The 121896-nt window shown below is 37.4% G+C and overlaps 17 protein-coding genes across 25 annotated transcripts in view; 7 read left to right on the forward strand and 10 right to left on the reverse strand.

Moving 5' to 3' along the window:
• LOC105160293 (loganic acid O-methyltransferase) overlaps window positions 1-1306 on the forward strand; it is a 2046-nt gene extending 740 nt beyond the window's left edge. Inside the window, exons 2-3 of the mRNA XM_011077613.3 lie at window positions 1-347; window positions 833-1306. The exon at window positions 1-347 is cut by the window's left edge and continues 322 nt beyond it. Of these exons, the coding sequence (XP_011075915.1) occupies window positions 1-347; window positions 833-1174 (689 nt within the window). The 3' untranslated portion in view covers window positions 1175-1306. The remainder of the gene's footprint in view (window positions 348-832) is intronic.
• A 14076-nt stretch (window positions 1307-15382) lies between these two features.
• On the forward strand, window positions 15383-17180 carry LOC105162048 (loganic acid O-methyltransferase). The gene is made up of 3 exons (XM_011079954.3): window positions 15383-15563; window positions 15700-16359; window positions 16667-17180. The coding sequence occupies exons 1-3, from the start codon at window positions 15495-15497 to the stop codon at window positions 17006-17008; spliced, it is 1071 nt and encodes a 356-aa protein (XP_011078256.1). The 5' UTR covers window positions 15383-15494; the 3' UTR covers window positions 17009-17180.
• A 3414-nt stretch (window positions 17181-20594) lies between these two features.
• On the reverse strand, window positions 20595-28634 carry LOC105160302 (vacuolar-sorting protein BRO1). The gene is made up of 9 exons (XM_011077625.3): window positions 28055-28634; window positions 26570-26877; window positions 25259-26212; window positions 24836-24925; window positions 23798-23866; window positions 22913-23053; window positions 22207-22255; window positions 21490-21593; window positions 20595-21363 (listed from the first exon to the last, which is right to left on the reverse strand). Exons 1-9 carry the CDS (start codon window positions 28422-28424, stop codon window positions 20839-20841), a joined length of 2610 nt encoding a protein of 869 aa, XP_011075927.1. The 5' UTR covers window positions 28425-28634; the 3' UTR covers window positions 20595-20838.
• A 132-nt stretch (window positions 28635-28766) lies between these two features.
• Window positions 28767-31227, forward strand: LOC105160318 (FAM133-like protein). Of its 2 annotated transcripts, none has more exons than XM_011077647.3 (3): window positions 28767-28924; window positions 29429-29494; window positions 29989-31227. In XM_011077647.3, exon 3 carries the CDS (start codon window positions 30036-30038, stop codon window positions 31080-31082), a length of 1047 nt encoding a protein of 348 aa, XP_011075949.1. In that variant the 5' UTR covers window positions 28767-28924; window positions 29429-29494; window positions 29989-30035; the 3' UTR covers window positions 31083-31227. The 2 variants fall into 2 exon arrangements, with proteins under 2 accessions (XP_011075949.1, XP_011075957.1); XM_011077655.3 differs by having other exon boundaries at window positions 30022-31227.
• A 235-nt stretch (window positions 31228-31462) lies between these two features.
• On the reverse strand, window positions 31463-35224 carry LOC105160312 (fruit protein pKIWI502). The gene is made up of 5 exons (XM_011077637.3): window positions 34537-35224; window positions 33510-33609; window positions 33296-33391; window positions 33136-33216; window positions 31463-31980 (listed from the first exon to the last, which is right to left on the reverse strand). The coding sequence occupies exons 1-5, from the start codon at window positions 35016-35018 to the stop codon at window positions 31918-31920; spliced, it is 822 nt and encodes a 273-aa protein (XP_011075939.1). The 5' UTR covers window positions 35019-35224; the 3' UTR covers window positions 31463-31917.
• A 691-nt stretch (window positions 35225-35915) lies between these two features.
• Window positions 35916-39872, reverse strand: LOC105160332 (ATP synthase subunit beta, mitochondrial). Its single transcript, XM_011077665.3, has 9 exons — window positions 39299-39872; window positions 38548-38623; window positions 38370-38458; window positions 38124-38241; window positions 37944-38047; window positions 37695-37853; window positions 37384-37608; window positions 36988-37299; window positions 35916-36532 (listed from the first exon to the last, which is right to left on the reverse strand). Exons 1-9 carry the CDS (start codon window positions 39758-39760, stop codon window positions 36419-36421), a joined length of 1659 nt encoding a protein of 552 aa, XP_011075967.1. The 5' UTR covers window positions 39761-39872; the 3' UTR covers window positions 35916-36418.
• A 699-nt stretch (window positions 39873-40571) lies between these two features.
• On the reverse strand, window positions 40572-44167 carry LOC105160341 (protein DETOXIFICATION 12). Its single transcript, XM_011077675.3, has 7 exons — window positions 43824-44167; window positions 41928-42472; window positions 41733-41819; window positions 41579-41635; window positions 41222-41460; window positions 40927-41132; window positions 40572-40805 (listed from the first exon to the last, which is right to left on the reverse strand). Exons 1-7 carry the CDS (start codon window positions 44058-44060, stop codon window positions 40743-40745), a joined length of 1434 nt encoding a protein of 477 aa, XP_011075977.1. The 5' UTR covers window positions 44061-44167; the 3' UTR covers window positions 40572-40742.
• Window positions 44168-47367: 3200 nt separating this feature from the next.
• Window positions 47368-50523, forward strand: LOC105160349 (uncharacterized). The gene is made up of 4 exons (XM_020694180.2): window positions 47368-47542; window positions 47703-47796; window positions 48714-48923; window positions 49664-50523. The coding sequence occupies exons 1-4, from the start codon at window positions 47468-47470 to the stop codon at window positions 50377-50379; spliced, it is 1095 nt and encodes a 364-aa protein (XP_020549839.1). The 5' UTR covers window positions 47368-47467; the 3' UTR covers window positions 50380-50523.
• Window positions 50524-50560: 37 nt separating this feature from the next.
• On the reverse strand, window positions 50561-53396 carry APG2 (Sec-independent periplasmic protein translocase). The gene is made up of 4 exons (XM_011077696.3): window positions 53060-53396; window positions 51793-52100; window positions 51208-51498; window positions 50561-50956 (listed from the first exon to the last, which is right to left on the reverse strand). Exons 1-4 carry the CDS (start codon window positions 53322-53324, stop codon window positions 50747-50749), a joined length of 1074 nt encoding a protein of 357 aa, XP_011075998.1. The 5' UTR covers window positions 53325-53396; the 3' UTR covers window positions 50561-50746.
• A 1995-nt stretch (window positions 53397-55391) lies between these two features.
• On the forward strand, window positions 55392-57355 carry LOC105160370 (palmitoyl-acyl carrier protein thioesterase, chloroplastic). Its single transcript, XM_011077709.3, has 6 exons — window positions 55392-56006; window positions 56107-56240; window positions 56342-56455; window positions 56533-56701; window positions 56793-56861; window positions 56940-57355. Exons 1-6 carry the CDS (start codon window positions 55635-55637, stop codon window positions 57279-57281), a joined length of 1200 nt encoding a protein of 399 aa, XP_011076011.1. The 5' UTR covers window positions 55392-55634; the 3' UTR covers window positions 57282-57355.
• Window positions 56703-63984, reverse strand: LOC105160377 (L-serine--phosphatidylethanolamine / L-serine--phosphatidylcholine phosphatidyltransferase). 6 transcript variants are annotated; one of them, XR_002287727.2, is made up of 13 exons: window positions 61936-63370; window positions 61685-61750; window positions 61502-61561; window positions 60998-61088; window positions 60691-60745; window positions 60461-60540; window positions 60244-60360; window positions 60054-60138; window positions 59302-59393; window positions 58548-58801; window positions 58378-58466; window positions 58106-58294; window positions 56703-57353 (listed from the first exon to the last, which is right to left on the reverse strand). XR_002287727.2 is itself a non-coding variant. In XM_011077737.3 (13 exons), exons 2-13 carry the CDS (start codon window positions 62097-62099, stop codon window positions 58167-58169), a joined length of 1281 nt encoding a protein of 426 aa, XP_011076039.1. In that variant the 5' UTR covers window positions 62100-62130; window positions 63514-63984; the 3' UTR covers window positions 58019-58166. The 6 variants fall into 6 exon arrangements, 5 of the variants coding, with proteins under 5 accessions (XP_011076039.1, XP_020552177.1, XP_011076049.1 ...); XM_011077737.3 differs by lacking the exon at window positions 56703-57353 and adding an exon at window positions 63514-63984 and having other exon boundaries at window positions 58019-58294; window positions 61936-62130; XM_020696518.2 differs by lacking the exon at window positions 56703-57353 and adding an exon at window positions 63510-63984 and having other exon boundaries at window positions 58019-58294; window positions 61936-62130.
• Window positions 63985-69908: 5924 nt separating this feature from the next.
• On the reverse strand, window positions 69909-83121 carry LOC105160404 (DEA(D/H)-box RNA helicase family protein). The gene is made up of 19 exons (XM_011077769.3): window positions 82505-83121; window positions 79676-79830; window positions 79504-79591; window positions 78917-79147; window positions 78270-78365; window positions 77463-77651; window positions 77194-77353; window positions 76985-77115; window positions 75867-76034; window positions 75512-75784; window positions 74372-74566; window positions 73664-73867; window positions 73399-73468; window positions 73167-73315; window positions 72124-72429; window positions 71740-71799; window positions 71485-71637; window positions 71256-71366; window positions 69909-71054 (listed from the first exon to the last, which is right to left on the reverse strand). Exons 1-19 carry the CDS (start codon window positions 82922-82924, stop codon window positions 70584-70586), a joined length of 3630 nt encoding a protein of 1209 aa, XP_011076071.1. The 5' UTR covers window positions 82925-83121; the 3' UTR covers window positions 69909-70583.
• A 1063-nt stretch (window positions 83122-84184) lies between these two features.
• On the reverse strand, window positions 84185-87566 carry LOC105160412 (fructose-bisphosphate aldolase 3, chloroplastic-like). The gene is made up of 6 exons (XM_011077780.3): window positions 87247-87566; window positions 86229-86498; window positions 85930-86039; window positions 85750-85840; window positions 85348-85617; window positions 84185-84779 (listed from the first exon to the last, which is right to left on the reverse strand). The coding sequence occupies exons 1-6, from the start codon at window positions 87406-87408 to the stop codon at window positions 84501-84503; spliced, it is 1182 nt and encodes a 393-aa protein (XP_011076082.2). The 5' UTR covers window positions 87409-87566; the 3' UTR covers window positions 84185-84500.
• Window positions 87567-91232: 3666 nt separating this feature from the next.
• Window positions 91233-95030, reverse strand: LOC105160422 (fructose-bisphosphate aldolase 3, chloroplastic). The gene is made up of 6 exons (XM_011077793.3): window positions 94723-95030; window positions 93287-93556; window positions 92988-93097; window positions 92808-92898; window positions 92406-92675; window positions 91233-91838 (listed from the first exon to the last, which is right to left on the reverse strand). The coding sequence occupies exons 1-6, from the start codon at window positions 94882-94884 to the stop codon at window positions 91560-91562; spliced, it is 1182 nt and encodes a 393-aa protein (XP_011076095.1). The 5' UTR covers window positions 94885-95030; the 3' UTR covers window positions 91233-91559.
• Window positions 95031-97490: 2460 nt separating this feature from the next.
• On the forward strand, window positions 97491-102467 carry LOC105160431 (2-oxoglutarate (2OG) and Fe(II)-dependent oxygenase superfamily protein). Its single transcript, XM_011077804.3, has 9 exons — window positions 97491-98052; window positions 99081-99128; window positions 99752-99928; window positions 100032-100182; window positions 100275-100361; window positions 100820-100944; window positions 101396-101514; window positions 101802-101913; window positions 102194-102467. The coding sequence occupies exons 1-9, from the start codon at window positions 97708-97710 to the stop codon at window positions 102227-102229; spliced, it is 1200 nt and encodes a 399-aa protein (XP_011076106.1). The 5' UTR covers window positions 97491-97707; the 3' UTR covers window positions 102230-102467.
• A 759-nt stretch (window positions 102468-103226) lies between these two features.
• Window positions 103227-111675, forward strand: RCK (DNA helicase ROCK-N-ROLLERS). The gene is made up of 27 exons (XM_088877968.1): window positions 103227-103839; window positions 104237-104420; window positions 104834-104995; window positions 105072-105309; window positions 105415-105451; window positions 105526-105572; window positions 105774-105811; window positions 105935-105956; window positions 106071-106283; window positions 106455-106611; window positions 106918-106969; window positions 107171-107242; window positions 107322-107371; window positions 107471-107588; window positions 107675-107735; window positions 107812-107895; window positions 107981-108106; window positions 108186-108382; window positions 108481-108669; window positions 108774-109025; window positions 109124-109173; window positions 109280-109297; window positions 109422-109504; window positions 109595-109793; window positions 109902-109939; window positions 110030-110359; window positions 110437-111675. The coding sequence occupies exons 1-27, from the start codon at window positions 103760-103762 to the stop codon at window positions 110778-110780; spliced, it is 3441 nt and encodes a 1146-aa protein (XP_088734094.1). The 5' UTR covers window positions 103227-103759; the 3' UTR covers window positions 110781-111675.
• Window positions 111676-116069: 4394 nt separating this feature from the next.
• Window positions 116070-119538, reverse strand: LOC105160442 (uncharacterized). 3 transcript variants are annotated; one of them, XM_011077832.3, is made up of 7 exons: window positions 119304-119538; window positions 118235-118339; window positions 118073-118144; window positions 117824-117924; window positions 117407-117505; window positions 116731-116870; window positions 116070-116614 (listed from the first exon to the last, which is right to left on the reverse strand). In XM_011077832.3, exons 2-7 carry the CDS (start codon window positions 118277-118279, stop codon window positions 116508-116510), a joined length of 564 nt encoding a protein of 187 aa, XP_011076134.1. In that variant the 5' UTR covers window positions 118280-118339; window positions 119304-119538; the 3' UTR covers window positions 116070-116507. The 3 variants fall into 3 exon arrangements, with proteins under 3 accessions (XP_011076134.1, XP_011076126.1, XP_011076118.1); XM_011077824.3 differs by having other exon boundaries at window positions 118717-119538; XM_011077816.3 differs by having other exon boundaries at window positions 119273-119537.
• Between the last annotated feature and the right edge of the window lie 2358 nt (window positions 119539-121896).

A 121896-nucleotide genomic window follows, 5' to 3' on the forward strand; every position in this document is an offset into this window, starting at 1 on the left:
ACAGCCGCCTCCTGCCGGAATCGTCCCTCCACTTTGCTTACTCTTCTTGGGCACTCCAGTGGCTTACGCAGGTGCCAAAGGAGGTGGCGGAAAGAGATTCTCCGGCTTGGAACAACAGGGCAATTCTATACACAAGAGATAGAAAGGAAGTCTGTGATGCCTACTTGAATCAGTATGCTAAGGATATTGAGGCATTCATGGAAGCTAGAGCAGTGGAGATGGTGAGTGGAGGGCTAATGGCCATTCTAGTTCCTGCAGTTCCTGCCTTTTGGAATCCTGAGACAGAATACACCATCCCTTCTGATCTCAACCTTTTGGGATCTTGCCTCGTCGACATGGCCAAGACGGTAACAGCTCCAAGTACATTTTCATGTGTCAAAAGTACTAAAGAAATATGACTTTTTGTAATGATTAATTATTATGATAAAAAAATTAAAACCGCCAATTCATAAGGAGGTCATTCTCAGAAAGCATTTTGCTAAATAAAAAATCTATTTCTGATGCAAAGAATACTATGTTGTTACCTATCTAGGTTGGATAAAATGTCATTGGACTCCAAGTCCATATGTAGAATTATTTTGATACTATCAATCATCTATATTTTTGTGATAAAATATTTAACCAAGATCTCGCTTGTTCAAAACTTTTGAATGTATTGGACGAGATTCAATATCAGCCGCATTGATCATTTATAAACTCTACCAATATTAGATCGATCCTGGCTTATATATCTTAATTCCACTCATTCGCTCGAATCTATGTAAACAGAAATCATGACAAGAATCAACAAATTATAATGTATAATTTTCAAATGCTGTCAATGTCCTTGCAGGGAAAGTTCAGTGAAGCAAAAGTAGACTCATTCAACCTCCCTTTCTACTTTACCACCCCAGAACAGTTGAAGGCCATATTAGAGAGAAGCCACAGTTTCACTCTTGAAAGATTGGAGATACTAAACAACCCCGGAAAGTACACCTTGCCCAGTGTCAACGCCCGTGCAGCATTCTACAGGGCTGTCCTTGAAGGACTGCTGACAGATCACTTTGGAAGTGATATCATCGATGAATTGTTCACCCTATACATGGAGAAACTTGCAGCTTTACCGGTGTTCCTGAACCCTGACAAAGACAAATCTACAGTGATTCTTGCTGTCCTCAAGCGAAGATCCGAATAATTTTACAATACCGTGGATTCAGAAGGGATCTCCATGTCACAATAAGCATTGCATTTTGCAGTATTCCATGTTGTTGTTTATTTCCTTTCGGTTGTAAATTTCTCTGTAATATCAGTTTCTTCTTGCTTAGAAGTTGAAGCTTTTCATACTTTGATTTTCAGCATATAAACTGTTGGCGTGCTTTTGACATTTATTTCCCATTGATTCAATTCGATCAGTATTTTGTTATAAGTTGCTAAAAATTTTACAAGTCTGGCAAAATATACATAGGTACGTATAGGAACACAGCATGTTCACCTTCCTATAATTAGCCTTGGAGATTATTAAAACATGCCGTTTGTTCAACACTTAAAGTATTACACTAATACACTGTCTGTGATCAGATGATTCGTAGGTTAACCTTACCACTGCCGTTTGTGGATAATTAGCGAATAGTTACAATCATAACCATTTTTTGTCGTTTAATCAAATTAATTAGACTCTTTGCAGAGTTGTTTCGACCATTGATATATGATGCAGCTAATTGTAATGCATTGTTACAATTAAGGTTAGACGGCTGGCTTCATTGGTATAATCACTCGATCTAGTAACTCCCTTCTTACCATTATGTTTATTTTTCCTGGAAAGGAAAGGCAGGCTGCCTAGCTACTAATTAATCTGTTTGACACCTTTGTCTGAAACTACCTTCTTAACAAATTAAATTTGATGTGGATACAATGACTAGCAACGCAATTCTAACATGGCATGTGATCCGGGTCGAATTATTCTATCTCCTGCGACGATCTCACAGCTGTACGATTAACTCTTCCGGAACAGGTTTTGGATCCCCTGAGAATAAAACAAGAACCGTGAGCTCGTCGGGTATGTCCCCGACAATGACCCTCCGACGCTCAAGTTAGGTTGATCGAGAGAAATGTATGCTATCTCAAAGTTCGATCTCAATAAATGTACAGCAGTTACCCCATTTATGGCGTATCGGGGTCTATTTATAGTACACAGTTGTACGGAAAGCACTGGGCCACGTGGCCTCATCTGGTTGATCCCATTTTAATCGAATGGCCGTCATTGTCCGGGTCTTCTGTCAGCTCCTACGACCCGGGTCGGGTCCTCCGCGACCCGCCCGTTGTGAAGTACGCGGATCCGGTCGCGGAAATGACCATGCTACCCTTAATGAAGGGCTTTTCGGTCTTTTTGCGGGGGGATTATACATATACCCATCATTACTCCCCCACTTTTTCAAAGTGCAAGTTCGTTGCCTTTGAGGAAGTCGAACCGTCGCGTCCGTTGATTGCGTACACGTGGCAAGATCTCCTCGGTTCATCAGGGCGCGTCGTTCCATGGTGGGTGTCCTATAAATACTGCCTCATTTGACTTCTCGGCCCACCTCACGCAAAGACTTCCAGCGACCAAGGCTCACAACCACGAGTTCGTATTCGATCTGCGGCTTCCAGAGTCATCCTGCTTTAAGGTACGATGCCTTCCAGCTCTAGCTCGAATTCTGGGTCGCGATCTGGCCCTAAGCCACGATCTAGATCAGGGTCATCTTCCTCTCGTTCTAAATCTGCTTCTGGGTCTTCTTCCGAGTCTGGTTCTGGTTCGTCCTCAGGGTCTGGGTCTAGGTCTGTCTCTAAGTCTTCGCATGGGTCGTATTCCACCTCTCCCAAGAGGAATAAAAAGTTTCCGGCCACCAAACTTAAGGATAAACAGGCCGGACCTTCGGTCCTTGCTAAGTTCCAGGATCGGCTCGCCAAAAACCCTTGGGAGGCTGTGGTCAGTACAGTTAGGGTTTCTGTAGATAAGATTAGAGAAAAGTACCACATCCCCTCCGATTTTGACATCCTGATCCCTGCCACCTTCGACCGTATGCATCGTCCTCCCGAGGGGTTCACTGCTTTTTCTATCAAACACCTCGATGCCGGGTTGAGATTCCCTCTGGCTCCCCCGGTGGCCGCGATCTTAAATAAGTTGGGGTTGTGTCCCATGCAGCTTTCCCCGAATTCCATTACCCATATAGTCCTTTTTGTGGTAATGATGCGATATCTAGAGTTAGAACCCAGTTTTGATAACTTTTGGAGTTTATATTTCTTCACCACCTCGAAGCGATCTGGTAGTCGGGGTTTTTTCTATCTTTCGGCCAAACCAGATTGCGGGTATCTGAGCGCCCTGAAGTCGAATGTAGGAGTTTGGTTAGATCGCTACATTTTTATTCGACCTCCTAGTGGTGTCTGGCCTTTCAAGAACGAGTGGACTAAGTATAAACCCCTTCCGAAAACCTGTGGTGGGGGGCTGGAGGGTGACCAAATAAGGAGTCTGACACTTTATAAGTATGACCCAAAGAAGCTTCTCAATGAGAAAGTTTTGCAATTGTCTGGGCTCTCTCCAGCGTCCCTTCACATCGAAGAGTCCTTAGGTGATTTTCTTCTTTCGGTCTCACTCGCTTTTATCATTGTGACGTCCAAGTGTGCTAACTTTTCTCTGTTCGCAGATAGTATCATCATGAGCACGCGCTCGGCTATGCGGAGGATCGCGGCCCAAAACAAATCACGCCAGGGGGGTGAGATCGCCGGTCCCTCGGACCCGAAAGGGAAGGGTAAGGCGGTCGCGAGTGCTAAAGACTTGCCTCCGATCCCACCTTCCTCGAAAACACTCGCGGTCGCCACTCCCGATGGGCAACAGCCCATTGCCGTTGACAGCGAGGGTACACCTTCCGCCCATGACGATCATCTTGGCTATAACTCCTCGGAGTTGGATCTGGGCTTGGATGAGGCTAGTGGAGGCCACGGGATCGACCAAGGAAGCCCCGGTCCACCTGAGGAGCGATCTAAGAAGAGGAGGCGATCTCCGCTCAAAAAGGGACAAGGGCCCAAATCCAAGTTGGGGCCTAGCGATAAGGGCAAGATGAAGGAGCCCGCTGAGGCCTCTCACCCGCCTCCGAAATCGCATAGCCCATGCGTGCTGAGCAGGATGGCTAGGGAAGCCGCAGACAAAACTAGCGTTAATGACGATCGGGACAAATTTTTGAGGGTGGCGCAGCTCGCCACCTGTTGGGAGGATAGCCGGGCATCTCTTCGAGGTAATGTGCCGCCTCCCGAATGGCAGGACATGTCGAGCTCGTCGCTGTATGGCGAGGCCGGAGGGGATACTTTTGCAGTCTACAATTCATTCGTCTCCGTTCGCGACCAGGGAGCACTTGTACCGAATAACCCTATTCGGCTTGAGGAGTTCGCAGCCCACTCCCTGGTCCAGGTAATTCATCGGTTGGTTTCCTTCGACTTCCCCTCTTTTGTGCCATTCATTGCTTTTGGTTTTGCAGGCCATGACCTTTCTTCGGAGCTTAAGCCTCAAATGCACCCATTACCGGAAGAGTTACATTTCGACTGACCAGAAGGTGCAAGATTTGAGGTCTCAATTGGCCGAACGAGACGAGACCGAACGCAAGCAGGAGGATAACCTGCTGGCCTTGGGGGACGAGGTGCAAAGGCTGAGAGCCGAGCTCGATGTTGCCAAGAAGGAGAAGGAAATTCTTCACTCTGAGCACGAGGTGGCCCTGGCAGAGGCCAAGAAAGAGGCGTTCGAAGCTGGACGTGAGGTCGGTCTCATTGAAGGCCACAAGCATGGGTTGGAAGAAGGCCAAGCTGGTCGCATTTTGATCGAAGAGCATCAGCGAGCTTTGGCCGATTCCCGGATGTCTGCGGTTCGTGATTTTTTGAAGACTGACACCTTCACGACCGCTCTTGAGATCAAGTCTGCGGACTCGTTTGCCAAGGGCTATGAGACCTGCCTGTCTCAGGTCGAAAAGCTCGGTGGCTTCAATGAGTCTTTTGACCGCAGCAAGCTTGACATCTCGCTTGATGGCGACCTTCAACCTCTTCCTCCGGATCCTGAGCTGAAAGATGATGAATTCATGGTCCTGAGGGACGAACTGGAGGCAGAAGCTGACGCCTGATTAGTCCCGATCTTCTACTTTTGTGGTAGGATTTTGAGCTGATTGATCCACATGTAAATCCTAGAAATTGTTAGGACACCATTTTTTGTAAACAGGAGGGTGGGGTATAAATTTTGATGACCCCTGTATAGGACATTTTGTTAAATGAAAATGAACTTTTGTCAGCTCGCTTCCTTTGCTATATTTGCATGTTATGTTCTTTCAATTCGCTTTCTGCTTGTGTGCGTCTTTTTCAGATCGCTTATTGGACGCGTCTTTTTCAGTTCGCGTATTGGTTGAGTGCGTCTTTTTCAGATCGCATATTGGACGCGTCTTTTTCAGTTCGCGTATTGGTTGAGTGCGTCTTTTTCAGATCGCATATTGGACGCGTCTTTTTCAGTTCGCGTATTGGTTGAGTGCGTCTTTTTCAGATCGCATGTTGGACGCGTCTTTTTCAGTTCGCGTATTGGTTGAGTGCGTCTTTTTCAGATCGCATGTTGGACGCGTCTTTTTCAGTTCGCGTATTGGTTGAGTGCGTCTTTTTCAGATCGCATGTTGGACGCGTCTTTTTCAGTTCGCGTTTTGCTTGTGTGCAAGTGGTGATAGTAATGTACGCACGAATCATAGGCACAAAACAAATCATAAGCACAAAACAAATGTAAGCACAAAAACAAAGAAACTTTGATAAATATCGTCGCGTAAGTTACAAGAGTGGTAAATATCCAGTAATACAATGTTTAGAATGGATGCGATCTTCCTAACCTTTGAGAATATACAACTAACAGTTTGCTGGAACGCTTCCCGTGTAGTTTTGTTCGGTCTTACTGTTGAAGGCCCTTTGCCGGCCAATTGTTCGATCAGTCATCTCGTTCGACCCTTTGGTTGATGGCCTTTCACAGGCTCCTCGTTCGAGTCGACGGCCTTTCACAGGCTCCTTGTTCGATCTGCTGACGGCCTTTCACAGGCTCCTTGTTCGATCTGCTGACGGCCTTTCACAGGCTCCTTGTTCGATCCTTCGGTTGGTGGCCTTTCACAGGCTCCTTGTTCGATTTGTTGATGGCCTTTCACAGGCTCCTTGTTCGATTTGTTGATGGCCTTTCACAGGCTCCTTGTTCGATCCTTCGGTTGATGGCCTTTCACAGGCTCCTGGCTTCAGGCGTAGAACTTCTTCAGGTTTTGTATGTTCCAAGGGTGTGGTAGATCGCGACCTTGCATGTCTTGCAACCTGTAGGTGCCCTTCTTCCTGATTTCGGTCACTTTGTAAGGGCCTTCCCAGGGTGGCTCTAGCTTTCCCACATGTTTCGATGCCTCAACTTTCTTCAGCACGAGATCCCCTACCTGCAGCTGGCGTGGTCGAATTCTACGATCATGGCTCTTCATCATTAGACCCTTGTGATGCAGGATTCGGGCATATGCAGCTTCCCTTTTTTCTTCGATGACAGTGAGATCGAAACTTCGTTCGGCTCGGTTCGTCTCGGGCTCATACTGCATAACTCTCTGCGATTCCTCCCCTATTTCGGCGGGAATGATGGCCTCGGTCCCGTACACCAGGCAGAAAGGGGTTTCACCCGTGGCGGTTCGCGGCGTTGTTCGGTAAGCCCACAAGACCCCGGGCAGTTCGTCGACCCACGACCCCTTGCTCTCGAGGCGAGTTTTCAAATGTTGTAGGATCGTCCGGTTCGTCACTTCGGTCTGCCCATTCGCTTGAGGATTTGCGACTGCTGTGAAGTGTTGCGCGATCTTCAACTCCTTGCACCATTCTGTGATTTTCCTGCCCTGGAACTGCGTGCCGTTGTCAGATATTAATATCCGCGGTATACCAAATCTGCATATGATATTCTTCCAAATGAAGTTGATGACTTCCCTCTCCGAGATTTTGGCTACCGCTTCTGCTTCGACCCACTTGGAGAAATATTCGACCGCTACAATGATGAATTTCTTTTGGGCTTGTGCGGGTGGAAAAGGTCCTACGATGTCAATTCCCCACTGGTCGAACGGGCACGCTATCTTGATCGGTTCCATCGGTGTTGCCGGTTGATGTATCAAAGAAGCGTACTTCTGGCAACTCTCGCATTTCCTGACCAAGTTCTTAGAATCTTCGACCAAGGTGGGCCAGAAATAACCTTGCCGCATCACCTTCTGAGCCAGCGACCTCGCTCCCGAATGATTACCGCAGCTTCCTTCGTGTATTTCCCGCATCACGTACAGGGCTCTCTCTCCATCCAAGCATTTCAGGACGGGGCCATCCACTGTTCGTTTGTATAGCTGACCGTCTAACATCGTGAATCGGGTGGCGCGAAATTTGACCCTTTTCGCTGCTTGTGGGCCGTTGGGCAAGATGCCCTCTCCCAGATATCGTATGATCTCTGTCATCCACGATTCGCCCTCTGAAACGACCTGGATTTCTGTTACACTCGCTAACACCGATCGATCGCGAACCATGGCGGTGATTTTTCGATCTCGAATTCCGTCCATTGCTGCTCCAAACTTTGACAGGGCATCCGCTTTGTCATTTTCTGCTCGAGGAACTTGTGAAACGGTACACCCGTTAAACTTTCCCATCAATTGCTGCGCGATCTCTTTGTACTGTGTCATGGTTCTTTCTCTTGTCTCGTAGGTTCCCTCAATTTGCATGGCGATCAGCTGAGAGTCGGTGAAAACCTCCAGATCGCGAGCGCCTGCCTCATACGCTAGCTCCAGCCCTAATACCAACGCCTCGTATTCCGCCTCATTGTTTGTTACCGGGAACGATAGTCGAGCAGCCACTTCTATCTCGATGCCCTCGGGTCCTTGGATCAATATGCCCGCTCCTCCGTTATTCGCATTCGAAGACCCATCTACGTGCAGCATCCACCTCGAACAGGTATGGTCGGGAGCCTCAGGTTCTTTCGGATCGCTGGATAACTCCGTGATGAAATCCGCGAGCACCTGTGCCTTCTGGGCCGTCCTGGGCTGGTATTCGATATCGTGTTGCCCCAATTCAACCGCCCACTTGATTAATCTTCCGGAGGCCTCTGGTCGAGACATCACGTGCTTGAGGGGGTGGTTCGTCAGCACTACTATTTTATGCGACTGGAAATATGGCCGCAGCTTCCGGGCAGTCACTACTAATGCTAGAGCGAGCTTCTCCATCTCTGAATACCGCAATTCCGCCCCTTGGAGCATTTTGCTGACATAGTAGACTGGATTCTGATTGTTAGCCTCTTCCCTTATCAGCACGGAGCTAACCGCGTTTTCAGACACTCCGAGATACAAGAATAGGGTCTCACCCTCTTTGGGATTTGCGAGCAAAGGGGGTTTGGTGAGGTACTCCTTCAGTTCTCGCAAAGCCTGTTCGCACTCTTGAGTCCACGCGAAACTCTTGGGTTTCCTCAAAGCTTTGAAAAATGGTAGGCTTCTATCTGCCGATCGCGATATGAATCTGCCCAGAGATGCAATTTTTCCGGTAAGCTTCTGCATGTCTTTGATCGAACTCGGCGACCTCAGGCCCATAATGGCTTGGATCTTTTCTGGATTCGCTTCTATCCCTCTTTCGCTGATCATATACCCCAGGAACTTTCCACCTGTCACTCCAAATGTGCATTTGTCCGGGTTGAGTTTCATTCCATGCGACCTCATTATGCTGAATGCCTGAGAGAGGTCTTCAATGTGGTCCTGCGACCTCTTACTCTTGACCAGCATGTCATCAACATATACTTCCATGGTTCTTCCGAGCAGGTCCCCGAACATCTTATTAACCAATCGCTGGTAGGTTGCCCCTGCATTCTTCAGTCCAAAGGGCATCATGTTGTAACAATAAATCCCCTTATCTGTGACGAAGGAGGTTTTATCTCTGTCCTCTTCTGCCAGTTGGATCTGGTGGTACCCCTGATATGCATCCATCATTGAAAAGAGCTCGAATCCAGCGGTCGAGTCCACCATGGTATCGATCCGGGGCAGCGGATATGGGTCTTTAGGGCATGCCTTGTTCAGATCCGTAAAATCCACACACATTCGCCATTTTCCTGAAGATTTTGGGACGAGCACTACATTGGAGAGCCAGCTCGTGTATTGGATTTCCGATATATATCCCGCTTTCAGCAGCTTCTCGACCTCTTGCCGGATAGCATCGTTCTTTTCCTTACTGAAATTTCTTTTCCTCTGCTGCACAGGTCGAGCGGTGGGGTCTACATTCAACCGATGCACGATCACTTCCGGGTCGATCCCGGTGAAATCCGACGGGCTCCACGCGAACATATCCGCATTTTTTCTTAGAAAATCTATCATGGCCATCTCCCCTTCGTTGAGGCTGGAACCTATCCTGGTCGTCTTGCTGGGGTCTTCAGCAGCGAGCTGAATAGCCTTGTATTCCTCGCTGGGTTTCAGGTGTTCAGCTTCATACGGTCGAGGCTCCGCGTCCTCCCGAACCTTCTGTTTCTTCGACCTCGGCTCTCCCTTTATCGACAAGTTGTAGCATTTGCGAGCCTCCTTCTGGTCGCATGATACCTCCCCGATTCCATATTCAGTGGGGAATTTCATCTTCATATGGTATGTGGAGATCACCGCCTTGAACGAATTTAACCCCGGTCGACCCAGTATGACATTGTACGTGAATGGGGTATCAACCACTAGGAATTTGACCATCAGCGTTTTTCTCTTCGGCTCTTCGCCCATGGACACCGGCAGCTCTATTGTCCCAAGTGAGGCCACTTCGCTTCCTCCAAATCCGACCAGCGGAGTTTTCACGGGCTCGAGCCTCGCATTCTCCAGCCCCATCCGGTCTACGACACTTTTGAAAATGATGTCTGCCGAGCTCCCGCTGTCTATCAACACTTTATGGACGGTGAAGTTCGCGATGTCGAGCTTGATGACCATGGGGTCGTTCTCTCCGCCATCCTCCAATCTGTCCGAACTATTAAATGAGATGGCCTCTTCACCCTCCACCTTCATCACGAATTCTTTCTGTCTCACCGATCCTGCTGTTCGGGCGCATCTTTTCCGTGTTCGACCCAAATCTCCTGCAGTCGACCCTCCCGCTATTGTGTATATGACACCTTTTGTGGGTGCGTTGTTCCCACCCATCGGAGGTTTGTCTGTCCTTGATGGGCACGGATTTCTATCTCGGTCCGGGCTTCTCGATCGGCTTCTCCTTCCTCCTCCACCAATTTTGCAGTTTGGGGGCACGCGATCTCTGAAATGCCCCTGCCGAACGAGCCTTTCGATCTCATCTTTCAGTTGGTAGCACTCTTCTGTGCTGTGTCCTCTCTCCCGATGGAAGCGGCAGTACTTGTTAGACATCTTCTTGGTGGGAGTGTACCTCGTATGTCTTGGCCATTTCAGCACGTCAGCGTTTTCTACCATCATTAGAGCCTTCTCCCGGGACATGGCCAACGGAGTGTAGTTGTGATATTTTGGCACATACTTAGGCTCCTTCCGTTTCTCGATTTTTGGCTTGTCATTTCCTCCTCCTCTTCCCTCGTGAGGTCGTCTGGGAACATACTCACGTTCCCTTCGCTCCGAATCTTTCATCGCGTTCATCTCCTCCTCGTCAATATACTTCTGCGCTATCGCCATCAGTTGCTCCACATCGTAGGGCGGGTCGCGCGCGAGGGCGGAGGCGAAAGAGCCTTTCCTGAGTCCGTGTATGAGGATACTCACAAGCATGTCAATCCTCAGTTCTTGCACCTCCAGGGTCTCATTGTTGAATCGTCCCATGAAATTTTTCAGCGTTTCATCTTCTTTTTGTCGGATGTTAAACAGATGAGTAGCCGACCTCTTTTGTTTCTTCTTGCTTGCAAAATGAAAATTAAACTTTTGCACGAGTTGCTCGTAGGACTCGATGCTTCCACGGGGTAGGTTCGTGAACCATTCCTGGGCTTTCCCCGTCAGTGTGGTTGCGAACAATTTAGCCATTATCGGGGCTGACTGTCCGTAAAGATTCATCACCATCTCAAAGGCGGCCACGTGCTCCTGAGGGTCTCTCATCCCATCATACCTCCTCAAATCGGGCACTCTGAACCCGGGCTCGACAGTCTGAACAAGGATTTCATTACAGAAAGGGGAGTTCTTGTTTTGCGCTACGATCTCCCCTCGTTTCTTCAACTCGTCTATCTGTTTGTTCAAGCTATGTATCTGTTTGCCCACGCTCTCCACTTCGGCCCTGGATATGACCGGCTCTCTTCTTTTTGCGCGTCCATGGCTGCTGGAACCTGCATCGGATGATGCCGGTCGCTTGCTGCGGTACTCATGTTCTCCCTGGACTCTAGACTCTCTTATTGGCTCCACGTTTTCAAATAACTGCCTTCTAGCAGTTTCTTTGACCAGGGGGGTTGCTGTTCTCCGTTCATATTCTACTATGGCCTTTCGGCTTGCCTCGTCTATCATCCTCTGCAGCTCATCCTGTGTGATTTGGATGGTTGCACCTGCTCCTCTCCTTGGTGTTTCTTCCTCGGCGGCATTTCTCCTCGATGAACCCTCCATAACGATAGAATTCTCAGAAGTTCCCACAGACGGCGCCAACTGATCCGGGTCGAATTATTCTATCTCCTGCGACGATCTCACAGCTGTACGATTAACTCTTCCGGAACAGGTTTTGGATCCCCTGAGAATAAAACAAGAACCGTGAGCTCGTCGGGTATGTCCCCGACAATGACCCTCCGACGCTCAAGTTAGGTTGATCGAGAGAAATGTATGCTATCTCAAAGTTCGATCTCAATAAATGTACAGCAGTTACCCCATTTATGGCGTATCGGGGTCTATTTATAGTACACAGTTGTACGGAAAGCATTGGGCCACGTGGCCTCATCTGGTTGATCCCATTTTAATCGAATGGCCGTCATTGTCCGGGTCTTCTGTCAGCTCCTACGACCCGGGTCGGGTCCTCCGCGACCCGCCCGTTGTGAAGTACGCGGATCCGATCGCGGAAATGACCATGCTACCCTTAATGAAGGGCTTTTCGGTCTTTTTGCGGGGGGATTATACATATACCCATCAGCATGAACGATAATCACTTCATGCGTATGAATTCAGGTCAGTACGAAGTTGATTTCTTGGATTCAGACATACTATATATATATATATATATCTATTTATGTATGCTCAAAACATAAAGGGAAAGCACTGTAAGTTGTATTGCACCAACTCAACTGGAATTTCCTACCATAGTTTATTATGAGAGTGTTTGTAAATACTTCTACTTTTGAAGAAATGATTTTTATAAAAAAATATTAAAATTTATAGTAAAATTAAGATTAGGTAGTCTTTGTAATAAAAAAATAAAAAATAAATAAAAATTATATTGTAAAATGTTTAGAGGACATTCAGTTCTGAAACAATGATCGATGCCTCTATAAATTCTTACCTTAGAATCCCAACCACATGAAAAAAAAAAATTCCTTATCTTGAATTCTTTTCTTTTTATGTGATTCATATGGGAAGAAGAATTACAATCAATCATATTTTAGAGCACGTGATTCATATTGCTGCATTTGAATCGAAACCAACAACAATAATTCCTTATCTTGAATTCTTTTCTTTTTATGTGATTCATATGGGAAGAAGAATTACAATCAATTATATTTTAGAGCACGTGATTCATATTGTTGTATTTGAATCTAAACCAACAACAAGAATTGTCCGATTTTCGTACATCCACCAAAAAAAAAGAAAAATTTATTGTCTACGTTTTAATAGTTATGGACAAAAAGCGATAGTAATGATTATCATATAGTAATTATAGCTAAATAAAAATTAATTAAAAAATTTAATTTATTCACTATGATAAAAATATTTGATGTGGCTGTTAATTATGAAAAATATTTTTGTCAGGTATTTAGCTATTACTAAATGTTACTATTTAATTACTACAATGGGTTGCGTGGTCAGGTCAATGATTATTTACTACGTCTTTATGGTTTTAACCATAACAATTAACTATGATTAAATATTATATATCAGTGTAGTGTGCATATTATGTATTGTTGACATCAAAATTTGGAATAAATATCAATTAAAGGTCTAAAATAAATTGACTAATAATTAAATTCTAAATTAAAGCTCATAATAAATTTGGGTTTAAATGTGTTCAAAATAAATTCGAATAAATGTCCATACTAATTAATTCAGGCATTATGCATTTTAATGAATTGATACAAGATAAAATATAAAGTTATTATCTTATTTTAGGTTGGCTAATTAGGCTGGAAAAAAAAGGTTCAAATACCACCCACTAAAAGATGGATCTATATCAGAGCATACGGTCTTCACGCTCAGCAAAAGTAAGCCCAAACTATCAAACTTGCTCATGACTATAGAAAGGAGCCTCCCCCGTACAACTAATTTTGATTTATTATAAAAAGATTAATTGAGTAAGAATATAAATATTTTATTGATAATGAGAATAAATATATGAGATATTTATATTTTTATATGGAGTATCGATATAAATAATGTAATTTAGAGGGGCAACATGTGAAAATGTCCAAGTCGGCAGTCTGCCGGCAGCTCCTTGGGCAACACGGCCGACAGTGACTAGAGGAGGACATAGGCCGGCACGCAGTTGTGTAAACGGCCATCGAGCAAAGATTCTTACCCATTGGAGATCGCAGAACTGTTCATATGGGAACTTTCTTGATGTGCTGGGATGCTATCCACCAAGTATGAAGTCATTTCGAACACGTTTGGGCACGGAGATACAAGGGCGATGATTAGTCGCCACCTTGCACGCCAACATGAGATAATTGTGTGAAGTAGAGTGTTTTATCATTGGAGATTTGCAAATTTGTTTCTTTGGGGACATCCTTCCTCTCTTGGGAACACCTCCAAGATGTTTAAGAGCTAGATGGTTCCGTTTAAGTAGGAAATGACGACGATATTTTGAGTCAGCTAGTGCAGTGGCAAGACTGTAATTTCAGAGTATTGCGTGGGCAATTCCTCAGTGATGGATGATTGGATGGGACTGAAACTCTTGGGTTATGATGTAAAAGTGTAGACTATGCAATGGTTCAAACGACACGTGATTTGGACGTCGGTTGAGGGAGATGCGAAAAAGGTGCGCTCCTCGGCCATTTTAATACAGTGGTGAGCTCCAGCCAGTCCTCCTCGTACACGACAACAGTGACGATAGCAACATTGCCACTAAATGAGCATATCTTGGGGGACTTTAAGATCCAGCTCTAGACATCTCAAATGAGTGTTTAGAGTCCCGAAAAGGTATGAGAACCGAACGGGCGGCATAAGGCCAAGATGGCCTACATTGGGCACAAAAGCGGCCGAGAGGTTCCACATGATGAGCAAGGTTGCACTGCGAGCTGCGGGATATTAGGGACAACACCTCTCATACGAATGGGTGATCGAGGCAAACGTTCTAAGACCTCATGATCCAATTCATAGCATGCATTATTGGGTTATAGCCGTCCATATGGATCCAATGGCTAAGATGAGCGGTCGTAGGGAGACACCACACCGTGGGCAAATTATGAAGCAACGTCAAAGGGCAAGAAGACATATTGGGAATGCCGTGTGGGATCAATGCGTGATGTTAGCATATCGAATAGGCCCCAGACTTATGATGCGGTCTTACTCGGGCAAGGCATACAAGATAGCCACGACGAAGGCGTGCGTCGAGGATGCACCGATTGAGCATTGGACATGAGACGGGCATTACAGGCCCATGCGGAGCGTCGTAAGCGAAGCGATGATGCTCTTTACCATCAAAGGACGTGGGCGAGTTCCGAGATTGTAGACAAGATGCATGGCAGCACACTAGCTAGTTGGGGCCGGCGTGAGAATGCGCAAAGGCGTGCGTGCCGAGAGCCTCAGCGAACATGAGCATTTTGGATAGGCGAGCGCACGGGCACGCGGTGTAGCTTAGGGAGGCGTTCAGATATCATGTTAGCGAAATTCAGTATTGAGGACACCTGACGGACAGTCAGTAAACTTTGAGATATGCGAAAGTTGGTCGAAAATTGGGTGTAAACAAAAAATACATTTCGTTATGAGAAAAAAGTCCGTCCCTGACACAGTGGCAAGTGATATTGGGATCAGAGCACCATAGCTGATCGAATAAAAAAAATCTGCAAGGTTGCTTTGCTCGCGTGATAAATATATCTATAATATCCAGCGTAGATCGTGTAGTTTACCAACTACGGCAGGTCGGTTGGACTTTCTGTTTTATTGTGAATAATACTTTTCAACTTCGACTCAGTCCAGACGTCGGTTTTCTTTATTTCCGCACGCAAGAAGGCAATGTCATGGTGCGTACAATAAAATAGATAGAATTCAGGCGTACAAGCTAGCATTAATTATGATATTCAAGAAACCAAATTAGAAAGAGCAAATTGCCAGAGTGCTATATATGGATATAGCTATATATGTATGATAAATAGATTCGTATAGGGGAATTATACACACAATAAGATGGCCCAGTTACATGCCATGACCGGTGGAGAAGGTCCTCTTAGCTATGCTCAGAACTCTTCCTACCAGGTATATATTCTATCATATGTTAATAAAGGAAAACTTGTATGGAAGTTCATTTAAGTCATCTAAGATATTTGAAATAAGCACTATAGAAGTCTGTAATCGATCATAGATTCCCGTAACTTTTTTGTGCTATATGCAGAGAGCAGTAATGGATGTTGTGAAACCAATCATTGAAGAAGAGATAACAACGAAACTAGACATCTCACAGCTTTCTCCAAATGACTCCTTCTGGATTGCAGATTTTGGCTGCTCAACAGGCCTCAACTCATTTCTTGCCATGCATATCATCACAGAAGCCATTCAGAATAAATTTCAATCAGCAAGTTCTATAATTAATTCTCAAAGCCGGGAATTTTACGTGTTCTTTAACGACCACGTCAAGAATGATTTCAATACCCTTTTCCGTTCGCTTCCACCTGAAAGGCCTTACCAGGCTGCTGGATTGCCTGGTAGCTTTCACAAACGCCTCTTGCCGAAGGCCTCCCTTCATTTTGCCTATTCGTCTTGGGCCCTTCACTGGCTTTCGCAAGTGCCAAAAGCAGTGACAGACCCTACTTCTCCAGCATGGAATAAAGGGAATGTTTACTGTGGGGGAGCAAGACAAGAAGTTTATGATGCTTATTCAAGTCAATATGCCGAGGATATTGACTCATTCTTGGAAGCTAGGGCACAGGAGCTGGTGAGTGGAGGGCTAATGGCCCTTCTTGTTCCTGCATTAAGTATAAAGCTTGACCCATCCTATAAGGGGGAAATGGTCCTTGACCACATAGCTTCTATCCTCATGGACATGGCCGAGAAGGTAATTAAAGTTCAATATCCAATATTAGACAATAAAATGCCTTCAAGAACTGTCAAAACAATTTGAACATTATATGTCATAGAATCATAATAGGATTTTGTAAACTTAACAAGAGTCGACAACTTCAGGACTGGTCTTCTTGCTGCCAAGCAATCCTTCAGTATTTATTTAAAAACTCTAATTAAGGAACTAGAAATCACCAGCAGATAAAATGATCTAACTCTGTGGATATTTCATCAACTATCCAGTACTGATGCGGATAAAAGTAGAAATTGTTCATAAAGTCCTAATGCTACTCTTATTGCAGGGAAGAGTCAGTGAAGAAAAGATAGACTCCTTCAACTTTCCGACTTATTATACGTTCCCAGAAGAACTCAAGGCAATAATAGAGAGGAATGGTAGTTACAATATTGAAAGAATGGAAGTATTAGACAATCCAGGGAAGTATGCCGTCACTAGCGCCCATGCTCATGCCTCGGTATACAGAGCCGTATTTGAGGACTTGATGACAAATCACTTCGGATGTGAAATCGTTGATGAATTATTCGAGACATACAGACTAAAACTTGAAGCATCTCCAGATCTCCTACTTCCTGAAAAGGATATATCAATTATAATATTTGTCCTTCTCAAGCGCAAACTTGAGTGATATCATAACATCATATATGTATACCTACCCCTTTTTACACAATTAATTTCTGTGAATCTTGGAGCAGCTACAACCTCTTTGGTTATCAACTACCAAGGTTACTGGAGGGGTGCTTGCAATTTGCCCGTTCAACAAAAGCCAATCTAGTAGGCGCACTTAAGCCCCTACATAAGTTTTAGTTATTGTTAGGCAAGTTAGGTGTCTAACAATTAATTAGAAATATTTGGTGTTTCATATTCAGAAATTAATTATATGAACTTGGTGAGGCAAAAATATTTTTTTAGTCACATAAATAATGGAAGAATTTTTTTTAGTGTCATAACTATGGTAGGTGTCGCTTTTAATCCCATAAAACTCATAATCATGCATTTTTTGTCCCAAAAAGTTATGTGTGTTGATTTTAGGATTAAAAAGATATTGTTTGAGACTAAAAAATATTGCTTGGGATTAAAAATGCATTATAATTTTGGAACCAAAAGATCCCAAAATTAAATCACACTTCTTGAGACTAAGAAAGCATGATTTTAAGTTTTATGGGATTAAAAAACATCACAGTTGTGGTACCAAAAATAATTCTATCTTTTTTGTATGGGACTAAAATAATTTGCCCAATTCGCTAATATATATATATATATATATATATATGTAATATTTAGTCTATCGTATAACTCAAATTTAATGTATCATGTGTAATATATATAATGCAATTGTTAAGCAAGTTGAGTGTCTACATTTACATGAACCAACCCGAGGGAGAGTGTTAATACGTAGTATTTGGTGCTTCATATTTTGAAATTAATTACATGAACTTGGTTAATATGTATGTGATATATATATATTGAGAGAGAGAGGGAGACAAGACTTGTTTATATATATATGAAGAGATTGGTAAGGATTGCAATATACGCATCCAGGCACACACAACGGACACGATCGTGGAGATAGGATGGCTGCGTTACATGGCATGACCAGTGGAGAAGGTGCTCTTAGCTACGCTCCGAACTCTTCCAGGTATTTTAAGCTAAATTATATTGTGTTTTAAGGATTCTTAGTTGCTGTAATTTTTTTGTGCTATGTGCAGAGAGCAGTATTGGATGTTGTAAAATCAGTCATTGAAGAAGAGATAACAATGAAACTAGACATGAAACAGCTTAATTTCTTCAAATGGCTCCTTCTGGATTGCAGATTTCGGCTTGTCAACTGACCATAACTCATTTCTTGCCTTGCAGATTATCACAAATGCCATTCAGAATAGGCTTCAATCAGAAACATCTATAATTTACGATCACGCCAAGAACGATTTCATCACACTTTTCCTTTCACTTCCACCCAAAAGGCATTACCAGGCTGTAGGATTGCCTGGTCGCTTTCATGAACGCCTCTTGCCAAAGGCCTTCCTCCATTACACTTTTTCATCTTGGGCCCTTCACTGGCTTCCGCAAGTGCCAAAGGCGGCCATAAAAACCTTGCATATAAACAGACCTAAGAACATTTGTCTAAAAATCATAAATATTTTGAGGTGAGATCTTGACACCAACTTTACAAAATATACCTCACATCAATTTCTCAATTGAATTTGGAAAAATTCATACCGCACCATTCATTTGTCCTGACCCGCGGACTTTTACCCAAAATCTATCAACTAAAGCTGAAAAATAACTCAGAGCGTTGGCATATGCATAATTACATTAATTATAGAGGAAATTATATTGACACTTCTTAAGTTTAGGTCAAATTACATAAATATATTTTAGGTTATGTAAGTTTTACATTTGAATAGGAGTATAGTTGTAATTACAACTGTAACTTCAATGGGTGTACAGTAGTTTTACAAAAAACAAGAAATATTTGTGTATTTTACTCTAATTTTAAAAATTATCAATGTAAATTACTCTTAATTAAGATCAATAGAACTGTTGAGACATTAGACAGGCAACCACATAATTAACGATAAATAATTATGTACAAAAAGTGTTTGAAATGTGTTGAGAAAAAATTGAAGAAGACATTCGGATTAAGTATCAGCGGACGGGGTAAAAGGCGAAAAACAAATAATAAAAGAAAAAAATCAAAGTTCCCATAAATGAAGGGCGAACCTAAAAACCACACAAGCTTAAATGTTTTTCGTGAATTAAAGTAATCGCAATATATAGAAAACTATTTAACAAAAGACGGAAAAATTGCAGTTCACGTTAAATAAGTAGTCTCTTTACGATTTTAGTCCATTTATTTTCAACTCACCATACTGCATTTTATAACTTCAATAAAATTTGTAATTTAAGTTTCAAAACTTTATTTCGTTAAATCTCTTACAAAAACAACACGTGCATGGCAATAGCTAAATTAATTCTTGAGGTGAATTAAGATTGTTTTTCATAAATTTAACAAAATTAAAGTTTGAAATTAAAATTACGAATATTTTAAATTTATGGGATGTCACCTGTTGAGTTAAAAAATAATACAACCAAAATAGCAAAGAAACTAACTTATAGGAAGTAAATACAATTTTCCAACAAAGATTCATATGAGGAAGTGCACCTTGACAAAGAATGAGTTACAATGTATGAGGAAGTGGATAACATGGTCAATGAGGCTTTGCCAAGACGAACACTAGCTCTCTATGCCATGAATGCTGGAGATGGACCTCACAGCTATCACTACTTAATGATATGAGCCAAGCACATGTCTTATACCTTTAACTTTAAATATTTGGGACCAGAAAAATCGTTTTTGAGATTATCACGACTACCTCCGTCTATTCTGAAAGTTGAGGGATCAAATTTGTTCCTAGACTTATTTAGTAAAAAGGAAGTAGATTATTAATTTTTTTTATAGGAGTAATTTACTCATTTACATATCACATAAAGTTCCTATTTTTTAAAAAAAATGTTTGTTGTACTATTCCGTGTTGTTGCTACTTTCCCTTTCGGTTGTATGGAATTGGAATTCCCCGGTCAGTTTTAGCTTGTTTAGAAGTTGAAGCCTTTTCGTATTTTAACTCTTGTTTAGAAGTTGAAGCTTTTTTGTATTTTAACTCTCTGCACATAAATTGTGTATATTGTTTTTGACATTTTATTTTTAGTGGATTCAACATTTTTTTTTATAAGTTGCTACCTTTACAATCTCTAATTCGTAATTTTATTATGCAAATCACTCATATCTTTTAAATAAGTGCAAAAATTATCCCTAAAAACAAAAAAATAGAAGTAATTTGTATAATAATGTCGACGTTTTTTAAGAATATATGTATAATTTTTCAAAAAACAAATAGTAATTTTTATAAATGATGTTGACTTTTTTTAGGAGTGTTGATCCAAAAAGCAATGATAATTTATCTAATCAGCTTATAGGTCAAAAAGTGTAAATATATTAGCCAAAAAAAAATGATACAAAAATGTACGAGATACCTTTTATGCTGCACTAGTCATGCAGAGACTATCATCTGTCCCGACCAGAGTTTATCCACTATCTGTCGCCTAAAGCTGACAATTAACTCAAACCAATGGTGTACATAACATTTTTAAGATCAAGAACCGTTCAAGATCGAAGCAGGCACCAAAATAATTCAGGTGAAGTAAGCGAGAAATTCATATGAAGATTGTTTACGCAATTGTATTGCAACAGCAGTATTTTGCAGTACGCTTCATAAATGTCTGATACAGTAATATACTAAAATGGGAGGAAAGTAGCACTCTGTATATTATTGCATGATGTGAGCCGCAAGTTGCATCATTACCAAATGACTTAATGACAGCTAGATCTAGAATCCAACTATACAACAGCATTCCACAGACGAGGAGAAAAAAGGTGACTCATTAAACAAAAACTTATCATTGCCTGTAGTAGCCGCTCTGGTGGGAAGGTGGATACGGAGATGGAACAGTGTAAGGAGCGGGAGGCATAGATCCAGTTTGCTGAGGAGGTGCATTATAGTATGGCCCCTGCCAACCGGGATATGCTGGATGCCCATATTCATGGCTCACTGTAGGATGTTGGTTTGGGGGAGGAGTGTACGGAGGACTTGAAATGGAAGCATGATAGGGTGGGGGCAGATGTTGAGAGGAGCCATAAGGACTTTGAGTGTAGGCAGGTACTGTTGGCTGCTGAGGCGGCTGGTAAATGGGAGTTTGAGGATGAGATGTATTTGATGTGTTCCCCGGATCTGGTTGAGAATTGGATCTTTGAGTCAGATGAGCATGCCCGGTCGAAGGATATGAGTAGCCAGCGGTGGTTTTGCCATCCTGAAAACTAAGACCTGCTATTTGCCTCTGAACATCATCAATCATTTCTCGGCACTGGATACTTCGAGTCATCACAAAGTCGCTGCATTGTTGCTTCACAATTGTTATAGCATCCTGTTACACATAAAACATAAATACAGAAGAACTCAATCTTCAGGGAGAAATAGAAAACTCAAGAGAACAAATGAAATGATCTTGTGAACAAAACAGGATAGACTAAAATGATAGACAGTTTCACACCTGAAGGGTAACATAGAACTTCAGTCCTTCATTGATGTTCTCCTTAACTTCCCTGAATTTAGCTATGGCAGCTTCAATCTGTTTGTAGCTTTTCTCACGAGATGCTGAAGGATTGAAAGCAAGGAAGTATGAACACAGAGGAAAGGATTACATAAAAACATGATAAAGGAATAAATGTTCCAAGTCACACAAATTGTTCAATATGTTTCAGATAATAAAGGGATTGGTTCTCAAGTACATCAGGACTAAGCTTGTTATTTGCTTATTAGATACTGTCTTCTTGAACAGATCATGATATCATCCCTATAACCATAGGGGCGTGCGCAGGGAAGAAAAGAATCAACTCGACATACATCAGAATTTTTTTTAGGAAGGAAAAAGAATAACATGCAGAAGAAAATAAGTACTTTCATCATTGTTTGGACAAATCTTGTGCAAATTGCCACTTCACCAAGTATAGCTACTAAGAGAATACTTGCACATAGTAAGACGACATACTTTCAAATAAATCTCCAGAGGTGAGCAAAAAGCATACAGAGATCTATTGGAGGGTGAAACCAAAAAGCAGTAACTCCATTTAAAAACAAATTCACCAAACACCAAAATCTAAATGAGACACATTACCGAAAGGAATGTTAAAATCTAGCATACCAACTTTCTAGTGTGGCCAACGGACATGTAGAACAGGATTCCACAAAGTATACCTAGCAAGCTTACCTTTATAATCTTCAAGGTTAAAGATAACAGCAAACTCATCATTCTGGGCCTGCACAAGATACATAAGCTCATGTTAAAGGACAATTTCTTGAGTGACATGTCAGCTTTGAATTAATTCCCAAATTGAAACCATTTCATACAGAAGTACCGAGGGTAGAAAAGAACGAATGAATTAGTTAATGCCTAATATTACCTAAATAAAAGCCATCAGTGCTACTTTGCCAGAGCCCAGAATATCAAGTTTTCTCTACTTTTAGAATCCATGAGAACAAGTTACAGAAGTTTAAAGAATGCATTAGAGAATGCATATAATTATTTAAATATTAATGGCACAATAAGCATAACAAATACAACTTGCACAAAACTTGACCATTATATAGGGAGGGCTGAAAAGTAATGCAGCCCAAGATTCAAATTAAACTTTTTGATTATGTACTGCACACCATTTGTGATTGTGTGTGGATACGAACACATGTAAGCAAAAGTGCGTGCACGTGTGACAGAGAGAGGTCAACGCCTAACAGGGTTCTTACTGCCCATGTTTGATCTACAGTGCACTGGAAAAGATAACTTCAAAAGAAATACACACCAGGAACAACAATATCACCTAAGATGAAGCTTAATAGGCAGAAGGCGATGCTAGTCCTCAAGGATTGGGGGAACATGTGAAACTAAAGGTTATTAACATAATGAGCTAAACTGAAACCTGAATATGCATCAACAGTTGTTCTTGAGCTTCAAGGTTTTTAGCAATTTCTTCACAAACATGATCGTACTTTGATATCTCCTTCCTAAAGAGATCCTCATGGGAACCTGTGGAGGTCATCAACTTGGGTAGTATATCATCCTGATACACATACAATAAGCACACTAAGCAAAAACATTGAATATGAGCACGAGAAAAGAGCAAGAAGTTAAGCAGGTAATCCGAGAGAATTAAAAGGTAAGACAAAATAAGATTATGTTAGGTACATCAGTTAACTCCAATTATACATCTTAACTGAATTTGCTAGATAGACATAGTTAACCAAAGCAGCTGTTCTTAGCCAGAACAAAGATAAAGACTTATAACTTGTGTTTGGTGTGGACTTCATGGCCATGTATCACCCGAAAACAAGATTTGCACCATTATATTAGGATGGTTTAAAGGAATTTTGAGATAGCTAATTTCTCTTTGAACCTAATGCTAACTTTTGAACTGAATCCATGGTTAAGTAATAAAATAAGTACACAGTCAGATCAGATGCAGGCAAATAAAAACATTAGCAACTGACAACTGGAATAAACCATTGATAACCAGATGTTTATTCATCGCAAGAATGAACAGTTAGGGCAAAGAGCTAAATTTCATAACTCAAAAAGGACCTGATCTCAAAGTTGAAGCAAAGAACACATCATATCATCAGTATGACATTTTATATATATTTCCTTAGGAGTTGTGCATATCAACATCAGTTGATCAACAGCACAGCAGGGCTGAATCAGGTGCATTATACTGAAGATACAGAACCGAAGCAGCAGAGTACCCAGTGCAATTGGCCTAGGACAGAATGCTAGACTAACAAAAACATAATGGCCAAGTCCACCTTACCTTCCTCTTCATTTCTTTCAGCATGTCCTCAAGACCTGCCCTCTGAGCACCAAGAGTCTCCAATTGCCTCTGCAAACATAAACAATTAATCATAAGCATATTGTCACCACATCCAAAGTAAACTGACACTAAAGGAGAAAGGTTCAGCACATTTGCTTTCATCATGAATTTGCAGCCGGTTAAATCAACTACTTTTTCCAGAGTCAAGAAATTTCGTTTTTCGAATTGTCAGCATCATTTGCAGCAAATAAAACACCAAAGGCATGACATTTCTCAGTAGAAATCAACAATAAACTACAATATTACAGTCTTTCACCACTTGTTATTAACCAATATTCCAAGTCGGATCCTAATTTGCGAAACACAAGTGTACTAAAAAATTTGCTCCAAAGTTCTCTACATAAAACCAAGACTCTTAAGCTGTTGTGTGCATGCCTCAACTTCGAATACTTCTATTCACATTGATGTGATGTGAGGAAGTAGCCAGGATCTCAGGAGTGTATATTAAATTCCGACCATGTGGGTTCCCATTAGCTTGATGGAAGGATTGCTTCCATAGTAATGCTTCTTAATATGTTCTAAGTTGACTGTTCTACTGACTCGAGGGATTTGGAATACATCTTAGGACTCTGCCTCTCTCCTATGCATTTGAAACTACTTAATCCTTGGTAAAAAGTATTATATTAAACCACAAAAATAAATTTGTATTTCACCCCAAGAAAAAGAGGACTGTAGACATCAAGTTCAAATCATCTCAGAGAAGGGTAGCTTTAAAATTATTCAGAATTCAGAAATGACTAATATGTGACTTATGGCAATCCACCTAAAAACGAGTGTGATATTTTGATCAATAGTTTTAAAATCAATAAAATACTAATATTACACGACCTCTATCTAGTGGAATATGGTTTGTAAATCCTGAAGATATGGTCAGATAACTAAAGTAGAAAGAAAAGTGAAAAAGGCCACAAATTATATTGAATATATAGTGTTGATGGATCAAACATTTAAATCATAGCCCAAGTAAGATGAACTTACCAAGCTCTGCTTCAGGGCTCCCACTATAGCATCTTCACTTGCATCCAGAGACATTATTGGCCTTGCAAGACTTGGCAGGGCAGATTCAATCTAACAAAAAGCCACAAATAAAAGGATTAATTAAGAGCCCTGAGTTAATAGGGTGCCAGAAAGACCCACAACAAATGAAGACCTGCAGTGGTCTCAAGGTTGCGTGATCTATTAGATGATTAATCATATAAACTAGCATGAAACATGTCAGACATTTAACACAACTAGTTGACAAGAGCACCTTACAAAATGTTTGCAGAAAATCAAAAGTACAGAGGTAATTTCTCCATGAACAAATACATTAACCACGCCGGATGCTTCAGACACTACTCTTCAAGATGCAAAGCATCAATATGCCAGATGAAATTTATCACTGAAGTTCAAAATGCTTACTGGACGGCAGTCAAGGATAGATAAAAGTGCAGAATGTTCTCTGATAGATCTCTCAATCCGAGCATCACTTTCTGCAGCTTGCTTCAAATTTGCGGCAAACCTATTTAATCTGTCCTGCAAGTTCTTTGTTAAGGTAATGGATTGTGGCCTTGTCCACCGAGTTCCAAATTGGTTTCTGAACTGTGCATCCTCTGTTGCTTCTTTCTGCAACTGCTCCTCCGTCTGCACCAACAACTCATGGTTTACCCTCCTTAAATCTTTAAGTTGCTGGAGCTCACCTTCTAAACCAGCCGGGCCTCCACAAATCTGTACTGCCTCAACATCTTCTTTTAAAGCTGTTGGCAGAGTAAAATTCCCTTCCAATGCAAGAATGGAATCAGGCAAATCCATTTCCTTCAGTCTTACTCGAGCTAGTTCACTTCCCTGTTGCAGTTTCTCGGCCTGGGTTCTAATGATTTCATCAACCATTTCAGTATACCTAGAAAGGGATTTTGCACTACTATCAGGAACAAGACTGGCAAACATCTTCTCCCTGCTAGCATCCAAGATCTCATTCATTGGCATAGGCTTAACCATGGAAAAAGTGGGAAGTGGTGGTAAAGAACTCACAGGAGGAACCCTCATCAGGTAGACCCTATCATTCTCCTTCACAGCCCTCTCCAGGTTACGATTTAAATTAATTTCTAGTTTATTAATTGCATCCAGTAGCTGCTGAGCGGCTCCTTTGGGTGATGTTTTCTTCGCCTCCAACAAGGCATTGACCCCACTTTTCAAACGTGCAATTTCTTCAGCAATCTCTTCCTTCTCATGCAGCTCTAAGCTATATCTATAGCAGGCCTCTGCATAAAATAAAGCTGCCTTATGTTGAACATGCGCAATCCAAGCTTTGTCAAAGTGCTGGTTCAAAGGGGCAACATGTAATGCTGCCAGAGCTTCCTCATAAAATAGCCCAACCTGCAACCAAGGCAGTTGAAGTTAAGTGTCCTTTGTTACTTTCAGAAGGGAGGCCCCCAAACCTAAAGAATTCAAAATCATTCTTGGCATTAAGAACCAAATCCCTTTTTACAGTACAGATGTTAAAAGTCACTTCCGCCAGACGGCATTCACAATCAGTGGAATTTGACCAGGATGCCTTTTCCTAGTGTTCAATATAATCAAAGAGTAGCAGAATTTTCACACAAGCTTGCTGCCTCATTCTTTCATTTAATAAGATTGGAAGGATCAATGAAATTTGAAAAAGTAGATTGACCTAATAACTTTGGAAAAAAAAAAAAACTAACAGAGAAAGTGAATATATTCAGTTTCCAAGACCTGTCTTGAAATCTTTGCACAGACTCCAGGACTGCTCCCCTTAGCTATAGTATTCTCATATACACATTCCTGTGCCTGAGCTAACATCAGCCGCTCCAGCATCCCCACACACTCCACCGAAAGATCCAGGGTGGTTGAGCTCCCCACAGATGCCTTCATGGCTACATTATCCCTTAAAAATGCAAATGCTCCAGCTGCTGCTATAAATGAATGTGAAGCCTGTCTCCTTCCCTCCACTGCAGATCGATCTGAACTTAGTCCAATTTGGCTGTGCACAGCTCCCAAATTAAACAACACTGCGGCTTTTTCTACACAAGTTTAAGTATTTTGGGTAAGGTTACAGAAACAAGAATTGAATGCAGAAGATATCATTTGGCAGGTAGCAAAATAAAAAATTGGAAATTCATGCATGAGCAAACAACTACTATCAAGAGATTTGTGCCAGAAAAAAGGGTATCTTCAGTCACTGTAAATTAATTGTAACAGGCTCCTCTTTGCTCTTTCTGATTTAAATTCCTGTGAATCAATGTGCTATGTCCATGGTTTTGTCGTGTTTTCCAGCCAAAACGTGACACTTGAAATGGACCATTTGATCAAAGAGGCACATCTGGACCGTTCGATCAAGGGCACGCCTGAGATTGGAGATGAATTAAAAATCCCAACTCTCGACGACGTCGTTTTGGAGGAGCTAGGGCACAATCAACAGCGGGAAGAAATTGGGGAATTCACTCTGGCAACTCGTACCCAAACCGAGCTGACAGGAGGACACGTGGACGGTTGATGATGAGCGTAGCTGGCACTACTGTGGAGTTGCCGTTTTTTAAGTCCTTTTTTGAGGAAATGGATCCACCAATCACTAGCTGAAGAGGAAGGACAATGCTACATTTTTCTGCAGTTTTTATTAGGTTTCAGCTTTAATTTACTTTTGTCATTTTGCTACATCTCCATGTAAAAAGAAGGAATGTGTAAGGGGAAGCAATTATGGAATGAATTAAGTTTTCTACTTCTCTCACCTCCTCTCTGTTCTTCATCTTTTTCCTATCCCCCTTCTGCTGAGTTTGAAGTTTTCTGCAATTTTCACCTCTGTTCTTAACAGGTTTTAGTGTTTCATAGTACTTATTCAAGCTATATATTAGCTATCTCCAAATTCCTTAGATGAGAATGTAGAGGGTAACTCTGGATTAAAACTAGTGTACGGAACTCAAAACCAAAAGACCTACTAAACTAAATCAATGCAAAAATCAAAACTTGATTCTTGATCATCATTTTAATCAGGAAGCAGGTTCAGCATCAGCAGACTTCACCACGTGCTTTAGCAGCTCACTTTTCCATACAATACCCAAATCCAGAATGGAGAAATCACGCATTCGCACAAGAGATGGTAAATATTAAGCAAGCAACATACCATTTCTTTCCCTCGCGCCAATGATATTAAATTGTAGAAAGCAAAGTCACTATCTAATCAAATTCCATACAAGTACCTACCTAAATGAATATTCTGCTGCGAAGCCTTCTGCTTAGGCTTAAAAGCATCAAACCACGTAAATGTCACCGTATTGACGTGATCCTTGTCCGGCGAGATCGGGAACCTGGACTCCACCGCGCAAAGGGCTTTATAGTAATTCTGGAGGAGGTCACGGCGAGCCGGGGGAGAATCCGCTGTCCCACCACGCTCGACGTCGGAGCGTAGCTGCTTCAGCGTCTGGAGATCGTCCTCCAAATTCTGCGCCTCACGCTCAGAATAATTAATCACTATAAAGTTGCGCAGCGGCCTATAGAGGTCGAGAGAGCTGGTCTTCTTCTCGACGATCGCAAGCATGATGTTCGTGGTGGTGGTGGACGACGGGGCCGCCATAGCTAGTACTGGTAGTACAGTGGCGGAGGAACGGAAGTACTGATCAGAAGTAACTGAAACCGGATCAAAATTTCTGAGTAATTAATTTGGTATGAGGAGTTGATGAGATTTCTGGTCAATGGAAGGTGGAATTTTCTATGGCGTGTTTTCGTTTTTGCTTAGCTGAAAAGAAAGACGAGGGAGAGAGGGGTATGTTATTAGATTAGATGGATTTCAGGGGCTATTCTGAAATTAAAGAAAACTGCTCGTTTTTAATATTTAATTAAAATTAAAGTAATAAGAAATAAATCAAAGGTGTCGTTGCCGTGCAAAACCCGCTTTGCCAATTTACGTTGAATTCAAATTCCGCAAAAACGCGTCTCCTACCATTTATAAATACGCAGTTCGCAGCGGCTATCGAACCCTCTAGAGAAAAGGGCAGCTCACAAAATAGTCAATAACAGCTCCTCCAACTTCTGAAGCCTTCCCCAAATACAAGCAGCGTTAGATCTGGTCGCCAGGTATGGAAATTTGGTATTCTACTCTACTGCATTCACGTTGATTCATGATTATGTGTGATTTGGAGTTGGTTTTCTTGGACGGGCTTGTCCGGTTCAATTGAACTTTCACGAATTAGATGGGTTCTTGTTTCCTCGATTTTTTTCGGTTTTTTTTTCCGTCTGTTTTCTTCGATCTGTAGATTATCGACCTGGGAGCGCTGAATAAGGTTTTGAGAAGGGAATGTAAATTTCTTGCGTTTGAAAAGATTCGGTTTTTAGGGTTTTTGTTTCTTGTTCGAGTACTTTATGTGATTTTGACGTGTGGTTTATTCAGCTGTGTGTGTTTGTTTTCTTGTTGGAGTAATCATGCTTGGTATTTTATGTGATCTTGACGTGTGGTTTATTCTCTTCCCCCCTATAAATATGTTAGAGTTTGGGCTGTGTGGTTTTGGTTTTTGCGTAACTGAAGAAAATATCTCAGTTTTGGGTTTATCCTGATCATCCTTCTGCCTTTTGGTTTTGTAGAGCGAAGTGGTCGTTGAGCTGTGTGCTTTCTATTGGGCTGTTGTGGATATCTGTTCTTGTCATAAGGTAAGAAAACCCGATTCTGATTTTTATGGCATTGTTGTCTAAGATCTCTCTTGGTGCCCGAGTAATATTGATTTATGCTGAATTTCTTTTGCGACTTTTTTTGTTGGTAGAGAAAGTTTTCATCTTTCTTTTATGCTAGAGTGATTAGGTGGTTAAATTCGTTTGTCTAATTACTGAACCACTTTGCAAGTTATGCGTGCACAAAGGGTCAGAAAATGGTCAGTGAAATTTATCTGAATGTGATTTGGGGTTTTTGGTGGTTGTGGAGTTGCTTGGAAAAAATTACAATGGAATAGTTATTACCTTCTACACATCTGAATGAAAGGGAATGAGGGCTGCTTGGTGCATATTGCAGTTTCTGTTGATTTTTCTTCTTTGTCTCTCTTAAAATGGAGTTGCATGTCTCTTTTTAGCTTTATATTAAATCTTTTGTTAGTTTTGGTAGTTTGTTTTTTATGATGGAAGAACTAACATTGTTTCCTTCTCTCTTTGAGATGTACTTCCGGTCATCATCATACCAAATGCAGGTAGGATTGTGTTTATGGATGCCAAGAAATTTATGCAGTTGGTCGAGGAGAAGAAAAAGAGAGTTTTGGCAAAGAAAGAAGCACCATTGAAATGGGAACAGAAACTCGAGGCAGCTGCAAAGGCAAAAGCTGATGCTGAAGCCAAGGAGAGAAAGGCAAAAGTGGCTAGGCATAAGAGAAGGTCTGTGTCTGTGACTGATTCAGATAGCGGAACTGATAGCCATGACGAGGGTAGAAAGAGAGCGAAAAAGTCTCACAAGCGAAGAAAGCACAGTCATTCTGATGGTGGTGACCATGAGAAGAGGAAGGATAGGAAATCCAAGCAAAAGCCAAAGAGGCGATCCTCTGGTTCTGATGACAGCAGTGATGAATATGATACTGACTTGGAAGAAGAGAAGAGGAAGAAGCGTAGCCATAAAAAACACAGGCATGCTTCAAAGTCTGATTCAAGTGCTTCAGACTCTTCCAGTGACGAGAATGATGATGCAATCAGAAGAAGGAACCACGCAAAGCATCATAAACATCATAGACGATCTCATTCTAGCCATTCAGATTCTTCTGGTGATGAGTATGATGATAGGAAAAAAAGCCGCCCGAAACACCGAAAGCATCACAAAAGATCAGACTCCAGCTCTTCAGAATCTTCAAGTGATGAGGACGCTGTCAGGAAGAAGCGTCATTCGAAGCACCGCAAACATCATAGACGATCCTATAGTCATGATACTTCCGATTCTGATGGGTACAAGCATCACCGGAGGAGCAGATCTATTGAGAGGTCATCTAATGATGATGAACAGGGTAGAATAGGGAACAGAAAGAACCACCATCGACATGATCATCACCACCATCATCAGAGAAATGGGCACCCACGTTCGCTTGAAGACCTGCGTAGCAAAGAGCAAGTGGCACAACCTGCAAATCCTGATGACAAAGCATCACAGCCTGCAAATCCCAACGGCGAACCCATTGGAAATGGTTCTCAAGAAGTAGATCTGAACAGCCATGCCAAGGCACATGATCAAAGTGTAGATTTTTGCAAGGCCAGTCACCAACTGTTTTAGACAGTTGCTGTTGTTGATTACTATGTTGCTCATTTAGTGAATGTGTTGGTTTGTGTTCAACATGAATTGTGGTTTGAGACTGTATTATGACTCTACGGCCTTTGTGCCTGCTGGAAGATAGGTGGAATTGTTTCTTTATTGCAAACTTGAGCCTTAACAGATGAAATTCATGTTCAGTCGGATACTCATCTTTGGTGATTATATATTTTCTATCTTATTTGTGGTCTTCAATCTGGGTACGTTGTAAAGGTGTTATCTTCCTAGGCATGCAAATGTGCCTCAATGCAATGTCCATCGGCACATCAGTGTAGCTTTGTGGTGTGATTGTGCGGATACAGTAAATGACCAGCTAAAAGTGCTGAAACGAAGCAGGGACTGAGTTGACACAGAATAAAAAGCTGCTGCCAACAGCAGAAGCACAAATGTAAGTATCCATGATTACACGCGACATTGTATGTAAAAACAAATGGGGAAACTCTCCTCTGTGAGATGTATTTCTAAATTAAGATATCGCAAATACAGGACCAATAGTCGGTTACTTGACCTGTGACCCTCGAAAAATATGAATAATAAAATACTAAAATCAAGTGCAGTGGTTAGGCCTCTAAACAGGATGCCTGCTTGCACTGATAAGGACTAATGCCTTTACTCAATGCTGAAACACCAAACTTGAGTGTGATGACTACCCTCTAAACTGGATGCCTGCTTCAAGTGGATGTATGCTCATATTCTGACAAGATGGTTTTATTCTGTAATTTAAGCTGATCCTCAATACTTAGCACAAGATGTAGAAAAAAAAAATGATACATGGTTAAACGTTCCAAACATATGGTTCTTAAAAGTTCTTCAAAATCTTTTCACTTGACACTCCATCTGATACAAGAACAGAAGTGACCTCCTGCAAGAAGCATGTAATAATAATCAGTATTCTGCACGCATCATCAAAACGAAAATTTTGGCCCTCGGAACACAGAAAGTAGTTCTGAATCTCTAATTCTCACCATAGAAGAATAGTATGGTAATGCTATTTTCACACATTCTAAACCTAAAGCATTTTTGAAACTTTATGGTCCAATATCCCAGTAAACATGCACCTCGTAATTTCATTCCACCAAATCGTGATCACCTCCCCCCTCTGGGTACACCATTAATGATGGTTCCTTATGCTCTTAATTTGTGCGCTATTTAACCTTCATCCAATAAGCCACAACCATCTGAGTAAGCTCTTAGCAAAGCTTGATTAACAGTGGTGTGTTGATCAAACCCTTCTGGCCCTCTGTCCTTGTTTTAGAACAAGTCAACCTCAAAAGTTCCATCTAGTTCCAACTTCTCATTGAAGTCTGAGAATATGCGATTCACAGAAGACTTACAGTTGTAACATGTACGGATAAATTCCTCCTCATCAGGGATCCTGTTCAAAGCAAAGACAGCTTCTGCCCACCACCCCCCCCCCCCCCACAACACCCAAGCCAACCCACCACAAAAACAAACATAATCCAACCCAATCCCCATCTCAATCTACACTAAACCCCTTGCCTTGCCCCCACTGTGTGCCTGGTCTAGAACATCTCCAGTTAATGGTATGTGTGTATGTTCGAGTGTTTAGCATGTGCCCTACGCATAAGCATGCCCTGATGTTTAATCTTGATTGTGTTATTGGCGAGGAGACTGATTCAATGGAGTCAGCCATGATGGGTCAAGAACGTCTCATATTCCCTTGTGCAGAAATACATTGAATCCTAAACCCCTCTCAACTGACAGCAGGGACTTGAAATCATATGTACAGAAAAGTTGATATTAACATGACACCATAATTTGCCAAAAGCAACCTCAAATGATGATTTAAGAAGGGTGGTTCAGAAATTTTAAAAAAAAAAAACAACAACAAAGAAAGAAAACACAAGCCTATTAGTGTGACAGGTCTATTATTGATTGCATATTTTAGTCACTATCACACAATAATCTAAAACAGGAAATATATCTGCAAACTATCCGAAAGATCAATCAAAGAATAGCTGATTTTGTTCAATCATTGCTGGAAAAAGCTACAAACCTCAGCCATCTGCTTATGCCCACAGAGCACTGCACCAGTAGACCGAGGGCTGAAGGTTCTTTTCGCTCTAGCAAACGCTGCCTGCAGAAGCAATAGTATGAATTTAACAAACAAAAGAGACATCAAGTACATTGCCCTCAAAGGCAAGTGTTTTAACAACCTGTACATAACCTCGCTCCCCTATCCAACTATCATCTGGCTGAGACAGCACTGGCACAATATTCACACCAGAAGATTCCCAGTCTTTAAATCTCTCCTACAAGAATTTTACACTATATAAATAAAACTTGAATCAAAAGACAGTAATTCGACATTATTTATTAACCCCTTTGCAGAAATGCACACAATTCTTCAGAATAAGCAAGCAGTTGTACCTGATATGCCATTCTATGAAGGTTTCTGGCACCATAATAGAGTCTGACATCAGATCTCCGATCAGCACCGAAGCCTGCCTCAATCAAAGATCGTATTGGGCTACATATAAAGACAGAAACACATGAATAAAAAAGATGGAGGAAAGAACGCAATGCAACTTTTAGGAAATATGATCAAAATAGGTGACTTCCTAATTAGAAAATGTTGTGGAGATTCCTGAATGTTGAACTGATACTATACAACCATACAAGTGTAAGGTAAAATCAATTTTCACATAATCCATGTTTATAATCAGCAAAATTGATCTTAATCATATGCCAGTTCTCCATTATAAATCAAACAAAACCAGGTGAGCAATTGATTGACGGAGTAAGCACAAAAGATAGTGTATTGCTCCTCTATGAAGGACACAGGACATAGAAAATATGTGACATGCCTATCACTGAAGTGAAATCTATAAGACAATTGGGTCCACCGAAAAGAAATCTATGGCAAGCCTAATCACCAACCATCATCTAATGGCCATTCAAGACAAATCTCTCCCCAACTGATCTTTTGAAAACTGAAACAAGAAGGCAGTCTTGAATTCTGTAAGACATTTCTTGCATGAATACTCACCTCCAGGGAGCATTTAATAATGGTTAAAAACATGATTCTAACCATATTTAGATCATGGTGCTACATTAAAACTTTCTTCTTCAGTTAAACTGGGGCTCCCAGAATGGTATTGACTTCAATTCGAAGTGAAAGATTAGTTTGTCATAAATGAACATTAGACCTGAGAAAATCACCAGGAACCAACTATCAAGAGGTCCAAGGGACTAGAACATACAATCTCAAATGGATCCAAGCACGAGATTTGACATCCGAAGTCGAGGTCAAAATATAAATATCGAAACCACACACTGAAGTCCAACGAAAAGAATAAATGAAAAATATTTAATGTATAACATCCACAAAGAAAGGGAAAAGAAAGTTAATTTGGCAAATATACCAAAATTCTAACAAATTTGGACAAGTAATTACCTGATTCCGGATCCCGTGGCGAAAATGAGAACCGTCTGATAATTCTCCGGCGGGGAGATCCGATCGATATCGAAACCTTTTCCCATGGCCGGACTTAATTCCACAACATCACCTTTCTGTAGCCCGCAAAGGAGCTCGGCTGTGGAGCCCGGGATGGACTTCACCAAAAATTCGAAAACGCCTTCCGAGGCTGTAATTGACGGAGGCGACGCAATGGCGAAGAACGCTGGTCTGGTGCGGGGATCGTGGAGACGAAGCTGTAAATATTGGCCGGCTTTAGTATAAGAAGTGGCGAGCTCGGGGTAATCGGAGATGTCGACGCTGATATGGAATAACGACTCAGCAGCAGGAGTGACCTTCACCAACGGGGTTTGGGTCCAGTGGGTGGTGTCTTGGCGGACGGCGGCGGCGGTTAAAGCAAGGCTGCGGCGGTGAAGGTGGTGCGAGAGGCGGCGGAGCGGTTTGAGTCTGGAGAGGGTCATGGGTAGGTGGCGGAGAGACAGGGTGGAGAACGGAGCATGGGAGCTGAATGGGGGGAACGGAATTTGGGCAAATAGAGATGTTTCGGGATAGTTGATTTTGTACAGTTTGAGTTTGTCGTAGAGGCGACCAAAAAGCGCCCGCCGCGGGCGGCGGGGTGAAGGAGTGGGAAGGTTCGCGTGTGCGCTGGTCCGCTGTAGCTACTGTGCAATTTCTACGTGGCACATCTCGATTTAGTCATTCCATTTGTTGGGTTGATGTGATTTTCTCATTTATTTTGTATGACAAACAAGATTTACTAAAAATTTTATTAATTTGATTAAACAAATTTATAATTAGCACAAATTTAAGTTAATTGATAACAATAAATTTCTAAAGGTAATTTATTTGCCTCCCCTTATCTAATATAAGTTATTTATATTTTTTAAGTAATTACAAAAATCATGTACAGTGATATTGATATTCTTTTGGGGTATATATATAATTTTTAAAAAAAATATAATTGTTCATACAAATAAAATTAACGTTTCTAACAATTATATGTGTAATCTTTTAAAAGTCAGTAGCACTTTGTATAAATGAACCATAGGAACAGGGATAAAAAAAATATAATTATCCCAATCTATACACTTAGATTAAGTATTTTGTCTATCATTATGATAAATTTTAAACCCACTTAATATTAAGAACACACACCCTATATTTTTCAAAGGTTCAGCAAAGTACTTGAATCAACTCCAAGACAAAAGTGAAGTGGAATTTATCAATCTTATTTCAGCAGGTGATTTTACTATGAGAATCGCCACTTTCACACAATAGCATAGGGTGCTGCTTCACCAACGGCCAACGGCCTCCGAATACAGTACGTAAATACATAAGCAAAAACCTGGGAGCTAGAATGAAAAAATAACTCGCGTTCAATTTTATTTATTACGGTACACTGGAACACTTATAACTTCACAATAATGTTCTAAGTACTACTCGTTCAAATCAAGGGGGCATCAAATTTGGCAGTACAAATCAACCCAGGAAACCGAACCACACTAACTCAACTTGATCCAAGAATAAGCCTCCTTGAACAGAGAAGTGAATAAACTTTCAGAGCGAGCGCATCCAATATTCAGAAGATAAATTCAAGCAAAAATATACAAGTCCGCCATCTCAACCCCCCCTTATTGTGTCACACGAGAAGACAAATGGGGGCTTGGCAGGGGAGGCCCTCTTGGCTCCAGAATTGTATCATTTACCGCACCACATATAAAACAGGAAGATAACATTTGGAAAATTTCGGTCCCAACAAAATAAAACTCCTGATGCTGGCATTGCCAAGAACTAAATTATTTTCGCAATTATCAGTAGAACGGGACAAGATGAAGTGTCTTTAAAAAACTTTGGTCTATATCTAAGCAGCAGATTCCTTGGCAATCTTCTCGGCCTTGGCAATCACCTCATCGATTCCTCCAACCATGTAAAATGACTGTTCCGGAAGGTCATCGTATTTTCCATCCAACACTCCCTATTGCAGAACAATCAAGGAATGCATCAAGGCACCATATCAAAAAAAAAACAAAAAAGGGAATGCATCAGGGTATGACAGCAGATGACAGTTTGGACCATCGCAGATGCAAATTCAACAGCAATAGTTGAGTATAACTACCAGGATACTCCACAATCAGAAAACAAAATTTATCATGTCTAGAAACAAAGTATTAGAGAAATGGGGGCATGAAAAGATAAGTCTTAGCTTGTCTTGAGCCGAAAAAGTTCACAATTCTGTATATGTCAGCTACAAGAGCTTAAACTCTTAAAGAAAGATTAACAAATTCAGACTAATGCCATTTTCCTCAGAAGTATATACAATAAGAAAATAGTGTCAAAATTTATCAACTTCAACTGAAAACATAAAGATGGCATAAAAAATAGAAAACAGAGCAAATAATCTTGCACGAACTTCAAATATATAATTCTTACCTGGAAGCTGTTAATACTCTCCTTCAACTCAACATACTTGCCAGGGGCACCCGTGAAAACTTCTGCAACATGGAAAGGCTGGCTCAAAAATCGCTGAATTTTGCGAGCACGTGCAACAGTCAATTTGTCATCTTCGCTGAGCTCATCCATTCCCAGAATTGCAATAATATCTTGAAGATTCTTGTAGTTTTGAAGAACTTTCTGTACACCACGGGCTGTGTTGTAGTGATTCTCTCCCAAGATGTGAGGTGAAAGCATGCGAGAAGTTGAGTCAAGAGGATCGACAGCAGGATAAATACCCAGCTCAGAAATCTGTAACAAACAACACCACCAACAATCAAAATCATTGCTCGAAATGATGTTTCTTTGCAGCAACTTACAGAAAATTCTGTATACCTGCCGAGATAACACAGTTGTGGCATCCAAGTGAGCGAAAGTTGTTGCGGGGGCAGGATCTGTCAAGTCATCAGCTGGCACGTAGATGGCTTGGACAGATGTAATGGAACCTTTCTTAGTTGTTGTGATACGCTCTTGAAGACCTCCAAGATCTGTAGCTAAAGTAGGTTGATAACCGACAGCAGAAGGGATACGCCCAAGCAAAGCAGACACTTCTGAGTTAGCCTGTGAAGTTCAGACCAAATGTAATATTAACATGGGGAACAAACATAGAATACTTATTGGACAGTCATTAAAAAATGCAAACTCACTTGGGTAAAACGGAAAATGTTATCAATGAAGAGAAGCACATCCTGCCCTTCTGCATCACGAAAGTGTTCAGCCACGGTCAATCCAGTAAGTCCAACACGGGCACGAGCACCCGGGGGCTCATTCATTTGACCATAGACTAGAGCACATTTGCTGTCAGCCTGATAAAAGATAAAACAATGATATGTAATGCGAAAGGTAATAGCAATTTTGATTTTAAACACGTATAATAAAAATTGAGGGATGCCTACCTGCTTATCACCTAGCTTAATGACACCACTTTCAATCATTTCTCTATACAAGTCATTACCCTCACGAGTACGTTCTCCTACACCAGCAAAGACAGAGAACCCACCTGGCAAGGAAGATAAGCAACAGTAAGATCAGAGCATCAAGCACACTAAGGCTCTAACATCCCAAAAAGGACCAACCATGAGCTTTGGCAACATTATTGATCAGTTCCATGATAAGAACAGTCTTTCCTACACCAGCACCACCGAACAGTCCAATCTTTCCTCCTCTTTGGTACGGTGCAAGAAGGTCGACGACCTAGCATTATTATAGAAAAGAAAGAAAAAATTAATATCAGCATCTAACAAGGAACCCAATGAATATAAGCGCAACATGGTAAAAGTGAGTCAGTGTGAGCAGGAGTCATCAAACGAATTATCAAGTACCTTGATACCAGTGACAAGAATTTGTTGCTCTGTAGCTTGCTCCACAAAGGCTGGAGCTTCACGGTGAATGGGCAAAAAGTGTTCAGTTTCTGCATCATCACTCATTTGTTAGTAAAGCTGCACCCTCCTTCAATCATAAAATGATTGTTTTTATTGAAAAAATAACACCATCACTTACTAATGTCGCCTTTCTCATCAATAGGCTCTCCAATGACATTAATAATACGTCCCAGAGTGGCTCTACCGACAGGAACCTACAATTACAAGCAGATGTGCAAAATCATTATCGAATAGAAATTAACTCTACCATGTGACATGAAGCAATATCCTAAGAAATTAGAAGCAATCACAACCCACGAGCAAGTAAGACCAAAGGGAACAAATAGCAAGTATCCTAATACAGAAAACCCATTCAAACTCAAAGTAAAATTGTACAAACAATTATGAGTGATCCTGCTACTAGAATTCAAGTATTCTGGAAATGCAGAAACCATTTGATAAAAGAACAATCCCATTGTTTAAATAATGAAATGTAATCTCAATACACAAGTGAGAATGGCAAATCCCTGCTTCGGTGGAATAAACGGATCCATAAGATTCAACCAAGAATGATAATCATAAAACTCCAAATCAAAACTCAAAATATGACTTAATTCTTTATTCCCGAAATAAAAAAATGCCATTTTACAATCAATTGCATTAAATTAACAGAAAAATCCAGAGATTCAGGCACCCAACAATCCGAAAAACAAAAATGCAAAAGAAGAAGAAAAAGAAGAAAATTAATCCAGCTCAAATCGAGATCCCATCTAGAAATCGAGAAACCCATTTCCAAACAATTCAGTCAAGTGTCACCAAAAACAGAAATTATCAACAAAATCTAAGTTGAAATGATATCAAAAACGAAAGCTGAAGTCTTCCAAACTCACAGTAATGGGGGAACCAGTGTTGAGCACGCGCTGGCCTCTAACCAACCCTTCAGTACCGTCCATAGCAATACATCTCACCACATTCTCACCCAAGTGCTGAGCCACCTCCAAAACAAGCCTGATCTGATTATCCAAAACCTCCAGCGCCGTCAAAATGGGGGGCAAACCCTCGTCGAACCTCACATCGACGACGGCACCAATAACCTGGCACACCTTCCCGATCGCGCCTTGACCCGTAAACTCATCCGTGATTTTGCCTCCAGGCCCACCACTAGGAGCCGGCTTGGAGGACGGAGGCGCTGGGGCAGCTGCAGAGGTGGCGTAGTGGGCGGCGAAGCGGTGGAGAAAGTGTCCAGCAGGAGAGGGGCGATGACCGGGCTTCGGAGCAGAGGGGAAGGGGGATCTGGGGCGACGGGCGGCGGAGGATCGAAGAAGCGAGGCTATGAGCCTCCGGGAAGCCATGGCGGAGAAGTTGATGATTGGGGTTTGGGTTCGTAGAGGGAGAAGTGGAGTGAAGGGGAAAGACTGAGCAAAAGAGTAGTAGCGCTAGGGTTTGTGAGAAAGGGGGTTATAATCTAGAGAGAGAGAGCGGAGGAGTTGGGTATGCGATTTTTAATTTTAACTTTTACTGTTTCCTTTTCTTACTGTGGGGGAATAGGGCCCGGTGCTTGAGAATATGCTGTGGCGTCGGGGGGGTTAGTTTCGGTTTTGACTTTTCATGCCTTGAGATAAAAAAGGGTTAAAAATCCACCTCCCACTTGTTCAGTTTTTGACCTTGTGCTCCTTTCTTTTTTTTTTTTTTTTTTTTTGCCCCTTTACATTGAATTTCTTTTAATAATTTTTCATGATATAGTTGGCATTACACACATATTTTCAATCTTTGTGTTGGGTTGAGATTTATAGTGGTAGTTTATATCTATTATTATATAAAGGCTTAGTTGTAAATGTAATTTTTTAAAAAGTAATGTATGTGTAGTTTTAATTGTTTTTAAATATAATTTCTTATTTTTAAATGAAATTTCAATATCCCCTTAAAAAATATTTATATATTCTTTTTTTATCTTTGTACGGGTATTTATGAAGAACAAGAGAGATTATACCATCTTATGGTAGATTGACAAATTATTAGACCGCATGTATATAAATTAGTATAGACATATATTGCCAATAAATTTACAATCCATTCCAATTAGCCATTCCGGCATGGACCTAAGAATAATCAGTTTTAGGCTTATTGGTAATCCAATAAGCCAAATTGAGTGTGCGCTCAAAATGTCTTTAAAAATGAATTAAAAAGTTGTATCGAGATAAAAGAGTTTGACATAGAATATGAGTAAAATATGTATTGAAATTTCAATGTCGAAGAGTAATTTCTTTCGGTCTAGTAGAACTAAAATGTTGACGCAAAGGAATTCCTTGGTACAGCAATAGCCTCATCATTTGCTCAAGTAAGCCTATCATCAAATGAAGACTTCTCCTCAAATAACCTCTCCCTTGCCTTAGCTGCCTGCACATTGAAATTCTACCACAATCAACACATTTTCTAAGGGACAGACAGACTGAAACTCTGGAATTAGAGCAAAACTACAATCAGTCATGAACTAGGAAAAGAAGAAGAAGATGATGACCTGTTTTTCCCAGTTTGTGCAGCTCGTTATAATGGAAAGCATGATCGTCTGCAAAGTTGCACCAGAGAGTATTCCAATCCATAGACCTTTTCCTCTAAAATCCAACCAGAAAGCCAACGTAGCTGCAATTGGAATTCCGAAAAGATAAAATGCTGCAAGATTGATATAGGCCCCAATGTGCTGCCACCCGCAGCCCCTGGCAACGCCTGCAAGAAATGAATGGGAAGATTAAGCAAGTTGATCGATCTTTTCTATGAGAGAGATCTGTATGGTTGAGGATAAAAGTCTCGTTAACCTGAAAGGGCCCCTTGGAGACTGTCCACTATAACAGATAGACAAACAAGAGGAGCCATCTTTGTTACGTAGTCCACGACTTCTTTCTCATTGCTGAAAATGTATCCAAAAACATTCTGGCTGGCAAAGACGCCCGTGCTCACGATTATTGCATTTACAGCTGCAATAAGCATTAGAGCGATGACTGATGTACGAGCTTCCTCTGGTCTCCCAGCTCCTAGCTCATTTGAAATTCTTGTGCTGAACATTAATATTCACACAGCTTAAGAATTGGGTAAGAGATTCGTTTATTAGCACCACATGTAACACAGACACGAGATCATACGACACAGAACTGATCTATATCCTTTAAGTATACCTTGCTGCAGAAGCCAGTCCATATGGTATTGCATAAAGTGTAGCTATGGTGTTTAGGCTGTCAAGATGAGGCATTAAGATTCAGATTGTAGCAATGTATAGTTGAATAATGCTTGTAGTAATTACGATATCAATAATACTTGTGAGAAGCATACCACACGGACAGCACTGAGGTTTCAAGCTGAGGATTTGGTAAAATCCCCGACAGCAAGATAAGTAGCTCAAATGACCACCATTCAAGACTGCATTCATTTTAAAAAAATCAAACTGTTAGGACATATAGAATTTCTAGAAAACTCAGAATGTGCTAGTCTGTAGAAAGTTGGAGTAGAGATAAGAGAAGTGATTACCAAATCATTACAGCAGAAGGAATTGCAAAGCGGAAAAATTCTTTTATTCCTTCGAATATCTTCATTGAAATTTGAGAACGCGTTTTTGCGCATGCCTGGGAGTACTTCATGTATAAACTCAGGATTGTCACGTTCAACCACATCGAAAGACTCATGGCAACAGCACCTCCAAGATTCTCTAATCCAGACTTAAAAACGAGTGCCCAACAAACTGGCACATGGAAACAAAGGGTGACACACGAGCTTATCAGCATGGGAAGAATCAAGCTTTGCATTTGATAGTACCGAATAAGTGGTTGAAGAACTGCATAGCCGAAGAGAGCAGGAACAAGCCACATCATGAATTTTCCAGCTTCATGTGAAATCTGAGGATCTTGGCCAACAAATTTGAGTAAGGTTCCCATATTTGTCCACAAGACGGACAAAGGAATGCAAACAATGATCAGAGAGAAAATGGCAGTGTAAGTTTGAGTTCCAAGTTTTTCGTATTGTTGAGCACCAAAAGCCTGTCCACTGATCGTTTCCAGTGCACCTGCCATACCTAACTGTTTCACGACAAATCAGAAAGTTCAGAAAATACTCCCGTACTCGGTGTAGTGAACAATCAATTCACTTTATTTTGAACTAACATATTTCACCAAATTGTATTCTTTGCACAATCAAAACGTTGATGTGAGACACATTAAGGCACATCTGTGGGAACTTCAACTGATTAAATGTTTTTCAATGTAGCAGTTGTCACATAATTTAAGCACCACGTATTGTATACATATTACATGGACATGCAGATTATTAGTCGGATTAGATGACAACCATCAATGTTAAGACAGTCTTTAAGGATAATGGTTCGAGGGATATGCGACTGAACCTGATGATACCAATCGAGTTAGGACGAATGCTTGAGAAGACACCTATTCATGTCAAGGCCGTTATCAAGTGACAATAAATAGAAGTGCGTACTGGCCAACCTAAAAGACAACAGACGTTGTGGTCCTCCGTTGATTTAATGGGAATCACAACTCGGTAACAACTCACCAACATAGACACATCATCTAGTGCAGGGTTTTTTATGGGTGGATGTCTCAGTCAGTTAAAAAGTAAGTCTTCAAACTTCCCAAGGCAGTCAGTTGTCACTAGGACTCGAGGTTTAAATTTAGCCAACCACTACTTTGCTTTTCAAATTTTCTTCCACATACAGCAATGGAATTGTCATTCATGATCTACAAAGTATATTAGGCTGGCTAACAATGTTATCATCATAATGGTCCTTCTGATTTATCAATGCAATGAGGTCCTTGACCAATAAATATTCCTTCTCAATGATGAATTAATTTGTGATGTACAGCAAAGATTTTTTTTTTTTTTTTGAAAGGAATACAGCAAAGAATTAAACTGCAGGAATTGTGAGTTGTTTTCCAAGGCAATAGTGAATATGATGCCGGTGCAGATAACCTTTGATGAGATATATGGAAAGTAAAGGGTGGTAGCAAAAATAAGATGAAATCAATGAAGAACCTGTACAATAGCAAGAGAGATTCTTCTCAGATTACTTGCTACTGCAGTTCTTCACTAGAAGTAGGAGACAACTTAAGTTTGAACTTATATTAAGTAATGTATGTGCTGGAGGTATATGCTGGATATCCTTCTCTTCATGATTTAAGTTTCCACATTAGGCAGCATATCAAACAAGATGAAGGTCAAAAGGTGTGAGTTGCAGATGACATTAGCACCTTAAGTGGATATTGTTCAAAACATTTCCATAAAGGTGAATCTGAACGGACACTAAGTTACAAACATGGCAGACAAGTTGTGATTCCTCAAACCAAATGTGAAAGCAAAATAATAATTAACCACACAGAAAATCAGAGAAAAGGGAAGTCTGCTAGAGATACATACGAGGAGGCTAAAACCAGTAACACCAGCAAGAGAGATGGCTATGGCAGTGCTGGAAAGAGAGAGTTCACCTAAATGACCAACCATCATCAATGATATAACTTGCAGCAAGTAGTGTGATAAAGTGACAGCTACCATAGGTCCTGCTAAATAACCCAACCTCTTCATCTCCTCCCCAATCTCTCCCCATCTCACTCTCCTTTCTGATACCCTTTCCTTCAACAACAAACCCTCCTCCATCTCTCTCTCTCTTCTCTCTCACAAGAATCTCTATTGCATCTGCAGGAGTAAAGGGTTGTCTGTTTCATGGTCCTTATTATAGTGTATATACCTTGGACTTGGAGGCTACTTTGTTTTTTTCTGCAAGAAAGATAGATATCTTATTAGTTACTAAACTAGAATAAAGGGAACTAATACGTACTGCTAGCAAAATCTGCTACGACTCTCGACTCCGCAGTTTACTTTAGATACATAACATGTAAATTTCCCGTGCTTCAGTGGCTTTTTCGACTTCTTACAAGACAAAGGTCCAAGTTTGTATGTTAACTAATCCTAATGTTACAAAAACAAGTCCATGAGTACAATGATAATCGTGAGATTGAATGTACAAAATTTGGGATAATTGCAATTTCAATTTTTAAATGAAGTCACTTTTGCTGTTTTAGTTCTCAATGAATTTGTGTTGGGTATCAACCCCCTCAAGTGATCCAAGCCCAAAGAATAAAAAAAATAGGCCTATCAACTATTACAGATTTTGATAGGATTTGAAAATCCCTTATATAAATATTTTACATAATAAAAATTACAGATCTATACAAGTACAGAACTAAAAAATACATTTTTAAAATTAGAACAATAGAGAAAGAATAAGAGATAACAATGATTGCTTGGAACAACAGAGTTACAAAGGCACTACAACCCACACTAAATACAAAAGCCACTAAGGTCAACAACCCACACTCACGGTTGCTTGGAACTACAGAGTTAGATAGGTACCAAAATCGCCACAAAGGCTATTATATTAACTCAGGGCCACAAATGCTTAGATTCACACAAGATCAGTCAACCACTAAGGTTCGTTCACGAAGAACTTTAAGGAACAAAGAAGGACATTAGAGAGAAGAGAAGGGTTTCAAGTTCTGATCTCAAACTAGACTGAAGCTAGCAATATATAAAGGAATAACCCATTTAATACCAGAGGAAGATCGAGAATAAATGACGGTGAAGAGAGAAACAAGAAATGGCGTAGGAAAATCCAACACCAGGGAGGAGAAGAGAGAGAAGACGGAGAGAATCGAGGCTGGATTAGGGTTATGATAGAGAGAGAGGAAGAGACAAACCATTTAAAAAGGGGGAAACGGATTGACCTAGTGGACCGGGTCAGGAGATGGGCCAAGGCCAAAATGAAATGGGCCAAGCAGCAAGAGGCGGACTAATTCCAGCCATCTAGTGAGATGGGCTAGGCCAAAGGGATTTGGATCATAACTTATTAACAATCTCCACCTTGGACCAAATCAAGATGCTGGATACAAGCATCATCATTGCCCATACTCCAAGGCCCTAAAAAAATGGAGTTCCTGCATTACAGAAGACAAGTAGATACACATACAGCTGGATTAATTTAAGTTAAGAATTTTGAGACAATTCATAAATTATCTATAGGGAGATACTTAGTCCCCATATCTGCAGGATTTTCTTCAAAGCTGATTTTTTCTAAGCGAATAATCTCTCTTCCTACTATATCTCGAATAAAGTAATATCTTACATCAATATGCTAATTCCTATCATGAAAAATTGAATTTTTACATAGTTGTACCAGATTGACTATCTGAGAAAATTGTGACTTTTGTTTTCAGAATCCAATTTCTTTTAATAAACCTTCAAGCTAAAATGGCTTCTTTGAAAGCTTCTATGGTAGTAATATATTCAGCTTCTGTTGTGGATAATGCAACAATATGTTGAAGTTGAGATTTTCAACTAATGCATGCACCACATAAGGTAAACACATAAGAAGTTGTAGATTTCCTACTATCCCTATCATTTGCATAATTAGAGTCTACATATCCAACTATATTTACACCTTCAGCACACTTAGTAAATTTTATACCAGTATTAATGGAACCATTCAAGTATCTTAGCACCCATTTAAAAGCCTCCCTATGAGGAAAACCAGCATTTGGCATATATTTACTTAGACAACTAACTGCATAGGCAATATCAGGTCTAGAGCTAACCATTAAGTATATTACAGATCCACTAGTATTTGAATAAGGGATCTTTTCCATGTATTTTTTCAGAATCAATTTTAGAGCTTTGATTTTTACTAAGTTGAAAATGAATAGTTAACGGAACAGAAGTGCATTTGGAATTTGTCATTGAATTTTTTTCTAACACTGATTTGACATAGGATTTTTTATTTAAAAAAATTGTAGAATTGTTCCTATCTCTTTCAATGGTCATTCATACTATTTTCTTGGCATTTTCTAAATCTTTCATTTCAAAATTTTTTGCACAAATTACTTTGCAAATCCTTAATCAGATTTATGCTAGGGCTAGCAATTAGCATATCATCAATATAAAGTACAAGAAACACAGGAATATAATGATCATATTTGAAGTATAGACAATGATCATAAGTACTTCTTTGAAACTTTAAGGAATGCATGAAGAGATCGAATTTCTTATTCCATTGTCTAGGTAATTGTTTTAATCACCATAAAGAGATTTATTAAGTAAAAAAACATAATAAAAAATTTTCTTATCAATGAAACCACTGGATTCTCATATAAATTTGTTCATTTAGCTCACCACGCAGAAATGCAGTTTTAACATCCATTTGCCCAGTTTCCAATCAAAATGTGCAACTAAAGCAAGAGTAATTCTTATGGTAATTTATCCAATGAGATGGGCTGGACCAAAAGAATTTGGGTCACAACTTATTAACAATTTGAATTTGCAGTATTGATTATCAAATTATTATTTTTTTGACGTTTTTAGTTGTTTCATTAATAAAGACGTTAAAGTTAAACGAAAGTTTTATTTAACAGGAAATAAATAGCTATTTCCTTTCTGTTTCATTGTATTTTTCAAGTTATGGTCCAATACAGTCATTTTCTGTATTTTTCTTCAAATTTACAGAATAAAAAATAAGAATTATGAATTTAAAGAATGAATTTTTTATATAATCTTAAAGACAAAAGTCCCAAGGGGTCAAAAGGGCTCTCGGAAGTCAATTTTGCTTGGCCAACAAGACACATCAAAGAATTGAGAAGGCAACAAGAAGCGGGACAACATTATTGTCTCGATTGTGACCTTGTGCGAAGTTAATTAGTCATGCAAACTTTTCCACAAAAACAAAATGAAAAAAGGTAATTTAAAAATAAAAATGTAATGTTCTTGAGGTAATAGAATAATATTCTGATTTGTGGATTGTGGAGCAAGTGATTCGTTGATGCTGTTATCTAAAGCCCAGTAGATTGGCCCATTAATGTCTGGACCCTGAAACTGTAGAGAGTTCTTCTCTCAAATTTATCTGTTATCGTATTATTATTTTTTTTTAAAGTACTTTTCAAGAACCAGAGGAAAAACCCTGAAATTAACAGTGAACAATTAATTCCACACAGAGTGAGCGTTTTGGTGTTGCTGAGATGGGGAAAGCAGCGAGAGAGCAACTGACCCGAGCTCTGAACGAGCACCTCAACACCATACATGAAACTTTTCAGGTTTTTCTTCAAGAACTACCGCTTTTGTTTGTTTAAATTTTAATGGAATGTTGACATTTTTCGTGAGATATTATCAGTTTTAATCAACAAATTGTTCTGGGTTCTGTTTGGTTTTGGTGTTTGGTTGTAGTTTTGTAATTCTTACTGGGGTATTATGCAGATGCTGGATCAAACACCAGCCTCATCCCTTGACAAAGTCGGCTGGAAGGAGGTCATTCAGATGGGCGAACAAGTCTCCAAACAAGCTACTACTGGTCTATCTCTCTCTCTCTCTCTATATATATATATGTCCATTGTTCTATATTTCGGGTTGCAGTTGAAATTCTGATTTAGTTCAACTGTGTGTGTGTGTGTGTGTGTGTCTGCATGTGTAAAAATATGATCTTCGTCGGTTTTGAGTGATGGGTTTTCCATAATCGTATTGTTCTTACTTTGTGGAATATGGCAGTGTTGAACTGCGTAACTATAAACTAGACTTTATGGCTATTTTGTTTCTTAGAAAGGATGAAATAGTCCAATTCCTATTGTTTTTGTTTTTTCTGTTTACTTCAGTTTATCTTATTGCTTTTGGTATCTTAAAAGCTAATTTTAGTTTTAATAGCTAGCAAAAGTTGAAAACTGTGTGTTTCAAGCATACTGTTTTACCAGTCTACAAGTGAAAATGTTTCATAATCAACTCGGACTTTGTCTGAGTTTGTGTATTAGTAAAATGAATGGCTCAATACGTGCTGCCACTTATGATTACATGTCTTTAAATTAGTTGATTAATTGGAGTCAATAAGTAATCATGCAACCATGCAAGTTGAGTCTTTGATCATCTTTGACATTCATATCGTCCTTTTGCAATTATTGTTTCATACACAATTTTTCCTATCAATTATCAATGCCTTTTGATATATAACCAATAACAAACTTATGTACAAGTGAGTAACTAATTATCATATCGACACCGACTTACTTGAACCATTTTCAATAATAATTGGACTGTAATTGAGATAGAACATGATACGTACTGTCTTTTACTTCTGTTCTTTAAATTTTATAAGAGCAGCTCCTTGAAAATTTCGTAACTAGGACGTTCCCCATCATTTCTTTTAACTAAGAAGCATCTTCCAACTTTCCTATGTTGCATTCTTTTGTGAATTATTGCATCATCTTGTTCGTAATGCAGTTGGAATGCTTTACACTGGAGAGACCCCTGGAGTTAAAGCCCTTGAAGAAAACATGGCTACATACTTCAATATGTTGCAAGGTTTCCTTTTACTCTCTCATGGAAGTTCAATGGGTGCAGGACCAACCCTCTCTTCTTGCATTCATAGAACTGTAAAGCAAGTTATTGACAGCAGCTTCTTGCTATTACAGGAAGCAGTCTCTTCATATGGTACGTGTGGTACCTTTTGCTTTCTCTTCCAGACACAGAGACACACACAAGGACAAACACCATATATATGTCGCAGTGTATAACAGACATCATGTAAGGTTTGGTAATAGGAAGAGTAAAGTATTAACCTGATACATGTAAAACTTTACAGAGAGAAAGAGAGCATAGGAAGAGTAAAGTATTAACCTGATACATGTAAAACTTTACAGAGAGAAAGAGAGCATGTAACTGTTTAGACTTCAGAATTGCAAATAAGAACCTGGTCTTACAAAATCTTTTTTCAGTCCATTTGTTTAGAACTCTGTGTTTTTGTTGAACCTTGTTTTATGGGGGATAAGAGGGTGCTGTAGAAGCAATGAGAATTGTCTTTTGAGATTGTTTTTACATACTTTGGCGAATCAGGCTAAATTTCTTGTGTCCTCAATTAACAATAAACTGGAAAGTTTATATTTTGAACAAAAATGACATGTCTATCTTTTAATGGTTTGATGCTTTTGCTGTACTTCAACCTGATTGGAAGAAACAATTGATATTAGGGATCTTTTACTAAATTCTGCCCAGTATAAACATGTTATATTAGAAAGAACGCAATGGAGTTCAAACTTTTCAAGACTGTGGAAGCTGAGTCTACATGATGATTTCTGTTTCTAGTTACTCATATAGCTTATCATTTGTCATCTAATGCGGCTGCTTAACTGGTACATCAATATGTAATTTTGTTCTCCTAAATGAATTTGCAGGATCACAAAATAAAGCTCAGAAACTCTCTATCCCACGACTTGTAGGTGCAGTCTGGGATGCTTGCGCTGCCCTGAAGAAGACTCCCGCCACAAATGTTACAGCAATTGGACAAGCAATGACACAAGTTGCTGTTTCCATGAAAGATGTTCTTCGGGAAATGAAGGAACTGAAGCCAGCTTCTTCTGACCCCTCGGATGAATCTTCTGGTGAGAGTTCGACGAAAGCAGTAGACAAATCCAATGACGATGATGATTCATGCGACGAAGATTTGGGCAATGATTTGTCACCTGAAGAGATGAAAATCGTGCAGTTAGCTACCGCCATCCTGTCTGAAATACTGGTGGTTATTAAAGAACTAATTCGATCCATTACCGCATTGCTTCAGCAGGAAAACTCTGATGGTTGTGCCATTTCAGTTGATTCTCTGGAAAAACTTTTGAAACTCTGCCAAGGATTAGGAGTACAGGTTGATGAGCTGGGGGCGTGCCTTTACCCACCACAAGAAATTTCTGCAATTAAGGTAGCTCTGGAAAAAATTTCAAGCTTCACTAAGGAAACAGAAACCGAACTACAAAATCTTAAAGGTTTTACAGATGATTTTAGCAAGGCTTGCACTGGTTTGAGGAGTTCGTTGAGGCAGTTGGAATTTGAACTGGGTTGTCCAGGCGCCACTGATCTTGTCCCAGAACTGGAGAGTCTTGTTGTAAGCAATTAGAAAGGAGTTTGACTTGTCTAGCTTTTATTGAGTGTGTTAAAGGTGAAGGGAATTAATTTCTCTCTTATAGATCATTTTCATATAGTACGCACCAACCAACTTAATTGGACTGCTTAGTTGTTCAAGACTCCCATGTTTCTACAAGAGCTGTATACATTTTCTATGACAGCACTCCGAGAACTTGAAATTGAACTAAAACTACCTTATACAAAAACTGTAAAGTCACAAAAACAATAATAGGTACAGGATAGTTTCGTATATATTCAACAAAAGGAAATCGTTTCCCAGGCCACTCGTCTTACTAGCTGTATAGAGCTTGTATAGGGGAATCTGAGGAGCAAGTTGTTTCTGTTTGCCTGCCAAAAGCTCATCGGCCAAGAACCTTAACAATACCAGCACCACCCAAATAAAGACCCATAAGGGGGCCTGCCAGGAGCATTTGAGTAAGAGGATCGGTTGATGGTGTGAGTATAGCAGCTGCAACCACTGAACCTACCACCACATATCTCCAAATTGACAGCATTTGATCCGATGAAACCAAACCAAGTTGTCCAAGAAGCAGTTGTATAACTGGAACCTGAAGAAGGTCGAAAAATGTCAGAAGACTGGCAATCACCGAAATTAACACATTCCTGTGCTTGGTACAAGAATGTTTGATTTGGAGATCTAATAAATTACTCAAAGAACAACTGTAGCTGAGCAGACATCTTTCTTTTGTCCACACAGGTTATTCAAACCTTATGTATCTTGTCTTCCTTTAAAAATTGAGCTAGTTTCTAACTGTGGTGGTATAATCAGCACGAAAAATTAACGCACATAAAACTTTACCTGGAAAGACAATCCTGTGCTAAACATAAGCACAAGGACAAACTCAAAATACTGATCGATAGACCAAAGCGACTCAACAACGCCTTCCGCATAGGTAACAAAGAATGTCAAGGCTGCTGGAGTAAGAACATAGTAAGAGAAGAGGATGCCAGTATAGAAAAGGATTGATGACCCCAGAACAATTGGCCCCAGAAATCTTCTCTCTGCCTTTGTTAAACCTGGAACAACAAAAGCTATGATCTCATAGAGGATTACTGGGCTTCCCAACAGAAGCCCACAGTATCCTGACACCTGCATAAAAAGATTATATTGCTTTTAGTCTACACATGCGTAGTAAACATTGAATACCAAGTTCTGAGAATAAAGTTTCTTAGATGGGTGATATGCCACACCCTCACCAAAAATGAAAAGGTGAAGTTCTGCTCAAAGTTTGCTTGGATTATGTTGAACATAGTTTGAAATGTCTTTAGAAATTAGTTTTCTTGGACAAACACGAACCAAAATATTAAAACATTCCACGAGGATAATTAGTTAACTGAATAAATATATCAAGAAATACTGAAGAAAAATCAGCACAGGACCCACCTTCAGAGACGTGAAGAAAAATTCGCCAGGTGCTAATTGTAAAAACCGAACACCTTCTGCTCTAACTGGAGCTTCAAGAAACATAATGAGATCCTTTGAGAAAGCAAAACAACCAACTATAGCAGCTCCAACAGCCAAAACAGATACAAAGATTCTGTCTCTTAATTCCTCTAAATGGTCATATATACTCATTTCCTTATCATCTGGGAGTAGCTCTTTACTAGGATAAAGAAAATTGTAAATAGAATTTCCTCCATCATCTACCTTATTGTTCAGAAAAGGGTTTTCACTTGACTCATCGCTGGAATCTGTAATGCCATCAAAAGAAATCTTAGAATCTGAAGACAATAATGTCTGTCCAACATTGAAAATTGCTTCAATTCAGAAAATTCAACTACAACAAATAGTAATTAAAGAAAGAAAATTGAAAATACCCTGCAACAGCTGCCAATACAATGTGCATAAGCCAAAAGTTATAAGCTTATTGGTAAGATTGATCAAAAGTGTCGTGGGGAAATATGATGGAGAAGTAGCTTCCATGCACAGATCAACAGACCGCACCACAGATGAGCTGTTAAGCCAGATCGATTAAAATGACGTTGCAAGGGAGAACATTTAAGTTTTAGTGGTACCTCTTGGGAGATGCTTAATCCTTTTTATTTGCTGAACTTTATTTGATATTTACAAAGTCATACGGGGTGGACAAGTCAAAGAATAAAATGTTGAGGACAAAGTACAACAAGTCCAGATGTCCATAGATGGACATTCAACTCCAAATTCTGAGACACCAAATTCATTGGCCAGCCAAATGTTTTTTGTTAAGTGCTGGTATTATATCTCAATACCTAAAACTTCCCTTAGGGTTTATGTTCTAATGAACCCCAATTAATAGGGAAAAGATTATGTTCCACGAATTTCACTTATTAACTAGTTGAACTTGATCCAAGAAAGGTTCATCATTACATTCTACAAAATACTATAGTCAAGAAAAATAATTAATTACTCCGTGCACAAAACACCATAGTCAATAAAAATAAACTCGACGCAGCAAACAGATAAAAATCTTAAGCCATTTCGAATATCACCACCTATCTGAAAACCTTGTATAATCATCACAACCAGGTCAAGATACACCGAAATACAGCAAATTTTAACCAGCCCCGTCTAATAAAACCCAAAAATAAAAGCGTCGAATTCAAGTAATCTACAACAGCATTAAAAAATTGAAACACGAAGGAGATAAAAAAGGAAAAGATTTCTACTTTACCAAGCCTTTCCTCCACAGCAGGTCCAGCTCCATTAAGACTGCCACTGCTAATCTCCCGCTGCTTATCAGCAACATCTTCGACAGCAGAGCAAACTATTCTGCTGAATTTCTTGAAATGCTTCTTATTTGAGAATCCCAGCAACTTGGGCCTCCTTTGCTTGATGTTCAAAATAGGTTTTGACGAGGCAATTGAGTTCAAGCATTTGAAACAAAAGGTGTTATTGTTGAGCTGGGGTTTGAAGATGAGAGCTCCTGTGCTCCCCATGGCTCCTGCCCCTCGCAACAAAAAATGAGGCTCGCAATCACTCGCAATGGAAGAAGATGATTGGCCCCTGTGCGCTTGGTGGGCGATATTTTGCGTGCCGGACCTTGCGCATCATAGTGGATATTACGTGGAATTTCTATTGTGCGCTTCTATCTGCTTGTGGCCTTAGTGGAATACACAAGACGGTTACAATCTGTTACCGTGTATATAATAAATTATTTTTTAATATTTTAAAATAAATTAGAAAAAAATATTATTAATTAATATAAAATATAAAATTAAATAAGTTAAATTATTTTATCAATTGAAAAGCATTTTTAATATTATAAAAAATTAATATAATTGTGTCATTAATTAATATTTGTGGGTATAAAAGATTTTTTCTTTCTGTACGAGGATAGATTAGGAAAAACATTCATATTTAATTAAATATATTCCAAATATGAGTTTTTCTATTAAAAAATTTAAATAAAAACATAAATTTTTCAAAAACTTAAACTTAATTTGCCTACCTCAAAACACACATTCAATACGTATAAAAAATACGATATATATATATAATAAATTTTAATCAGAATACAATAACATCATACATAAAAAAAGATTTTCATTCTGAAATCAAGATTTCAATCATGTTCCAATTATTCAACAAAAGAAAAAAAAATTGCCAAAAGCAAATAGAATAAGATGAACATAAATTCCCCCCCAAAAAATTCTTTTTGTAACAAAATAAGGAATCAATTATTATTTTTTTGATAATTAAATAAAAAGAATAAAGTGAAACTCAACAACAGAAGCAAAACTTGAAAAACACATTCAGCCAATTTCCCATGCAAAATATATGAAAATGCATAGAAATGTCACATCACACGTATTCATTTTTCCCAATCTACCACCTATATAGGAAGATTGATATGAGCAGTGACTGTAAGTAGTCTCCAAAATGGCAACTAATATGCAACAAAATTTGCATTAGCAAGGTCTAAGGCATTTTCACATTTTAAGAGTGTTGCAGCTGTATTATACTCATTTAGAAAAAGGGATGAATAACATTTTAATAATACTAAAATATCATTGGAATCTTAGGATTTGTGTTCTTCTATTTCGGATTGGGTCACATTTTTCTCATTCTAATGACCCGAGATTTAGACTATAGATCATCTGACAATTCATGACTTAAGATGATGCCACGTAGATCGAAAGGTGGGCACGCTTAGTCCTATAAATATTCTGTTCCATGGCATTTAAGGTTACTCGATATCACATTTATTATTTGATATCGTCATTTACCATCTCGAACTTAAGCTCATTTAGGTATCGGAGGGTTTTCGCCAAGAACCATCCTAACTAGCCTAATATATTTTTCTCTTTTCAAAGTCCACCAAAACATCCAAGATAATCATACTAGATTGTGAATCACCTCCCCTTAGAAGATTGCATCATACTAGATCGCGATCACTGCTCTTTAAAAGATCATAAATTTTGATCCAAATTAGCAACTATATACTATACTAATAGCCGTCGCACAATATATGCTAGTAGCCGTCGCGCACGATCTTCCACCTAATAACATAAATGACACTACATGTTAGCCGGCTATATCATGTTTGGTGTTGGTAGCCTAACTCAATCTCAGCGCAAAATAGTTGCACATGTATTTATATTTTTCAACTAGATGTGTTCACTTATAAAATTCCCAAAATTTAATTTAATATTTCACCTTATATATAAACCATATCACGATACATATATATATATATATATATACATTTCTCTTCTTTTTTTAGTGACTCGATCCGTCAAAAGTATATACTTGACCTGCAACTATACTATACAATAAAAGACAATATGAAATATAACATAGTTTTGTAACTTAATCAACTCATTTGAGTAGCTTCTCATTCAAGGTTTCAGTAAAAAATTAACTCCCAAGAGGCATCCAGACACTAAAAGGGAGCCATAAGTTCCATGCAAACCAAAGAAAAGAAGCTTGGATTAATTGAAAATGCCAAGCCTAAGTTCTAGGGATAACATGGGGAGGAAACTAGAGTTCAGCCAAACTTTAAATAATAAATGACTAATGAGTTTATGTCCTATTTAAACGCGTCGATTGCTGCTAAGCGACGATCCCACAAGAGACCATTAATCAACAGACATCAGACATCCTTTGAAATGACCAAATTCAGAACAAAGTTCCCTTTTTTGTTCCTCCAGGAATTTTAGTCCTGTCCGCCGCACAGTGACTATATAATCACTACATAACTTCAAGAACTCTTTCACACACTTTCCCTGTTCACAAACTAGGCAAGAATGGCTTCAGTTTCCCACCGGTTGCCTTTCTCTACTCATTTTTCTGGTAGTAAAAGTGGGCAAGAATCAAATAAACAGAAACTTTACTGTGTGAAAATCAATGGGAGTAATAGTTTTGCCCCAGCAAAGGTGGATTTGTTGAGCCAAGATCATGAAACTGCAGTCACTTCTGTCGATGCTTCTGCAAGTGTGCACATGTTTGAGCAGCAGGTTCGACAGAACATCCCGACGAAGAAGCAGTTGGTCGATCCGTATCGTCAGGGAGTGATTGTAGAAGAAGGCGTTGGATATAGACAAACAGTTGTTATAAGGTCCTATGAGGTCGGCCCTGATAAAACCGCGACAATTGAGAGCATTCTTAACTTGCTCCAGGTGATGAAACTGAATTCCAGTTTTTGCATAGTTGAAGAAAATTGTTTTGTGTTGGCATGCAGAGTCTTCAAGGGAGTCAGGGAGTTTTATGTTCATGCAGGAAACAGCATTGAATCATGTATGGATGTCGGGGCTTTTAGGCGACGGGTTCGGTGCCACACATGGAATGATGAGAAACAATCTTATTTGGGTTGTTTCAAGAATGCAAGTTCAGGTTGATCATTATCCAATCTGGTATACAACTTTCACCATCCCTTTCCAGCATCCACCAATATCTACTTTGATATATAGTAACTAGTAAGTGACAAGCTCTGTGTGTGTGTGTGCAAAAACAGGGGCGAGGTAATGGAAATAGACACATGGGTTGGAGCATCAGGGAAGAATGGGATGAGGAGAGACTGGCTACTGAGAAGTCAAGCCACGGGGCTTGTTTTTGCTCGTGCAACAAGGTACAAAACATCGACCCTCTTCTCATGTGTTCTTTCATGTTATCCATATATTAACGGAAACTATGATTTTGTGACAGTACATGGGTGATGATGAACCAGCAGACGAGGCGTCTATCAAAAATGCCAGATGAGGTAAGGGCTGAAATTTCACCATGGTTCATTGAGAAGCAAGCAATCAAAGAAGAAAGCCCTGAAAAAATATACAAACTGGACAGTAGTGCGCGCTATGTGCATTCAGATTTGAAGGTTATAAACTATGTGCAATCAAACTTTTTTAACTTCGCATGTCATATGGAATCATTCAACTGATACTACTTAGTTTTGGTCCATTTTGCAGCCGAAGAGAAGTGATCTTGACATGAACCATCATGTAAATAACGTGAAGTACGTTAGATGGATGCTTGAGGTAACTACCGAACTCAAATTTGCTATGATTCTTTCATCCTAATAGCCTGAATCTTGAAAGCTGCAATGATCATTTCAGTCAATCCCTGATGAATTCTTGGAGAACCATCAGCTGGCTGATTTAATACTAGAGTACAGAAGAGAGTGTGGGATTGCAGATGTGGTGCAATCTCTCTGTGAGCCTCAAGAAGATGGACTGATAAAGACTGGGATTCAGCAGTGTAATCACATTGGTTTGAATGGACATTCTTCACTATCTTCAGAAATTCTTGGGGGAAATGGATTGCTGGGGTCCTTAGATCAGGGGCCATTAAGCTACACTCACCTACTGCAGGTTAAGGGAGAGCCCAAAAATGAAGAAATAGTGAGGGGAAAGACCACATGGAAGCCAAAGCTCAATGCTATACCATTTCCTCCGTAGAAAATTATGTCACACTGACGAGTATATATATGCCAAGAAACAGAATATCCAGCCAGCCTTCAACGAGTCGACCTGGTCGGAAAATGGAATGAGGATGTACAAATAAATATGTTAATTCTGAGGTTCAAGTTCATTGGAAGCAAGCAGTGAAGCACAGCTGCAAAGTCAAGAAAAGTTGTACAAGTAAGATCTACGGAATAAGGTGTGTGATTCTTGTGCAGTTAGGATCCTCGAAAAATTGGTTGTCCTGTATTAGCGAACCTGTATCCCTGTCGGATATTCTCATTAAATATTCAACTAACTGTCTGCTTATAAATAAACAAAGAGTCGAGGAAAATGCAGTATAAGTGGGTGGTATCAGGCTATCAAGTAGACGACAAAGGGTTTGATAAAAGCAACGAAAAGTCGAAACAAGCAATGCTAAGAAAATGGAAAGATGGTAAACAGAGCATGTTTGTCGCCATTTAAGCCAATTTGACTAAGACTGCCAACGAGTTACATATGAACGATCAGCCATTCTTACCACTATATTGGTCTTATTTCCATTTAATCTGGAACATAAATAGGATCCAAGACTAAGGAAAGGCTGTGTTTATTAAAAATACTCATTGAAGAGTTCGATGAAAATGCTTTGCCACAAGCTATGCTCCAGGCTAATAATTTTAACTAAAATTGCAACTTCCGTGGGGGGGGGGGGGGGGATGACATTTGGCCATGCTAAATTAAAAGAATTGAGGTTGACAAAAAAAATTATGAGATCTAACCTAGAAGAGAAGACATTTACAGCTATAAATATGACGGGTATTTACAATAAGGTTAATTACCTAAGAAAAAGAAAAACTTGAGACCTCAAAGGAAAGTGGAACACATAGAAAAGATTGAACCCTATTCCCTCTTTATCCTCATTGATCTGTGCAATTGCCATGACCATGCACCCAAAAATATCACGAGCCCGACCCCAACACAACTCCAAAAAATAACCAACCACCTGGGCATGGCGTTAGGAAACAGTCCTGGAAGAGGAAAAGTATTAATAATGAGTAAAGTACACTCCTAACGATTTGCTAATAAAGGAAGCAGAGAGTAGAAAACACACCATGTCCAAACTTGATACAAATAAGCAGTTCCACGATGCAAATAGCAAGAGAAAGCCAACAAAATGCTCCCACCTTTTTCACTGTTTTTCTGATACAATGAAATAATAAGAGCAAATGGTAAGAAACCAAAAGATTTGCACTATAAGAAGCATGGAGGAAGAGGAGTCACCTGTTTTGTAGGTAAGAATTGTACTCCCGAATTGTTGGTATTGCGATAAGCCACCACAAAACCAACCTATATATGATGAGGGGGTTTCGAGGAGGAATCCAAAGGCAAAACTTCAGAAAGAACGTATTGAGTTCCACAGTCAAGAAAACAATGCAAAGGCTGAGAACTTGAATAAATCGGAACGGACCAAGAAAAGGGTGCCATTCATCTTTATCCCACCTAGCAGGTGTGAATTGGCCCAGTGTTCTTTTTACCTGAAAATTTAAGAGATCCAATAAGTTCCTGCCATTAATTCATGTACACTATTAGTAGCTTGTTTCTAGAGAACAGACAAAAGTTTCTCCCACCACTGACTTGCATTGCTTTCACAAAATCAGGAAATTAAACTCATTACTTGGATCTAGAAACATATATGAATATGATATCTCCACATAAACAATCTCCAAAATTAAACAAACTGAAATGGAAACACTTATACATGGATAGGTTATGTTAATCCATGGCAAAACTAATAGATGAAAAGCATAAATCTGCTCTATGTCACAGAATCATTGGCGTAAAAGAAGGTATTTTACTCTAGCTATATCCTTAAATTTGGTTAACAAGAAAACTTAATATTTTAAGCTTGATACCATATTCTTGATCACGCAAAGCTATATGAAGGAAAAGAAGAATGAAATACATGGAAAATCTAAGAGCAAATTAAAGAAAATGAAATAGAAGTATAGAAGAAAATGTTGCAAAACCAACATACTTTGCCCATGATGTTTGGTTGTCTGCTTATACCAACCCACTCATAAGTTTTACCATCAAAATACCGAACAGTACGCATTCCAGCCCAAATACCTGTAGAGCAGAGGTTTTAACACATGAAAGTGCAGTTTCATACTAAAATTCAGTACACAAGATATAAGAGGGTCTTGGAAGAGGGAGGGGGGGGGGGGGGGTTTACAATACCTGTCTTGACAAAGTGGAATCCAGTATGCATACCCTAACACCTGTAGTTGTTTAACATTCTTCCACCTAATTTTTTGCTTTATTATGATAAAAAAAGATGTCTCCCATGGAACTTGCGGTAACATTGGAATCACCAATTTTTTTTTGTAGTTACCAAATAAATGCCACAGGAATTCCAAATCTGTGCTATTAGAACACTTACAGACAAGAATCCACCATATTTACTTCCCTAAAGCTTACTTCACATGTTACACAAGGATATGAATGAAAATGTCAGTCTTTCATGTTTACAAACTATTTAGGCAACATAAACAATAAGATGACTCTGGGCAAGGGTTGGTATAATCCTCAATATATAATCACAAGGATAGTGAGCCTAAGACGATCATCCAACAACCGAAACTATGTATCAGCCTAGGGAAACCCCAGGTTAAAAGGTCATGATCCACACCAATGAGAGCACATCAATAATAAACAAGTGCTAAAAGAACGCATTGACAGTTAAATCCATGCATCATGACCGTAAAAGGAGGAGCTCAAAATTCCTACCAAACCAGTTGCAGATTAATATATCAAGAATAATGCTGTCCCACCAGCACTCATTGAAATTTGGCAACATGTGGCGAAAAGTGACCTGAAAAACCAGTATAAAATCACCTCAATGAACAGAACAGATCTATGTATAGCTTGCTTCAAACTGAATAAAGAACAAAATAGCAGGCAGGCGATAGAAGTTTACCTCCATTAACTCAAAGCCAATCGAAAGTACCCACAAAAGAGGCTGATTGCGGATCATTATAGCTTTCCCCCACCATCCAAGTATATGAGCCAGAACAAACTCATCAAAAAGTGTCTCCTAAAAACAGAAGTAACATAAGGGTCTAGATCCAGAGGCATCTTTATTACATAACAAGAAACAGAAAATTCCAAGACATGAGAAAATAAAAGTAACATACATAAACATTCTTAAACCTGCTTGCTGGATTTTCAGGCACGTAAATCCGGCAATCAGCACCATAGGATCTCTCCGGAAGTTCTGCATCAGAGAAATTGCATAGAACTAAGATCTAGCACAAAAGTATGGTGATTAATAGTCCATAAGAATAGGGTGATTGACAACATGTACTACCACTGCCAAAACAGAAAAGTACATTCATTGGAAGAATAAACAGGACAAAACTCATACCAACACCAAGATCAGGATGCAGGAATTTCATAAATTGCCGAGCATCATCACGCTTCTGAAATAAGAAAAATGAATAGGTGGGTCAGAACCTATAGAAAATGACTGTGAAACAGCATTACTCGTATACATTTGAGCACAAAGAAGTTAACAGAGTTCATGCCAACTTAGGACCATGTAATAATGCATATATTATCATTCACCAAAAATCCTTAACATAATACACCTGACAAAGAGCTTCTTTCTACATAAACCATAAACTCCAGCTAAAATAGGCAAAAGTAGAGTAAGTGCCCACCAAAAACCTAACCTGGAAGAGTAAGAATGTTAATGCAACGAGATAAATAACTGCCATTCCATGAACAAGGCGCCAAATTGCAGGATGCGGTCGGGTAAGTACTCTGTTAATAAGAAAACAAGCACTCTCAGAAATGGACAACAAGGTTTTCAACAACAAATAAATAGGTTAACATATTGGTTCAAGCATCTATGCCAATCTTTGTGAAGGTGCTCCTCTTTAGCATTTTCTTACAGAAGTAGCTTATTAACAAGTGACACGTACCACTCTGAAATATTTTGTGAATTTTGACACGCCATTCAAAATCTGATAAAACTAAGCAATGTTTGTTAGATAATAGGTCCGTTATTTACTACAATGCAATCAAAACTAGTTGTCGGCCACTTTCTTCATCCAAGACAACAAAACAGCAATCAAGTGAAAGGAAAATCAAGGATGTATTCAAATATCTAATTAGCTCAAAGCAAGCACAATGAACTTAACATTTGAATAAATAAAAGCAAGTAAAGAACTTACGTGGAAGGAGCTTGTAACAAACTATAAGCAAGAAATACCGCACTCATTGCCCATACACCCCTAAAAATGCAGCAACCAATGGTTACAACGTTTTCAAGAAAGCCATGTAAGACAAGAAGGAAGAAGGAAGAACGAAGTAGAACTTTGACAATGCAGTGTGGTAGAGGAGTTCATATAAGATACCTTTTTACTGAGGTGACAAGATTGTTTTCTGAACTGCCTTCAGGATCAAGAGCTCCACTTGCCCATCTGGGAAGAATTTTTCAAATAGAAAAATTAGGACATCAATGAAACTTTTCTCAACTGATGCCACGTCATAGTTATGATCTTATGCTGTTTTCCTCTTGTAAAGTTAACGAAAAACCAACATATCACAAGTCAATAACCAGTCAAAAACCTTATAAAACACAAAACAAATTGAGGTAACGACTTACACAAGAAAGCATGCACCAATGAGTAATAAGCTAATGGTACGGGGCTTGTAAGCCCAGGCAATCCACGGATCAAGCTCATCTTCAGTGTTTGATGTGCTCACATCACCATTTTGGTAAGTGACCAGATCCTTCCGCCTAGCTCTTCGATAACCATTCACTTCCATGGCCCAGAAAATCAATTATTCTGAGCACTTGCTGCAAATCAAGAGAAAAAAATCAAGAGACAGATAATATTCTGCAAAGATATCATTAGTTGATACAAGACATTAGAAGAGATTGTCCAATAACAAAGAAAATTGATACAAGAAGTATACAATTTGGAACCAAATTTTGCAAGTGAATGACATGCACTCTTAGATACCTGAGATGATAAAAATTGTAATTATCCATATGACAAGGTTCATAGAAAAATAACATCTTGGTAGTATAATGAAAAGGCCCCAATTAACTCTCCATCAGCCATTACAAGTCAATATCACTCAATTGTTGTTATCCAAACCAAAGCTAAAGTCCCAAGAAAACTAGAGACCTACAACCAACTTAACTCTTCTGCCTCCCACTGAACATAATCGATAAAACAAACCTCATGATCAATGACCATGAGAAATGGTTTAAAAGAACTCAAGATGGCACCTCTGAACAAGTCAAGTATAAGGAATGCGTCACACAGCAGGGGCAACCTCTATGGTCAAGTTTGAAACTTCTCCGTTTTGCATCCTATGCTAAGCATCAATTCACACCACAAAATGACTCACACTAGCTCCAAAGAGTTCACAGTTTTATGCAGCTTTTGCACTATGTACATTGTGTTTCAATAATAAATCATGACAATGTAACACTATGAATAAAATAAATTTTATTTAAATGATACCGGTAATTACCAACTAAAATAAGTAGAAAAGCCAAACAGTAACAAGCAATCAAACTAGTTACTGAAAGGCCCAAAAAAGGAGATGTTTCGGATGTGCTACTAAATCATCCTCTTAATTTACATGGAATGGCAACTTTGCAAACCCTAATTAGCCTTCTCTAACCCGGGAACAGCAAAAGACTCATAAACAGTACCGATCTGTTTCAAATTAACCAACTTTTCACCAACAAGATAAAAAACAAAAAAAAAGGGTAAAATTGATGTCACCATCAGCCCCTAAATTGAACAATACTCAATAAATAATTTGGTAAAGTCATTCATTGCATGCAAATGAAAACACCACTAAAACTTCAAATTAAGAGTTTGAAAGTCTTCTTTCAATTGAAAACTCGATTAATCCATCAAAGTAACGAGGCCCCGGTACTAAAAAACACAGCAAAAATTACGTCCCCTGCATGCGAAAAATTACACAACCCCAAAAAAGATTAACAGAAAGAAAAAAAAAAAAACATCACGCGCAGAAGTCTCCATGTATATTGTTATATGTGGAAAGGGTGACACCGTAAATACATGTGCGCAGTCCTCTTATACTATACGTCTAAGCATACATATCCGTAAAAATGTTAGTGGCAGCAATTAATCATGTAAAAATGATTAGTAAGATAGCGTATCAAATTTATCCCCTATTCTTTTTTCTCCTTACTCACGTAGAAAAAGGCTGACAAGCGATCCCCAGCAGCCCGATTGGAAAAGAAAAGAATCTCAGCCGTCGGATCAAAACCCAGATAGAAAGTTATCGATTTGAGAGCAAAAAAGGAGGAGAAGACAATAATAATGGGTGGGTAGCTTTACTAAAAGATAACTGAGACTTGAAGACACCAATACCAACACCAACACTAACACTGTTTGCTTCAAGACTGAATAGAAAGAGTAAAGAAGTGAGTGCGTCCGTGCAGGAAAAAGTGAGGGAATGCTAATAGTAAGTAGCACGGAAGCGGAAAATGAAAGGTGGGAGCTTAATATTTCAATGGCAGCAAAGCAGGGCGGCGAAAAGGCGATGTGTTAAAAACGGTACGGTGGTCAAACCAAAAACTTTATAGAGAGAGAAAGAAGAGAGAAGAAGTGAGAGAATCAAGATTTTAAAAATTTAACCTTTGTTGTATGTATGTGTATTATGTTGGACAACAAATGAAAATTAAAACCCAATGGGACGAGGAACGGTGGGGGTTGGGGGAGGGGGGGGGGTGTTGTACCACCCTAGCCTGCGGCGGTGATGGTAGGATATCCTATAATTTCAGGGAATAAATTAATTGTCACCCTATTGATGTGTGCTGGCATCTCAGAATGACTATTTTGCCCTATATATTCTGGGCTTTTTTTTTTTATTTATTTCTCCAATATTATTTATTATCTTTGTTTCTCAATATTTTTTTATAAATCAGAATACTTATATTAACTTATTATCTTACTATATATTTTTGGTATTTTTTTACTCTATAAAATTAATGCTGTAATTTATATAAATATCTCATGTTGATTAATTTTTTAAAAAATTATGCATATACATAACAATATGCCACAATTATTAGTCATAAAAGCTTTAAGGCTCCAAAGTTTCAAATAGTTACTATTATTTTCACGTGATAAGATTTACACGAGGTTGTTCGAAAACATAAATCCCAATTATTTTAAGAATTTTTATGTTTATTTAAATTAATATCAACAAATTCAGTAAATTTATAAGCAACAATACAAGCTATATTATGTTAATATTGAAATTTCCAATATACCGCAGAATATTATTCATACGATTTAATATTTTGCGGACCCAATCTATATAAAATGATTTGGGGTGGAGTTGAGGTTTGATGGTCCGCTTTGCTCTTCCCCGTGGATGCGGCAATAGGAGTTACGAATTGTTTGGTACAAGAAAAATTAAATAATAGGACGAAGTTAGGAATGTGATATGTCGACTCTCACAATTAAAAAGTTATATATTCGAATTTCACAAAAGTGGGTTTATAATTCACTGTTAATAACAGCGTACTGTTTTATTGTTTCCTTCGAATATGCTCTTTGATATAAAAGTGCCGATGTATTTAATTCATATTTATATTTAGATGTACTAAATGGTTTAATAATAATAAACAGAGTTATTGAAAAAAAAAACCCAATAAATCAAATGATATAATATGAATCGAGTTGGCAACAAAAAATTCAACTATTATTTTTGGACTAAAGCTGATGAACAGTTTTTTATAGGAAAAATTCTAATTTAAATTGATTTTTTTTTTCAGAATTCTCAATATTCTAATTCGTTATTTGTGGAATATTTATTAGAATTTAGAAAATTGTAGTGGAAACTGCCTTGTTGTAGTTGCATTTTTACCCATAGTTTTGGGCAAATCTTGGGCCGGAGACAACTCGTTCTGCAATTCCATGCAATTTTGAGGTGCTCTTTCCGAAATTGTCACCCCTCCTCCCCAACACTAATTTCACCGTTCTATGGCAGCTTGAAATTAATGTAATGTACTAATTTATATATTTTATTATTATACATAATATATTTTAAAATATGAAAGATTATTTATTATATATATGTAGGAACGATGTGCCACAATAACTAGTATATATTATATAATTATACTTTCCTCCAATGGGATTTGGTATAATTACACATACACCTTCTGTGATTTAAAAGATTATATTTGGTACCCCTGAAGTTTACTTTTGTTTAACAAATAGGTCCTTCCATGAATCAAAATTCACTAAATTTGTTTATATTGGCAAAAAAAACTGAACGATGATTTATATTTACCCTCAATTGATTTATTACTGATTTGTTGCAGGTCAAATAATTTTTTTCTCACTAAACTACTCTTATAACAGTGAAAATATACCTCATCACATGTATTAATATATGAAATTGTATAAGGATACAGTAAAACCTCTATAAATTAATACTCTATAAATTAATAAACTCTCTAAAATAATAAAATCTTCCGGTCCTGACATGGGCCTTTGTAAAAAATCATCAAATTCGATAAGATAATAAGATAATAATTTTTTGAAAAATTCCTTTATAAATATTAGGTCCCATTAAAACTCTAAATTAATAATTCATAAATATTATGGTAATTGGCTAAAATATGAAGTCTGTATTTTACGCATTTGATCATTCATGGAAAATTTTGCGATGCTTTTTTTAGATGATAAGACATGGTTGGGTGTTATGAATTATTTTATTTTCATATTAAGATTTATATAGTATATGTTTCATTCATCATACATGAATATATTTAATTGGCTATAATAGTTATTTAAGTGTAACGAATTAATGTAAACATGTATATTTAAGTAATTCCAATGAATTGGTACATGCGTCCATGAATATAATAGTTAATTGTATACAATGAATTGATATGATACATGAATATATTTAATTAGTTACAAAGAATTGGTTGATGCATGAATATAATCAATGAAACACATATATGAATTCATATTCTTTTAATACATATGTACTAAATTTGCTGAATTTAAAAAGTCTCTCTTTTAATTAATAAAATATTAATTTATCGATAAATTAATACCTCTCTAAATTAATAAAATTTCATGGCCCCAAAATTATTAATTTATAGAGGTTTTACTGTAATTTGATCATAAAAAAATTATTTGACCTGAATAAATCAGTATTAAGTCAATCGGGGTAAATATCAATAAAATTGATGAATATAAACTAACGAATGTACTTATTTGTTAGATTGAATCAAATTTTAATATATTAAATATAATTTTTTAAATTATAAAAATTTTATATATAATTACACAAAACCTCAATACATAAAAATTTATGTATATATGATTAATAAATAACGTATATGTATATCTAAAAAGGCAAGTGAAAGGTATTGCAATGACCCAATTTCATGATATCAACATAAGACAATATTTGATTCAAAGTTATTATGTGGGCACATTAATGACGAGGAAGGACATATTTCCCATTTAATGATGCATGCCCAACTTGGTAGCATTTATCTCTATGCTATATATCGCTAATTATGTAAATTCCTTTTCAATATTCCTAACAGTAATTAATATATATCATAGTCACGTTTCATTTGTGGCTTTATTTTTCCTCCAAGAATTTGAGAGTAATTAACATGAAACTATTAATGCAAATTAATAAACGGCAAAGTGTATTCATGAGGACGTAAAGAAAAATATTGCGGCGTCTTATATATATATATATATAGATAGATGGAAGAGGTTGAAATATGTCGACTCTTGTTCAAGTGGTAAAATTTAAGTTAAAATTCATTGAACAAAATAATTGTGGGTTTTGTATATTTTCAATTTTATTGAATGTGTATTTCATTTGAAATGATTAATATATTTCATTATTATTTATATTTTAAAATGAAGAATGTATCTTTGGTCCCATATGTTAGGATTTGTTTTTTATCTAGTCATATTTGTTACGATTTTCTCACATTTTATCCCATAAATTTAGAATTTTCTCACTTTTAGTTCGTGAGTGCATTTGTCTAATTAATGAAAATTGTAAAATAATGTAGGTGACACTGCTAATGGCGTCGTTAGTTATTGGATAGAAATGTACGAGAGGGTGAAACTTGAGAAAATTTTCAAGTAATGAGATGTAAAGTGATAAAATCATAATGAATGGAATTAAATTGAAAAAAAAAAAACTTAATATATAGGACCATAAAAATGATTTTAAAAAATACAAATATCAAACTATATTGAGTAATTATATTTTGTTATCTGAACTACACTCATTTATACTCCATCTAAATTTTTTTGTGACAACTTACCATGTCAAGTTTACAAAATTCAATCAATTCTTATGTTAAAAAAATATCACGTGCAGTACATATATACATATATGGAGAAAAATTTATTTTTAAATATCACATGTGCACTGTATATATTATTTTTTTTTTAATAGAAAAATCAATCAGAAAATGATCATATATCGTAACTTGCAAATTTCGTAAAGTTGAAAAAAATATATTTAGATGAAAAAATATATAAAATAGATATAATTTGAAAGGTAAAATATAATTTATCCTAAATTATTGAGCTCTTTTTGTTTGTTTGGGGGGGGGGGGGGGGGTTGGAGTTTGATCCTTTCGACTTAAACTTGAACTATGAGATTTTGGGCATGATAATGAAGAAGATGACTATGATTACGACTTTGAAAAAAGAAAAATTAACCCATGTGAAGTTAGGCATATGGAGATGCTTTGACTAATCAAAGTGATGATTATAGACATAAGTCAATAAAATAATAGTCTTGAAATGATTAATAATTGCATAATGGCAGAAGACATTTTAGGTTAAGAATGGCATCAAATCACATCTTCATCCTCAAAGTACTTGTCCACATTGTTACTCAAAAGTTGACTAAACTAAACTCGTGTTCGAATAAAAGGACAAAGGACTTCAAATTAGCGCTACCTTAACATTAACACAAAATAATCTATCCTCGTACTATTGTTTACAATGAAAAACATATAACTTCATGACAAAATACACATTTTTTATGAGTCGATAACGATTTCTTCGTACTTCTATTTTCAAAATAAATAAAATTATATAATATTAATGTTAAAAGGCTCATGACTTTGTTATTTATTGATATTATGAAGTGATTGACACAAATATATATGATAACTTTTAAGCTCAAAAAAATGTTGTCAACCAAGTCATAGAAAAATTCTTATTCAAACTAAATATGGTACAATCAAATCAATCACAGAGCAAGTGTTGTACATTTGCTTTATAATTGATTACTTTATCTGAATAATACACCAACCAAACCGTAAATATATTAGACTTTTCATATAATTAATTTAGATCCAATCAAATTTTATTTGTGTTAGAATTTCCCCAAATCATAAACGGGTAGCAAGCAAGAATTATGGGCATTAGAAGGAATTTGATGATCCCATATGAAAAGACCAACAAGCCCATCTAGTCTTCTATTCTCCCCACATGACAAGATTTTGAAAACCCCATATGGTTCTTGAGATTTTGACCAACCTGTCTGTTATTGGAATTATACAAATCTAAGATCCAAGATCAAGTTGTGATGATAAATTAAAAGAAGACATGCATGATATGTTAGGGTTTGGTTTGCCCCCACCCAAAGATCCACTCACCTCTTATTCTAACAAGAAAAAAAAAGGGGGGGAGGGGGGTCCCCTAAACTTTAGTGTCATTTCAATTGAAAAATGTGACACTAACTTTAAGCAATTGCAAGTTGTGTGATTTGGACATTAATGGTGGCAAACATACTATCAACATGTACAGTTTCATGACAATTTTTGTGTCATCACATTGTTGGATTATAAGGTCAATGGTGTGTACCTTATAAGTTACACCGTCCATGAGCCATCCAGGCCAGGCCTCCATAAGATTAACATTTTCTATTTAAATTATAGTGATGATATATTTTAGTGGGAATTGAGGACAGGAAGGAGCATCCCTTCCCAAGCTGTCTCGAACTCATGCAGTCAGATTCCATTTCTCTCAACATTATTTACCTAATCAATTACATGATTCCGACAGCCAGATCAATGTCGTGTTTCGAGGACAATTTACTCTTTATTTTATTTTTCCTATTTCTTCCAATTATAGTAAACTATACACAAATTACTGTAAGGTGGTCCATCAAGTCTGATTGATCTGTGGCAGGACCGAAATTTAAAATAAAATAATATTATTTCAAATCGAGAAATGGGGCATTACAGCCCAATATAAGTTAATCATTAAAATACACAGGGGCAAATAAAGAAATTGTATCCCCTTTCTGCCTACTGATTTCCAAAGTATTGGTGGGCTCTCTCTGCAGGCCATCAAGAGAGGAGATTGATAATGGGCGACCTGAAAACGGGCTGCAATTCGGCCCAACAATAAAAGGCTGGATGATTTTTAGCTCCAACCATTATTAGAATGGGGCGGAACATGCCCCTAAATCATATGTCGCTACCCACCAACTGCCCTTATATCGATAGAGGAATATAATAAAACACAATCTACCAATATAAGTTATCAACTTAGGGCGAGATAATCATACAAAGAGATACACAATTGCTTATTTTTCAATTCAAATCCAATGTATGGTAGCTGAAACTCAATCTTCCTGGACCATCCTTGCCAATTGGATGGATTTTTAATATAAATTAAGCATCCATTCTATTAACAATTGGGTGGGTGGGGTGATGCAACCAAATGCAGTTGAGTCTTCAAAACTAAGAGGAAATTTCCAGAGAACACCACCACTCGGGCCATAAACCATGCATACTCCTCATTATAGATAAAAAGGGAGGATTAGTTGGATTAGTGGGGTGGACAGAATCACCCTTTTCCGGTCAAAGTGTTGATTTTCCAACAGTTCTCGGCTTCCCAGGTCAAGAAGCAACCCAGAAACCCCAAGCAAACATAAGCCAATGAAAGTCGGTCAAAAGCTGGCCAGCACTCTAGCTCGGTACCCACTCAAGGTTTGGTTCCCTTCACAAGCAGAGATAGGAGAAGAATGGGAAGATATCTCACCTTGAACTTGAAACTCTGTGCATCGACGGTAAAGTCTCAGCATGATGCTTCACAACTTTCTTGTTGCTTATGTGGCAGTGGCAAAGCACTCCTTAGCTGGCATCCATGCAAGGCTGCGGCTACTTTTGTGCCTACCAACAGGTATCTCTTCTTTACTGTAACTCGGTGCATGTCACATTCCAAGACACCTACAAGTTTATTTGTGATCTTTCTTGCTTTTTTTCAGCAGCATTGATATGTGGTCAATATAATCACGACCTACTACATTCCCCCCTAGTAGCCACTGCAGAGCCTCAGCTGCTGCATCTTTTTCTGCTTGCTTCTTGTTGTTGCAAGGCTGCCCCATAAGCTGCATACCATTGAATTCCACTGTTGCTTGAAACTGATTGTTCTTTAGCTGCTTAGTCTTATAGCTGGGTGTGGCATGGCCTGCCCGAGTCAGCAACGTCTGCAGCTGGCTTTTAGGGTTATCACCTCCAGGGCCACTTTCTGTATTAAACGTCAAGGCTGGTTTTTGTGCTGCTGTTGGCCCAATGGATTGACTGCAAGGCTGTAGTACCTGACGGTTGAACACAAACCTGCCACCACACTGATCTTCTGCGATCAGCAGACGTACTGCTGAAAGAAGCTCATGATATGTGCGTATGTCCATTGCGGGATTTAGAAGCTGCTCGTTGAAAAAGAAAAAAAACTCCCTGTTATTAGATCATCAGCATAGGTTATATTCATTAAAACCAGCAAAACTAGAAACTGATTTTTCACTAGCAAAATCCACACAATGGCATGACTAAACTGCTACTCCCATGGACACTGAAGAAGACAGGAAACAAGTTAAAGAGAGGTATAACGCTTCATTTCTTATACTAACTTTGATCTGAATTAATTGGTCAAGCTCTCTCCTCAAACTCTGATATAGGTCTGCTAAAGCAGGATCCATATAAAACTCCAAGTATCCACCCAACATTTTCAAGTGGCCATCCTGTGAAATCATTCACAAGATATTGATAAGTCAGTCGCCAACATCTTGATCTCAATAAATATAGAGGGCTTCAAATCGTACTTAGGGCAAGAAAATAAATGTAGATTAAGAATCGTACCATATCCCCTTTCGTGATGCTTCCACCAAATAAGAGCAGCATTGAATCAGACACAGCAGTTGAATCCCGAAGAAAGACAGAGTTTACTTTTATCTTTTCATTGAAAACGAGCCATGGATAAGGTATTCTTGAGTGACGTGCATTCACCGAGTTCTACTCCAATTTGAAAGAGAGACCAAAATAAAACCTCTAGTGATGTATAATGTTTCAATCCCAATAACAACTAGAAGATGTTAAGCTAGTAGGGACACTCACAGAGTACAAAAGCACCTGCCCATCTTCCATTGTTTTCAGGGAGAACGATCTTTCATTGTGCTGTCAACGAGTTCAAACCATGTCATTGAAAATGAAAAGGTAGTTAAATTAATGGTGAACAAACTCGAGGAAACTAAAACCACTTTGCTGGATAAACAATGGGTTAAATGAATTTAAAATAATTTTTTTAATCAAAATGCTTGAAGTAGCAACGGCGAGAAGGCACCCATCATTGTCCTTTCATGTACAAGGAGTCTAAACAACCAACATCATCCGCGCACAGGAAAAGAGAACCAGGATACAGGCAACCATATAAATAAAAGAAAAATAAAGTTACTTGATACTACTGATTATCTTTGTACAGCAAATAACACCATGGCTTACCACAACAGAGCAAATTCCAGGATACAACCCATAACAAATAATTGCACGAAGGAGATGTTCATCATAGCTCCAGACATTATAAATGGTTGGGTTGCTATCAACAAGACCTGTGTCCTTCAGCAAAGAGTAGAACTCCTTACGAAGGGAATCAATAGCTTTCATAGACTGTGCAGACAGAAAATTCTTCCAGCAATATTCATATCCAGCGTTATCTCTATCAGCAACTTTCCAGCCCTCATATGCCCGGACAAGAGCAAGATGGTCACTGTAATCATGTGAAAACTGTGCTTTTGCTGCGTCCGCAAGCTAAAGCAGAAAACAAGTATGTTACAACAATCTAGATAAAATATAGTCAATCCTCACTACAGGAATAAAATCTTCATGAAAGATGCGAAAATGGATATAATCTCAGCCCATACTTCAAGAGAACATAGACTTCAAAGCATCCAAGGTTTAAACATAAAAAAAAGAGACAGCAAATATAAGAAAACTCTAAGTTCTGAAACTTGGGCATTATGTTTGAGATTGGAAAAGAGTTTAAATCATCCTGGCATTGGTACTACAAAACCACCCAAACAGACTTTGACAACATTATGCTTTAAGCTAGATAAGGCAGCTGACGAGGAAGTATAAAGTTTCAACCCAGAGTTTTTCTCAGAACTAGCTTGATCCGTGAACAAACCTAGAAACAACAGAAACCAACCTACTCCATGGACAGAAGTGCAATAACACACAAATCATTCTGACCATTGGACCCTAAGGTATGAACATGCAACACATTCCTCAGATCTTTCCAGGAATAAAATATCACTAAAGGCTTGAGTCAAACAAGATGAGTCTTTGTAATTATCCACATAAAATGAGGAAGGAGGTCAAGGTTTTGTTAATTGATGGTAACAAATTCAATTTTCGAACAACTTCTGCAATGTAAGTATGAAAAAGCAAATATATATATATATATAGAGAGAGAGAGAGAGATGTGCCCAGGAAAATCAATATATTTGTGCTCATAGAACAATACGTAGTTTTAGACCGGTTCTCACATCCTTCTTATCCATTGGAGCTAAAAAAGGATCACGGACACTTAGACCAGCAACGACACTTAGTATTGGGTCCAAGCAATTAAATATAACACCAAGTATAAGCATTTTCCCAAGTTTGGGCTCCATAGGAAGCATTGTAAGGTAGCGTCCTGCAAAAGAAATCAGCCAAGTGTATAACATAATGCCTTGTTAACCATAAAACGGATGCCAAAATAAGATATTTCAAGCTTACCTAAAACAGTCAAATTCTCATTCTCATCTAAAGCCCCAATGATTTTTAGGTATTCAATGGCATTTTGGACCTATCATTGAAAATAAGTGAAGTCATATAACAGCCTTGGACATGGAACTACAACCATAAACATGCAACTATCAATGCTCATTCCATGATCTTTTTTATCAAGACAAGTTCCCGTGAATACACTGCAAATAGAACATATTCCAGGTGACAGGCAGCCAATGATATGATGAAGAAACATATCTGGAGTGAGCATTACCGCAAGATACTCTGGTGATTGCAATGCCCTAGATAGGAACTCAGAGATACCACCGAGTTTCAGACTCTTGATTTGCAAACAAAGAGACTGCAGAGGAGTCCTTAGAATTTCGGGTAGTTGATACTCCGCGAAAGCATCAAACACGCATCTTGGATAGAGATGATAGCATTCTCCTGGCTGAACACGTCCAGCTCTTCCTCTTCTCTATTTACAAAACCAAAAATAATAGAGAGAAATAAAGAGAAATTAATATACAAAATAAAAACCTACCCATGTGAGATTGAAGTACCCCAATATGTGGCAACTCTCATAGGACACCATTGTGAGCACGTGTCTTAAGAGTACAACCCCATTAAAGTAGAACTTTTAGTTCAGCTATATATGTAAGCTATACCAAACGATAATTTGTATATGGCATCTAGTAGAAGTTATATACATTTTTATCTTGGGGGTACTGTCATCTGCACCTTTCATCAATTTTATCAGCAGTCAACACCCAAAACTGAAATATACTTATAGCAGATCTTTGCTATAAGTGATATCTGTTTAGAATAATATTTTCTTGGATCACATTGAATAAACCAAGAAATATTAATGATTTTATGTAATAAGTTGAATGAATTTTATATGTAAAGAGAAGGCAAATAAGCTAATAAATACTCATTCCCATGGACAAATAATCAAACTCAAGCACCATTAACCACGTACTTGTTTTGCTGAAACCTTCGAAATCCAGGAAGGAAGCAAACAAGGAGTGTTATTTAGCGCATCATATGATGTCTCTTTTGCTTTCCCGCAGTCAATTACAAAAACCACATCATCAATAGTGATGCTGGTTTCAGCAATATTGGTGGCCAGGACAATCTTCCTTATTCCATCTTCAGGTTTGTTAAAAATCAATTTCTGCAGTCATTGAAGATCAAATGCAAGTTCTTTAGCAGAGGGGAAAATTTTCTATCCAACACAGAAATGACCAAGAAACACAATAGATTTTTGTCACTGCTTCAATTACGAAAAATAGAGGAAAGATTGAAATTCTGGTTTTCATTTCCAGGAAAAAATTATTACACGTATTTGATACTCAAATGCAAGTGACCTCTACAATTTGAAACAACCGCCTGCTTTGGTCTTAAATTGTGAAATACATAGCCAGTTTCAAGATACTTTATTTATGAGGATAATACATGTAAGTAACCAACACTGTACAGAAAGGAGGTCAATAGAAGGTTGCAGGCGTGAATAATCATGTGTTCAATATAAAAAAATATATGGAAGTTTTTGTTTTTTTAAAGGATCAAGCAGCCCAGTTCTAGGTGACATTTGACATAGTCAAGGTTAGAAAACCTTTTAACTTGTCTATACGCTTTTCTGTTGTGACTGCCAAAGCAGTATTACCAGCTTCAGAAGTATATTAAGTAATTACATGTCCTACATTTGATATTTTGATTAAAAACTAACCCTTGGAATAACTACTTAGTAGTTATCAAGCTTCATGACAGAAATCACTAAAGAAAGGCTGAAGGGCAAAATCAATTGGACTTCATCTTAATATTTCCTTTTTCTCAGGGAATCTGATTATCTGCCTGGAGAAAACATAATAAAGTTTTAGTGGTCAGTCTATGTAGAAGCACCAGCTGATATTAAGGACGGGGACGGTTGCACTAATGAGAAGATCTTAAGGACCAGCACAAACCTGGTCCGGTCTGGGGGAAGATAGAGAGCAAGAGTTTATGGTAAAAAATGACCAATTACAAATATCCAGCACAACAAACTAATTTTTAATGTCAACATGATAGAAGGTAGTACCTAATTACCAAAGGCAAGATATCAAGAAGTAATCTCAATTACCTGTTCTTCGCTGCCCATTGAACCATGGCATGCCAATAGTAAAACTAGATTTGTATCTCCTAGTATAGGATGAGCTTGGAGCTTATCTTTCAGAGATGTTATATCATCCCAGCCAGTCATGAAAACTAAAATAGCCCCTGGCCTTTCATTTTCACATATATTGCATAGAAGATACTCTATGAGATTGAAACCAAGGCAATCAGGGTTCCAATTAGACAAGGACTCCCTTGTCAGAGCACTATAATCCTTGAAGTCAGCAGCACTAAGTGTATCCTGATTCATTTTCAAGGAAGTTGATTATAGTATCATAAGGATACAACGAATAACATTACTGAAGTACAGTGACGTAGATTACCTCCACTGCTGAAACAATTTGGCTTTTTCTCTTTCTTGGTGTTTGTTTGCTCATCTTCCACATCTTTTCTATACCATAATCGTCTATTTGATTATAAGGTGTCAACTGGTATCCTGTTGTCTCCAAAATACTTTCTAGGAAATGTGTCCGTACTGGATAAGTAAAACCCTATCAAAAAAGAGAGAAGAATTGGTGTAGCATCATATTTATAGGAGTACCTTCTAAAACCAAGGTCATATGAGATAAGTAAGACCCCAAAATGGGCTAACTTCGTCATTAAATTTCTAGAAATTCCGTATACAATTTCTCAAGAAGCATCAGTTTTACAACTCATTGAAAATGAAACTAATGACACAAAAAGCACCCTCAATACGACATCACGTTTACTAAAATTTCACAGTGAAAATTGCAAACTAGAACTTTGTGGAAAATTGTATTAAAGTGCCTGGCAACTATGTCCCCCAACTACAGCCAGAGTTTTAGATGCATTTACATTATTGCTATCAGACAACTGTTGCTCTTTGAAGAGAAGCAGACTTCTCTCTGTTGAGATTAAGAGCAATGAATTTTTCTGATTGAAACTTCCACGGAGAATAAAGAAGTACAGATATCATACATGTTCTTTAGAGATATGATGGACATAATTTGCATCCACAAATACATGCCTCATGATAATCACATGTAAAAGCGCCACATTTTGACTAAGAAAATGTAATAAAAACCAATTTATGTCATACAACATAGCAACTCTGTCAATCACCTTTCAACCTGACAGCTCACTAGTGGAGAATTCTTGTTTAATGCACAAACTAAATGCTCCCTCCAATTTATGTGTGTGAACTGCAGGAACCAACATTAACAAATGCATCCCCTTCGATTTTAATACAAGAGGAAAACAAAAACTAGCATGATTATTTGGCAATTAAATGGTCCATTCTTTGAAAGCATTCCCTGTCTACCCATATACAAGAAAACCAGAATGACAGAGTTATGGTCAGTACGAACTATGATTTTAAAATGGTGGAACATTACACATGATCCTGATTATTTGCAATGAATGATCAGCCAATTGAAAGTAATCCCTCTCATCCAAACATGAAGAAAAACAAAACACCTACCGGGATTTGAACCACTGGAGCCCCACCAAAGTATGAGGAGAAAAGTTCTGCATCTAAAGTTGCACTCATCAAAATAAGCCGCAATTCTGGACGACGAGGAAGAAGATCTTTCAAAACGATAAGCAGAAAATCTGCCATCAAACATGCAAAAAAGTTAGTAAGTTCTCTTGCCATGTTTGTTTTACGAAGTTAATTAATACATAGGATACCTTCATTTATCCCACGTTCATGAATTTCATCCACTATAATATGTGTTACACCCTTTAAGTTTCTGTCAATTAATAATCTGCGCAACAAGATGCCAGTTGTGCAGAAAAGGAGGTGGGTATCCCTTCCTTTCACGCCCTCTAGCCGAACTTTATATCCAACCTATAATGTGGATGTGAAGTGTAAGGGAGGATATCTTTACACTTTGACTTACAAAATCATAGAAAAATGTTACCACAGAGGTGATTGCATTCATTCATTAGAAACTCACTGTTTCCCCCAGATTCTCCCCCCTCTCTGTAGCAATCCTCTCAGATACAGATATCGCAGATATTCTTCTTGGCTGAGTACATATAATATTGCACGTGGCCCCATGCATAGAGTCTATCTCAGACTCCAAAATAAATTGAGGAATTTGGGTAGTCTTGCCACAACCAGTTTCTCCAGAGATGATGACAACCTAAAAGTAATGTCCATACATCAATATTGGCTGATATTCAAGGGGATCCCCTCCGATTTCACACACCAAAAAAAAACTGTGAATTTCCTTTGATTAGCAGCAGCATCAAAACTAAAATTCAGAAGAGAGAAACACCTCAATTTTGTGTGAAAGGCCATTAGCAATCATCTAAGTAAGAATTCTCCAGAGCAATAATATTTTGCAATTACGTCAGATAAAGATAGTTGAAAGTGAAGGGATATTTTTCTGCTGCTCAGAAATAAACCCCCTCTCTTTCTCACACACATGTTTTGCCGTTAAGTTGGAAAGGGGAAGTTTAAAAGATCTTCTTCTTAGAATATCTTTTCCAGATAATGGCATCCAAAAATTACTTCTTCAGCAGGATGCGAAATAACCAATTAATCGGAATAGGACGGGGCCACAACTCCTTGACTCGCAACAGTGAGTACATCTGCATTGCTTATCCACATAAAAAATAGCTTCCATACGCGAAAAAAGACAAAGAAGAGCATCACTGTGAAGTTCAGCACACAACAAATTAAACAAGCTAACTTATTGAACAGTGTATTAATTCCAAGCAATAATCAGCAAAGGAAATTGCCTGAAATTTTGAAATACCTGGTTCTGTGAAATGGCATTTAATATTGTGTCTTTCTCCTTGTAAGCAGGGAGACTACAACGGAAGTCCATCATCTTTCTTCCTCCGGGAGATTCCTGAAAAAAATTGACAAGATGATGATGACTGTGTCACTTTCTCTATTCCAATTACAAATGACAACTGGACATATATATTAATGAGAAAATTGTTAGATTACACAAACGATGAATAAGAACAGAAATCTATTGAGAAATCAAAACGTAAGTTACATTAATAGAAAACATCAAAAGTATGATATCATTCTTAGTATATTACAAATATAACCAATTTCTAGAGATGTCTGCATGCAGGACCAAGTTATAAACCATCATAAATTCATGACTTTAAACAGGAGGTAAATAGGGATCAGGTTTTTTATAAATCAAAGTCAACACCATGACTTGGGAATTCATAACATAGTATACTAGTTGCTCATTATAATCTCAGTTTAACAATTAGGGTGCATCACAAAACAGAATCTTGATGTATCAAAAGTTCAATTATAGCAAATTACTACAATAAGCAGCTAAGAAACCATCAGAGTTGGGAAGCTTTTTCAATTACAGGGCACATAAATATTAACTCTATAAAGTCAACTCATCATATCAATCTTTAGAGGAAATTGAACCTGCCAAGTGTACTGCTCATTGCGCATTTGTACACTTCTACGCCAGAAAATTTTCTCCATGGCAGCTTTACTATGTGGAAGTGGTTCTGGTTCCTCAAAAAGGGATTCTTCAGCAGCAATATTGGCATCACTACTAGATGTTGAAAGCGTATCCAGACTCTTACACTTCCCAGAAATGTAGTCCACAAAATAAGCATCCACGCGCTTTTGCAGACCAGGAGGCAAGATCACCTAAAAATTCTCGAAGTAATTGGAACATGTAACCGGATAACTCTGTGGAGTGCACACATAAACTCGGAGTTCTTCTCACTAGCTTTTCTCTTATTCCTATACTGATTTATTTTGAATGGCGGATGGGGATTGAAGAGCATAGCTCAATTGATAGATAAGTTGAGAAAGCTTTTAGACAATGATGAGACAAGCAAGTATTCCACTATAAAGTCACAAGTACCAAGAGGTTGAATAGCTGCACTAGTAGTGGATAAGAAATGAAATGAATTATCAAGATGACTCAGAAAATAAACTTAATATAGGAATTCTATTATGTTGAATCCAATACAACTATGTGAAAGATCACAAGAAAATACCTCCCTCTGGGGACGCTTGTCATCAAGATCAAACCGGTAATTGGGTAATGGAACTTTACTCACAACAACTACTTTCATATAGAGATGGCTGCAAAATAAACATTTTCATAGTTAAGCTCAAAAGAAATGTACTGAGCATTACAGGTGTGAATATAAATCACGCCCGAGGTACCTATATAAGCCCATTTTGCTTGCTAAGGCTGCTATTTGCTCAAAATCACGTCTATCCTTTTTTTCTCTCGATACCAACTCTTGCTTATCTGCACTGCGCAAAAGAGTGTTTAACTTCCGTTTCCATGCAATAATATTCTCCGAGGAAGCAGCAACCTGAAATTAAAAAAGAAAGTTAAAAGGAAAAAAGAAAAAAAAGAAAGAAAGAAGATTGTACGATAACCGCTGCATGAAAGCAATAGACCGAACCCAAATTCATACCTAAGCACACATATCAAAACAAAATATCAATAATAACATCTATGGAAATCAGTAAACAACATCTAAGTTCAAACAATAGGTACAAAAAAGAACTACACTATGAAATGCTTTGAATGAAAAATAATGACATTTTGACAGCACGGTATGTTGATCGTTACCACCATATTTTAATGTTTTGGTGACTTCCCATCCCCATCCAAAATGATAACACTCTTCACAAGTGGTCCTCGCATGCACTATAGAGCTTTTTGATGCTAAATTTCCAATCAGTGGGAAGAAGATAATATTTCATGATCAACATACACTGGGAAGAACTTAATCCAGTCTAGTTAATTTTATTACTTTTAACTTTCTGATTGTGAATTTCCAATGGCAAAGTACAATAGTTCCTGATATTTATGCAAGAGAGGAACTTAAGCCCAACCTGAGTTCATTTTTAAGTAATTTTTTCTCCGAATGTTTTCAGATGAAATACCCCTTCTTTACCAAGATCAATCCTCTCCTCTACTCTACCCCTAATTTGGGACTGGGTAATCTGGGCCTCTATGTGCTAAATCAGATAATGCACTTTTGAACAAATTATATGATTATTTAGCAAGGACTGTGAATTTGTACTTGTTCTGAACTTATGTTATTAATATAGTTTGTCTAGTTCAAATAGCAAGACCCCTACATCCTTTTCTTATCAGTAAATTTCTGTTTTCACCAGCATCCAAGAAAGGGGGGGAAACTCTCTAATGTATAAGTGTCCTAAAAGGATGTCATTGTTATTTTAACTGCAGTACAGCTTCTAAATTGAAGGAAGAAGTTAAAAAGATGACAAGACCCACTACAAGAAGGGGGAAAAAGGGAATGATAATATCTTGACAACAACTCTGGATAACTTGAAAAAGGAAACTTGTATGTGATGACTGTCTTATACCTAAAAAACAACTGACACTCAATCTAGCACCCCCTTGAGAGCTAGTTCCTTTCATTACTAGTGTTGCAATCAGGCTTGGCACCTTCCCTTCCTCCTTTTCTTCTGTGCTTGGATTATATTTTAACCTACTCATAGATTGAAAGCTTACTCCTTGTCCTAAGCCAGGTTTTAATTAGACTTGAAAACTTTAAAAGATTTAGCAACTTGAGGGTCTTATCTTGAAAGGCAAACTAAAAAGAAAGACTCACTTCATTTATCGCCAGGACTTGTAACCACACCGACTACTCTCACTGTTTAAGTTCCGACTGCCTTGAACCCATAACTGCTTTTACGGAAAGAAAGAATGAAAATGAAGGGGACAGAAAGTAGAATTGACAATCTTTCCTGAGGGAAAAGAAGGGAGATTTTTTAATAGAAGTTTCGCTTTCGCTTCGCTACCACTCGCCAGAAAGTAGGTTCATTATGAGCTTGCTTGCCGACAATTTGATCTGCTCAATTACATCGAGCCTCCCGCTTGTCAAAAAGCTATAGTCAGTTGAACTTTCACTTGCCTTACTTCTTTCGCTTCCCTCAGGGCTAGCAGAGGGGGCTAACCTTCGAGTAGAGGCCAGGAGTACCTATATATAAGAATAAGATAATTGGCTATATTATACAGTAAAAAGGCATTCTTCTTTACTCTCAACAGCTTATCGAAGAGCTTATGAGACTAGTGAAAGAATTTCATTGCCTTGCTTTATCCAGCAAGAAAACTCCTTCGCTCCTCTCCTTATCAGTCTGAGGTTGTGGCTCATCGAGAACAATCTATGGTGTGCAGGGAGACCATAGCTGAGGTTGGGCTTGATCCAAAACCTCTTACTATCCTGGGTGGAAGTGAAAAGGCTAAGGGACATGCAGATTACAGCATCGCTGATTCAGAGGAGATTACGATATTGTGGGGACAAATTTCATGACAGGCACTGTTATTGATCTACAACATTCTGGTCATGCGGCATCGGGTTCCATGACTGGAAGAGCAGGTAAGATGAGTGAGAAGCAGCCGCAACCCTCTAGGACAGTTAGAAAACGAGGAAGCCCGGGAATGTGGCTGACTACGGTCAATCCAATAAATGAATCTACATCCTTTTCCTTATCAGTAAATTTCTGTTGTATGGGATTGACTGTCTTATACCTAAAAAACAACTGAGACTTATCAAGAACAAATTGAAAATCACACGGCCATCAAGTTGGTTGCAACTAGCTGTAAAATCTAATAATCCACTTGTGAGAAGAAACTCATCACCACAAGGAATTTCGGTTCTGTTTCTATCCCTTTTATCGTCATAAAGCATCCCCTGCTGAATACATTCCTAAACCACCATATTATAGAAAAATAGCAATTGCGTGAATGAAGATTCACAAGCTCCGTATAGCAACTGAATCATTACAGACAATAAACAAGAATAAAAACATTGAATAAATCTGAACCCAGCTCCACGCTGTGATTAAAGCTTACCTAATTTCACCTTAATTATATTTAAGTATCCAATTCACAAGTAAGATGTATCATCAATACAACCAAATGCATTCATGAACAAAAACTCGACTGCATTACCGGAAAAGACAAACACAAAAGGAGACACATATTGAGTATCTATACATAAAACATACAGGCTGTGCCGAAAATTCGAATCCGGAGTCTTCTTCCGCCACCTCATCATGCCGTGAAATTTCCTTCTGCTGTTGAAGTTGCTTCCGATAGAGATGAGGAGGCAAGTAAGGATAAGAACTAACGTTATTACTACTAGCATCATTATTGACTTTTGGGCTAGTAAACGAGCGCCGTTCGTCACCATCACTGTAAGTGGCTACATTTGTAGGCTTGGAATCGGTAGTGGTCGAGGCAGCGGTAATTACAGAGCGGAGGCGATGGTGTGGCGGTACATAAAGCGCGCCGTAAGGAGACGGCGGCCGGTCCTTCATCCTGACGAGTAGGCGCAGCGGCGGCGGTGGCGGTGGGGTGGCGTTATGGGGTTTTAGGGTTTTGGAGTAGGAACTGTAAGGAGAGAATTTGAGCGGAAGGAGGTACATGCAACGTTGAAAATGAGCTCCCACGGTGTCGCAGCCAAGACGGTGGCGGTTCCGTTGGGTTTAGGCACTAAGCCGGATTGTCAACCGCGGAGGCGGATGGTTGGATTTGGTGATGGAACTGAACAGCAAGACTGATGATCGGAAATTCTAAGGGGAAACGTGAGGCGCACGTGCGGTTAGTAAAATCTGACAGAGAGCCACGTCATCAAATATCAATAAACAAGCAAATATATTTTGGGTTTTTTTTTTCCTTTTTTTTTTTGTAAATTGTAATTTCTTTTCAAGAAAACAAATAGTAAAATCCAAAAATCATTTTTGGTGTTTGAAAGGATTTGAATTAAGTATTTGAAATTCATAATTTCAAATCTTTCAATGTAAATATAATTAAAGTGACAATTAATGAGATTTGAATATGCATGTGTATATTAATTGAGAATCCATTGCCCAATAGGAATGGCAAGGGGTGGATTTAGGTACGAGCTTATCAAAATTAAGAATTTGACCCACTAAAAAAAGAAAAAATTGGATTAAGGATCCAGACTTAGGACAAAGCGTGTTGGACCAATAAATTTGATTTTATAACTTTAAAATATTAGATAATATATTTTTTAAATAACAGTACTACAATTACTTTATAAATATGTAATGATAAAATTATTGAGAGTTCAATCCTTTTTATAAATATATACGTTCATATTTTAGACGTTAACTATTAAAAATTTTAAAATATGCTCCTATAAACTATTTATATTATTATTTTAAATTATAAATATATGAATTTTCTATGTTATAACTTATATATAAGTTTAAATAAAATACACAGTTTCTTTTCATATATGTATAAATATATCTTATGTAAACATATATAAAACTTTTAAAAAAAAAGATAAAAGGATAGATTCGAGTACAAAATACTAGGACCTAAATTTACATCGAGACCAAATTAAGACTTCATAACCCGCTCCAAACGGGGTGAGCAGGTCTAGGATAGACACAAATCAAATGCCCATTCCTATTACCAAGAATCCATTTTCATCTCTAATATCTAAAATTCAATTTTAATTTAGGTAACAATTTATTTTGGTAATTTCAAGATGACAAAAGGCTTACACCTGATATTGGTAAATACTTTGCATTTCTTGGGATATCACACGATATTGGTTCGATTCCCAGTGATGCTTATCCAGGATTATCTTCATTGAAGAGCAGGAAAAGGGACAAGCAAATCCCAATTAATAATTCAAAAAGCGGAGGAAAAGGTTCATGACCGAGCACAAAATTTAATAAACGTAAATAAGTACAAAGTTACAGTAGATGCATAAGTATTTAGCTCACACTACCATCCTGATACTAAACAAACATTCCTTCACAATGGTACATTAAGCCTCATGGTCCTCATCAATATCCCAACCTCATACAGGCTAAAGTTTGGATACTTGGTTCTCACTTATGACAACTTATTACAAACATTATTCAAGAACTAAGTAATTTAGACCAAGAAACAAAAAGATTGAAAAGGGCTATTGCATTCGAGTCTTTCACTGAAGGGAGCAACTAAGGGCTTTTGAGCCCCCAGTTAGTATGTATAGCCCTTGACAAACATTCCCTTCTTAGCCTCCTCGTTCTCGCCCTCAGCTGAGTACTTTCCAAGTTGTGCCAAGGAGTTTGCCTTTGCACGCACCAAAAGTGCTTTCTGTGCTGCTTCTACGTTCTCTGGGTGACCTTGCCATGTCTTGAGCACAGTGTTTTGCAGTGCTCGTGCATAGGAGAAAGATACATGCCATGGGTTGGGACTTTGGTTCATTGCGTTGAGGTTCAATGTTGCCTCCACTTCAGATTGTCCTCCTGACAAGAACTGAAACCAGAAACGAAGTTTACAAAGAGACCGCTGAGATTAAGAACAATTCACCTAAAGAGGATAACGGATCTGGCTGGCAATGGTACATTTCTGATGCAAGCGAAGAGTCTGTATTATCAAAATCATTAATGGATTGGTTTTTATGAAAAGAGAAACAAGCACCAGTCAACAGAATCAACTTGTTCAAATTATTGTTTTAAGTATTGATGCATGCAGTAAATTAACCAAATGAAACTGTGTTCCAAGTCATTGACGTGAAACACGTAGTACGACCTTGCTAGTTTCTGATAAGTTCTGAACAAGCACAACCCTAATTTTACCAGGGTATGGAAATTGATCCTAGTAAGTGGCCCATATAATGTTTTAGATGCCAAAAGTGGCATCCTTTTTCAAATCCTATGAACTGTGAAGGAACTTTTATGTTTGCTTTCTTACTAAGACAAAGTCCAAGCCAAATAATAACTCAAAAAGTCCCCATTCCTCGATAACTACCTAATAAGATAAAAGCCAAAAAGTACCAGCAAAGCATTTGTAATATCATTGATAATGTGTTCATGTGAAGTACCATGATTCCAGGGACCGCAGGAGGCACTCTTCTTCGAAGCATGGTGAGTGTATATTTGGCAATGGTATCTGGTGAAGCTTTCTCTTTGTGTTCAGCCCCTGGAGTTACCATGCTCGGTTTAAGCAGAATTCCTTCGAACGTGACATTGTTCTCCGCCAAGTAGTAGAAGACCTCGGCCCATACTCTCTCTGCCACTTCAAGTGTCCTCTCGATTGGATGATCCCCATCGAGAAGAATCTCAGGTTCAACAATAGGCACAAGGCCATTTTCCTGTATAGAAACATAAAAACATCTGACTTTGTATAAAACAAGGCTACACTCCAGTTGTAAAAGCGAAGTAGCAAGTCAAGCAAATTCCAAGAGAAGAGAAGGGTAGTACGGTACGGAATTTTGAATAGGTACCTGAGAAATTGCGGCATAACGTGCGAGACCCCAAGCTGCTTCTTTAACAGCCAAAGCAGACGGACCACAGGGTATGCTCACAACAGTTCTCCTAAAATACTCAGATGCAAATGCAAAATGGTAAGTAGACCTAAGTATGGTGTAACAAATGAAGTAAATATATTAAGAAAAACAGCATACCACTTTGCAAAACGAGCCCCTTGCTTATAGTATTCGGCAGATCTAGAAGCCAATCCATCCAATCCCTGGCACCACGATTCATTGTTTGACCCTGGTAGTGGAACCAAACCCTGTCCCAAAGGAGAAAAAAATAAAAAAGCAAGGGAAGGAAAAGATAAAAGAGAACAAATTAGATTGACAACTTGGCATCCGGAGTCCAAATTCTTAAGAAATGTGATAATCAATGGAGATCTTACACAGGTACTATATGACGTGATTTGGTAACATTTGGGAAAAATCAAAATTCATTTTAAGCTCACCTTATCAACTTTGATACCAGGAACGATATTCTCATCACGCAAGCAGTCCACGAACTTCTTTCCGTCCGTGGTTGACTGGTAAAGTGTCTCTTCAAAGAGAATGGCACCAGAAATATATTCACCGAGGCCAGGAGTAGTCAGGAGAAGTTGTCTATAAGCCTGTCTGTTTGTTTCTGTGTTGTCAAGTCCAATGGACGCCAACCTCTTTCCACATGTCGCATTTGATTCATCAATTGCAAGGATTCCCCTACCTGGAGATGCAATTGATTTCTGCTCCAACAAAAACAAAGCAGGAAACACTTTAGCAAAGAGACAAATTAGCTAATATATGAGCAGCAAAGGCTTTGCATTATCATGTTACAATTTAATTTAAGGGGGCTAAAAAAGAAGAGAAGTGGATTCCTACTAAATTAAACAATCAACAGTTGCAGTCAACCAGAATATTATTTGATGCTGCAGTACCAGCGTGCATCATGACCTCACAATGATATAATTAGAAGACTAACCATTTCATATACAAATAAATTTAACACTCTCAACAAATTCACTTCAGCACATACGCTCTTCAAATTCTCGCGTAGGCTCTCAAGATTTAGCAAATTGGCGTTTATCATGGTGAATTTTAACTACCAATCAATGCAGCCTCCATGTTAAAAGCCACAAAAACAAGAAGTAAACTAAAGCAATTCAATCATTGTGGTTATAGCTCAGGTGAAAACAAAAGGAAAATCCATAAAATTTCAGTAGAACATAAACAAAATGATCGAGCAAGAAATGGAATCAGTTACGAAATCTAGTATCAAAACAGCAAGGGAAACTTATATTTTCCAATAAAGCTGCACACCATACATTTGCCTAATAATTTCGTACACACTCCAAACCATGATCACCAACACAAACAACATTTACAAAAAACCTCAAGCCGCCCAACATCCAAAGCGAAGAAAAATGCAAATACTATGAACAAAACAATCTACCAAACAATTAATCCACACGCAAGCATGGAGAAATTCCTTACGGCGGTTTTGATAAGTTCATCCGTGTAAGATCCAGCACGGATAACCGATACACGGCGGGTGGGGAACCGCGCCGCCGATCCAGGTCGCTGATTGACTGCCTGCTGGCCTGCGATCCACGATGAAGAGGAGGCAGTCAATTTCAGCAAACTCGAGCAAGCCATCGCTCTTTGTTTGCGTCGATAACCAACTCCGTGCGAGAAAAAGAGAGAAAAATGAAGAGGGTATTATGGTGTATTGTGGGGCAATGGGTTTATTAAGAGAGAAAAGGGAATGAGTTGTTTTCTTCTTTATCTCGGAGAGTCCGCTGGTGAACTAAAAAGACAGACTCATCAGCACCTACCAAACAATGACTTGCTCTACCTCTCCGTATCAGGGGGTTACAAAATTACCTTGCTGTCCTTTGCTTGGTTTTTTGTCTTTTTCTTTATTTGGATACTTTTACATCCATTTTTCTTGCATGCTGCAGAATTTTGCACGCATGTCGTGTATACTATTATAAAAAAAAAATATTTGTAGTAATTTTTTACTATTTGAATTTATTTTTTAAAAAAATAATCAGAATATTAATTTTAATATTTTTTTCTTTTCATTCCATATTTTTCTCACGCTACTCCATATTTCTTTCTCTTTTTTTCAATTAGAGTAAATTTAATTTATAAGTTAAATTACAATCACACATGATGGAGTAACCGTGTGGTAATGCCAAAGTATTCTCCAAATTCTGTCAAGATAAATCTGCACTGATGATAAGTTGTTTAATCTCATTTATCACTATAGTAGCCAGTGCCTCAGGTGCCCTCTCAATGTGTTGATATTTTTTTCGATTGTGCTCCTGCCACAAATGATAGACCAGAGATCCCAATAATCCTCGATAAGTTGCAGTGATCATATGGCGGTCTCTCCATCTCCTTGCTGCCCAAAGAACTCCATACCTCTATTATGGTGCGGCCAAGGGAACCGAACCCGTCTCCAAATAGCTGCGATGCACCGGTATGAACACCAACAGTTGAAAAATAGATGAGAATGGTTTCCAAGCTATCCACAATTGCATAGATTACAACGTCCGTTCGAATGACTAAGCCAAGGTTTGTCCATAGTAGACAACTTGCTGAGTATGGTTAGCCACGGAATAAAGATATTACAAGATATCTTCAAAGTACTTAGAAGTAGAGAAAACCAACCTACTTTAGGCCTTGATGGCTGAATAAGTGTGTAAGAAGCCATGGCCGAAAAGATGCCACCATTTGTACGTTAACTAATCATATCAATACCTCCATGGATAATAAGTAAAAGAGTGCATAATATCCCAAAAGTCAATATGTATAAATTTATAATGAGGAGCCAACACCACTCACCATAAATAATCACTCTACTCACTAAATCATCAATAGAGGTGGTTGTTAACTGTGAACCACTCAAGAACCTATGAATGAGTGATTTAAGGTCATGCCATGGATCCTGCCAAATAAAAAAAAAACCCCAATTGCCTATTCAGTATTCAATTTATGTCTCTATATTTCTTTCTTCCCACACATTTTTGTAATTCTCAATTCCTCACTATACAATTGTTTCTTTTCACATTTTTTTTTTGTCTTAATCCACACCACATTTTTATTTTATATACTCAAGGAGATCACATGCAGCGGCGACCAATACTTTTTAAATAGAATAACTTTTATTTTTCAATACGAATTATAGCAGTTATCATCTAATCATATTTGTTAAATTTTGTCATTCAAAAGTACACGATCTTACATCCCAAGCTACTTTCGATAAAAAAAAAAATCATCAAACACTAGTCACATATGCATATGGAATTTGTAAGGGCAAAAAACGTCACTCCACGACAATTTTATTTGGATAACTTAGTACTTGTAAGATTGTACCAATAATGCCTGAGAAGAACAAGTAGAAATAAGTAATACCACCATAACTATATCAATTGATACAAGATTGTAATATTTTCATATTGTAATTTCCTAATAGAGTTTTACGCCATGCATATCATAATTTTTTGCATATTAGGTTTCAAAATAAATATTTATTTTTTTATAATAACATATAGGCTGATTAAAAACTCTAATTGTGTCCTATACTTAAAATAAAAATAATACAAGTATACATTTAATTGAAATTGAATGTCTTCTTTTAGCCTCACATATAATACTGTTCTTTATGCATGTTCTTTTTAATACACATAGAAAGTAAATCCTATATTATTCCCCTATTGGAAGAGTTGGTGGAGGCTGCATCAAGCTAACATCACTACGAAACTAATCAAATTGAGAGGTCCAAATTGGGATTCAAGACCATAAAGCTCTTCAGCCAAGCCAAGGGCCATCAAGGCATCACTCACTTGTTTACCATCTCTTCCTTCTGGTTATTACATGTACTCTACATCAATTCAAGCTTGTTGCTCAAAGCCCTAACATATGCTAAGTTACCCCCATTGTTGTATGCATGGTTGTTCACTGGAGATCACATATAAAAACTTGGGCCTACTTCTAATGTTTCGATTCACATGTTAAAACATAAACATAGCCAAAAACAATGGTTTTATTGTCCCCTACATGTTTAATAAATCGAGGTTGGTCAAATTTATTGCCGTTTTCAGTTTCTTTTATATATTTTAAAAAGGTTACAATATCGCGTAATTAGAAAATTATTTTGAGTTTCTTTGAAAGCATTCCCTGTCTACCCATATACAAGAAAGCAATAATGACAGAGTTGTGGTGAGTACGAACTATGATTTTAAAATGGTGGAACATTACACGTGATTTTGATTATTCATTTTGATTATTTTCAATGAATGATCAGCCATTTGAAAGTAATCCCTCTCATCCAAACATGAAAAAATAAAATACCTATCGGGATTTGAACCACTGGAGCCCCACCATAATATGAGGAGAAAAGTTCTGCATCAAATATCATAGAAAACCACATCATCAAATATCAAGAAACAAGCAAATATATTTTGGGTTTCTTTTTTCCTTTATTTTTTCTAAATTGTAGTTTCTTAAAAGAAAATAAATCCAAAAACCATTTTTGGTGTTTGAAAGGATTTGAATTAAGAATTTGAAATCTTTCAATACAAATATAATTTAAGTGACAATTGATGAGATTTGAATATGCATATGTATATTAATTGAGAATACATTGTCGAGTAAAAATGATAAGGGATCGATTTTAGGATGAATTTGTCAAAATTAAGAATTCGACACAAAAAAAAAAGAAAAAGAAATGAATAAGATTAAATATATTAATTGAGAATTCGGCCCTACAGATTCGATTTTATAACTTCAAAATATTAGAAAATACATTTTTTACAAAAACAGTACTACGATTACTTTATAAGTATGTAATAATAAAATTATTGAGAGTTTAATCTATTTATAAATACATATGTTCATTTTTTAGACTTTAACTATTAAAAATTTTAAAACATGTGTTACTTATACATACATTAAAACACCTATAAACTATTTATATTACTATTTTAAATTATAAATATATGATTTTTCTATATTATTTATAAGTATAAATAAAATACACAGTTTCTTTTCATATATGTATAAATATATCTTCTGTAAACGTATATAAAACATTAAAGAAAAGGTATAAGGATAGATCCGAATTAAAAATACTAGAACCTAAATTTACCTCGAGTCCAAATTAAGACTTCAAAACCCGCTCCAAGCGGGGTGGGAGCAGGTCTGGGATAGACCCAAATCAATTACCCATTCCCATTACCAATAATCCATTTTCAACTCTAATATCTAAAATTCAATTTTAAGTTAGGTAACAATTTCTTTTGGTAATTTCAAAACGACAAAAGGCTTATACCTTCATGAAATTGGTAAATACATTGGCATTTCTTGGGATATCACACGATATTGGTTCGATTCCCAGTGATGCTTATCCAGGATTATCTTCATTGAAGAGGAGGAAAAGGAACAAGCAATTCCCAATTAATAATTCAAAAAGAGGATGAAAAGGTTCATTACCGAGCACAAAATTTAATAAATGTAGACAAGTACAAAGTTACATTAGATGCATAAGTATTAAGCTCACACTACCATCCTGATACTAAATAAACATTCCTTCATAATGGTACATTAAGCCTCATGGTCCTCATCAATATCCCAACCTCATACAGGCTAAAGTTTGGATACTTGGTTCTCACTTATGACAACTTATTACAAACATTATTCAAGAACTAAGTAATTTAGACCAAGAAAGAAAATGATTGAAAAGGGATATTGCATTCGAGTCTTTCACTGAAGGGAGCAACTAAGGGCTTTTGAGCCCCCAGTTAGTATGTATAGCCCTTGACAAACATTCCCTTCTTAGCCTCCTCATTCTCGCCCTCAGCTGAGTACTTTCCAAGTTGTGCCAAGGAGTTTGCCTTTGCACGCACCAAAAGTGCTTTCTGTGCTGCTTCTACATTCTCTGGGCGACCTTGCCATGTCTTGAGCACAGTGTTTTGCAATGCTCGTGCATAGGAGAAAGATACATGCCATGGGTTGGGACTTTGGTTCATTGCGTTGAGGTTCAATGTTGCCTCCACTTCAGATTGTCCTCCTGACAAGAACTGAAACCAGAAACGAAGTTTACAAAGAGACCGCTGAGATTAAGAACAATTCACCTAAAGAGGATAACTGATCTGGCTGGCAATGGTACATTTCTGATGCAAGCGAAGAGTCTGTATTATCAAAATCATTAATGGATTGGTTTTTATGAAAAGAGAAACAAGCACCAGTCAACAAAATCAACTTGTTCAAATAATTGTTTTAAGTATTGATGCATGCAGTACATTAACCAAATGAAACTGTGTTCCAAGTCATTGACGTGAAACACGTAGTACAACCTTGCAAGTTTCTGATAAGTTCTGAACAAGCACATCCGTAATTTTACCAGGGTATGGAAATTGATCCTAGTAAGTGGCCCATATAATGTTTTAGATGACAAAAGTGGCATCCTTTTTCAAATCCTGTGAACTGTGAAGGAACTTTTATGTTTGGTTTCTTACTAAGACAAAGTCCAAGCCAAATAATAACTCAAAAAGTCCCCATTCCTCGATAACTACCTAATAAGATAAAAGCCAAAAGTACCAGCAAAGCATTTGTAATATCATTGATAATGTGTTCATGTGAAGTACCATGATTCCAGGGACCGCAGGAGGCACTCTTCTTCGAAGCATGGTGAGTGTATATTTGGCAATGGTATCTGGTGAAGCTTTCTCTTTGTGTTCAGCCCCTGGAGTTACCATGCTCGGTTTAAGCAGAATTCCTTCGAACGTGACATTGTTCTCCGCCAAGTAGTAGAAGACCTCGGCCCATACTCTCTCTGCCACTTCAAGTGTCCTCTCGATTGGATGATCCCCATCGAGAAGAATCTCAGGTTCAACAATAGGCACAAGGCCATTTTCCTGTATAGAAACATAAAAACATCTGACTTTGTATAAAACAAGGCTACACTCCAGTTGTAAAAGCGAAGTAGCAAGTCAAGCAAATTCCAAGAGAAGAGAAGGGTAGTACGGTATGGAATTTTGAATAGGTACCTGAGAAATTGCGGCATAACGAGCGAGACCCCAAGCTGCTTCTTTAACAGCCAAAGCAGACGGACCACAGGGTATGCTCACAACAGTTCTCCTAAAATACTCAGATGCAAATGCAAAATGGTAAGTAGACCTAAGTATGGTGTAACAAATGAAGTAAATAGATTAAGAAAAACAGCATACCACTTTGCAAAACGAGCCCCTTGCTTATAGTATTCGGCAGATCTAGAAGCCAATCCATCCAATCCCTGGCACCACGATTCATTGTTTGACCCTGGTAGTGGAACCAAACCCTGTCCCAAAGGAGAAAAAAATAAAAAAGGAATGGAAGGAAAAGATAAAAGAGAACAAATTAGATTGACAACTTGGCATCCGGAGTCCAAATTCTTAAGAAATGTGATAATCAATGGAGATCTTACACAGGTACTATATGACGTGATTTGGTAACATTTGGGAAAAATCAAAATTCATTTTAAGCTCACCTTATCAACTTTGATACCAGGAACGATATTCTCATCACGCAAGCAGTCCACGAACTTCTTTCCGTCCGTGGTTGACTGGTAAAGTGTCTCTTCAAAGAGAATGGCACCAGAAATATATTCACCGAGGCCAGGAGTAGTCAGGAGAAGTTGTCTATAAGCCTGTCTGTTTGTTTCTGTGTTGTCAAGTCCAATGGACGCCAACCTCTTTCCACATGTCGCATTTGATTCATCAATTGCAAGGATTCCCCTACCTGGAGATGCAATTGATTTCTGCTCCAACAAAAACAAAGCACGAAACACTTTAGCAAAGAGACAAATTAGCTAATATATGAGCAGCAAAGGCTTTGCATTATCATTTTACAACTAGCAGTGCCATTATACAGTCAGAACACGTACATGTTGCATCTTATTCAAAGAGATAGTGAGCAAATGTTAGAAAAGATTGCTAGATGAGAAGAATGTAAATGCTAAGTAAAGAATTTCAGGCAACCAAAATTACTTAAGGTCGTATAAATAACTAATAGAAAGAGGGCACCAATTAAAAACTGACCTGATAAATAAACAAGTAAATTGAAGATTGCCAAAGATAGTATTTTTTTAACTCTAGCTGTTACACAACTTTATAGGACCCTAGTTAAAAATCGAAGGTGGCTACAATTGTCCATATGGAATCTGCATATAGTTGCACTCCTCTTTTATGCCTAGTGGTAAAAGCTAATGCTCACCAACCAAAAGAATAGTACAAGCACGTGAGTAAGACCTAATCAACCCATTTCGACAATTTAATTTAAGAGGGTTAAAATAGAAGAGAAGTGGAATCCCACTAAATTAAACAATCAACAGTTGCAGTCAACCAGAATATTTTTTGATGCTGCAGTACCAGCGTGCATCATGACCTCGCAATGATATAATTTGAAGACTAACCATTTCATATAAAAATAAATTTAATACTCTCAACAAATTCACTACAGCACATACGCGCTTCAATTTCTGGCATAGGCTTTCAAGATTTAGCAAATTGGCGTTCATCATGGTGAATTTTAACTACCAATCACTGCAGCCACCATGTTAAAAGCCACAAAAACAAGAAGTAAACTAAAGCAATTCAATCATTGTGGTTATAGCTCAGGTGAAAACAAAAGGAAAATCCGTAACATTTCAGTAGAACATAAACAAAATGATCGAGCAAGAAATGGAATCAGTTACGAAATCTAGTATCCAAACAGCAAGGGAAACTTATATTTTCCAATAAAGCTGCACACCATACATTTGCCTAATAATTTCCTACACACTCCAAACCATGATCACCAACACATACAACATCCATACAAAACCTCAAGCCGCCCAACATCCAAAGCGAAGAAAAATGCAAATACTATGAACAAAACAATATAGCAAACAATTAATCCACACCCAAGCACGGAGAAATTCCTTACGGCGGTTTTGATAAGTTCATCCGTGTAAGATCCGGCACGGATAACCGATACACGGCGGGTGGGGAACCGCGCCGCCGATCCAGGTCGCTGATTGACTGCCTGCTGGCCTGCGATCCACGATGAAGAGGAGGCAGTCAATTTCAGCAAACTCGAGCAAGCCATCGCTCTTTGTTTGCGTCGGTAACCAACTCCGTGAGAGAAAAAGAGAGAAATGAAGAGGGTGTTGTGTATTTTGGGTGGGCTATGGGTTTATTAGGAGAGAAATGGGAATGAGTTGTTTTCTCCTTTATCTCGGAGAGTCCGCTGGTGAACTAAAAAGACAGACTCATCAGCACCTACCAAACAATGACTTGCTCTACGTCTCCGTATCAGGTGGTTACAAAATTACCTTGCTGTCCTTTGCTTGGTTTTTGTCTTTTTCTTTATTTTGGAAATACCTTCACATCCATTTTTCTTGCATGCTGCAGAATTTTGCACGCTTTTTGCATGTCGTGTATACTATTATAAAAAAATATATATATATTGTAATAACTTTTGGCTATTAGATTTATTGTTTTAAAAAAATAATCAGAATATTAATTTTAATATATTTTTCTTTTCATCCCATGTTTTTCTCACGCTACTCTGTATTTGCTTTTCTTTTTTTCGATAAGTGTATATTTAATTTATAAGTAAAATTATAATAATACAATCATGGAGTAACCGTATGATAATACCAAAGTATTCTCCAAAGTCTATCAAGATAAATCTGCAATAATGATAAGCTGTCTAATCTCATTTATCATCATAATAGCCAATGTCTCATGTGTCCGCTCAATGTCTTAAAATTTTCTTCGATTTCGCTCCTGCCACAAATGATAGACCAGATATCTCAATATTTCTCATTAAGCACATTGATCATATGGCAGCCTCCCTATCTTCTTGCCATCCAAACAACGCCAAACTCCCAATTATAGTGTGGTCAAGGGAACCGAACCCATCTCCAAATAGCTGCGATGCACCAGTATGAATACCAATAGTTAAAAAACAGATGGGAATGGTTTTCAAGCTGTCCACAATTGCATAGACTACAATGTCCGTCCAAATGACGAAACCAAGGTTTGTCCATAGTAGACAACTTACCGAGTATGGATAGCCACAGAATAAAGATATTATGAGGTATCTTCAAATTATCTAAAAGTAAAAAAGACCAGCTTACTTTAGGCTCTCATGGCTAAATAAGTGTGTAAGCAGCCTAGGCCGAAAAGATGTCACCCTTCATTCGCCAACTAATCGTATCAGTTACTCCATGGATAATAGGTAAGGAGTGTATCATATCCAAACAGTCAATATGTGTAAAATTGTAATGAGGAGCCAATACCACTCATCATAAAGAATCACTCTACTCACTGAATCATCAATAGAGGTGGTTGTAACTGTGAGCCATTTGAGAATCTATGAATGAGTGATCCAAGGTCGTGCTATGGATCCTGCCAAAGAAAAAAGAACCCCAATTGCCTATTCGGTATTCAACTTGCGTCTCTATATTTCTTTCTTCCCACACATTTTTGTAATTCTCATTTCCTCACTATACATATACTCAAGGAGATCACATGTGGCTGCGACAAAAAGTTTTTAAATAGGATAAATTTTATTTTTCAATATGAATGATAGAAGTTACCATCTAATCATTTTGTTACATTTTATCATTCAAAAGTATACGATCTTACATCTCAAGCTACTTTCGATAAAAAAAAAAAAAAATCATCAAACACTAGTCACATATGCATATGGAATTTGTAAGGGCAAAAAACATCACTCCACGACAATTTTATTTGGATAACTTAGTACTTGTAAGATTATACCAACAATGCCCGAGAAGAACAAGTAGAAATAAGTAATACCACCATAACTATATCAATTGATACAAGATTGTAATATTTTCATATTGTAATTTCCTAATAGAGTTTTACGCCATGCATATCATAATTTATTCCATGTATGGTTTCAAAATAAATATTTATTTTTTTATAATAATATATATAAATTTGTATGCTGATCAAAGACTCTAACTATATCCGATATTTAAAATAAAAATAATAAACGAATACATTTAATTGAAATTGTATTTATTCTTTTAGCCTCACATATAATATTATTCTTTATGCATATTCTTTCTAATACACATAAAAAGTAGATTGTATATTATTCCCCTATTGGAAGAGTTGGTGGAGGCTGCATCAAGCTAACATCATTACAAAACTAATCAAATTGAGAGGTCCAAATTGGGAATCAAGACCCTAAAGCTCTTCAGCCAAGCCAAGGGCCATCAAGGCATCACTCACTTGTTTACCATCTCTTCCTTCTGGTTATTACATGTACTCTACATCAATTCAAGCTTGTTGCTCAAATCCCTAACATATGCTAAGTCACCTCCATTGTTGCATGCATGGTTGTTCACTAGAGATCACATACAAAAACTTGGGCCTACTTCTAATGTTTCGAGTCACATGTTAGAACATAAATATAGCCGAAAATAATGGTTTTATTGTCCTCTAAATGTTTAATAAATCGACTTTGGTCAAATTTATTGTCGTTTTGAGTTTCTTTTATATATTTTAAGAAGGTTTTGATGTTGCGTAATTACAAAATTGTGAATGTAACGCAACTGAATCGCATTATATTAATAATGTACTGTATTAAAGTAATTAATCGAAGTCGTATTTGGAATAATTTATGTATTGTAAATCGTATTTCACATTTAGTATATAATGTCTAATAGGTATAAACTAAAATTGATAGTCACCTTGAGCAGCACATTTGGGTTCGTACAACCCTGATGTTTATACACTCCAAACCCTAGCTTTTCATCATCCCTTCATCACCATCTTCTCCACATCTCACCTGCAAAAAGAGAAACCCTAATCCGTCCCGAAGATGTCGCTCTAGTTCCTAAATTACCCCCTCTTTTACATACATTCGTCCAGAAGGATTTATATATCTCCGATGTCTCTCGACGGCGCAACTACACCAGCGGCAGGCGACGGCAGACCTGACCCGGCTGGTGGCTCCCAGTCGGGGCACGCCAACGGAAGTATTAATGGTGCGGGGCAGCAGAACGGCGTCATCGCGCCGCCGCCTACGTACTTGACGCACAGGCTGAGGCTGAACCCGAATTCTGATCACAGACCCGATAATTACGAGGATTTGGAGCTAGATTTCAGCCCGATGGTCTTTAGCTCGCTGGAGAGATATCTCCCGCCAAATCTCCTCCTCCAGCCGCGAGAGGTGAAGGTCAATTACATGCGCGAGATTCTTGTCCGTTACTACCCCGAGAGCGAGCGCGTTAGGGTGAGTGGATTACACTCTATGTTATTTGCATTAAGTGAATGTGTGTTTAGAGGGGTTGAGTATGTGCATGTCGAGTGTTAATTTGGGTGTGGGATATGTTCTCGATGTACACGTGGTGCTTTGCCCTGGTTTTGGACAAGGTTCGTGTTATAGAACCTAAAATGAGTGAGTCTCCACGAAATGATAGGTTAACGTATCGAATTTTTAGTAAGGTACAACAGCCAATGTGCGACTGATCACGCTGTTAAGATTGATGTGGGTTGATTCTCGTGTACATAGTTGAGAATAAAACGTTGTGAAAAATTCTGAAAGAAATCAGGCTACTGATTTTGGTAGAACTTAAGGCTGCATTTGATTTCAATCATTGGCTTTTGAATCTATTTATTCTTGAATCTATTCTTTGGGAAAAAAACGAAATTCTGAGGACTTGAAATCCACGATTCTTGAAGCTTGCTGAGAACTCAAGATCCATGATTTTTTCCGGTGAGACCCTGTGTTGTTTCAATAACAAATGGAACTAAGATTTTAATTGTCATGATAAGATTCTTCTTTTGATATTGAGTGGATAGGGCAGCGTGCTGGATGGTACTTTAGCTTTTAGGTGTAAGTGCCATATTCATGTGCGTGGTTGTCCAAATGGAAATGGTCAACTAAATCGAAGCTTCTGGGGAATCCGATTGTTCAGATTTTGGAAGTGGATGATTTTAGATGAAGGCATTATGGGCATGCTTGAGATGTGCTTAATTTGCTAGGTCTTGTGCATATCAAGTTGAATTGTGAATAAAAAGTGGTATAGGGTTATAGTGGGTCCAGAGCTGCAGGGATGAATCTTTGGCTTTACCATGTCCCTGTGAACAGCTTAGTTACAGACATTCTTCTATGGCAACTTTTATTCTTTTGCAGCATGTGTGTATGGGTATGTGCATGCAGGTCTACATACATATAATTCGATATAACATACCATTATGTATATGCATTCCCACACAAGTCAATGCAATTGAGAATTTAAAACAATTGTGTTTGAACAGATTCAGAAGCATAGAGAATACAGACAGAAGATTATATCCAACTATCAGGTATGAATTTTATGAATATTTGATTACAGATGCTGTGAACTTGAGTAATATCCATTATTTCTCATATGCCTATAACAGCTCTAATGGTCCTTTGATGACTGCTTAATGTTACAATGGTTTCATCAGAGACATCAAATTGAAATTGGAACAAATTAATTTTCTGGGGATTAAGGGAATATTTAGTACTGTATATTGCCTCCTTTTATATTTATTTTTCTACATTTGGTTTTTCCTAGTTATGAAAATTTAGCATGCATTGAAGGAATTGGGTTTTATTCCATTTTGTAGAGTTTGCTCTCACATGAAATCTAGGCACCAACATAATTACTATGCTTGAAGCGTGCATGATTTGGTAGGGCAGTGGACAGCCTTCCTTCTTTACCGGGAGAATGCTTATCAAGTGCTTGTTAAAAGATAAAATATCAACTTAATAAAGCCTTCATATTGGTATACTTTTTTATACCCTGATGACTTTCAGGGTGGGAACTATGGACATTGGTATGTAGCATTCGCTGTTACCATTTGTTGTTTTTATCCACATCTTATTGTCTTTCTCTTTTCTAATTTTGTCATGTAAGTTCAGAATTCTAACAAACAATTGAGGATTATCTTTGTCTCCTCAGCGCCTACACAGGGAGCTTTATACGATGCATGCTTCAAACTTTTTTGTCCCCTCGTTCCTCAAGGCTATCAATGAGAACACTGAACAGGGTTTTAGAAACATAATGTCTGAACCCTCTCCAGGAGTCTTTACATTTGAAATGCTGCAGCCACGATTCTGTGAAATGTTGCTAGCTGAGGTGAGTTCCTTCTTTCTGGTTATCATTCAGCATCCTAACTTAATTTCTCCCAGCAGTTTGGACTTTGGACTTTATGCTTTCTTATCATATTCTGATTGCTCAGGTAGAAAATTTTGAAAAGTGGGTCCATGAGACAAAGTTCAGAATCATGAGACCTAATACAATGAATAAGTATGGTGCTGTTCTTGATGATTTTGGCATGGAAACCATGCTTGATAAGCTCATGGAAGATTTTATACGGCCAATATCAAAAAGTGAGTATGTTGATGACAAGTAGGAACACATTTTGAGACTCTGAATAAATTCCACTTTCCGTGTTAATCCTCTTCAACCAAAATGTTTGCAGTTTTCTTTGCTGAGGTAGGTGGATCAACGCTTGATGCTCATCATGGTTTTGTTCTTGAGTATGGGATGGATAGAGATGTTGACCTGGGTAAGTGACTGTACCCAAGTCTTCTTCCAATTTTATACGTGTATGTGTTTCTATGTTCTATCAGTTCTTGAATGTAACTACTATTCCCTTGCTCTGTGCTGTATCATATAATGATTGAAGAGGATTCAATTACTGTCCATGGTCCGTTAAAACTACCTCTAGGTAGTGTTTTCCCTTGTTTTCTCTAGCCATCTCCCCTTTTATTTCAACTTTCCTGACAACTTATTTTTCTTCCCTCTTCATATATTCTTTTCTATCTCTAGTACTTACCTTAATTAATATTTTCATGTATTCTCTGAATTATTTTTTCATTATTTAAGAAAAATATAAAAGTTATAAACAATAAAATTTGTAAGTTCAAAAAGTTGTAGTCATAGGTCAATTGGTTTTACTCATCTTATTACTGATAATGCAGCTTTCAAGACAGTCTTGGTGTTTTAACAAATTTAACTTTTCAGGTTTCCATGTGGATGACTCCGAAGTCACCTTGAATGTCTGCTTGGGTAAACAATTTTCTGGTGGTGAACTTTTCTTTCGTGGCGTACGGTGTGAGAAACATGTAAATACAGAAACACAGTCAGAGGTGAGTTGCTTTATCTGCAGCTTACTTAAGGTCAAGTGTTAACATAAGCTTGACAAGTCAAATTTTTCATAGGCTGACGTCCTGTTTCACTGTAAGCACTCACTTGTGCTTGTTCTATGTAGAATTTTCTTGTACATTTATTTATTTGTTTGTTTACTTTATTTGCTAATCATACATGGAAATAGTATGTTGCTTTTCCTTATATATCATTTTATTAAGCAAGTCCTGAAAACAACCAGGTTTCATTCTTGGAGTTGAACTTTTCTTATGAATGGATGATGATCCTCCTTCATATTACTTTCACATTTATCAAGTTGTTGGGTTTGCTCTAGGATTTGATTGGGACTTTCCTGAATTCAGATTAGTAGTCTATCTTAAAAGCAGAAATCTAGTCTACCTGGTAGATTCATATTAAGTGACTAAATTGAACTTTTTATTGGCTCTTTTGTAGGAGATCTTTGACTACTCGCACCTTCCAGGGCGTGCAGTTCTGCATCGCGGTCGCCATAGGCATGGTGCTAGAGCAACCACATCAGGAAATAGGATTAACTTGTTGTTATGGTGTAGAAGGTAAAGAACACCCTTCCCTTTGCTATACATCTGCCACTCTTACGCTTTAAGAATCTATTTCCTGGTTAATTCTAGAAAAGAATATTTTTTGGTCCAAAAGAAAAATGAACGTTGTAGTGCCATCGCAGAAAGTGAAATCTTTCCCCTATACTAATTCATTGCTGGTGATGTTTCTCTGGAGTATTGACGGAATATCTCCAAACAATCTATAAGCCTGTTCATTGAACTTGTAATAAACATGAACTTCCTGCTGATCTGTTTCCAATTCTGATTTCGTCATTCTACAGTTCTGTTTTTAGAGAGCTGAGGAAATATCAGAAAGATTTCTCCAGCTGGTGTACAGAGTGCCAACGTGAGAAGAAAGAGAGGCAGCGCCAGTCTGTTGCTGCTACCAAACTGGTAATATACAATCTTGTAGTTGGTCTTTTTTTTTACTTTAACAACTGACACGGGAAGGGTATCTTGCTAGTTTACAGTTGGATATGGTCGTCTGGAAGGAATGATAAAATAGTCCGGTTATGAACAGTGATTAAAATGCTGTTGCTATGAGAAAATATGACATTGCATCTTAGATAAGAGAGGAAAAGAACATGCAAAAACAGAATAGCACCTAACCGCATTTTACTATTTTCTCATATGGACTTTTGAGAAGCTCTAAAATGTTTGTGTGGCTTTCCAGGAATTGCTGAGGAGAGAAGGGCAGGCTGCTACTTGAGCTCCTAATTGTCTTTGCGTTCTAGACCTGTATTATATGCCAACCTCATCCTTGAAGAAACAATCTTGAGCGTAGTCAGTAGCAAGGAAAATGAAGCTTTTGTTGTCTGTTTCTGGTGCGATCTAAGCGCATATGTACATGAAAATTGGTAGGTTCGAGATGTCTGTATTAATCTCCTAGTCTTGACCTTAAAAGGAGCTGACTCATGTGATTATAACAATCATTCTTTAGAGATTTATCTGTTTCTAGTTCTGTTGATGGTAATCCTTGATGAGAAAATACATGATGCCATCTTCATTTTGTCAGGAAAATTTTAATGCCATCCATAGTCGAATAAGTAAACTGTTATGGGTGGTACGGAATAGGCCCTCGTTGATTAAGGATGGTGATGAATTGGTTTTCGATAGAGATTGCAATGCTATGTTCTGAGATCATTACATCATGTGAGAGAGTATTCACATCGCTTTACAATTACAACTAAAGGTCTCATAGTTTTAATTCTTTTAGAAAAATAATGCATGTTATATCATAATATAAGAACATGAATCACAAAAGTCTTTATAACTAACAAGATAAATGAACATTAACATTGTTACACATCCACAATATTTATATTTGGAGAAATTATTTAATAATATCAAAAAAGAAAAAAATGAAATAAGTTGTTTTAAATATTTTGAAGATATAGGCAACACTGTGATTCTCAATCGTGTGCCGCTATTGCGATTTTCGAATCGCGGTGCCATTAAAAATTAAGGATAGATTGTGGTGCTTTAAATGTTCTTATTTAATAAAAATAACACCAAATTCAGAATCACGATGTTACTGAATTTCTTTTTTAAAATAAAAAATAGCAGCACCGCGGTTTTTAACCGCGGTGCTGCCTATCTTTAAAAAATTCAAAACAACTTTATTTGTGTAATTTTTTTTGATATTATTAAAATAATTTCTCCTTTGTATTCTTACCAATTTTTTGGATTTTGCGTTAACTGCAGCCACATCGTAATAGCAATGCGTGGCTGCAGGTGATCCCTTCTCCGTTCATTTTCCCGCTTCACCGCCAACCACGAACTCTATAAATAGCTTCTTATTCAACTTTTCAGCTGTATACACTGCAGTTTCTGTTTTGTCTCCCACGCCCCAAGGTACTTACTCTCTCTCTCTCACGCACACAAAAATGAACGCGAACATGTAGTACTGAATATGCCATTTCAGCTGAACCTGAGTGGTGGAGATATTTGCGATTTACGAACGAGAAATTGTATTCATCGGAATAGATATGGATTCACATAAATTGGGGGAATCTACTGTTTCTCTGGTGTTGAGGAAGATTTATTGAACTGTGACCCAGCAGGTTTTGCTAATCTGTTTAATCCGGAAAGTCCAGCGTGTAGATTTTTTTTCTCCCTAAATTTGTCTCGTATCTGCTATTTTACTTCTGCTGCCGTGTCAAATCCTTGCAAGCGTAACCTCCCTGTCGTAACTGTGATCTTAGCACATTGGACTTTAATCATTCTCGGTCATGAAAACATGAGTTCGTGTATGGATACCTATGCACTGAAGGCAGTGAGCGACTTACCTACTCCTTTTCACTCCGCTTTTAGTTTCAGGTACTTGAGTATTAAGTCATTTTTCAATACTTCAATTCACATGGAAGTTTGTTGTTCACAGACTTGCAGGCAATCATACTTTGATGCAAGAAGATCATCTTTTCATACCTTAGTTATTAGCATCCTATGAGAATGGGTGCTTTGAGCAATGGCAGACATTTATTTTGTACGAACAATTACAATACTAGTCTAGATGTACAGACCAAGAAATTGATCTTGGTGACTTGAGAGACCAGCATGTGATATTTAGAGAAGTTCCACCCAAGGAATGGAAAATCCAATGAGCTTTACTGATAATATCACTTCAAATTTGAACTCTATAATTTGCTTGTGATTCCATTCATGTGACTCCTATTGAAATTTCAGTGTTGTTATATCTGTTTTGATATGTGCACAGGTACTTCAACTCATTGCAGAGTGAATGCTTTTCCACATGCTTCCTTTCCGATGTAAACATGGTCATTTCTGCACCAACTGGAAGTGGAAAAACTGTACTTTTTGAGTTATGCATTATGAGGCTTCTCTCTAAGTTCATCAGTGGCGATGGAAAATTCACCAATCTTAAGGGGACCCTTAAAACAGTAGGTTTCTGCTGATATAGCATTATCAACAAGATTGATGTGTTTGATACATCTGGCGAGATTATCATTGTCTTAGCTATGTTGGTAATATACTACTGTATTTCATTCTTCTTTAGGTGGTGAAGAAATCTAAATCCTGCAGTCGTATTTGACCTCAATCATGTGATATATGTACTATGCTGTTTGGCAATAAATTTGTATTCATTTTTTGGCATATAACAGAACCTGAAAAACATATCAATATTTGCTGTGATCAGTGAATGGGCTTTTACTGAAATCCTGCATCCTGTCTGTTATAAAAGTTTATCATTTTATAACTCAAAAACAAAATTAAGGGATGTTATCCATTCAGGTTGCGTCCTTTTATTTTCTCTTTTTGGAGTGCTTATGTGTAAATATGCTGTGTTGTGAAGATCTACATAGCACCATCAAAAGCATTGGTGCAAGAAAAGCTTCGGGATTGGACTAAGAAGCTTGGACATTTGGGAATAAATTGCCTCGAGCTAACGGGTGATAATGAGTACTACAGTATCAAGAGTATACAGGACACAGACATCATTCTTACGACACCTGAGGTTAGTTAGCAAGGAGGACTTGTTTCTCATCTTTGAATGGTTTTAGCGGGCTCAGGTCTGGCCTCCCTTCTCACAGAAATTTGATGCTGTGACTCGATACCGGATAAAAGATGGAGGCTTGAGCTTTTTCAGCGATATAGCACTTGTGCTTATTGATGAAGTTCATTTACTGAATGACCCCCGAGGAGCAGCACTAGAAGCAATAGTCAGCAGAATAAAAATACTTTCTCGCAATCCCAAATTGCAATCAAGTCCTTTATCCCTCATCCGTTTCCTAGCTGTCTCTGCTACAATCCCAAATATCAATGATCTTGGTAATCTTCAACACATGCTTCACTGAAATAGTTTACATTCTCAAAGTTTTAGTACATGGGACAATTGTTGATAATTTACTACATTTTAATTTTTATCCCTTGAAGCGGAGTGGCTTCTGGCTCCAGCTCAGGGAGTTAAAAGGTATACTCAAGTCCGATAAAATGGTAAGTGTGTGAACTCATCTCATGCCTGTTACTGCAATGTCCTCTTTGCAGGTTTGGAGAAGAAATGAGACCTGTAAAGTTGACCACCAAAGTTTTTGGTACACCTTATTTTTCCCTACATTGATTGCATGGACTGTTTCACCAATGAAAAAAAAAAAGAAAAACTTATGAGCATTATATAAAGAGATGATGAACTGCATAACTAATTTGATACTATAACAGATAATAGTTATACGCTTATGGCAGCTGAGAAATACTTCCCTCCCAATAATGATAACTAAAATCCTCCTTGCTTGCAGGGTACACACCAGCAAAAAATGATTTCTTATTTGAAAAGGTCTGATTGCCAATATTTGATGTTTTGTATGATTTGTTTTTCATAATAAATTAATTTCTCAATCATCAGATATCAAAATCTTCTGTATTTTCTGACAATGAACTCTATGTTTTGATTATTCAGAGGCTCCAGAACTACATTTTCAGTAAGTATGAAACCTCTTTGCATATTATCCAAGCAACACTTTCTCTATCTGATTTGTATTGGCAGTATTTCACTGTGCATAGTGATACATTAAATTGAAGCAATCAATCTGCAGATCTGCTCATGCAATTCTCTGGAGGAAAATCTGCCTTGATTTTTTGCTCTACCAGAAAAGGAGCGCAAGAAGCAGCACAAGTACTCTCTCAGACAGCAATGACTTTTGGTCATTCAAATCCTTTCATCAAAAATAGAGAACAGCAGGAAAGGTTAAGGGAGGCATCACTATTGTGTAGCGACAAACAAATGCAATCTTACATACTTTATGGTGGTATGAAATCATTCTTTTCTTTTTTATGTCGGGATTGGGGTCCATGGATAGGTTGCAGAAAGACAGAAATTTAGGATATAAGTCTGAGTTAAACATCATGATAGGTCGCTGAAAGACAGAAATTTAGGATATAAGTCTAAGTTCAACATCTGCTGATTGTTTCTGGTGCAGTTGCATATCACAATGGTGGACTTTCTTTGAAGGATCGCAATCTCATTGAAGGCCTTTTCCTGAATGGTGATATTCAAATTTTGTGCACCACAAATACTTTGGCCCATGGAATTAATCTACCAGCACATACTGTTGTCATCAAATCAACGCAGCATTTGTATGTCTTCTAATTATTTCCTGGTACATTTCTGAGTCCTAATATAAGCAGCCAGTGGGCAAACAAGCAAGATATCTGGATATCCTCAGTTAATATCATGCCTATTGTCAGTAGGTATTTATTTATGATAGATAATAAGCAGGTGGAGAAAAATCTAATAGAGATGCAATGTTATGATCAGTGCTGTGCTTGACAATCTTTTCCAGCTGTTAAACTGCTCTAAGGACAACCTATTTGTTTCCTTGGAGGTTATCAACAGCACTAGAATTTTAACACCATTATGATCTGATCTTCATTTTGTTCCAGCAACAAGGAGAAAGGTATCTACATGGAGTATGACCGATCCATGATATTGCAGGTGTGTTACTATTTTTCAGAATCATTCTGCGGAAAGAATGAATAATTTTACCACACTCAATACAAGGCTTGTAAAGATAACACTGTGTTAGTAATCCATCATAGTAAATCTAGCAGAGTTAATTTTTGGGTGCACTTGGACCAGCTCGGCCACCTGAGTGTCTCTTCTACTGAAAATGAAAACCACCTTTAATTTATGCAGATGTGTGGAAGAGCAGGCCGTCCTCCATTTGATGACACCGGAATGGTCATAATCATGACCAGAAAAGAAACAGTATACCCTTCTCCAGATATAGAAAACCACTGATTACAAATAAACTATTTGTTTATAACGCTTGTAAATCATAACCCAGGTCCATTTGTATGAGAATTTATTGAATGGATGTGAAACGGTGGAGTCACAGTAAGCGCATCTCCGACCTTGCTGTTTATGTTAATTAAAAGTTGAAACACCACATGTATCATCCATCTTGATTGCATTTGTGTTTTTATTTCTCTTTAGATTGCTGCCATGTGTAACAGAACATCTGACTGCAGAGATAGTTCAATCAACTATCTCAGATATAACAAGGGCAATTGAATGGATGAAGTGCTCCTATTTGTATGTGAGAATGAAAAAGGCAAGTTTGTTTTAGCGTAATGGGTGGCACAATTTGGGTTTTCCTTCATCAAATTGCACTTCTGAAAGTTTTCATGCAACAATCAGAATCCTGAGAATTATTCAATTCTGGGGCTGCCTGGTAACCGAATAGAGAAGCATTTGCAAGGTAATTTGTTCACTGGTGAACAGATATTGATCCTAATGTTTCCATACCATGACATCATGTTTATATGCTTTGCCAGAAATTTGTGTTCAGAAAGTTAAAGAACTGTCAGAATATCAGATGATCTGGACTGATGAAGATGGTTTCCTCCTGAAGCCACTTGGTATACGATCAATTTGTTGCGACAGCTTTCTGACTATTATCACTACAATGCAGTGTAGGATATGATTCTTTCCTCTTGTGTTCAGAGCCTGGAAGGTTGATGACAAAGTACTATCTGAAGTTTGACACAATGAAGCACATTATGCAGGGCCCTCCTAACTGCAGCATGGAGGACATACTTCATATTATATGTCAGGCAGAAGAAATTGCATGTATGCTTGCAATCTATATAATATTTGCTTTTAAGATATGAAATTTAGGTGATTTATGTCATTCTAAATAAAAATAAAGGGATACAGCTGAGGCGGAATGAGAAGAAGTTCCTAAATGACATTAACAATGACAAAGATGGCCGGCTTCGCTTTCACATCCTTGACGATAAAGGAAAGCGTAAAAAACGCATCCAGACCAGAGAAGACAAGATATTTGTTCTGGTGAATGACTGCTTGACTGGTGATCCATTAGTGCGTGATTTATCTATGAGTCAGGTTTCACCCTTGTCTCTGCAAATATTTAAGATGATGTGGTATTTCTTCAGATTTCTATATTTATTTGTTGTACCATGATCAAGCATGTTATGCTATAGGATGTGAACTCTATATGCTCAAATGGGTCTAGAATTGCAAAGTGCATGAAAGAGTATTTTATGTTCAAGAAAAGCTACAAAGGAGCTTTCAATTCAACAGTAATAGCCAAATGTTTACATCAGAAGTTATGGAATGATAGCCCATACTTGCTGAAACAATTACCAGGCATTGGAATGGTGACTGCAAAGGTTTGTTTCTTGAACTTACAGTACTATTAGGGATATCTGATTATTTCACCTATGAAGATCAAGACAATGTTTCCCTTCTTGTGCGCCGGACAAATTGTGATTAGGCACTATATTCAATGGGAGTAATGTCATTTGAGACCCTCTTTGAAGCTGATCCAAGAAAGATAGAGCTGGTTACTGGTAGAAAATATCCATTTGGAAACCATATAAAGGAGTCGTTGCTCACACTACCCCCCAAAGTTGAGATGGCAATTCAGGAAGTTGAGGACCAAAGGATAGGAATGTCCAAACTACTGATAACATTGACTAGGCTATCGCCGCCAGCGCAATCAACTAAAAGACATTATGCTGATATGGTACGTCAAGAACATAGCATGTTATTAACTTTGAGTCCAAAACATGTCTTCTTCAATTTTATTCTTCGTAAAATTGTAATTGAATTTTTTTGTCACAGATGGTCAGTATAGAAGAAGATAACATCATTCTGTTTTATGAAAAAATAAGGTACAGTAAATTGTTTGAGCTTAGATACAGACTATAATGCATGTCTTAAATTGTTGGTTCGTAGTATATTTTTGTCGTTTCTGAAACTCGTTTTCTGGTGGTCTAGGTTGGAGGAGTTCTCAAGGTAAGGCAATTACAGACGTCAAGTCTGTTGCTTTCAAATTCATGAGGCATTTGGGTCATGAAATTGATGCCTGGTGTTTGTGTATTGGAAATTCTTTCTTCTGACATTATGGATTTTCTTACAGCCCTTATACTGCAACAGTCTTATTTTCAAGCCCTAAGCAAGGAAAGCTGACGATTAAGGCAGATCTGATATTTGAAGAATTCAGTAACTCCTTTCTTAATTTACACCCAAAAATGTTGTTGTTTTCCAGTGCGAGATGAATATGCATCTAGTCCTCTGTTGATGTTATTGCAGTTGGCATTGATCTCCATCGGAAGGTTATCATCACAGCACCAGTAGACTTAAATGTCGTCCACAGATACAGACCCAAGGAACTCTCCCCCTTTATACCGAAGGATGTTCACATCATAAAAGACGACAAGGATGAGTCTTCTGTCACTGCCTCCAAAAAATGTCACTACTCCAATGAATTGATAGAGAACTCAATTTCCATGTATGCTGTAACACAACTTTCTCAGTTTTTTAAAAGTAATTCAATTCTATGAAGTTGGTTTCCTATTGAAGTTCTCATATTAATTGACCTTGAACTTTTCATTTTCAGGCCCACCTTCAAACTTCTAGACGAGGAATTGGAAGATGGTAAGGAACTTTTGTTTCTTGAGTCCTATTTTCTTGTCCTCCAGCCCACTCACTGCCACTGTTTTTCTTTTCCTTCCTCTAATGTTGAAGACAAACCAGTTATTGAGACTGAAGATGATGACTGCAAAATCATAACTGAAAGGACGGTATTCGACCATATTCGGAAAAAGGCAAAAACATTACCCTTTTTGCCCATGCCCAACGATACATGTTTGCCATCACTGGAGGCCTTCACGCTCATCAGGAAACGCACTCGTGAAAGGCATCTTAAACTGGATAATGATATTGAGGTTCTGGAAATACAAGAGAACCGAGTTATTCAACATTCCAAACTTACAGAACCAGAACCAAACATACACGCTATCGATGAAGATGATCCAACAGATATTTCTGAAGGCTCTTATAATCTCATGGACACAGGTGAGCAATTGATGACACAGTATTTCCACGAAAATTATCTCTATTTACTATTGTACTTCAAGGTAAATTCCCTGCAGAAATTTTGGGTGGAGAAGGAACACTGGCTACTGAACACCAGAGTACTGAATCAGGAACACTGACTGAAGATACAATTCTCGGACATACAAGAAAAGTGCCAAGGAACTACTCGGTTTTCGGTAATTCTAGGACAGCTGATTCTACAGTACGCACACTGGACTGTGGAACCTCTCACATGCAGGGGAATGATACTCAACCCCCAGTAAGCTCTAGCGATAATGATGTGATTAAGCTGTTGTCTCCAAGTTTACAGAAAGGACAGTTTTGTTCGCTAGCAATTGCAGGAGAAGTCAAGAAAGAGGATTCTTTTCTTGGGTTCCAGAGTGTGTTTTCGTTTCTTTAATATTTTGGATATTTGAGACACGGGCAATTATGTTTAAGTGTACTTGGTTGTGCTTCAGCGTGGTGTTATCTTTTCTTTCGTTTTTCATATTTCTTTTCTGATTGCTAGAAAGTCGAACTTTGCTTTGTTTTGTCAGATACATAAATGTTAAAATAATATGACCCATGACCCTTAGTTGATAGGTCCCAAAAACCCATGGCCACTTCCTCACTCATCTGGGTGGCAGCCAAGTCCACCAACCCAACAACCTGGTTACTCGATCCATTTCAACCACATCGGTTCCTAACTATTTATTGTTGGTAACCCTAACCCTAATCACTTTTCCCTTGACTCCTCGTTCCCTTCTTTGCATTTTCTCCCTCTTCCTCGTCTTCTCCTTCTCCCCCTTTTTCTACATCGGAATCCTTTCCGATGTCTCTCTCTCTCCCTTGGCCGACCACTATATATATCTCCACTTGTCTGGTTTGTTCCAACTTAATAGAACAATACCAGAACATCAAAATCCTCTTTGTTCTTCGTGAACTTCTCTATGATCTTCTTCCTATGTGGAAGTACCTTAGCTATGTTGGTTGGTTCTGCTTTGGTCCTTGGTGGACCTGGGTTACTGTTTCTGGTATAAAATGTGCAATCGGTGAGTGAGGTTGCCCGGCCTGAGTGGCCGTGGGAGACCCTTAATCGAATCTGGCCTTTGAGCTGTTTATCGTTACTGCATGCCTTGTTGATATTGTAGATTTGTAATTATTTAATATATTCTATTATATATCTTGATTTGTATTTTAAGGATTTTCTTAACCCACGATTCACTGTAATAGTTGTTAGGATTTGATTAATTATTTGGGCTCATTGCTAGGTGGAAAATTCCCAACAGTGGTATCAGAGCCACTGATCGTCTTTAGTGGCATTCTACGGTAACAAATCTCTAACCCTCTCTCTTTCTTTCTTTGCGAAATATTTTTGTCAAAATCTTTTTTGGAAATTTTTAAATTTTTTATTACGCTTAGTGGATCTGAATATTTTGTTTAACTGCTTAAATATTGTTCTTATTATTGTTGGTGTTTATTTTTGTTTTATATCCACGACTTTACCATTAGCCTTACTTATCCCTCACTTGGCCTAGCCTTTGAGGCTGTCAGGTATCTAGTTGAGGTTAAGTATTGGTTCATTCCCTTTTATCTAATATTATTATGTTCTTATTCTAGAAATATCTGTATATGTGGTCGCTTCATTTGTTAACATTTTCTGCATATTTTTCTTGCGATATCTATTAAATGGATGGTTATAATTTGCAACGCTTCGATGAAAAATCTGATTTCTCTATTTGACAACAAAAAATGAAAGGCATTTTAATACAACAAAAATATGGGAGGTACCCTGAAAAATTTTCTGAAGAAAAAAGAAACTTAAAAATGATGAATATGCATACTCTTCCATAACATTAAATCTTTCTGATACTGTTCTTAGAAAAGTAGGAAAATAAGAAACTGCTAAAAATCTATGGAATAAACTTGAGGAACTTTATTCTGAAACATCTCTTCCTAGTAAATTGTTTCTGCTTGAAAAACTTTTTAGGTACAAGCTTGATTTATCTAAAAATATTGAAGATAATCTAGATGATTTTACAAAGTTAATTCAAGATATTAAGTTAACAAGAGATAAAAACATTGATGATTATTCTGTTATTATTTTGTTAAATGATATTCCTGAAGCGTATAGTGATGTTAAGGCTACAATAAAATACGGTAGATATAATGTAAGTCTTGACACTGTTGTTAATTGTTTAAAAAGTAAGGAAATGGACCTAAAAACTAACAGACCTAGTCAGAGTCAAAATGAGGTAAATTTCATTAGTGGAAGAACTGAGACAAGAAATTCAGACTATAAAAAACATAGTAAGCGTAGAAGTAGAAGCAGAAGTAAAAGTAAATTCAGATCCAGAACAAGGGAAGATAAGTATAAATATGATTTCTGAAGAAAATTTTGGTGATGTTTTTACGGTATGTGATGTTAACTCTGTTCTGTCTTCTTTGAAAATAAATGAATGGATAATTGATTCTGAATGTACTTTTCATATGAGCACTTTCAAAAAAAAATTTACAAACTTAAAATTTGGAAAGTCGGGCTTCATATCCATGGCAAATGAAAAGTTTTGTGAAATAAAAAGATCTTGGTGATATCAGTTTGATTTTTGAAAATAGTTATAAGTTAACTATTAAAAATATTAGGTATGTTCCTGACCTGAGTCATAATTTGATCTCTTGTATTCCCTAGAAGAAGATGGGCTAAAAGGTAGATGGCAAAATGGATCATGAAAATTATGAAGGGTTCCTTAACTGTCTTCAAAGCTCGAAGAAAAAGAAATCTATATGTTTGTTCTGTGAAATATGATGCCTTAGCTGCTACTGTGTTGAAAAGTGGTAAAACTTATTTGTAGCATAAACGATTAGATCACATAAGTGCTAAGGGTCTTGAATTGCTGCAAAAAGAAGGTTTTCTATCTGATAAAATAAGTAAAATAAATTTATGTGATGAATGTGTTATGAGAAAACAACATACAATTCATTTTCCTTCATCATCTTACCCAAACCCCTCATCATCTACTTGCATACTTGTCTATATTCATGATGTTTGGGATCCCGCAAATACTGTTACACATGGAGAATATAAATATTTTTTGTCTATTATTTATAATTACTCTACAAAAGTATTCGTTTATTTAATAAAATAAAAATCTGAAGCTTTTGAAAAATTTAAAAATTGAAAATCTCTTGCTGAAAATCAGACTTGAAAGAAATTAAAAACATTAGTAACATACAATGGTTTGGAATTTTGTAATTCACAATTTTATGAATTATGTGATAAGTATGTATTAAAAGGCACAGAACTACCCCTTATACCCTCAGCAAGATGGTGTTGCTGAAAGAATGGACAGAACTTTGTTAAATAAAGTAAGATGCATGCTTGTCAGTTCAGGATTGTCAAAATATTTTTTGGGGGAAGTTGTTTTAACTGCTAATACATTTAATCAAATAGATCACCATCTATTCCTCTATTTGGAAAATTACCTGAATTTGTTTGGACGGGTAATCTGTTGATCTTTCTTACTTGCGCATTTTTGGATGTTCTGCTTTTGTGATGCAAAATGAAGATAAACTTGATCTAGTTTCTAAAATTGTATTTTTATTGGTTATCCTCAAGGTACTAAAGGTTATAGATTATGGCTTAAGAGCCAACTAGATTTTAAGGTAACTATCAGTAGGGATGTTATTTTTAATGAATTAAAAATATCATGCCTAATAAATGCATCTAGAAATAATAAAGATATCGACATAGAATCCACCTTTAACAAGGTGGAGGGACTTCCAGATAATAACCAACAAGGGGAAGAGTAGAAGTTGAAAATCTACAGATAAGCAATTTTGATAATAATGAACCAGAAGAAAGTTTGAAAAATCACCAGCCTGTTATGCATAGAACATAGAGAACATAGGTTTCCTCCTAGATTCAAAGATTTTGTGTTAAATGTTGAAAATTTCGAAACTAGCACTTATGAAGAAGCCTTACAGTCTAAAAATTCAAAATACTAATAGAAGCCATGAACGAAGAAATGAAATCCTTACATGCTAGTAAAACTTAGGAACTTGTATCAAAACCTAGTGAGTGTTCAGTTGTTGATTGTAAATGGATTTTCAAAATAAAACAAAAAAACAATGCAACTCGTTTTAAAGCCAGATTAATTGCAAATATTTTACTCAAAAAGAAGAAATTGATTAAACTAAAATCTTTTCTCCTGTGGTGAAATATACTATTATAATTATTATACTTGCATTTGTTGCTCATTTTGATTGGGAGTTAAATGGATGTTAAAACTGCTTTCTTGCATGGTGACTTAGATGGGATAATATTTACATGTATTAACCTAGTGGATTTATTGATAAGCAAAAATCTGACCATGTATGCTTACTTCAAAATCACTCTATGGTTTCAAACAATTTCCAAGACAATGGAATAAGAAATTTGATTTGTTCATGCATACCTAAAAATTTCAAAAAAGTGCATATGATCCCTGCCTGTATTTTAAATATGAAAGTTCTATTCTTGTATTTCAAGTACTATATGTTGATAATATGTTAATTTCTAGTGCTAAAAGAATACTAGGTATGACCATCAATATGGATAGAAGTAACTACTATTTTTCTAAATCAAAGGTCTTATGTTAAAACTGTTTTAAAAAATTTTCAATGGCTAATTTTAAACCATTCTGTTCCTTTGGCTACTCTTTTTCAACTTAGTAAAAATCAATGCCAAAATCTGATTCTGAAAAAGAAAAAATGAAAAATGTTCCTTATCAAATGCAACTGGTTCTGTAATGTATCTAATGGTTAGTACACGCCCGGATATCGCATATATTGTTAGCTGTTTGAGTGGATACATTTCTAATGCTGGAATGTCTCATTGGGATGTTTTAAAATGGTTACTTGAATATCTAAATGGTTCTGCTAATGATGGTATAAAATTTTCTAAGTGTACTGATGATGTCAAATTAATTAGATATGTAGATTCCAACTATGCTAATGACAGAGATAGTAGGAAACCAACTACTTCATATGTTTTCACTTTGTGTAGTGCTTGCATTAACTGGAAATGAAACTCCAGCATATTGTTACCTTATCAACTACTGAAATTGAATATATAACCACAATTGAAGCCTTTAAAGAAGCAATTTGGATATACGGACTATTAAAAGAAATAGGTTTATAAAGGAAAAATTAACTATATTTTCATACAGTCAATCAGGTATCCAACTTTGTAAAAATCTTGCTTTTCATGATAAAACCAAATATATTGATGTAAGGTACCATTTCATTAGAGATATAGTTGGAAAAGAAATCATAAACTTAGAAAATATTGATTCTGAAAACAATCCCGCAGACATGAGATTAAATGCTTGCCTTTTAAAAAATTCAAAACTTGTCTTAAAATCCTAAATTTAAAATAGTATTTGATTAATTTTTTTAGCTCATTTTTGGGTAGAAAATTCCTAAAAATAAATTTGGAACAACTTAAAGAAGAATAATGTTTTTGTTGATTGATGCTGAAGCTTGTGCTATTTGAGGATGATTCATTGACATGCTAGAATTCTGCAGAAAATATATGCTCGCATCACGGCCAATTTCAAAGCAATTTCAGATAAAGTCACGATTTGAATCATACTGATGTGTCATATATTAGAAAGAAATTATGTAAAGTAAGAATTGGAGGAAAAATATTCGTAATGTGGGAAATTGGACATATAAGAACAAATTATTAGGTAATAAGTTGCGGGCTTCAGATGTAAAATCTAGCAACCCCACGTTTAAATGGTATTTCTTAATTCTTACAACATGCTATTAACCTCCTTTGCAACATTAGGATTCATTCTAGTATGGAGTCTATATAAATTGCTGAAATTGACCTTCTCCAATGAAGGAACATGTCACAAATGTGATCTACAGAACCAAGAAATCTAAAACAAATGAATGACGTGTCATGTCAGCTTATTCCCAGCACCATCTGATGTCTCCATTTCCACAGAAGCACAGGTTGTAGAGGAGATACAGATCACAACAGAAGACACTTCCATAAGCGCAAATACATCTGAAGACTTGTGCTTGAGACAATCTTCCCAAATGTCAATACCAGTTTAGCAACTCTCTAGATGCATGAACCAAATGTGTGAACTCCCGCCACTCAAGTTGGTTTCCTCTTCCTCCCTAGAACTGGAGCCATTTGGAATCTGGGCCCACCCATCCGCCATTTCTTGAATGCTGTTATAGAAGACTGACCAGCTTCATACACTTCAGAGTGAATTACATTGTTAGGACAAACTCCTTAAAACAGAAAACTGATTAAGTAAAAGGAACTTGTAATTATGATGACAAATTTGCTATACACATGCGTTTGATGAACTTACATTTGGCTTCTTCATTAGTTAGAAGTGTCAAGTATTTTGGAGCCACTGCAGGTGTCAAAGTATGGGCCTTAATCAGGACTTCCTTGTATCTGGTCCGAAATGCTACAAGAAGGAATGGCCCTATGGTTTTATCACCAACACTGTTCATTATGGGAAGCTGAGTTCAGTCTTAATAACATCCAATTTTCAGTGTGGAGCTCAAACTTAACATGCTTCAACCGACAAACTCCTAGAACTATATAACAGCTAAAATGAAAGAGAATCCATCTAGCATGTTCAAGATAAAAAGCACAGAAAGTGGACCCAATTCCAAGACTTGGGAAAGAAATGATATTATGATTCCTTCGGAAGCTATTCAAGTGCAAGTCACCAGATAATGTGGAACTGCATTGTAGCATGACCTCCATAGCCTTCATTACAACCATGACAAAGGTACATATTCGGTATTCCTTCAAAGACTATTTGAAAAGAATGCCAAAATTATTAGAAGCAACTTGAAGTTTTAGAGGACACCCTGGATGGATATATTTCAAGGTCCTTGCATACATGTGTACATGACCCTCGTCATTCCCAGGAGAATTCTATTTTATCTAAACTGTATGAGTATGATGAACAGCAGGCACACAGATATTTGGAACATGAACAGAAAATAATCAAAGGATTAGAAGTAACTTACAGTGGTGCAATCTTGCATCCTACTTCATAAAAATATAGACATCGACTTCTTAAATCCACATGTGCAGCATCAGCCCCTATTTCTTCCCGTGTTTTAGATCTGGCAAACAACAAACAAGGACATAATCAAAAAGCAGAAAGTAAACAAATCAAATATTACAATATAATTATCTGTTATGTTTAAATACTCTATAATAGTTATGTGAAGAGCTCAAGTAAGCTCCCAAACTGGTGGAGTAAAGAAACGATGTGGGAAATAAAATAGAAGACTGTCTGAAATAATTTCTTCAGATTGCCCGATTTCATTTTCTGGCATTATCTTTTGTAACAAAAGAAAGAGCCATTGACGTATGTTGCATCTCTTCAGGTTTTTCGATCTTCTCTTCCAAAAACTAATGTAGGACTAAGATGACATTACTCTCTATCAAAACATGGAGGGACCCTTATGGATATTAGTTGTCTCAAATACAATTCACGGACCAGCCAGAAGGGTAGTTCTACTCTGGAACCAGCTTCCACCTGCAACAAGGAAATGAGTCGGTCATGGAATTACATGATCATGTTAAATTATCAAGGTAAGATAAATCAAACACATATCCTTTTCTTAACCAACTTAAACTACCATATGAAGTACCAGCACCATTAGCACAGTTGAGCTTGAATATACCTTATTTGTATCATCACTTGAGTCGAAAAGCCCAACCTCATTTGCAGCATGTTGAAATACAGATGGAACGAGCTACAAATGTAAGCCACAAAAACAAGAACATGCATCAGAGCCACCACCTTTCCATTTTAAAGGACAAAGAGCAGGTGTAGAAGCATATACCTCTTCTTCTGCTAATATATCATCAATGTCATAATATTTTGCCATTCTGAGTGAAAATCGCCAACTATGCAGAGTCCACCTTCACAAGTGATCTAAAGCTGCAATCTGCAGACAGCCAAAATGACATTGAAACAATCATTAGAAGCGGAAAAAGGAGCAACAAGGTGCCAAAAGAAGTAACAAGACTCACAATTGAATTGCGAAAATGAGGAATTGACTTAATTTTAGCAAGTTCCAACAAAATATACACAGACAAAAACACATAAAACATAATTTCAATACATCATAGAACAAGACCAATGATTCCACCTCAATTACTAAATTTAATTACAAATGGTAGTCACATACTTCAAAATGAATCCTACAATGTCCATATAATCACACCCAACAAATATTCGGTGTAAGATGTTGAATCTGAGCTCTAAAATACTTGATGTTTATGTTCTGTTTGAAGTTTTTCTTTGCTTAAATGGCGCCAATACCATTTAGGTTTCACAAGTGGGGTTGATTGGATAACTTGTGTTCAGAGTCGGGTCTGATCCGTATCTTCCCAGTCGGCGTAGATTTTTCGGGTGGGTTTTAGATAGGGTTGTAAAAGAGCCAAACTCGACAGTTTTTTGTTGGCTCGAGCTCGAGCTCAGCAATTTGTTTAGTTTGAGCCAACCGTACACCCCAACAGTCTCCCTTTCACATACCAAATCAGTTCATATCCATTTTCATTTCTTGAAGCACCAAACCAACACAGAAAATTCAAATTGGTGTATAAGAATAATATTCTAGCATTCAAGAATTACATATATCTGCAATGACCAAGATTTAACAATGATAAACTTTAAATATATGTTCAAAACCCAAAAAATAAAAAGTGTTGATTTTAGATTTTATTTTTGTTCTTGCAAACTCCCAAAAGTGTTTTCCAGAATAGCTCGAAATGCAATTGGAGATTTTTGGAGAATCCAATAATATAAATCAGTGCCGATTGTAGAACAAAATATTAACAAGTATAAAAAAACTATAACAACACAAAAATTAAAGAACCAATTTCTCCTCATAGGCGCCGCCCACGCACACACAAGCCGACGGTGAGACCAAGACTATGAGATGTAACGGCAAATCTGTTCGAGCTTCTTGCTTGGCCCACACAACAGCAATCGCCTTCCCCGTTGCGGTGGCAGATGGACTGGGGCTTGCAATCGTTGATTTGGGGCCTTTTAGGATTTAGACGGGAATTAGGGAGAAAGAAAAAAAGAGCGGGAAGAAAAAAGGCATTTAGATCTGGGAATTGGGGAGAAAGAGTGGGAAGAAACGAGAAATAAACGAGCGTAATCTTTGGTTTTATTTTTAAATTGTTTTGGAGAATTTTGTGGAGAAAAAAAATAAAAAATAAAAATAAATAAGTATAAGTTATATAGTGTATATGTTTGGATTTATTTTTGGGATAATATAAAATAAGTATAGTATGTTTGGTGTTGGATAATGGGAAAACAAAAAATACTGTTTATTGTCAAATTATGTTTCTTTTATATATATTTATATATATGTATGAAAATGTATATAATTAGGTGTATTTTTTGGATAAAAGAATAATTAAAATACTGTTTTGAAATAATGCAAAATAAAACAAGACAAACATGGTGTATATTTTGGCCCAAAATCAAACATAGTGAAGAGTGGGAAAGAAATTGGGGTTTTAAAATTTAGAAATGGGAGAAAGAAATAATGTATATTCTTTTAATAAAATTGTTGGGTTGTATATTTTTTTAAAATAAAATTATATTATTATAAATAAAAAATATTAAACATATGGTACAATATTTTAACTTTTTGTTATAAATATAAATTACTAATTAGTTTAGTAATAATATAATTTGTAAAGTTTAGAAAATATATGTACATCAAATTATTAGAATATGTATATAATTTTGTATAGTTATTAATATTAATGATCTTATTATATACAAAAGAAATTTAAGAGATGATTTTTTTAATCAAAGTACAAAATAGTGATTGATCTCATTATATAAAATAAAATAATAATAAAAATAATTAAAATTACTCAACAACCAACATTATCATTATTGTTGTTGTTGTTGGTATTTATGATCTTTAAATTAATTTATAGAAATTACCAAATTTTGACATAAATTACACGTAATAAAGGAGATTGCACACTGCATATTCTGATAAATATAAAACTCATAAAAAGATATAAAAAATTATAAGTTAATTGTTAAGGAATTGTCAATTTAAAAAATATAAGAAATTACGAATAGATATTAAAATATAATAGAAAATTTATATGTGTTATATTAAATAATGTCTTGAAAAAATATTAAAACTTATCAAATTGTTGATTAAGCTTGTCGATCTCGTTATACAAAATAAAAATTAAGAGACAAGTTTTTTAAATTAAAGTACAAAATGGTAATTGATCTCATTATATATATATATATATAATAAAATTACAATAAAAATAACTAAAATTGTTTAACAATCATCATCATCCTCATTATTATTATTATTATTATCTTTGAATTAAAACATGGGAATAACCAAATTTTAATATAAATTTATAAGTAATAAAATAGATTCCATACTATGTATTTTGATATAAATATAAATTTCACAAATAAATATAAGATTATAAGTTAATTCTTCGAATTTGTCAATTTAAAAGAAAACATATTAGGATTTTTTTTTTTTTAACTATTTCTATAATCGTAAGGGAGTGAATCGTAATTTACCCAATAAAAATAGAGAGAAAATTAATTTAATAATATAAAAAAATAAAAAATTACGAAATTAGAGTAATTTGAAAAGTTTTACAGTTTCTTAGAAACCGGTTCTTGCTTTTTACAGTTTCTAATACCCCAATCTTCGTAACTTTTTATTCGTTTTACATTATCTATACTTCTATATTTATACTATATAAAAGAAAAATGCCTTTTTCTTTAACAAATGACAATTATGACACCGCAATACCAATTTTATTGTTATCTCGTAATAGCTTTAAGTTGATTTTTTTTTACTTTGTTGCTTGCTTGCTTTCTTCTTTCTTTTTTTATAAATATAATGTATATTATAAAATATAAAATATTATTTATTATATGCACGCAAGAACGTCATGCCACGGCGCTAATATATAAAATGAGAGTATCCTTTTGGTGTCTGTTTAAATTTTGTATGTCCATTTTTATTTTTTTAATATTTAATTAATTTTCTTTATTCTCTTCTTAACTTCCCATTTTCTCTTTTCTCATCTTCCACATCTCTTTTTCTTCTATTATTTTTTTTTATTTTCTCATATTTTGTACTTTTTAATATTTTATTAATCTAGTTAACATATTTATAAAATAATAATATTTTTTAATATTTTAAATTAATTGTGCACACACATAGCGTGCCACATATACTCGTATATATAATTGAAGATGGATGAATTGGTATCTCAATTATTTTAGTATGTCAAGTTTAATATTTAATTTAATTTATTAATTTATTTATTAACTTCCCACTCATCAATTATCTTTCAATAGTTATTTTTTTTAAAAAAAAACATTCATTTCTTGTCACTATTTTTCATAAATTTAATATTTTATATATAATTTATTAAATAATAAAATTTTATAAGTATTTTATTTTAAGTAATATTTATAAAAGTT

This window comes from Sesamum indicum, linkage group LG1 (assembly GCF_026168435.1).
Source record: "Sesamum indicum cultivar Baizhima isolate 11 linkage group LG1, ASM2616843v1, whole genome shotgun sequence".
NCBI classification, from domain to species: domain Eukaryota; kingdom Viridiplantae; phylum Streptophyta; class Magnoliopsida; order Lamiales; family Pedaliaceae; genus Sesamum; species Sesamum indicum.

Excerpts from the sequence above, each read along its gene's own strand:
- LOC105162048 (XM_011079954.3), top strand. The coding sequence starts at position 15,495 with ATGGCCCAGTTACATGCCATGACCGGTGGAGAAGGTCCTCTTAGCTAT. Across the intron at positions 15,564-15,699 it reads CTCAGAACTCTTCCTACCAG|AGAGCAGTAATGGATGTTGT; the intron begins GTATATATTCTA and ends TGCTATATGCAG. Across the intron at positions 16,360-16,666 it reads TCATGGACATGGCCGAGAAG|GGAAGAGTCAGTGAAGAAAA; the intron begins GTAATTAAAGTT and ends CTCTTATTGCAG.
- LOC105160302 (XM_011077625.3), bottom strand. The coding sequence starts at position 28,424 with ATGGCGGCCCCGTCGTCCACCACCACCACGAACATCATGCTTGCGATC. Across the intron at positions 23,867-24,835 it reads GAGCCCTGAAGCAGAGCTTG|AGGCAATTGGAGACTCTTGG; the intron begins GTAAGTTCATCT and ends TTATGTTTGCAG. Across the intron at positions 23,054-23,797 it reads TGAAAGAAATGAAGAGGAAG|GATGATATACTACCCAAGTT; the intron begins GTAAGGTGGACT and ends TATGTGTATCAG.
- LOC105160318 (XM_011077647.3), top strand. The coding sequence starts at position 30,036 with ATGGATGCCAAGAAATTTATGCAGTTGGTCGAGGAGAAGAAAAAGAGA.
- LOC105160312 (XM_011077637.3), bottom strand. The coding sequence starts at position 35,018 with ATGACCCTCTCCAGACTCAAACCGCTCCGCCGCCTCTCGCACCACCTT. Across the intron at positions 33,610-34,536 it reads GCCACGGGATCCGGAATCAG|CCCAATACGATCTTTGATTG; the intron begins GTAATTACTTGT and ends CTTTATATGTAG. Across the intron at positions 33,392-33,509 it reads TTCATAGAATGGCATATCAG|GAGAGATTTAAAGACTGGGA; the intron begins GTACAACTGCTT and ends AAATTCTTGTAG.
- LOC105160332 (XM_011077665.3), bottom strand. The coding sequence starts at position 39,760 with ATGGCTTCCCGGAGGCTCATAGCCTCGCTTCTTCGATCCTCCGCCGCC. Across the intron at positions 38,624-39,298 it reads ACACTGGTTCCCCCATTACT|GTTCCTGTCGGTAGAGCCAC; the intron begins GTGAGTTTGGAA and ends TTGTAATTGTAG. Across the intron at positions 37,854-37,943 it reads TTAAGCTAGGTGATAAGCAG|GCTGACAGCAAATGTGCTCT; the intron begins GTAGGCATCCCT and ends ATCTTTTATCAG.
- LOC105160341 (XM_011077675.3), bottom strand. The coding sequence starts at position 44,060 with ATGGAGGAGGGTTTGTTGTTGAAGGAAAGGGTATCAGAAAGGAGAGTG. Across the intron at positions 41,636-41,732 it reads ACCTCAGTGCTGTCCGTGTG|CCTAAACACCATAGCTACAC; the intron begins GTATGCTTCTCA and ends TCATCTTGACAG. Across the intron at positions 41,133-41,221 it reads TCTCCAAGGGGCCCTTTCAG|GCGTTGCCAGGGGCTGCGGG; the intron begins GTTAACGAGACT and ends CATTTCTTGCAG.
- LOC105160349 (XM_020694180.2), top strand. The coding sequence starts at position 47,468 with ATGGGGAAAGCAGCGAGAGAGCAACTGACCCGAGCTCTGAACGAGCAC. Across the intron at positions 47,543-47,702 it reads CCATACATGAAACTTTTCAG|ATGCTGGATCAAACACCAGC; the intron begins GTTTTTCTTCAA and ends GGTATTATGCAG. Across the intron at positions 47,797-48,713 it reads CTCCAAACAAGCTACTACTG|TTGGAATGCTTTACACTGGA; the intron begins GTCTATCTCTCT and ends TTCGTAATGCAG.
- APG2 (XM_011077696.3), bottom strand. The coding sequence starts at position 53,324 with ATGGGGAGCACAGGAGCTCTCATCTTCAAACCCCAGCTCAACAATAAC. Across the intron at positions 51,499-51,792 it reads TTTTCTTCACGTCTCTGAAG|GTGTCAGGATACTGTGGGCT; the intron begins GTGGGTCCTGTG and ends CTTTTTATGCAG. Across the intron at positions 50,957-51,207 it reads GCACAGGATTGTCTTTCCAG|GTTCCAGTTATACAACTGCT; the intron begins GTAAAGTTTTAT and ends GACCTTCTTCAG.
- LOC105160370 (XM_011077709.3), top strand. The coding sequence starts at position 55,635 with ATGGCTTCAGTTTCCCACCGGTTGCCTTTCTCTACTCATTTTTCTGGT. Across the intron at positions 56,702-56,792 it reads ATGTGCATTCAGATTTGAAG|CCGAAGAGAAGTGATCTTGA; the intron begins GTTATAAACTAT and ends TCCATTTTGCAG. Across the intron at positions 56,862-56,939 it reads ACGTTAGATGGATGCTTGAG|TCAATCCCTGATGAATTCTT; the intron begins GTAACTACCGAA and ends TGATCATTTCAG.
- LOC105160377 (XM_011077737.3), bottom strand. The coding sequence starts at position 62,099 with ATGGAAGTGAATGGTTATCGAAGAGCTAGGCGGAAGGATCTGGTCACT. Across the intron at positions 60,139-60,243 it reads TTGGCTTTGAGTTAATGGAG|GTCACTTTTCGCCACATGTT; the intron begins GTAAACTTCTAT and ends CTGGTTTTTCAG. Across the intron at positions 58,467-58,547 it reads AATTCTTACCTACAAAACAG|AAAAACAGTGAAAAAGGTGG; the intron begins GTGACTCCTCTT and ends TCATTGTATCAG.
- LOC105160404 (XM_011077769.3), bottom strand. The coding sequence starts at position 82,924 with ATGTACCTCCTTCCGCTCAAATTCTCTCCTTACAGTTCCTACTCCAAA. Across the intron at positions 79,148-79,503 it reads ACAAGCGTCCCCAGAGGGAG|GTGATCTTGCCTCCTGGTCT; the intron begins GTATTTTCTTGT and ends GAGAATTTTTAG. Across the intron at positions 75,785-75,866 it reads AAATTGTTTCAGCAGTGGAG|GATACACTTAGTGCTGCTGA; the intron begins GTAATCTACGTC and ends AAAATGAATCAG.
- LOC105160412 (XM_011077780.3), bottom strand. The coding sequence starts at position 87,408 with ATGGCTTGCTCGAGTTTGCTGAAATTGACTGCCTCCTCTTCATCGTGG. Across the intron at positions 86,499-87,246 it reads ATGAACTTATCAAAACCGCC|AAATCAATTGCATCTCCAGG; the intron begins GTAAGGAATTTC and ends TTGTTGGAGCAG. Across the intron at positions 86,040-86,228 it reads CTGGTATCAAAGTTGATAAG|GGTTTGGTTCCACTACCAGG; the intron begins GTGAGCTTAAAA and ends CCTTTGGGACAG.
- LOC105160422 (XM_011077793.3), bottom strand. The coding sequence starts at position 94,884 with ATGGCTTGCTCGAGTTTGCTGAAATTGACTGCCTCCTCTTCATCGTGG. Across the intron at positions 93,557-94,722 it reads ATGAACTTATCAAAACCGCC|AAATCAATTGCATCTCCAGG; the intron begins GTAAGGAATTTC and ends TTGTTGGAGCAG. Across the intron at positions 92,676-92,807 it reads GTTATGCCGCAATTTCTCAG|GAAAATGGCCTTGTGCCTAT; the intron begins GTACCTATTCAA and ends GTTTCTATACAG.
- LOC105160431 (XM_011077804.3), top strand. The coding sequence starts at position 97,708 with ATGTCTCTCGACGGCGCAACTACACCAGCGGCAGGCGACGGCAGACCT. Across the intron at positions 100,183-100,274 it reads TATACGGCCAATATCAAAAA|TTTTCTTTGCTGAGGTAGGT; the intron begins GTGAGTATGTTG and ends AAATGTTTGCAG. Across the intron at positions 101,515-101,801 it reads TTGTTGTTATGGTGTAGAAG|TTCTGTTTTTAGAGAGCTGA; the intron begins GTAAAGAACACC and ends GTCATTCTACAG.
- RCK (XM_088877968.1), top strand. The coding sequence starts at position 103,760 with ATGAGTTCGTGTATGGATACCTATGCACTGAAGGCAGTGAGCGACTTA. Across the intron at positions 107,896-107,980 it reads TTTCCTCCTGAAGCCACTTG|AGCCTGGAAGGTTGATGACA; the intron begins GTATACGATCAA and ends TCTTGTGTTCAG. Across the intron at positions 109,505-109,594 it reads TCTGATATTTGAAGAATTCA|TTGGCATTGATCTCCATCGG; the intron begins GTAACTCCTTTC and ends ATGTTATTGCAG.
- LOC105160442 (XM_011077832.3), bottom strand. The coding sequence starts at position 118,279 with ATGGCAAAATATTATGACATTGATGATATATTAGCAGAAGAAGAG. Across the intron at positions 117,925-118,072 it reads CAAGTGATGATACAAATAAG|GTGGAAGCTGGTTCCAGAGT; the intron begins GTATATTCAAGC and ends TCCTTGTTGCAG. Across the intron at positions 116,615-116,730 it reads AACTAATGAAGAAGCCAAAT|TGTATGAAGCTGGTCAGTCT; the intron begins GTAAGTTCATCA and ends TTCACTCTGAAG.